Source organism: Podarcis pityusensis (genome assembly GCF_964106645.2).
Source record: "Podarcis pityusensis genome assembly, chromosome: 2".
Taxonomy (NCBI): Eukaryota; Metazoa; Chordata; class Lepidosauria; order Squamata; family Lacertidae; genus Podarcis; species Podarcis pityusensis.
Window position 1 is genome coordinate 88,484,270 of NC_138029.1, and position 143,106 is coordinate 88,627,375.

At 44.3% G+C, this 143,106-nt stretch overlaps 4 protein-coding genes and 4 long non-coding RNA genes across 8 annotated transcripts; 4 read left to right on the top strand and 4 right to left on the bottom strand.

The window, feature by feature from the left end:
- Nucleotides 1-234: 234 nt before the first annotated feature.
- CHCHD4 (coiled-coil-helix-coiled-coil-helix domain containing 4) lies at nt 235-11,220 on the bottom strand. The gene is made up of 3 exons (XM_080996974.1): nt 10,691-11,220; nt 6,271-6,369; nt 235-1,408 (listed from the first exon to the last, which is right to left on the bottom strand). Exons 1-3 carry the CDS (start codon nt 10,710-10,712, stop codon nt 1,107-1,109), a joined length of 423 nt encoding a protein of 140 aa, XP_080853100.1. The 5' UTR covers nt 10,713-11,220; the 3' UTR covers nt 235-1,106.
- Nucleotides 11,221-11,354: 134 nt separating this feature from the next.
- On the top strand, nt 11,355-26,196 carry TMEM43 (transmembrane protein 43). The gene is made up of 12 exons (XM_080996955.1): nt 11,355-11,506; nt 14,108-14,257; nt 15,586-15,720; nt 16,998-17,092; nt 17,935-17,984; nt 19,326-19,395; nt 19,760-19,830; nt 20,063-20,184; nt 20,795-20,869; nt 20,991-21,092; nt 23,076-23,193; nt 24,522-26,196. Exons 1-12 carry the CDS (start codon nt 11,495-11,497, stop codon nt 24,722-24,724), a joined length of 1,203 nt encoding a protein of 400 aa, XP_080853081.1. The 5' UTR covers nt 11,355-11,494; the 3' UTR covers nt 24,725-26,196.
- Nucleotides 20,194-20,724, top strand: LOC308472280. The gene is made up of 2 exons (XR_013983404.1): nt 20,194-20,491; nt 20,538-20,724. It is a non-coding gene; the product is annotated as an uncharacterized lncRNA (long non-coding RNA).
- An 805-nt stretch (nt 26,197-27,001) lies between the features above and the next one.
- On the bottom strand, nt 27,002-48,215 carry XPC (XPC complex subunit, DNA damage recognition and repair factor). Its single transcript, XM_080996903.1, has 16 exons — nt 47,810-48,215; nt 45,941-46,145; nt 44,546-44,688; nt 44,147-44,261; nt 42,941-43,025; nt 41,053-41,210; nt 39,800-39,917; nt 38,837-38,926; nt 36,408-37,361; nt 34,678-34,838; nt 34,002-34,083; nt 32,950-33,084; nt 32,149-32,318; nt 30,819-30,912; nt 29,920-30,009; nt 27,002-28,491 (listed from the first exon to the last, which is right to left on the bottom strand). Exons 1-16 carry the CDS (start codon nt 47,928-47,930, stop codon nt 28,267-28,269), a joined length of 2,946 nt encoding a protein of 981 aa, XP_080853029.1. The 5' UTR covers nt 47,931-48,215; the 3' UTR covers nt 27,002-28,266.
- A 2,694-nt stretch (nt 48,216-50,909) lies between these two features.
- Nucleotides 50,910-51,692, bottom strand: LOC308472265. The gene is made up of 2 exons (XR_013983388.1): nt 51,580-51,692; nt 50,910-51,366 (listed from the first exon to the last, which is right to left on the bottom strand). It is a non-coding gene; the product is annotated as an uncharacterized lncRNA (long non-coding RNA).
- A 77-nt stretch (nt 51,693-51,769) lies between these two features.
- On the top strand, nt 51,770-55,234 carry LSM3 (LSM3 homolog, U6 small nuclear RNA and mRNA degradation associated). Its single transcript, XM_080996975.1, has 4 exons — nt 51,770-51,894; nt 52,962-53,072; nt 54,452-54,547; nt 54,869-55,234. Exons 1-4 carry the CDS (start codon nt 51,874-51,876, stop codon nt 54,947-54,949), a joined length of 309 nt encoding a protein of 102 aa, XP_080853101.1. The 5' UTR covers nt 51,770-51,873; the 3' UTR covers nt 54,950-55,234.
- Nucleotides 55,235-55,367: 133 nt separating this feature from the next.
- LOC308472277 lies at nt 55,368-70,555 on the bottom strand. The gene is made up of 3 exons (XR_013983401.1): nt 67,343-70,555; nt 66,698-66,899; nt 55,368-57,642 (listed from the first exon to the last, which is right to left on the bottom strand). It is a non-coding gene; the product is annotated as an uncharacterized lncRNA (long non-coding RNA).
- On the top strand, nt 61,071-66,873 carry LOC308472278. Its single transcript, XR_013983402.1, has 3 exons — nt 61,071-61,242; nt 62,755-62,854; nt 66,750-66,873. It is a non-coding gene; the product is annotated as an uncharacterized lncRNA (long non-coding RNA).
- Nucleotides 70,556-143,106: the final 72,551 nt, after the last annotated feature.

The window sequence follows — 143,106 nt, forward strand, 5'->3', positions numbered from 1 at the left end:
AATTTTTTGGGAGATTTTAATTTGGCTTGATTTCAGCATACACTGTACTTGCTTGCTAAAGATATGCTTGGAGCGTAACCTCGCCTACTAGACACAAAAATCCATAAATCTAAGTAACACAGTGTAGTTCTGCTAGCGTGCATCTTCCAGGATACAGTAGCTTGGCTACAACAGCAACAGGAAAAGAATTGAGTAATCAATCGCCAGCATTAATAAAAGACATGAAGGCTTCAATGCAAGTTAGAAAGGTTTTGCCTTTAATGTACACTCTAGTCACAATTATCTAGTCAGAGGCTGTTACACCAGGTAACATTGCAATTTCCTTGTCAAGGGCATCTATTTTAGCAACCTGTCTGGAGAAGTGACAGGCTTGAACAGAGAGGAATCCCACAAAAGCAGGGTTGATCGGGAACATTGAGAAACAGTAGTTAGCATTCTCCCCTATCAACTCAGTGAAATCAAGACCTGATCAACACTTTTGAAAAAAATAATAATGCAAAAATCATTCCCCCCTTTTACACACACAATAATTTTCCATTACCAGAAATCAGTAGCGTATGCAAATTTCACATGCTATTAACGCATATAAACTGTGCAAATGAAAACTTCAATCATTCTCAACAGTTTCTGAATCAATTTTAAGAGTTTTATGCCTCCCACCCCACCCCAAAAAAGCATTGGGAATATCTGAGACAATCACTGAAAATCAACCCTGACCGGACATCCTTGCTGACGGATTTCCTCCAGATTGTGTGTTGGCTCCACCTCTCTACTAGTCTTGTTCAAGTCAACCTGCAAACTTAACATGACTGGAGAAGGAAATAACTATTAAAGCAGCAGCAGTGCCTGAGAATGCGTTGTCCCCCTGCTATGCACTGACCTCTTTGCAGCATTATTGAGACCATGAGGCCAAGGTGTCTTACTTCCTTGCAGCAAGTAATTTCACAGGACACAGTGCACTGAAGAGAGGTGAAGGGTGTTCCTTGAAGGATCAGGAGAAGGGGCAGAGAGGGACGGGAGGGAAGGTAAGGGAGAGAAGATGCTTTGCATAAGTTATAGTGTCTCTTTGAAGTTGGAAAGGAGACCAAAGCCTCCGTGGAGCTTCATTAGCTGGATCCCTTCTCTTCCTCTTTGGTTACAGAAGCAGCAGCAGCAGCTTCTAGAGTTTTGCCCTGCTTTTCTTCATCTTCTTCATCGTCATCATCTTCTTGGGGGTACAGCTCTGGGTACTTCTGCATGCACTCCTGCATTGCACGAAACTGGTCCACACAATCGGATCCCTTTATTTCTTCCTTGCTATAATGGAAACAGGAAAAGGCGGACTTGAATTGTTCCCCGCAAGGACCACTCGCCATTCCGCCAAGGCAAGGGCAATTCCAGTTGATATCTCCATTAGGCAATATCAAACCTAGGAAGGAAAAAAAGAAATCAGTAAGCTAATGGCAGATAATGGAGATGTGACTGAACTTGTGTGCTGTAGATTAAATAAGATGAACAAGGGTAACTATTTCACACTGAGCCCACACAGTCAGTTTCAATTCCCCTAAAACCAATACAATCAATTGTCTGCTTACAATCAACCCTATCGTTGACAAGATGCCGCTTCTACTACTGCTATTGACACTAGCAGCAAACATAAAAGATGCCGATGATAATCACAAAAAACCCCTTCATTGCTTTCATGTTTTTGCTCCTAAATGAGTAGCCAAGTCTGGGAAGGAAAACATGAAGCAGGTGAGGGGCGATTTTTGTGCGGAACAGCAGAATTGTGTTTTTGCTTTATGAAGGAGAAAACACAAGATTCCAAATCTGCAAATCTGAGCAGCCTCCATAAGCAAGTGATCACACGGTGGTCACGAAATTCTCCAGATGCAACTCACCAAGCCCTGCTGCTATGCATCCAATAGGAGCATTAATGGGGCTGAACACTGATGTAAAATTATAGGACTTATTAGTCTGAACCCTTGGAACGAGAGTGATTTTTCAGCCCCTGCAGTCCTACTTCCACTTAGCTAGGTCTTACATCTAAGTAGAGATGCATAAAAACTATGAAAGCAGATAATCCAAGTAACTTTGAAACTGTGTTAAAACATTTATTAATGTTAAAAACCACTCCTAAAATTTAAAATCTTCCAATTCCACTCTACACGTTGGGCAGGATAACCGAGTCCAAAGGGCAAGAGTGCAACCTAAATCACATTCAAGCTATTGTAAACCATTCCCACATTAACTAGTTCACTTGGTTGTGCAAATCTGCTTCCTGAGCAGTCATGGATACAGAGTTCAGACATAATGCCAAATCCCCACTTGCAGTGTGGCTTCCATTTTCAATTAAACATGATTTATTATTCTTTCCAGACCCAGAACTGTGGTTAACCTTAACTATGGTTTAGGGAAACAGGCCAAAATATAATTTATTCTGGGTTCAGACATAATGAGTAACCACAGTCCATTGAAAAAGAAGAAGTGAAAGCTTCTCATTTCCTTGTAGATCCACTGGAGGAGGGAAGAGAGGAAGCTCATGACTCTGAATTTAGGAATACTCTCTGACCACAGTTGAATGAACCCGGCATCTCTCTGTATTTTCAGAATACAAAAAGCCTTGCAAATAGTCACTGATTGCTTTGTGGCACATGTGGCCTTCAAGATACTCCCATACTCCCTAGCTCCCATATTCCTTAGCTCTCATAATCCTTAGCTCGTGGCTATGCTGACTAGAGCTGATGGGAGTTCAGAGTCCCACAAAATCTGAAGTGCTACAGGTCGATTCTTTTCCTTCTTTCAGGCTGTAGATATACCCCAAATGAAAACAGGCAGATGTAGGCGGGCTAATAATGAATTGTAGGCTAGTAACTTTTGCACCTGCGTTCCATAGGGACGCAGGTGGCGCTGTGGGTTAAACCACAGAGCCTAGGACTTGCCGATCAGAAGGTCGGCGGTTCAAATCCCGGCAACGGGGTGAGCTCCCATTGCTCAGTCCCTGCTCCTGCCCACCTAGCAGTTTGAAAGCACGTCAAAGTGCAAGTAGATAAAAAGGTACTGCTCCGGTGGGAAGGTAAACGGCGTTTCCGTGCGCTGCTTTGGTTCACCAGAAGCGGCTTAGTCATGCTGGCCACGTGACCCGGAAGCTGTATCCTGGCTCCCTCGGCCAATAAAGCGAGATGAGCGTCGCAACCCCAGAGTCGGTCACGACTGGACCTAATGGTCAGGGGTCCCTTTACCTTTACTAACTTTTGCTACGGAATGAATTTTGTGCAGGAAGCGTTTATTAGGTGGGAGTTTTCTAAAGAGCACGCAGGAACCCAAGTTCTGCAAATTATACAAGCCATGCTGAATGCAGATGAGAGAAGATGACAGGAAGACCCCATGTTGGCATCAGGTAGCACAGAAGAACTGGAGCTTGCAACTGTTGTACTGCAACTTCTTGGCTAGGAAGAAGATTCTGTGGAACACTTTCTATGTTCACGGAACTAGGAAAAAATCTGCCAAGAAAACAACCCTTCACAAATGCCAAGGAAAGTGTTCAATGACCTAGGGCCACTTCTCTTCTATAATGGCTGTGTCAATACCTCTTTTATTCCTCTTGAATTAGAACTCAAAACTGATGCACTATATGACCACTGGCTGAAGGTTCTTGATAAGACTTTCTGCCGTCTATGATTAAAGACAACTTCTCTTCTTCCAGCACAGGGAGGACAGTCAAATACAAAACACCTAACGTGTACATGAAGCATAGTTTCCTTTGCTTGGTACTCATGCTGAAACATTTTCAAAAGAGAACTAAAAGCATTAAAAATTGTTTATTGAAGAATCAGAAGCAGTTGGGAGCTGCTTGTAAAATAAGCTGCAACCCTAACTATATACTGTACTCAGAAGTAAGTCCTATTGAATTCAATTGAGTTTACACCCAGGTAAGTGTTGTTAGGATTGCAGCCATAAGATTAGTCAGTAAGAGCAGACAAATTCTGCTATAACCACCCCAATTATATTTTAGAAGCTATTGCAATGGAAAGCTGGAAAGCTATACAGTACTGTCAAATCCCAGCACGACAATACAAAGAGCCAGAGATTATTCTCAGAAAATAATTCCCTATGCTACTTTGGGTGTGGGTGGGATCTTTTATACTGGAACACACAACACCACAATATTTCTCACTAAATTAAAATGAAACCAAAATGCTAAAGTTTGAAAACAGTTTTAAATGTCATTCAAATGTCAAATTAAAAATATAAACACTGTTGTACTAAGGCCTTGTGGTACATTATGGTAATTTTTCATCTATATAACAACAACAAAAACCTGGTAGAAACAAGTACAATCTACTAGGAGTTTATTCTGTGCCAATCCCACTGAAACAAATGGGAGCCCCAGTTAGCTGGCTCTTAACAAACTGAAGGGTCAATTTAATTCGTTTGTTTTGCGCTGCTATAAATCCACTTGGCTTCACATTTGGAAGTGGGTTTGCTTTTAAACAAGATCGCATTGATTTCCCCCTCAACAAAACTGCTTTTCACCAAGACAAAAAAGAAGGGCGGAGAGGAAAATATTCATCATTCATCTTTTTGTATTCCTGGCCAGTAGGAAATTCAACTCTAAACCTTTAGAAGCTGCCGCAGGAATCTCAGAATGGGAGGTGCCAACAGCCTGCAAAGCAATTTCCCCCAAGCCTGTAGACACTATGCTGGTTCTTGGCCAGCAATACATCCTGCCTGAAATGATGAAGGCTGAAGGAGAGGGTGAGAGACACTCAAATTCTGCTGCTGCACGTCTTTCTGCAATAAGATGCAGATGGTGGCTGAAGCCTAGGAGTTTAGGAGCACGGAAAGGGACATCTATTTCTTTTTATCTGAAGATTACAAGGTTAACCTTAATCACAGCAAGCTTTCAAATTACTTATTGGAGGGGGGGGTGTATTCTCTTACGAAATGCATTAGAGTAAGGTCTATGAACAGCTGCTTCTAATTCAATAACTGAAGTTATGTTTCATTAACCTTTTATTGCATTTCATTCACAATTCCCACAGGTCCTGTTTTCATGTACATACTTATCCTTGTTTTATATATTCCTGATGTACACTGCTTGTTTATGTTCAGTGGACTGCTTATTTAGCGGGAAACACTGAAGAACGTATCACTTCGGCCAACAGTTTTTAGTACTCCCTTCTTTGGAATGAATAAGCTTATGTCCAGACTACTGTGGGGAAAAGGTAAAAAACACCCACTCCAGGCTGACCAAAACCTTTGTCTTAGACCAAGAGTACAGTACCACGAAGAGGAGTCAGACTGGGGGCTCTGCCATTACTGTGGCACAAATGCCAAGTGAAATAAGTTAAGAGAACTTTCCACATTGATTTAGCATTGATTTTATTGATGTAGGCCAAATGTGCTAAATAAAGTCGAGGGTCCATATGAGACCCCATGGGCTTAGACCCCTTGAGGCTCCCAAAGGTGTCCTAAATACAAGTAACAGAAACTTCTTTATGGTGGAAGTACTGCTATTAGTAAAGCGATGAGGTTATTCTACCAGTGGCTACTCCACACCAGATTTTCTTGCTCTCACCCCTAACTCTCTCTAAATTAGCAGCTTATTATATATAAAATTAGCATAGGTGATACCTGAAAATGCTGACCAGCCCCATGAAAAATAATCCCAGATATGTGTGGGTTTGCTGAAGTTATTCAGTAATATAACTTTTACACCTTTATTTTATACACTGGTTTTAGCTGTTGGGGAGGGGGCGGGTTAAAGTATGTTTATTACTTGTTTTACATTGTTTGTTTTGCTGAAGCCCCAAGATAGCTAAAACGGGGCATAAGCTTAGAAAATACATTATACACATTTTTTAGTTTAGCACAGCTGTTTTTACTATGGAGAAGTGAGAAAAATGTCAGGCTTTTCACTGCCAGCCACACTGTGAACACACATTTTAAAACAAATCCACACCATGAAAGTTTATATTGAGAGATAGGGTTCAGATAGGATCGTATACAGGTGACAGCCAACAAAAGTACATCACAAGCATAGCTGTCTCTGTGTGTGACTGCTGCCCCCTAGAGATTCCTGACTACATTTTTTATAATAAAGAAAACCCAATTTTAAACACATGGAAACATGGAAGAGCACACATTAAATACCCTGGATTACTACAAGCTACTGAGCAAATCTCTCTGCTTACAGGAACCAGCAATTTGTGTTGAAAGACCTATTACGATGTTATTTCAATACCAGTATACAGCCCTATTGAACATTATGCTTTCTGTACTACTGACCATGGTCTTCATAAGGATCATTGGGGTCATCTGCTACCAGTTCAGCATTGCTTGGTGTCTCGTGGTCCTCTTTGGTCACAAATATAATTTTGTCCTTTCCTGAAAATTAAAAAAAGAGAGAGACACAAAGAGCATTAGGCCCAGATAGAACAGTCTGTCCAGAACAGTTGTCCAACAGAAGCCTTTGAACAACTCCATATAAAGATGCATTCCTAGTAGAAGCTCATGATTCTCTTCCAATTGGCACTGGAGAGGCTTCAATCAAAGTTGTGTGCATGAGTCTGGCCATTACATTTGGTTAAAGCGAACTGGAGGATGTTCAGAAATTAAGGATAAACATTGGGCTGGATCCAGAGAGGCCTTTGGCTCTTCTGCTTCATCCCATTGTATTTCCCTAACTTCTGATGAAGACTCGCACATAAAATTTGAGAGAAGGCTTTGTTAATTCTAAAAGACCGATTACTGTCCACAAACACTTTTTAAAAAATGGTACGAAGGGGTCAGAGATCAATTAATCTCATTAGTCAACAAAGACGGGGCAAATAGTAATGAGCTTATGATGGCAGCAGGGTAATTTAACTTCCATTGTGAATCAATTTGCTTTGATTTTATAGTGTGGCGTTGGAGCAAGCCAAATATGGTCACATGAAACAGCTATCCTGGGATGACCCTGCAATGGAGATTTTCCCCGGACACATCCCCACTGTCAGCCCCCAGAACACTGAAATCATGCATCAGCACTTCCAATGAAAGGCTTCCCTGAAGTGCTGCCTAAACCCAAAGTAACTCACACAGGCCAGAGGCAAGTGAAGCATTACATCATCTTGTAACAACACTCACCCCAGTCATTTCATAGAATTGATTAGCTTCATTCAGATCTATTTTTTTTAAAGAAAGGCAATTTTTCAGAGAGATTACTGCAAAGTTTCTCTCCTTGTCAATTACAGACTTAAGGTGGATTTCAAAAATTTATCTACCTGATATTTTGCTTTTGTTCTTAATCCAAACTACTAATACAGTCGTACCTTGGAAGTCGAACGGAATCTACAGTGGTACCTTGGGTTACAATACGCTTCAGGTTACAGACTCTCCTAACCCAGAAATAGTACCTCGGGTTGCTTCAGGATGAGAACAGAAATCACGCGGCGGCAGTGCAGCAGCAGCGGGAGGCCCCATTAGCTAAAGTGGTGCTTCAGGTTAAGAACAGTTTCAGGTTAAGAATGAACCTCCGGAACGAATTAAGTACGTAACCAGAGGTACCACTGTATTCCAGAAGTCTGTTCGACTTACAAAACGTTCGAAAACCCAAACACGGCTTCTGATTGGCTGCAGCCAATTGGAAGTTGCAGAAGCCCTGTTGGACATTTGGCTTCCAAAAGAACGTTTGAAAACCGGAACACTCACTTCCAGGTTTCGATTGTTCGGGAGCCAAAACATTCGAGAACTAGGCTGTTCGAAAACCAAGGTACGACTGTAGTGTGAACTCATTCTCCAAATGTGAGTTCTCATATAACCAAAGCACACTATCTATACATAATGGAAATGAAATACAGGCGTGGCCGTTTTAGGTGTGTCCGATATGTGCATGAACACACACACATGCATCAGGCTGAATCTGGAAGTGAGCCAAAAACGTAACAAAAAGGAACAGGGTGAGGGCAGGCCTGGGTGTTTGCACGCTTTTTCAATGAACGCTCCAATTATATGCGATTTCACACAAGCACACAATGACCCAGAACGCAGCCCCCATGCAAATGGGGAGTTGCCTGAACTACCAATAAAGTTACAGTTCAAGTGCCATGACAGCATCTGACAATGATGTGGAACGGACTCCCTCAGGAAGCTGTGGACTTTCCTTCCTTGGAGGTTTTTAAGCAGAGGTTGGATGGCCATCTGTCATGGATGCTTTAGCTGAGATTCCTGCCTTGCAGAGGGTTAGTGTAATAGATGACTCCTGGGGTCCTTTTCAAACCTACAATTCTATAATTCTATGTACAGTGGTACCTCGGAATGCAAACGGGATCCGTTCTGGAGCCCCGTTCGCATCCTGAACATAACCTAAGACGTGATAGCGCGTCTGCGCGTGTCGCATTTCGCTGCTTCCTTGCATGATGTCATTTTGACCATCCACACATGCGCGAGTGGCGAAACCGAGAAGTAACATGCTCCGTTACTTCTGGGTCAGCGCGGAGCGCAATCTGAACGTGCTCAACCTGAAGTGTATTTATCCCGAGGTATGACTGTACTACTATGTGTCTCAAATACACAGCCAGTGTTCGAAACTCCCATTGTTCTAGGCGCATTTTGCGACAGGGAATTTCATTAGTGATAGCACTTTTTGAGCTCTGGGCAGAGTATTGCACCTAAGATTTGATTAAAACTGCAGAGTGGAAGGAAAGGGGGACCTTTTTCTGCCTCCCCACTTCCAGCTACTCTCTGAAAACTGGAGAGGAGACCCTCATAAGAATATTAGGGGGTGGGCAGGCAGGGGAAGGACTAGACCATGTGAAAACTGAACATAATATTTTAGCTGCAGTTCATTTTCAGCTTTGCATTTTTGTTATAAAAAAGAGCACCTAGACATTCCCTTGTTGTGCCCATAACGTAGGTTTAAGGTGCCATTTAGCTCCTAGCTTTCATACCTCAATTTCTAACTTTCCTTCAGCCACCAACTCACAGTAGTAGTCTCACAGCATTAGACAAAGCAGACCCCCACAAACATAATTAGAAGTATTGATTTAAGACTTTAAGTGACTTTAGCTTAATCGTAAATCACAACTCATTGCTTTCGCTTAAAAATTAGTACCACTTTATTACTACCATAGTTACCTAACTATTTACCTAACTCCTTATTAGACTCAACTATTAAATTGCAGATGCTGCAGTTTACAGTTCTGAAAGTTATGTAATGATAAATATGACAACATATTTATCATTGCATAACTGGACAGCAACTGCTAGACAGTGTCATAACTTCATTCACTCTATTCTGTGGGGGAAGGAAGGGAAAACTGAGAAAGAGAGTGGGGATAAAGACTGAGCAAGCCTCATTTTGTTAACTGTCAGTAAAAGGAACAGCATCCTACCATGAACATCAAAAACTATATACTACTACAGTACAGTGGTACCTCGGGTTAAGTACTTAATTTGTTCCAGAGGTCCGTACTTAACCTGAAACTGTTCTTAACCTGAAGCACCACTTTAGCTAATGGGGCCTCCTGCTCCTGCCGCGCCTCTGGAGCACAATTTCTCATCCTGAAGCACAGTTCTTAACCTGAAGCACTATTTCTGGGTTAGCAGAGTCTGTAACCTGAAGCGTATGTAACCTGAAGAGTATGTAACCCGAGGTACCACTGTTTATAAAATAGCTGTGGCCTAACACCAAAGTTCCTTGCTCACAAATAAATATAAGCTTGTGTTCAAATGTTGTGTTTGTCTACTAATAATCTACTTAATAATAATAATATTAATAATAATAATAAAGGTCACAGGTTCCCCATCCCTGCAGGACAGAGATGCTGCCAAGTCAGAGCAGACAGTGCTGGGCTTTGGTGAACTAACAATAAAGGCAGCAACGTTACGTTCAAAACAACAGAGTTCAGTCCCTGGGATGTTTCGTGACCAGCAAACTTTGCAAATACCCAAAAGCCCTTGGAAAAGAAGGTGTCCTGACAAACCACGTTTCCAACACCTGACTCAGTTGCAGATACATTTAATAGGTATATCTGAAGGAGTGTCTCCACCCCCATCTTTCAGCCCAGACACTGAAGTCCAGCTCCGAGGGCCTTCTGGCAGTTCCCTCACTGCGAGAAGCCAAGTTGAAGAGAACCAGGCAGAGGGCCTTCTTGGTAGTGGCGCCTGCCCTGTGGAATGCCCTCCCATCAGATGTCAAGGAAATAAAGAACTATTTGACTTTTAGAAGACACCTGGAGGCAGCCCTGTTTAGGGAAGTTTTTAAATGTCTGAAGTTTTACTATGTTTTTATATGTGCTGCAAGCCATGCAGAGTGGTTGGGGAAACCCAGCCAGTTGGGCAGTGTATAAATAAAATATAATAATTATTATTTATTAAAATAATTTATTATTATTATTATTATTATTATTATTATTATTATTATTACCACCACCAGACGAGATGAGCCCTCTTAAAAAACCTGCCCACCCGCACTCTCCGTGGCTAAAATGTGGAAGAGCAAGGTTCAAATCCCTCCTCAGCCACATGGCTTCCCACCCCGTGACCTTGGGAACACTCTCTCTCAGTCCAGCTCGCAGGGCTGTTTCGAGGGTAAAGAAAACCGAGAAGGGGAAGAAGAGGGCGGCCCAAGCGTGCTCCTTCCCAAGCGCCTCGGGAGAAGGAGCCGGGGATGAGACCCCCATAAGGAAACGCAATGCTTGCTCTCTCTCTCTCTCGCCCCCAGTACCTTCTTGCCTGCAGTAGGACATGGCTGGGGAGAGCTCGCGAGCAGCGCGTTGCTCCTTCCGCGGCGCCGAATGGCCCAACGAGCGACCCGTCCGTCCGTCGGCCCCGTCGGCCCCGCCAGCACCGCCACCGTGAGCCGGCGGCACAGCGGACCGCGCGCTTTCCCCCTCGCGGCGACCTCTCACCCGCGCCGGAAGGACCCCGAGGAGGAGGAGGAGACTAGGAGCCCGCCTGAGCGCTGAGTTCTTTCTGAGGCGCGCAAGGGGAGCCGGGCAGGGGCGGAGCCTTCCCTCCCGCGTTCTCTAGCGGGGCCTCAAAGGCATAACTAACGGGAGGAGAAGAGCTCGGCGTGGTCGGCTTATCCCTGAAGTACTACATTTCCCGGCGTGCTGTGCGCGTAAATCCTCCTTTTCTCCACAAAACCTGCTTCGTCGGCCTGTGTGATAAATGACCACCGCCCCCTTTTTATTATTACTTAACGCTTGGAAGTTCAATGATAGTCCCAGCGGGGGAGGGGGAGAGAATAAATAAATACGCGTCGCCGCCCCGTCCCGTTGAACGACTACATTTCCCAGCATGCTCCACGGCCGCTCTCTGTTCCCTGACATGCCCGCGAAGGCTCGTTGGAGGGAGTGCGCACGCGCGACAGCCTCGAGCGTCCTGCTCGGCAGCGGGGAGGCGGGGCACCCCGTGGGAGTGACGGCTTAACCCCTGCCTGGGTGGGGATTCCTGAGGATTTGCATTCCGTTCTTTCCTTCCAGTGTTAAGGATCTTACGGCGGAGTTTAGAGACTCGCAAGCTCAAGATGTCTCGAAATGTAAGTGTGTGTCTCCTTTTCCTTAAAGGTGGCCCTAGGAATCATGGAATTGTTCTGTTGGAAGGGACCCCGAGGCTCCTGTAGCCCAACCTCTCTTTGCAAGGCAGGGATCTCAACTAGATCTCGACGCTCGCGGGTTTAGAGACGGGCTGAGACACACCAAAAACTTGCGGGCATCCCGGGGCTGCGATCCTACGCACTCTGGCTTGGGAGGCAGCAAGCTTCATTGAACGCAGCGAGACTTACTTCCGAGTAAATGTGCACAGGATCGGGTGGCGTGAGATCAGCTGGCTTGTCAGCGCGGGAACGAACAGCGGTGTTTTTTTTCTTCCTGATGCGGAGAAGTTAAATAGATGCTGCTTGCAGGACTTAAAATGGAGAGTTAAATAGATACTGCTTGGAGAGGAACCGTTTTCTCCTCCGTGGTTTATATTACTATTGCTACGGAAATACCGATTCCTCTGAGTCTGAGACGTTAACTAGCATATTCCTTAAGATGCTGTGTGACTTATTCTGCATCCTCTTTGCTGCCAACATCTAGCGCAGCTATTCCCTTGGAAAAGGGCGTCTGCTTATGAATTGTTTCAGGGTGTTGTCACTCACCAAGTTTGAAAACGGACCTTTTTTGGGTTCCAGTGCGTACAAGTACACACATACAGCTTACCTTGGCTGCAACACATGCTCAGATTAAAGGGGACTCGCTTCTACTTTCCACTCCACAGTAACAACGTTTTTAAGTAAATAGACACAAAAGGCAGGAGAGAAGCCACACTAACAGCATTCTATCATTTACCAGGGCAAATTTGACAGGGCTTACTTCTGCTTGCATATGCCTGTGCAGTTAAAACAACACCATTGGGTTTTAAATGATTAAAGCAGGCATAGGCAAACTCGGCCCTCCAGATGTTTTGGGACTACAACTCCCATCATCCCTAGCTAACAGGACCAGTGGTCAGGGATGATGGGAATTGTAGTCTCAAAACATATGGAGGGCCAAGTTTCCCTATGCCTGGATTAAAGGGTGCTAGGCTGCAGTCAACAAGTATTTAATTAAACAACAACAACCTCAACAACCACCAAGATCTCCTATCAGGAATTAATCAAGGAAGACTGGCAAAACTGTTGAATCTTACTAGAAGGATACATAGCCAAGCTAGCTGGCACCCACAGATTAATCCTGTAGGCTAAACCTCATGTGAAATGCACAGTGCACTTCTATGAATGTTTATGCAAAAGTAAGTCCCACTGTGTTCAGTGAGACTTGCTCCCAGGTAGTTGTGAATAGGTTTGCCACCTTAGTAGGGTCTCTTCTGAAAGTATTGGCTGGAGGGAACTATACTGGTCTGGTTGCCTAAAGCACAAGATGGAGCAGCACAGTGACAGAAGGAGGTAGAGGGAGGTCAGTACACTTTGAGTAGGTAGGTAAGTTTCATCCCCTGGGCAAAACTATAAAGCTGAACAAATGAGCTGGTAGACGAAGGCTACAGTCTTCTACATGCTTACTTGGGAGTAAGCCCCACTGAACACTTTTGAACTTACTTCTCTAAAGAATTTGTGTTTTGTTTCTACCAGCTGTGCTTTGATATCAGTTCTTCAGAAGCAATGATTGAGCATGGTCTTGTTTTAACTTCTGCCCTGTGGTTAAAACAAGCAGAAGTTAGCTGGAGTAGCATGTGCACACACAGCTTCTTTGCATGTCATCCTGGGAAGCAAGTGTGTATCTGCTTGGATCAGAAAGTCAGTTGCTATGGGCACCTATAGAAAATATTTTGAGTAGACACACCCTAAAATGTGTTTCAGTGTGGGCAATTGATAATCCTTCTGTGTCTCTTCACAGTGTTATTTTTAAACTGCGTTATTTAGTCCTGTGCTAATGTTGAGAAGTAGAGTCTGTGAACGATGTTGAATGTTTAGACTGAGCATTCCATGCTTCTTTATTCCCCCTTAACCTTTAAAAAATCCAAACCAAAGTATTTCCCCACCACCAGAACCATGAAGGGAAGGATTGCTTGAAGTGTTCCTTCATGCATACAGGCCAAAGTGTTAAATGCTACCTGCATTCAGTGGTGGTGGTTGCATATGCACTGTTGCAGAATTCTGATCCTTTTTCCAGTTGAAAAAGAGCTGAAAGTGACCACTCTGTTTATGGACTGGAATAGCACTGCAATGTCAGTAGTCTTAGAACTGCAGCCTTGGCTATTTCCTTTTTGAAATGTGCATAGGTAGTTGTAAGTGAGCATTAATAATGTATTCAGTAGGGTGGGGTGGAAACTGAATTGCTGTCTTGCAAGGTAGGTTCTTAGCTTATGCTTATCACTTTTTTTGCCAAATAAAAACTGGTATCTACCACCATTGCTGTAGCAGACTATTCCCCCCCCCCCGGGAAAATCCCATCCTTGCTATTTTTAGTACCTATTTTTGTGGCACTAATGGACTATATGAAAATATGATCTCTATTGCTTGTAAACTGTCTGTATAGAGAACACATTGTCAAGAGGCTGACGCCAACCTGCTGATTTCTCTTTTGGGTGTTTAGCATGCCATGGTAGGAACTCTGCCCAGAAGTAATTTCTTTTGATTTTGTTTTTTCTTTTATAACAGTTTTCTGACACCGGTAGCAAGAAAGAACATGTTAAAATTACAAGTGAGCGCAAGCCTGGATTTCTGGAGCGCCTCAGTGAAACTTCTGGAGGGATGCTCATAGGACTTGCCGCATTTGCCCTCTCTTTTTACGTTCTTTTTACCAATGAGGTAAGTCAAGGCAGGGAGGATGGAATTATTTTTTCAAGTAGCTCAGGGGTATAAAATAGTAAGGCCCTTTGGGGATCCCCAGTAGGACTCATAGATCGGCTGGCAACGGTTCTCTAGACCTTCAGGCAGGAATCTCTCCCAGCCCTGCCTTGAGATGCTGAGGATTGAACCTGGGACCTTTAGGTGGAAAAACAGATGCTGTGCCACCGAGCTATGGCTCTCTTCCTGGGCTCCTTTCTAAGCCCACTTTATTGAGTGTGTTCTTTCACTCAGTAAAGTTAGCTTTGGAAATAGCTTTTAAAGATTGAGCTCAAGCTTCCTCTGAAGAATTTATAGCCCTAACTTAATTATTTTGCATTTGTGCAGCTGTGATAAGTGCTAATGTATTTGCCTCCAGAACTTCACAATGCAATTTTGGCATTAATTTTGCATCTCAGAAATAACGACAACAAAAATCTTTACATGCCATTATCTGGAATGTCACCCGCAGACCTTTTCAAAATGTCTTAACTGCTTTTACTGGCAGAATTACGAGGGAGAAGGTGGTTCTGCAGGGACGCGGGTGGCGCTGTGGGTTAAACCACAGAGCCTAGGACTTGCCGATCAGAAGGTCGGCGGTTCGAATCCCCGCGACGGGGTGAGCTCCCGTTTTTTGGTCCCAGCTCCTGCCCACCTAGCAGTTTGAAAGCACGTCAAAGTTCAAGTAGATAAATAGGTACTGCTCCGGCGGGAAGGTAAACGGCGTTTCCATGCGCTGCCAGAAGCGGCTTCGTCATCCTGGCCACATGACCCGGAAGCTGTACGCCGGCTCCCTCGGCCAATAAAGCGAGATGAGCGCCGCAACTCCAGAGTCGGCCACGACTGGACCTAATGGTCAGGGGTCCCTTTACCTTTCCCAAGTGGTTCTGCATTGCTCTGCAACTGTGGTATTTCCTCTGTATCTCAAGCCTGAAGTCATCCCATAATTCATCCAGATTCTCCCCAGAATACAGCCCTGCTCACCCTGACACACTTCCTCACTGTTCCCATTCAAGTGCTCTTTCTTGCCTGAAATGTGTCCTTAAACCAGAATGCTTGCCTCAATGGTGGGTGGAGAGATTGGGGAACACTGGGATGTGGCTTTTGCCTGGCTGTCATATAGCCCAGGGCACAAAGGTGTAAGATTCACCCATTGCTCTGCCCAGTGCTGGGATGCAACCCCTGGAAGCTACCCCACCTCTGCTTGCAAGGATTTTCTATAGGTCAATTTTAGCACAACGTTCCACTGTCTTGTCGCCTCAAAGTGTGCTCTTCCCACTCCCACCCCTCTCGCATTTTGTTGTCTGTAGGGGCGAGCTTTGAAGACGGCCTCCTCTTTAGAAGAAGGGCTTTCTCTGGTGGTCCCTCTCGACGACATCCAGAACATATTTCAAGAGAATGAAAGGAAACTTGTGCACCTGTCGGGTCCCCTTAGAACTTCAAAGGTAAATAAAGTGGCGCTACCAGAAGAATTTGTAGATTGTCCCCCACCTCCACATTGCAGTGTTTTGCTTTGTTTTTAAAAGTGCTGCTTCAGTTATCCCATACATTTGGATGCCTTGCCTGAAAAAGCTTGTGCTTGTTTATTTCACCCTATTGTATGTATGTGTGTGGGGGGGGTTATGTACGCATGAGAATCTGCAACTTCAAATGCGATCAAAGGTGTAAGTTAGAGTGAGCATCTGGAATGCACAATGCTTCAAAAGTTATGGCTCATGCCATTTTGTGTTTTCTGGAAACACTGCTCCCTAATGCTTTATGTAGGGGGCAAAGTACAGAGGTTAATTTCTCAGTGCTACGACACACAAGTCTAGATGCCTGGAAATCTTGCCCTCTGGCTCAGAACCTTTCTTACTGGGTAACTGCCTATAGTGAGGGAAAGGTCCTCTGAATATGTTTGAAAGCACTCCTACATTGATGTGTTTCAGGGATCAGCTACCAGTGGTCTTAAAAGCAAGTTCCTTTTATTAAGCCATAGTAAGAAAAGCCCTCTGCTAAGGACTTTGTAAGACTGTGCATTACAATGTAATGATGCCATAGTATCATTTAAGTAAGGCTTAAGTGTGGGCCCCTTTGGTACCCCAAACCCTGCTGTCTAATGTATGTTAAAATAAAACTCTGTGGTAGCATCATGAGTTGTGACATTTTATGCAGTAGAATATGCCAGGCAGTCAGGCCACTTCGCTAGGATCTGCATTTCACAGGTTAGTAAATGGGCTTATGAGTTGGCTTGTACTTTTGTGTTGGCTTGTCTAAGAATGATCATGTTGTCCTTCAAAATCCAGGCAAAAGTTGTTTTTTTCCTGGTGTACTTCCTGTAGTTCCCATGCTTGTTAGCAGTTCTTCTCTGGAAAGGCATTCGCTTTAGCTGACAACCCTATCTAGAACTGAGTCTGACTTGCCCTGATAGGGCTTACATAGGACCCCTGGCCAATCAGAAAAGCCACCTGGGGCTTGGGAATGCCTGTAGCCAGCAGAAAACTTTGGGCGGAGTCATCGTTTGTCAGACCTTTTCAGCAGGCTACTAAAGAAGATTTCTGACTCTGAGGGACCTTAGCTCTAATTTGCAAACGCCCAACACCTAACAAGTTTGTAGACATGCCATTGCGCCCCAGATTTAAGTAGTGCCTTTTGCTTCTCTGTCTCTTCACCCGCCCAAAGTCTTGGGAAACCTTTGTAAACTACAGATCTCCTGATTGGAACTTTGTTTTGCGTTTGATAGCCTTTATATGATCCCAGCTATGGACTTTCTATCCGGGCTGTCAAGCTGAAGCGTAATGTGGAGATGTATCAGTGGGTAGAATATGAAGATTCCAAGTAAGATGAACTTATTAATGTTTTCTCTGCCATGGCACATATGTGTGGGACTGGGGCGTGTGTTTGGGCATAGGGACTTGTACTCTATAATCCAGAACACAGCATTATGTTCACCTGTAGCTTTCCTCCACAACTTTCTCTTTTAATTCTTTTCTGTACTCTACCCTTGAGGTCTACAACAATTAATTGGTCAAGTCTTTTCTTTTGGAATGCAGTATATACTTTCCCCCCACGGTGACTGATTATTCAAATCTATAAAGAGCAAATGAACACAGAACCATGAGTCACTTGTTTATAGCTGGCTTCTGTTGTGGAAAGTATGAGACACTGAGCTATAGGGGAAATATTACCACTGGTTCTCATGCCTCCAACCCTTCTCCCTACCTTGCCTTGGCTGGGTTTTGTGCCAAAATAGACAATAGTCAGTTGGCGTGGATGCTGGCATCTTGCCTACTGCTCCAGATTCCTTTGTCACACCAAACCTGGACCCATTTCACTGAATATTCTACTCTTCCCTTCCTTGCAGTAGCCTTTCTATTGCTTCCATCTCATTCCTGCTGCTAGCAGGACACATCTCTGTGCCAGCTTAGCTCAGCGGTGAGCAGTTGACGGGAGTTAACATCTTGGCTACCCCTGAACTAAACAGAGCTTTCCATTATCCCACAGAAGCAGCACTGTTGGACCAATGGTCTCTTGGACCTGATTAGTTAAAATGTTACACTGGCATTTGCTAATATTTTTTCTGTGATTCATATACAAAAAAGCTGTGTGAAATATAGACTCCTTGCGGAATGCACTTTGGTGTGTGTTTAACTTCTCTGTCCCCCCCTCACCCTCTGTAGAGAATATGAAGAGAATGGTGAAGTGAAAAAAGAAACCAGATATTCATATAGTAAGTTGACTAGCACACAAATTTCTCCCATTAGGACTGGTAACTGTGCCTTCAGACAGCTACTTGACAGGCATACATTCAACAGGGACAGCTCTTACCATCACTTTCCTCAGCTCTGAGGTGGGGGAAGGTGTGTTGTGTTGTTGCATAAAGTGATTGCCAGACCTGCCCCTCTTGAATTTCTTTCTGTCATGCAGCAGCTGTTAAACAGTGGCAGGAGAATGGCAGCAACCTTACCCTTCACTTTTGTGGCATTGTTTATGTACTGCAGCTATATATTGTGTGTCCTTCAAGGAGCTCAAAATGGAATAGTTATCCAGCTGGGTTGCCTACAAAGATGTGGCAGGCAAAAGGTGGCTGAAGCCTAATACAGTGGTACCTCGGGTTACATACGCTTCAAGTTACATACACTTCAGGTTACAGACTCCGCTAATCCAGAAATAGTGCTTCAGGTTAAGAACTTTGCTACAGGATGAGAACAGAAATTGTGCTCCTGCGGCGCGGCAGCAGCAGTAGGCCCCATTAGCTAAAGTGGTGCTTCAGGTTAAGAACAGTTTCAGGTTAAGAACGGACCTCCAGAACAAATTAAGTACTTAACCTGAGGTACCACTGTATACCTTTTTTGGGGGGGGGGGAATACCTGCATGAGTGATTTGCATGTTATGCTAAGACAACCTGGGCTTCAGTGCTCAAAAATGCAATGAACGAGTCTGTTTTTCAGGAAGTCTTAAAAGTTGTGGCTTGAAGATTCCACAGTGGACGCTTGGGTTGTGAACGTGATCCATGCGGGAGGCACATTCGCAACCCTCAGTGTTCGCAACCCACAGTGCCGTGCCTGCACACTCATGAGCTGCGATTTGGCGTTTCTGCACATGTTCAAAGCATGATTTAGCGCTTCTGTGCATGCACGATTGCTGAAACCCGGAAGAAACCCGTTCCGGTACTTCCAGGTTTCAGCACGTCCATAACCCGAAAAAACACAACCTGAAGCAGTTGTAACCCAAAGTATGACTGTAATTCCATTGCCTTCTTGAAAATGGGTGAGATTTAAGCCCCACCCTCGATATTCTTCCACATTGCATATTCTGTGGGCTTGCTGTAGCATCACTTCTTCAGCTGACACGACCTTGTTCTGTTCAGATCCCTCACCCACCCTGTACACCTCTCAATTACGTTGTTCACTTCATGGTATATAGTCCAATCCGATTTGTTAGGCACTTTTTTAGTATGCAGGTACCCCTTGCTGGTTGCACTCTGTATGCAAATTGAAGTGGGGAGGTGCATTCTAAACTAACATCTCCTTGGTGTCTTTTTCTGTATACTTTCTTGTTTCCCTTTTAGATACTGAATGGAAATCGGAAGTTGTGAACAGCAGAAATTTTGATCGGGAAATTGGTCATAAAAATCCTAGGTAAGCCCCGTATTTCACCATCTCACAGAACCTTGCCCATTATGAAATGGGTTGAAATGAATGATGGCTCATTCACTTACCGTGCAATCCTAACCACGTCTACTCAGAAAGAAGTCCTAATGAATTCAGTGGTGCTTCCTCCCAGTAAATGGGGTTAAGATTATATCTTAAACCCTGAACTAGATACTGTTAGGTATTCTGCAGTCAGAAAAGGATGGCATTGTAAATCACTTAGCAAATACAATTGAGTAGGTTTCCTGACACGGCATGCTTGTTTTGCCAAATAGAAATCTTTGCTAACCCTTTCTGGGCCATTGTGTCTATTGAGTTGGAATAAACTTTGCAATTACTTTTTTCCACACAGTGCCATGGCTGTTGAAACTTTCACTGCAGTTGCTCCTGATGTCCAAGTAGGCAGATTCTTTCTTTCCAAAGGTAAGAACTTTTAGTTTTGGTGTAGTTAGACTATGCTTTAAGATCATTCCACATTGAGTAAATTATGGAAAAACTGATAAAAGGACATTTTGACTTTAGCAGTCTGTTTCCAGTTCCAACTGGGTTTTGTTGAACCTCTGCAGAGCAGAAATCACACAAGACATATCCAGAATGTCTGTTTGGGTTATTGTAGTTAAATATCACAGAACAGAGCAACTCCTTTGTTTCCTAGGCCTTGTTGAGAAGATTGATAACTTCAAACAGATGAGCTTGGCAAAATTGGAAGATCCCCATGCTGATGTGATCCGCTCAGGGGATTACTTTTTTCACAGTGAGAATCCTCGACGTCCCGAAGTAAGAAACCAATTTACAATTAACAGTTCAAAAACTAACTCAAAACTCTGATGCCTTCCCACCACCACTAACAACTGCAGTTATATTGTGTATACTGTTTGTCTTGTCATATACTCTCGCTCCTATAAGGCTGCAATCCTATACAGCAGGGGTGGGGAGCCTTTTTGGCTGCATGGGCCAGATGTTTATCAGAATCTGCCTGATGGGCCAAATTTGACTGCCCACCTGTCAATCACCTGATGTCACAAATGACATCAGGAATTTAGTGCTTTGACGTTCCAAAATTGGGGCTTCAAAGCACTAGCAGGTAACTACAAACCCATTTGCAGTGAAACAGCAGCTGAAGTGGAGAGAGAACAATACTCAGATCAAGTAAGATCACCCTGCCTTCACAGAGGCGGAGGTGGGGATCCTGCTTACTGCTGGGTTCAGGTATATGAGAGAGCTTCTTGCAGGGAAGTTCTGCACTACTGCAAAATCAAGAATGTCACTTGGGAAACTTACTTAAAGGATGGGAATAGCATGAACTCAGATAATGTAGATTTCCAAAATCTCCACTGGGAAGCTTCTGTTACCAAGCCTTTACCTTGTTTGTTTCTCCCACTTTCAGGTAGGAGATCTTCGTGTTTCTTTCTTCTATGCAGGTTTGAGTGGAGACTCATCCCACCTGGGTCCAGCAGATACGGTAAGTGTTCCAGCTCTCTCCTACTCCTCCCTGTGTGAAGAAATAACACTTCTGTGTAATGAAACTGTTAACATGCGAGGCTCTTTTTAAGACACTCATTTTCAACTCTGGAATTTTTCAGGTGACAGTAATTGCTCGTCAACAAGGGGACCAGTTGGCTTCATACCGAACCAAGGCTGGGGATATCTTGCAGATCCTCTATCCCGATGAGCTCTCTGCTGAGGTAAGAGTTATAGATACAGGAGAACACGAGAAAGAATGGTCTTCTCCTTGTATGTATAAGTGAGATATGCAGCAGAATCCAATTTACTTTCTGCTTCTTTTCTCTTGGGACTTTGTGTCTTTGAGGAAGGGCTGTAGCTCAGTGATAGAGTATGTGATTTGCATGTGAAGGGTCCGTAGTCCAATCCGTAACAATATCATGTAGGGATGAGAAAGACCATGGGTAGGCAAATGAAGGCCCGGGGGCTAGATCGCCTTCTCAATCCGGCCCGTGGACGATCTGGGAATCAGCGTGTTTTTACATGAGTAGAATGTGTCCTTTTATTTAAAATGCATCTCTGGGTTATTTGTGGGTCATAGGAATTCAGTCATTCTCTCCCCCCCCCATATAGTCCAGACCCCCACAAGGTCTGAGGGACAGTGAACCCTGCTGAAAAAGTTTGCTGACCTCTGAGAAAGTCTCTTGTCTAAACCCTGAAGAGCCACTACCAGGCAGACAAATGCTGAGCTACATCTGCTGCAGAGAACTGGGGACCAGCCAGATCCTGACCTCCCTCAACCACTGCAGGTCATTTGCTCCCCGCCCACCTGCCAATAAGGTGACATCACTATGACTTCAGCTGAGTGTGCTTTCCTTTGCCTGTTTGTTTGATTTCAGACTATGCAGGCAAAGGCACAGGCTGGGAGCGGCATCTTTATTTGCCCCACTTAAATGTCAAGCAAAGGGAACCATTGGAGCAGCAGGACAGAAGGGCCAGTGACTGTATCCTCACCCGCAATTTTGGACCCATTCAAGACATTGTTCCCAGGCGAAGATGTGTCAGTCTTTGTAGTAGATGGAGTAAGAAATCAGAGAAATTTGGTTGGCAGGGAGGGTAGGGTGTCATAGGAGTAGGTATGTAGCAGGAGCATTTCTGCATATCATTGGTCTATGACTGCTCCTTGGTCTCTTGGCCAGCCAGGAATTCTTTCTGTCATAGGATATATGGGAGGAACATTGCATTTCAGTAAATGAAATCATGGGAGGTGTTGGAAGAACAGTAGAATAGTTAATTCAAACGCAGAGAAAATTTTCCACACTTGTTAAATTTGCAGAGTTATATCTCAGAAAGAGAAGTTGTTTATGATGATGAGGTGGTACACTATCCAGAAAGGATTTTTAAAAATTAAAAAAGTCTAGTATTTTTTGTACTAAATGGTGCTACATGGTGTTATATCTTTATCTTCTGTTCCAGCAAGATGTTTTAGCCACCTCACTCCACTCCTCTTCCCCACACCCCCAGGTTGTTTCACACATTTCCCCCCAATATCCTACTTTCACGAAGTCCTTAAGACAGGCAGGAAATCACTGCCCACCCTCATCTGTTAAAAACATAGAAGCAATGTGTGTGTGTGTGTGTGTGTGTGTGTGTGTGTGTGTGGCTGGCTGGATCTGCCCTCCACAATGTGCCAACCTTCCAGACATTTGGGACTCTGATCTCCTTCAGTTGGACTGGTGGTATTTGAAGTCCAAATCTTCTGGAGGGCGCTGCGGTGGGGAAGGCCAGGCTATATGGAGGTGGGTGGGTGTGTCCACTACATACTTGATCAGCATGATTCCAATCAAGGATTATCTCACACTCTGACCCAAAAGAGCAGTGATGTAATCTAGCAATGTAGATCAACTTAATGGAATGTTATTTCATTATGTGTTACAAAGGGCAGGGGAGTCAGTATTGCTGCTACTGCTTCTTTTTTAAGGAATAAAAGTCAGTTGTTTGCTTCCATCTCTGTTGAATATTGTAAATAGTGTGTGTATAGATTTATATCAGCTGCATTTGGACATCATGTTCATGCATGTAACACTAAAGCACGGTTTCGTGTTGCATCCAAACATAGCCATTGTCTTGCGCATAAAAATTTCAGAACAGTGGTATGTAGAAGTAGCAGAGCTGTATCTTATAGGAAAGCTTGGTGTACTCACTGAACACTGAACGCATTTTAGGAGGTGTTCCAGAAAGAACATGAAAGTAACAACATGAAGACCTGGGGCCTCCGTGCAGCTGGATGGATGTCTATGTTTGTAGGCATCAGCCTTATGACCAGGATTTTTTACACCCTGGGTAAGTTTTGCTGGTAGCAACCTGACTTGATTGATAAATCAAGCATTTAATCAAATTATTATTATTATTATTATTATTATTATTATTATTATTATTAAATCAATATATTGGATCCAAGCAACTTCTGTACTATAATAGCAAGTCTGTCATTATAATAGTGTAGCCAGTGCTATTTTTCTAGAAAAAGAGGTGCCGGAACTCACCATGAATGTCTCCCTTGTTCTCTTATAATGGCAATGGCGCTCACCTGAGAGGTGCCAGAATTGAATTCTGGTGAGTTCTGGCTGGGGAAAAAAGCCCTGAGTGTAGTGATCCTGCTCCTGGGCTTGAACATTAACGGATGAATTGTAACTCAGTTCTCCCCTTCCTGTGTTTTGTGTTCTCTCTCATGCTGATGATCCAGGACCCAGGATTAGGGAGGCACTTTCACAGGACACTCTAGTTTAGAATACGGTTTGCTAAGAGGGAGAAGGAAGGTACTTGCTTTTTTTTGAGCAGAGCTACAGTAAGGGTGTGAAACTCAACAGAAGTGAATGAGAACCATGTTCCACACAACAGAAAATATGTCGAGTCCTACCTCTTCTGCATAATCTCTTTTGAGACTCTGGGTTCTCCAAGGCTTTGCTTTCCCCCTTTCTGAAGTGGGCAGATGACTTAGGCTGCAATTGTAACCCCACTTGCCTGGGAGTAAGAGCCGTTCAATTCAACAGGGCTGACTTCTGAGTGGACAGTTAGGGATGGCAGCCTTATTATTATTTTTCTTACATTAATATCCTACCTGCCTTCCATCATGGAGCAGCTTATTTGTGGTCCCCCACCAGGGAGCTCACCAGGTCCAGGCCTTTTCACCTCCGGCAAGGAGGTGGCCTTGTGTGCCTTCAGATGATACCCAGGGACTATACAGAGGATGCTACCACCTGTCAAATCAGATTTCCAAACTTACTGGAAACTATTTTGTTTATTACATTTGTATCCCACCTCTGTTTCCTCTAAGGAGCTTGGGGTGGCATATATGGTATGCTTTCAGTTTACAAGTGACAAGCCCAAGCTTATTCCGTGGCCAAGTGGAGACCTGAGCTTTGATCTCCCTCGTCCAGCTTCTGCACTGTTAACTTTCTGTCCTCTGTGGCTTTTCAGTGCTCAGAGGATTAGGCCAAAGTTTTGTTTTTTTTTACTGACTTAGTGGTGGGTAATTTGGGGAGGAAGAAGATTTATGAGAACGCTGGATGAGATTTAAAGCATGGTTTAGCAGCAGCGTGTTATCATGCTGATCTTAAACCAGTGTGTCACTGCTTCATGTCTTGTTTACTTCTTCTTTCCCGCTACAGTGGACTGGTTTCCAGTAGTCCGGGACCTGGTTAACCTTGGTCTGAAAGCATTTGCCTTTTGCTTGGCCACTTCTCTGTCCCTGCTGACCATTTCGGTGGGCTGGCTCTTCTACCGGCCTCTCTGGGCAGGACTGATTGCCCTGTTGGCGGCGGTTCCCATTGTGATTGCGAGGTCCCGGGTTCCACCCAAGAAGCAGCAGTGATCCCTGGAGAAGGGGCCTCAAGGTGCACACCCAAATCTTTTTGGAGGCGTCCGGAACTTCTCAAGCAATTGCCACTGTGTATGTGTGGATTTTGTTTTCTGTTTTCCAAAACAAAAACTCCTTGACATTGCAATCCAGACAGTATGACACCAAAGAGTTCCATGATGGACCTAGATGCAGAACATGTGTACAGTTTTTATTACATAACCAAGTGAAAAAGTGCAACTTGTCTTTTTTAAGTTGATGGATACAAAATGGTAGAAATGGAATAGAATTTTTGTGTGCCGGATATTAAGCACAATCAAGTGAAGCTGCCTTTGCAGCTTGATTAAAACAGTCCAGCGACCCTCATAAGGAAAGGATAGGTGGTTTGTTGTATTGATGAAGACCACATCAGGTTTTTGAAACTGTGTAAATCATTAGGGGGTTTTTTGTGCCTTTTCCTTGCTTATTTCTGTTAAAGTTATATATGAGCTTGCATATGATGTAAGGGGTGAAATGGCCATCTTAAAGTGCTTTTGGACTGTTCTCTCTCCCCCCCCCCCACCACCACCCCTGTTGCATCCCAATTTTAAGTGTGCCTAGAGCTTTATCTTGCTCCCAATCACTTTTTCTGTAGTCTGGTAGATGCTAAGTGAACTGAGTAGGGATTTGTACCTGTGGTGATTCTCCATATGAAGAACTCGCTTTATTTGCAAAAAAAAGGAAAAAAAATTTTAATGGTTTATTTAGGAAATTATGATTTAAAACCAAAGCTGTATCAACAGCCTCAGGATGCCACCTTTCTTGCATTTAAGCAGAGGAATGCATTATTTTCACTGAAAGGTAGTAATCATTGCAACATAATATTTCTACATGTAAACCTCTGCAAGTACTGTTACTGTTTTGTGTCCCATGCCTCTTATACTCCTGCAGCTATCCTTTGTAGTTGGAAAAAAGGGGTAAACTCCATACATTTTACCTTAAATGTCTGAAGAGTTAATCCCATTGTCGTTAGATTCCTCATAGTGACTCCTGGAGGGGGGAGTCACATTCTGGGAAAGCAGATGATAATTATTTTAATATTGTCTGGTCTTTTCCTATTCTTGGAGCTTGGATACTGCTGTGCAAGGAGTCTCTGAATCACATAGTCTGGTCATTGCTTGAATAGGCAGATGATCTCACCCCAGTCCTGGCAAAATGGAACTGACTATATCTGCTATTTAAGAGGCTTGAGGTGGTATTGCTTAAGGTGTTGTTATTATGTCAACTGTGTGCTAGATAATTGCACAGAGAAAAATATTAAGCCGGGGTTTTTTTGTAAGCCAAGGAGTAAATTCCAGACAGCAACACTTGAAATGCTTGGGTGGCTGTTTTTTTTTTTAAAAAAAAGATACGTGGCAATGCTGGCTTTTTATGTTTTGGTGTGTTTTTTTTTTAATTTGGGTGGCAGTGCCAGACTTTTGTATTCCATGAATAAAAGATCAATGAGTGCTGGTGTGTGGTTTTCTTTTTAAACCAGGATTTGGTTTTAAGGACGCCCATTCAACAAGAGAGGAGAATTGCATGCCTGCAATTAAAACATCTTCAAGCACCTTGTGGGACAAGCAGGAAACTGATTTGTTCAGCATGTCTGGCTATCATGGACAGCCACAAAACTGGCTCAGTTGATGTGTCACTTTTCTGAAAAATTGAGTCTCCCGTGAATTAATAGTCACAGTGCAACTCTTTCATAATATAGGCAAATGAAGTTTATTTATCCTTTAATGAACCTGCTAATGTAGGTAGTGTATTTTTCCATTGGAAGTTCACACAAAGGATGCATCTTTTCAAATGGTTCCTACTCTTCCCTTGGCAACAAATGGAACTTACATAATGTACCCAATCTTGTCAATATTTATCCTTCCCTTCTGCCTTGAATTCTATATTTAGATCATGTTGTCAATATGGTTCAAGTAGTCAATATGGTTTCCTCCAGCTGTTGCTGGACTTAAGGTTCCATCAGGCCCTGCCAGCATAGTCAACTCCCAAGGATGTTGGGTGTTTTATTCCCAATAACATCTAGAGAGCCATCACTTAGCAGCTTCTGGGGTACAGAAATCCAGCCTACAGTGCGCTGCAGAGAAATATGAAGCAGGTGTTTGTAGCATGCGGCACCCACCAATGGCCATCTCTGGAAAGAAAGAAGACTCTTGCATAAAATAATATTAAAGCTTTTATTTTAAACTAAGGATTCAGTACAAAAATATTTTTTCCTGAATATTTTTAAAGTGCTAAATACTAGTCCAAGAGAGTTAAAACAAAAATGCAAAAATTTTCAGTCCAGTAAAAATGTGTAATTTTTAAAGCTGTGTCAAGTGGTATCATTAACATTTCTTTTGTAGCAAAAAGTGTGTATAAGTGAAAGCACTCTATAGAAGAGGCAAACAAGTCATTGTACAGTGATCCATTAAGTAACAGCAGAATGCAAGCATACATTCTTATATGTCAGTTCTGTTTAGAATGTGCTCACTCAGACCATTTCAGACTGGAGCCATCGTAACTTTAGTTCAGTGCTCAAAACAGACATGGCTTATAATGAGGCTTATTTATGAGGATGCAGAAGGAAGAGAGACAAAAACTAAATGATTATTGAGAAGTTCCCCTACCCAAAGCTCCTATAGTACTTTTTTAACTAGCAAAAAGGTTCCCATTTGTGTCTGTTGCACAAGCTCTCTAGTGGGGAAATGTGCAAGAGCACAAGCAATGTTTTTTTCTGACACTCTCCACTTGCTTCTGTTGTTTGTCCTGGAAAATTTCACGGGGGACTGTGCCCAAAATGTGGATGGCCTGCACCTTTTCCTGAAGCCAAAATTTTTTAAACTCTTTACAAGCAAAGGACATCACCACCTTCAAGCCATTGATGACATACTTGGGACCTTTATAGCTACCATGTAAATCGTCTTTCAGACAAACAGAAGGGATGAGGACAGTGAGAGAGACACTGCTAACCGCGGGGAAACCAAGGAATTGCAAAAATGTTCAAGGGGAAACAGCATTCGCAAAGCATCTGATTGATAGCACCTAAGATAGAGGTGGGGAACGTGTTGGACTACAACTCCAGCCAGCAAGGCCAGGGGCCAAGGATGATGGGATTTGTAGTCCCAGCTACTTCTGGAGGGTCACAGAATCCCCCACAACTGGTCTAAACCAGCCTGTTCCCCGTAACTCCACAAATACAAAGGAGCAAGGCTTGCTCCTCTGAAGAGAGGGTAATAAAAACATATCTAATTCTAAGCTCTTTTAGCCAACTTGGCACAATCCACATTTGCAACCGCAAATGGAGTAAAATGTGTATTCTATGGCCAAGACTTATAAAGGTTCCTATGAACTCCCTGATTTATTCTCACCAGAAGTATTTTCACACACAATCAAACAATTGCTCTCTTAACATATTGAGTCAAAACTCAAATCTCCATCTTGCAGCAAATAAAAAAATATATTATTTCCTAAATCTGAAGCTATTTACAAGTTGGTCTCTTTATGAAGACTCTTCTTTTCTTTGCCACAGTGGCTGCTTCCAGTTACAGCTTCTCAAATGGGAACAAGTATTTTGCTTCTCCTTTCTTTTCCCTCTTGCTCTTTCTGGTCCTTTTGCCTCCCTCCCTCTCTTGTTCCAGTTGCCGATTTTGGGGCCAAGAAACGTCCACATCCCCAGCTGGTGTCTCTGAGCTTGGTTCTCCGCCTCCTTCATCCTCATCAGAGGAGAACCCGCCTCCTGGAGTCACCATTGCTCCTGCTGCCTCATTCTGGAAGAGAAGCAATTGTTACTAGTAAAAGAATGTATGTACTGCCGTTCATTTTGAGAAGGAACACCAAGATGGTTCACAAACAAGTAAAAGCCAACAAATGGTGGGATGTTAACTGCTGCTGTGAAGAGAACCTCATTTGCAAAGGAGTTTCAGCTGGCTGTGCAAAAACATCTAGACCAAATTCCAATGTTTAGATGATGATCTTGGACAATTGCATTGACAAGAAAGTGGAATCACTGAAGTACAAGGCAATACTTTTCAGGATTTTGCCGCTGGCATGACTTCAGGCAAAAAACCCTGAAGGTGAGAAGAATGTGCTCTCGTTATCACTTGTCCCATATCAACCTGCTTTCTTCTGTGGAAGGCTATGCCCTTTCCCACAACAACTAAACCAAAGGAGCCACTGTGCATTTCAGCATCGTTAGAGCAATTAAACACACCCCCTAACCCACTATACATTCTGAAGTTATTAAAACAGTAAAATCTGTGTATTGGTTGCCAGCTAAGCATGGCTGATTTAAAAACCCCAAAGCCTTAATTGCGTTGGTTTCACAATTCCCACAACTCTTTACGGCAATTTATTCTTACCTGTAACATCCCAGAAGGTGGGTGCATGTGTGAAGAAAGGGGCGGGGGGAGCTCAGTTCAGATCTCCCTATTTCTGAAGTTAAGGAAGATTGATTTCCCTTCCCGTCAGCTGTTGTAGAATTAACTTACTGTCACCTGCTTCCTTCTTAAAACTTTACACAGTTTGTGGTGATTTTGGTCAAGTGGCCTTCAGCATCTTGATCTAAGCCACTGCTGAGCCCCGTCATCCAAATGGCCTGAAGCAAACGGCAATCCTACTCACTTCTCAGAAATAAGCCACACTTGTGTAGGACTTGCTCCTAAATAAATATGTGCAGGACTGTGGGTGGCGCTGTGGTCTAAACCACTGAGCCTCTTGGATCTGCTGATCTGAAGGTCAGTGGTTTGAATCCCTGTGACGGGGCGAGCTCCCATTGCTCTGTCCCAGCTCCTGCCAACCTAGCAGTTCGAAAGCACGCCAGTGCAAGTAGATAAACAGGTACCACTCCGGCGGGAAGGTAAATGGCATTTCCGTGTGCTCTGGCTTCCATCGCGGTGTCCCATCGCACCAGAAGTGGTTTAGTCATGCTGGTCATAAGACCCAGAAAGCTGTCTGTGGACAAACGCCAGTTCCCTCGGCCGGAAAAGCGAGATGAGTGCCGCACCCCATATTCGCCTTTGATTGGACTTAACCGTCCAGGGGTCCTTTACCTTTTTTTACCTACAGGACTGCATACAGACCTCAGTCTATGTATGTATACCTTGAATGTAAACTCCCCAAAGTTACTGTTAGGCTGAATAATGTCAGCAGGAACACCCTTATAGCAGTAAAAATACAGACTAAAGGCCTTTTATTACCTTAATAGAGTAGCGTCTCTTCAGTCTCTCTTTGATCAGAAGCCCTTTTGTCAGCAATTTCCAGTTCCCCAGGACTCTCTTCTCCCGCTTCTGTTTTTTAAAATTCACTCAATCAGAAATCAAAGGATGGACACACACACCAATCCAATTATAGCTGGCCTTACATTCTACAAAAGAATGGCATGTAATTGACAGAACTCCATCTGCTCACAGGGAAGAAAGAGGATATCAAAGGCATTTATACAATCTGTGATATTCGCTGGTTATATTTATCAGTCGCCTCTAGGCAACGTACAATGCAATGTAAAAAAACGACGATTAAAATACAAGCAACTCAAAATAATGCAGCTGATCAGCAAGAGAGAGAAAAATAAGCATCGACACCAATGCAATCATATGAAAATGAGAACATCAAATGTAAACTAAGGCTAAGTATCAGATTAAGCAGATGCTAAAATGCAAGTGAGCATTTCATAGTCACTAGCCATGCTCAGTCCTCCTTTAGTTGTTTTGGGGGTTCCTACCCTTTAGGGTTTTTTTTAAAGAAATGCTGCAAATTTTGGGATTCCTGCAAGCCCACTGATAACCCACCTCTTGTGCATGGAAGAATTAGTCTTGGCAACATAAGCCCTGGCAGCCACACCTGATTATCAGAAATTGAAGGAATGATTGCATATGCCGAGTGCTCCCTAACAATGACACTAATGGAGAAGTTCAATAGGAACTCCATTTGTGCAATAGATCCTTAAACATTTGTCGTTTCCGGCTATCACCTATCGAGATAGGAGGTGCTATAAGACACTGTGGAAACTATCAGCAGCTATTTAATTAGATCTGTAACGCTACCAATTTCTGGCAGTGTCAGTTCCTGCTGCTCCAACTCTCAGAGTGATTCTCACCTCCTTTTCCTTCTTCTCTCTCTCAGCTTCTTCGTTCTCCCACGCTGCAACAAGCACTTCTTTGTACTCTTCGCAGATCACATAACCTTCGGTGCTGGCGAAGAAAAAGATGACGAGAACTTGTCATTTGTGCAGTGAGCTGGGGAAGTTTAAAATGATCCTAGGAAGACAAATAGCCAATTGGATGCTGTCTTGAGTGTTGATGAGCTCCATTATATCAGCACTTTCAAAGTGACAGGGGAAAATGGTTAGAAAATACCTGGGATCCCGTGAGGGGCTGAAAGGTGAGACGCAAGAATGATAATAAATAGGAACAGAGGAAGGTGCCCTGTGCTGAGTCAGACCATTAGCTCAGTAACTGGTAGCAGCTCTCCAGGGTCTCATACAAGGGTTTTTCTCCCAGCTCTACCGGGACATGCCAGAAACTGATCCAGGGAACTCCTGCATGCAAATCAAAAACTCCACCACCGAGGTAAAGGTAAAGGACCCATAACAGTTAAGTCCAGTCTTGAACGACTCTGGGGTTGTGGCTCTCATCTCGCTTTACTGGCCGAGGGAGCCAGCATTTGTCCACAGAGAGTTTTTCCAGGTCATGTGGCCAGCATGACTAAGCCGCTTCTGGTGAACCAGAGCAGCGCACGGAAACACAGTTTACCCTCCCACCGGAGTGGTACCTATTTATCTACTTGCACTTTGACATGCTTTGGAACTGCTGGGTTTGCAGGACCAACACCGAGCTATGGAACTTCAAATAAATAAACTTCACTAGTTTCCTCTATGGAAAAGTATTTAATCATTTAGCTCAGTGGCTCCCAAGCAGGGAAGCACTGGAGATGTCCTACCAAACTTTGAAAAGCTGGTCATCACTGGATCAAGTTTGTCAATTTTGTTGAACAAAACAGATTAAACTGGATTTTGAATAAATGTGCTATTGCCTTCCTTAGCGGGTTGTGGAAACTGCTATTCTGAATAAAGTTTTTCATAGGGCAGGGGAGGTGAATTTATGGAGCCAAGGGGACAGTGATCCAAAAAAGTTTAGGGACCACTGATTTAACTTAAGCCATTTCCTATTGTCTGCATGGCATGGGTTCAAAGACAAAAGACGCAAACACAAAGGAAGGCAGCACAAAGAGAAACAGGTGCTCAGCTCCCCTTGTGCTAAGGACATAGCAAGGTGACAGCTACATTTGAGCCAATGCTACGATTACTGCAGGTAAGCCATGTAGGATGAAGAGATCCAGGGCATATTCTCCGCTGGCAAACCAGATGTCAAGAACAAGTGATGAAGGCCACCCCAAGCCTGATTAAAGTGAATAGTAGTGGGACGTACACTGCGTGTGAGTAGCCACCATGAAAATCAAATCCAGTAACAGCTGGGACACAGTCAATATCCAATTTACGCGCCACTCTATGGAGGTTGGGAAGCTTTAGCTGCACACAGCCTATGGGCAACATGCCGGGTTGGAAGAGATACACATTCCCAAATTCATTCCGGGGAACCTGAAAACAAAACAGGGACAAAGAAAAGGAAGTGGGGAGAGAGGAAGAAAAACACAATTATGTTAATACTTTTATGCAGAAATTAGTTCTTGCTAAAGTGCCAAGCACAGGACTAGTACCAATTAAAATGCGAAACAGTAGATACATCACAAGGGTGAGTGTGTTTTACAAGAACGTGAGCTGTAACGCAAAACTTTCAGTTAAATTATACAACCCAGAAGAGAAAGATTTAGCTTTACCAAAGTACCCACTCAATTTACCTTTATTCTTCATTTTCATTAATGTGAAATTCATTTCATTTTGTACAACTTTCCCCCGGCCCCAAACTAGAAGCCTAGAATAGTACGCAATACAGAGAAAGCCATCATCACAAAGTATTTCACAGCACCATTAAAAATCTAAAAACACAAAAACTTCAAAAACTGCAGTCTAATATCTACAATGGTTAGGTCCCCAGGAACTTAATTCCCAAAGATCTGGATGACTAAATAAGATCAGCAATGAGGGGGGAATCAAATTCTCCCAGGGAGGAAGCTCCAGGGTCTTGGGCCACCTCTGAAAAGGCCTCATCTTGTGCAATCACCACCCGAGCCACTCCCAGGGTGATCGTGTGATCTCTCCTCCAGCTTACCCTTCCATCCACGGCAACAGGAGGCTGGTATTCCTCCGTCTGCCAGAGGCCAAACAGCGGCAAGTCCTTTTTGTCTCTGTTTGCCGGTTCTGCCATTCGTGCTTTTCTTGCTTGGTTGGAGTAGCCTATAACCATCTGTGCAAACACAAACACGAGACCAATATTCTCATCTGTTCCCACTTCTTGCCTGTGAAGTTCACAGTGTCAACCTAATCATCCCCCCTCAAACTGAGGTTTGTGTATGCCCCTGAAGCTCACTCTCTCACTAGAAGGGAGAAGCACCCGCTGTCACTTCTGATGTCACACAGAAGCATGAAAAGAAGATACACAAGCTGCTCGCGAATGCTCTCTCACTGTTTCCTTGCAGCAACATCCCAGGCCACCACCAAACTGCAAGGCTGCAGAACGGCTGCACTCTATTTTGATTCATAGCAATGGCAATCCAGAATTCATCTCTCCAGGGTCTCCCAAATACAAGTCTTTCCCAACCTGGTTACTTTGGGTTGTTTGCAACTAGCTTTTACTCAGTGTTAGACCCATTAAAATTAATGACCATAACCAATGCAGGTCCATTCATTTCAATGGGTCTACTCTGAGTAAAAAAAAAATCCCCTGTCCTTAGCTTCAATTGGATACAAATGAGATGGGGCTAATAATTACGATGGTTATACGGTAACTCCAGGATTGGAGACAGCATGGCTCTGAAAACAAGTTCCTGGGGAACCAAAGTAAGAGAGAGCCATTGGTTCCCAAGTCTTGCATGTGGGCTTCCCATGGCCTGGCCACTGTGACTGGTTAATAGGCCAGGGATGGGGAATCTTAGGTTTAGACTACAACTTCCATCATCCCTGGCCACAGGCCATACTAATTGGGGCTAACTGGAATTGTAGTCCAACCATCTTTGGAGGGCGGCAGGTTCTCCATCCTTTGGTTTGATCCAGCAGGCCTGTTCTATTCTTCAGCTCATAAGGGCCTGTGCATGCATCTCTCATTCTGCTACTGAGCTATAGGTGCCCAACTGCAGCTTCAGAGTGGATCTGCTGTCATCTTACCTTATAAGGCACCTCGCCAATCCTGACCACTCGAGCTTGCTTCAGCCAGGTGTCTTTGGAGTGCAGCGTATGGATACAGTCTCTGAAAAAGTCCAAATGAACTGTACCCTCAAATATTCTCAATGTGAGCACACACATACATTTTTCTTTTTAAGTATATTGGGCATTTCTCTGCCAATACAACCCATATTCTGCAACCACTAAAACCGAGTACATTTGCACAGATCAAACAGTTTTGCATGATTTGATTTCTGTGAGTCATGGGAGGGAAAACAAGCTATGTGGGTTACAAAAAGCCCCAACTTCCAACCAACAGATTCCCCCACCCCTGGAGTTCATCAGGAATTGCCTATACACGTGCAACTCCATCAAGTCACAAGGGTGAGAAAATGTGCTTTTTCCTTAAAAAAGAAAGAAAATACTGTAAACCAGGGACGCTCAGGAACCTGAATTCAGAACTCAGAAACAAATCTTGGCCAGCAGCTGTCAAGCCAGTCAACTTCTGCTAGGTCTAATCCTAACCCCTTGTCTGTCTGTGGACCCTGGTTTGTTTTGTTTTTTAAAAAGAAAGGTGAACAAAAGTACTGGCAATGTGAAATCTGATATCTGACCACAGAGCAATGTAGCCACATGAAGTCACATTTCACGCCATACACACCTGGCAGATGACTCTCACCTGGAATACACAGCCTCCCCACGGCAATACCCTAGTATAGCAGCTGTCTCCGGGTAGATGGCTTCATATTTAAGGAGATGCCTCTTCAAGGCATAAAGCGGGTGGTTCTTGTATTCGCCAATGGCTGTCGGCAGGGGCTGGTCTTGAAGTTTAACTAGAAACTGGGAGACATGACATAAGTGGTTGACTTCAGAGTTTACGCTGCACAAGCAGATTCTTCAATTATTTGGAGGACAAACATAAAGACAGTATCAGGGCCAGCTTTCATAGGATTACTTGATCCAGGGGTCATAAGGGACTCATCCCTGCTCTAACAACACTGACGAAACTTCTGTATCAACCAAACCACGTCCTCCAGATGGAATACTTTTATTAATAGAGTCCGTTCATACACTCAGCTGGGAGTCATCGACTGATGAATGAATATGCAACAGACCCACTAGGGATAAGCAGAAGATCCATGAGATAGTTGTCACAGCGGCCACCAACTTGTACAGGTTTTAAAAAACAAATTCATGGAGGACAAGCTGACTCAATGACTACTAGGCATGACAGCTGTGTACACCTCCCGTATCAGAGGCAGTATCAGTTACTGGGGAACATGAGCCAGAAAGGGCTGTGGCACCTATAGGCTTTCCAAAGGCATCATCTGGTTCATCACTGGATGAACAGAAAGCTGTTATCCCTATTGGATGTGAAACTGTTCTTATACACCAGGGTTACCCAAACTTGGGTCTCCAGGTGCTTTTTTAAGACTATATCTCCCATCACCCCTAGCTAGCAGGACCAGTGATCAGGGACGATGGGAATTGTAGTCCAAAAAAACCCCAAAACTGCTGGAGACCCAAGTTTGGGAAACCTTGTTACAGTGGAACCTCGTGTTACGGATGGGATCCATTCCAGAGGCCCATCCATAACGCAGAACTGACGCAAGCTGAAGTGCTGTGTCTGCGCACACGTGCGGCGTGATTTAGTGCTTCTGTGCATGCGCGAGCAGCAAAACCCAGAAGTAACCAGTTCCGGTACTTCCAAGTCGCCGCGGGATGCAACACGAAAACACGTAACCTGAAGCGGACGCAACATGAGGAATGACTGTATACACAAAATGATTTAAAGTGCTTTCGTTGTTAAATTGCTTTGTGATGTCTTATAGGAAGCAGTTCATAAATGGAAAGAAATTGACGGAATTATAAATAACGCTGGACTCGAAGAGGCTTTTGGTCTGACCCAGCAGTGGTCTTCTGATATCCTTTGTTTGTGAGAGCCAGCTCTCAGGCGCTCTTCAAGCAAGCAGAGAATTCCAGAAGCCCTGCTGCAAGCACAAGCGGAAGGGGCAGTGTTAGAGGAATCTCACCCTAAACGACTGTCTGCTCATTAAGACAGATGAAATCATCACATACCCTGCCATGGCTCTAGATTGCTATGACCAGCCTAGGCCTAAAATCCTGTTCGCACCCTCACATTGCTGAATTACGTTGGTACTAGCTTGATAACCCTGCCACACCTGTATCCTCCATTTCCTTCTCCCTCCTCCCGAAGGCCAAGCTTGTGCCATTTAATGAAACCCAAAGGCACTTGACTCATAGACTCATCTTCCCATGTATTTCTACACCCACCATGTTTACACAGACCAGGTATCAGAAGTAGCAAGAGAGGGTGGAGGACCTCTTAGTCAACCAGGACATAGTTTTGTTCATGGAGGAGGAAACCCGCCAACTCCCTTCTGTTACCTCCCTTTCTTCCTTCTTCTCTCGCTCCACAAAAGGGCTTCTGTACGGTTCCAAAGTGTCCTCCCACCACTCGGCATCCACGCGACACTTCCTCGTAGACGTCATCCACGCCGGGTCGTATCTTTGTGTCACGTCCTTGACGCACCCGTCGTTATCAATGCCGATGATGTAGCACACGGGCTTGGTGGCGTGTCTGAAGCACAGCAGAGGCTGCCCAACGGTGCCGTGGACGCAGTCCACGCTGACCCACTTGTCCTCCCGTTCTAGAAAAACCTCCAGCCACTGGTCAGTGCCTCTCTGTTTACCTGGTCCCACATCACCTCCTTCATCCTCATCGCTAGAAATTATTTTGTTCCTTTTCTTTGAGGGGTTTGAAGAGCCTGGGGTAGCCGCTTTCCCCAGCGAACTCTCAACCGTCTGAGAGTTCTTGGGTACATTCAGAACTGCAGGCCCAGACTTCCGCCTGTTGTTAAGAGCTGCTTTTGCTTTCGGGGTCCCTAGTGATGACCTCTGTTTCCTCTTGGGAGTTTCGAAGTCCTCATCAGAGATGCTACTTTCATCCTCGTCTTCCTCTGAAGCATGGAATTCAGAATCCCTGCCGTCGTCGCTTCCACTCTCCTCTTTATATGACACTTTTGAGGCCACTTTTCGTAGGCGGTCGTTTTTGGTCCTCCCCATCCCTCCCTTTTCCCTCAGGTTGCTCACACCAGGTTCCTTTTCTTCCTCAGCACTCCTGCGTGCAGTAGGTTTATTTACTGTCCTTTTGGCTCCTGTTGGGGATGGTTTCCTGTCAGCTTCCTGGCTCCCTGACAGGACCTTCTCTTGGCCTGCCTCTAGCTTGACCTTACCAGGCCCTGCACATTTTTTCGAGGCACATTTAGGCTTTTTGGCAGAGCCACCTGATTCCTCGGAAACTGCACTGAGAGAGCGCTTCTTGGAGGAGCTGGTCTTTCCCTAGGGGGGGAAATGAAAGAAGAGGACGATGGGCCATCAAAAGACAAGGCAGGTGAGGCAAACACTCTGCAGTGATCCAATAGTTTTGGTCTCAGTATGTTAGTTGGTAAAAGAGCTGCTTTGCTCTGAATTAGCAGACCTGTAGAATTTGCCCTATGGAAGAGATGAGCCCACAGCCCTACATAGTCTACTATGGAGATACTAAGCTGTAGATTTTGCCATGTGCCTTACTGGAGACAGTTCTGAGCAAATATATGTGTGTACAGAGGCACCTCCTCTGTTCAACAGGCCTCTTACTTATTCACTATGCTCATTTCCTACCTTTCCTGCAATGAACTCAAGGTAGCATGCCTGGGCCTTCTCCCACCTTTTATCCACAGAACAACCGTCTGAGGTAGGTTAAGCTGAGGGCTGGTTGGGCTTCATGGCTGCGTGGGGATTCGAACCCAAGTCTCCCAAATCCTAGTCAGACACTCTAACCACTACACCACACTGGGTCTCTTGTGGGCAAGCTCGTAACATCACGATCTCTATTCTGTTTGAGGAGCATACACAGAGCAAACACATAAACTAGACCTGCATTTCCAGAATGTGTTTTTGTACTACAGTGGTACCTTGCTTCTCAAACTTAATCCGTTCCGGAAGTCCTTTCCAAAAACCAAAGCATTCCAAAACCAAAGCGCGCTTTCCCATAGAAAGTAATGCAAAATGGATTAATCCATTCCAGACTTTTAAAAACAACCCCTAAAACAGCAATTTAACATGAATTTTACTATCAAACGAGACCACTGATTCATAAAATGAAAGCAATAAACAATGTACTGCAGTCACAGAATCAATCAATCAGTAGCTGAACTGGGTTCCACATAGTCACAAAAACAAAACAAAAAGAGTCGCAAAAACAAAAACGCAAAATAAATAGCAAAAACAGGCAGACCTCAGCGTAACACTCAAAATGGAAATGTGGCACTCAAAACAGAGCATGTTTGGCTTCCGGAAAAAAGTTCGCAAACCGGAACACTTACTTCTGGGTTTGCAGTGTTTGGGTTCCAAGTTGTTTGAGTGCCAAGGCGTTTGAGAACCAAGGTACCACTGTACTTCCAACATGCTGTGAGGGAGATAAACAAGTGATCTTAAAAGTGAACACTCTGATGTTTGCGCCTCTTGTCCATTAAACAGTTACGCTAATTAGCATAGGAAAAAGTCATATTGTGCAAGTATTTCAGCTCTCTGGAATGCTTGGGTTGACCCAGGCTTCCTCAACCTCGGCCCTCCAGCTGTTTTTGGCCTACAACTCCCATGATCCCTAGCTAGCAGGACCAGAGGTCAGGGATGATGGGAATTGTAGTCTCAAATCATCTGGATGGCCGAGGTTGAGGAAGCCTGGGTTAACCCATTTATTTGAGAACTGCTGCTTTACAGAGTCATCCTATGCATGTTTGTCTCACTGAGAGCCCTCCTGGAAACACACCAACCTTTCCCGCCGACACTTTCAGAGGAATGGGCTGCAGAGACAACACAAGGCGGCAAAGTAGCTGCAACGCTCGCAGAATGAGTAAAAATATCTATTTGAAAAAATGAAAAATATTATTGTTCGTTAGTTTGGATTTGGAGTTATTTGAATGGAGGTTTTCCCTCCCACCCACCCTCCACCCCACTTTGTTTTTAACCAGAGAATTTTAACCCACAGGACTTTGTAACAAATTTCTAGTCTAAAAGTGATCCAGAACAGCCTTTCCCCACAGCAGATTGGCATACTGGAGACTTTGACCTCCTCTCCATGTACTGTGAGGGTTACCGAAGCCCCCTATGCCCATTGGGGGTCGACGTAGCTTCTCTACCAATGTACCCTGAGTGGTAAGCTAACTAGGAAAGCAGAGGGCTCTCCACGTATGCGAATGAATGACGGAGGAAGTAACAGGTTGCACATTTCTTGTTTTTGCTCGAGTATTTGTGTATCAATCACAAAGCAGTTTCCAAAACTACAACAGCAAAATTTAACAATGTCCATATAAATGACAACATTGGAAAAAAATGCAGCAAATCATCCTGTAATATCAAAGCATCGTGAAATTTACATAATTGGTTAGCGTTAAAACGTAAAAATCCACAGATCTGCACAGCTAACCAGATCCATCACAAGCCTGGGTGAATAAATAAGAGTGTATCTTGAGGGAGATGGAAGCTTGCAAAACATGGAGGTATCCATTCCACTAAGGGGAGGGACTCCCCTCTACTTCATGGGGGGGGGGGGTATATGCATTCACAAATTCCTCTCCCAACCCTACCTGGAGACTGAACTTTGGAGCATCTGCATGCAAGAAAGCTACTACAAAGCTGCATCCCTTTTCCAAGGGGCCACTGATTGGCTTCACGCTTCCCCCAGCACAGTTACTAGGAGAGCAGTCTGACATGCCCCAAAACGCCTTGTCACTTACATGAACCAATTCCTCCTCATCTCGCGCAGCATACACAGCAAAACGCCTCTCTAGGGTGGACTGCCAACTTTCTTCGCTATCAGAGAGCTCCCCATTGACAGTGAATGTCGCAACAAACCTTGAAGAAGGAAACAATATATTTTTTCTACTTGCCTGGCTAATAATGCCTTAATAGCTCACCCCCACAAACAACCTTCAAGTCTCTGAAGGGCTGTCACACCCGGAAAGTGAAGCAGAAGGCAGGATCAGGACCAATGGATGGACATCGCAGGGACTCCCTGGTCCTGAATGGGATAACTGTGCTCCTGAAGGACCAAGTGCGCAGCCTGGGAGTCATTCTGGATTCACAGCTGTCCATGGAGGCGCAGGTCAATTCTGTCTCCAGGGCAGCTGTTTATCAGCTCTATCTGGTACGCAGGCTGAGACCCTACCTGCCCGCAGACTGTCTTGCCAGAGTGGTGCATGCTCTGGCTATCTCCCGCTTGGACTACTGCAATGCGCTCTATGTGGGGCTACCTTTGAAGGTGACCTGGAAACTACAATTAACCCAGAATGCGGCAGCTAGACTAATGACTGGGAGTGGCTGCCGAGACCATATAACACCGGTCCTCAAAGACCTACATTGGATCCCAGTATGTTTCTGAGTACAATGCAAAGTGTAGGTGCTGACCTTTAAAGCCCTAAATGGTCTCGGCCCAGTATACCCGAAGGAGCATCTCCACCCCCATCGTTCAGCCTGGACACTGAGGTCCAGCGCCGAGGGCCTTCTGGTGGTTCCCTCCCTGCAAGAAGTGAGATTACAGGGAACCAGGCAGAGGGCCTTTTCAGTAGTGGCGCCTGTCCTGTGGAACGCCCTCCCATCAGATGTCAAGGAAATAAACTACTTTCTGACTTTTAGAAGACATCTGAAGGCAGCCCTGTTTAGGGGAATTTTTAATGTTCGATGTTTTATTGTGTTTTTAATATTCTGTTGGGAGCCACCCAGAGTGCCTGGGGAAACCCAGCCAGATGAGTGAAGTATAAATTATTATTATTATTACTAATGGTAAGAGACTTGGGTGGTGGTGACTTGGGTGATTTACACAGAGGCGGACAACCATCTGTCAGGACTGCTGTAACTGCAGCTGACATGAACGCAAGGGGTTGGGATGGATGTCCTTCAGGGACCCTTCCCACTCTATATCACATGTAAAAGCACAACGCCATCAAAACAAAACTAAACAAACCTTGATTAAGAGAGAGAAGCCCCTTACCACTTCACAAGATTTGACAGGAATAGGCGGTCTACGCGGCCCGCAGGCACTTTAGTAAAATGAGTGGGGATGATAGAGAGGCCAATCGCCTGGAGGTCCGGCTGAGAGCAGATCCTGTTTCTATGGAAGCCATTGGCTAGCAGGCACAGTAGGTGGACCTGTTGGGAGAAGGAAGCAGCTCCCAGGAGAGAGAAGTGGCAATGGATAGTCATGCTACATAAGGCTCCCTGGTTTTGTTTCCATGCCTCAAAAGACAGGCCTAGCACTGACCCAATACACACAAGTCTGCCACTAGGGAGCCAGGAAAGGTTATCGGCAGCAGCCTGTGTGAGGAAGCGCCTCTCTGTGAGCAACTCTGAACGTGGGGGGACAGGCTGTTTCCTCCGAGATCTGCTGCGGCCAAGAAATTCTGGAGCGGCCTGCCAGTTTGGAACATTTGAAGAGTGGAAGTGCAGAGAGAGACTTATAAAGAACGCAGACCCTCCATCCTAACCCAAAGTTCTCTGGCACCTTCTGCCAGGAGACGGAAGCTTCCAGAAGCATCAGCTGCCTGGGTGAGGAAGCCTTGCCCAGTGAGGGCAACATCCTGGTCATCTCTTTTACTGTATTTTGAATATAATGTCAGCTGGCCTAGAGAACTTCAGTTACTAGTGGGGCTCACATATTTAAAATAAGTTGTTGTTTTTTGTTTGTTTTTTAAGCTCCCACATTTGAGCATTGCTAGGGTTACCTTCACTTTTCGAGGGCAGAAAACGGGCTGTGGGACTTTTCTGTGACCAGTTGTCCTTTTCAGATCCGGAACACACCTTTAATCCAAACATGCATCCAGGGACCCATTTCTTCATCTTTTCGGCCTGTTTGTCTGGTGGTGGTAGTGCTGCTGTTTCAATCCACTTTAGATCAGGCTGCAACCTGGTAGTGAGTCCTGATGCACCAGTTGGACTAATGCCCCAGACATGGAACAACCTCATGGCTGAGGCCAGAAGAAGTTCTTCCGTCTCTGCCTTTTATAAGATTTACAAACCGCATCTGCCTCATCTGGTGTCTGCTTGCTAAATTTATCAGCAGCCTGTGGTTTCTTTTCTTTTTTATGTGACTGCACCTGGTATAGTTTTTTTAAAAAAACTGTTCAGCTTATGGTTCAAATGCGCTCATTTGCATTTAGGTTGTGGTTTTTAAATATGTATCTGTTGTTTGCATGCTACTTTGGGTGAAGGAAAATCTGCACAGAACCATTTTTAAACAAACATAAATAGGTAAGTTTAAGCCCAGTCAGACGACAGCTGTACCAAGATTTCAACCATTGTATGTAGAGGGGAAATTGGTTCTTTGAGCAACATTAGCTGTATTCATATGTCGTAGTAAACCATAGTTAATAGTTTACGGTGATTGCGGAGATCACTCTGACTTTGCTTCTCTACAGTAACAAACCCTGATCCCGGTTTAATGTTATATCCGAACTGGGGTCTTGGTTTGACTTCGCATTGTCGGTTGTTTGGAGTAAAACTATCCACGATTCCTGGTTCAGATGTAACATTAAGCCAGGGGCCGCCATTTGTTGCTCCTGCTTGGGAAGCAGGGAAGTGGCAAAGTAGAAGCCATCTGTATGTTCATGGTAAACCATGAGCTATGGTTTATCGGGATGCACAAGCCTATTTGCTGTATTCTAAACCAACTACATCCCTGCTCTCCTAGAATGACTTGGGGTGTCAATATTGCTCTTGTCCTTGTAACAACACGCTGAATTACTATTTGGAAATTCTAACGTGCCAGGATTCCCAATAAACTCTTCTGACAAGTACCAGAACAAGGTAACAGAATGGAAGGAGAACTCTTGAGCCCTGCAGTGTCTGCCTTCTTCCAACACATTACTATTCAGGCATATTACCTTGTGTGTGTCTTCATGAACTCCCTTGTTGAAGCGCTTCATCATTCTCCGCAGATACGTCTCAAACTCAACCTGCCTTTTCTCTCTGCAAGATGACCAAAACAAACCAAAGGGTGAGTGCCATGCAGTGATGTTCTCAAGCCCTAACTTTCCAGCTTCTGAGCAGGAATCTGAAGCCAGAAAACAAAGCAGCGCATTCATATGCTACTGTGTGCATGAGGCTACATACACTATAGCTCTGTTGAGGGATTTTACCTGAACAGGAAATTTCCCCTCATGGAGGAGAAACGGGGTGCTGCCTGCTAGCCCTAACAGAGAAGCCCTCCTACCTTCTCTGTTCCTGACCTTCCGTTGAGTGGGGAAGGTTCAAAGGGGGATTTTACTTGCATTTGCCTGAGTGCGAGTAGAACTCTCCATGCAATTGGGGACACTGACAAAGGGAAGGCCAGGGAATGGAGTGGGCAGGGGCTGTCAGGAGAAGCTTCATGTCTCCTGCATGCTATGCTATTTCCTGCTCAGGCATAACTGGGTTTGTGTGTGCTACTGGTTGTGTGAATTTATTTCCTGTCTTTATATTCTGCCTTTCTAACCAATTTAGGCTGCCAAACCAATATAACAGAACAGCCTATTACGTTTTTAATTCTTGTTTTCTTGTAAGCACTGTAAAAAGAAGTGGATTTAGCTGCCCAACACACACACACAAACCACAAACGAAATGCCAACCAAGAGCTACCAAAAGCTTAGCAAGCAGAAGCATTTTTACTTCACATCTAAAAGGCACCTGATGAAGATAGCTTAAGGGTCGGAGCAATTTCTGCTTGCGCAACCTAACATCTCCTTCAACCCCTGAATTCCCCCTACCCTGCAAAATCTGCTCTGGACTTTCCCCCAACCCATCAGAATAGATCTGAGGATGAAGTCAGGGGCAGCAAGAGGAGAAAAGGGAGTGGAAGCTGTGTTGCATGCGCCGAAGTCATTCGGCTCGCACAGTGACTTTGCTGAATTCACCCCTAAAGTCCCGGTGCCACAATGGAAAAGGCCCTGCCACCCACCCAAGTTCCGGAGATGGAAATGTCTTAAGCAAGGCCCTCAGTAGAAGAAGGTCTTCAACCAGGCAGCCTTTTTTCATTCCAGTGGTGCAGGAACTCCAGAGGGCAAATCAGCCACAAAGGCCTGCTAATACCAAACTCACAGGCCTCAACTTACCTTCTCTCTCTTTTCTTCGCCTGCTCGGGTGTCTCAATTTCTATCTCAACTGTTTTGTTGGGCAACGCCGGGGCAGGAAGTTCTTTGAGTATCTCTATCTCAGGTTGATGAAGTTCTGGAAGCAAACATCCCCGTCTAATTAGTGTGTCTCCAATAATGTCCAGTAAGATGACGAGCAGTTAAATTCTAACTCAGGGCTGCTTCTGAAACTTCTCAACACTGGAGCTTAAGCAACATGCAGGGTAGGGAAGTCTGGGAGGATACTTTGACAGGGGAGCAAAATTCAGCTTTGATAAAACTTGGGTGACTTTGGCATGACAATAATGTGTCCAAATAATGATAAACCAAAATAACCAAGGGAACCAAGATTTACACAGCAATTTTTAAAAAATGTATTACCTTCCACATCTTCCCACTCATCCTCACTTTCATCATCTTCATCATCATCGTCACCATCTTCTTCTTCATCTCTCTTTCTCTTTGTGACGGGAGATTCTTTTTTTGCGTTTGTTTCCTTCTTTAGAGGAGTGTTCTGCAGACCACTAGGATGTGGGGAAAGAAACAACCACAGAGTTGAAGGGGACTTCAAAGGTTATTAGTCCAAGCCCTTCCAATGAAGAAAACCCATTGTCAGACAGCTTGTACCTCCAGGAATTTCTTCTGAACATTAGCTAGTTTAAGGAAAAACAACCCGCATAGTTAAGTGAGCACCTGAAACCGACTTCCTAGAGAATGTGTATCTGATGGCCCCAGAAAACTGTATTTCTCTTCCTCTCTCACACACATGCTCCAGGTTCGTGTAGATTCGCTCAAATTTAATGGGGAAAACAAGGCAAAATTCCTCACCCCCACCCCAGTACATGACAGAAGTTTAAGCCTTGACTCTTTACAAGGCCTCTTTCACAGCAGAAGTGGTTAACTCTTGATGAGCAGTATCAGGAGGACCACACAACTCCCATCATCTCTTGGCACCAACTTTACTGGCTAGGGCTGTTAGGAGCTGGAGTCCAAAGGAGGCTGCACAGGTGAGCCAACCTCACCTTGCAGGAAGATCCCTGCACCTATTCACCTTCCCACTGAAATTTACACAGCAGATTCAAAGATACAAAACTGTCCACAGTAAGCTATGTGTGTCTTCGTCAATATGAACAATACAGTCGTACCTTGGTTGTTGAAAGCCTTGGTAATCTGACATTTTAGCTCCCAAACGCAGCAAACTCAGAAGTGGCTTGTTCCGGTTTGCGAACGTTCTTTGGAACCCCAACATCCGACGGGGCTTCCACGGCTTCCGATTGGCTGCAGGAGCTTCCTGCAGCCAATCAGAAGCCGCGCTTTGGTTTCTGAACGTTTTGGAATTCGAATGGATTTCAGAAACGGATTTGGTTCGACTTCCAAGGTAGGAAAGAGATCAGATGCATCTACTCTTTAGCATCTCATCCACAAGTCTATTAAGGTGAAATACCAGGACTGAGAGAGGATTAATTCACATTGCGGTGGTTTGGATGTAAGTCTAGTAGTTTAATTTTACATATAAATAAATACGTGCACACCCAAACAAAGACCAAACATTTTACCCATGCATCAGCATCAGGTTTTCTATGGATTCAGAGGACAAGGCTAAGAGGAAGCCCCCAAAAGAAGTCAATCGTATCATTGCCCTAAGGATGACATGAGCGGATGTTCGGATTCAGGAAATAAATAAATAAATCAGCTCTCAAAATCAAATATCTTTAATACGGTCAATGACCAGCAAGCTAAATCAGCTCTCAATGAAAACCCTAAACATTGAGTTACCTGCATTTTACCCTTTTTTTACAGGACCCTTTACTTTCTACCACTTTATTCTTTTCCTCCTTCATTTTGGGCTTTGGTCCTTTCTGATTCGGATTTCTGCAGGGTGGCTGAACGATATCCCTCTCCTGTTCCTTTTCCTTCTTTTTTCCAGAAGCTGTTTTGGGCAACCTTTTCTTCTGACTGGGTTTTTCCTCTTCAAAATCATCTGTATGGAAAGAAAATGTGACGACGGTCAAAAACTGTTAGGGTGGGGGATGGGAATGCAAGCTTAATCCGAATTAAACACCCAAACTGGTTCCAATAGTCTTTTCCATTAACCTTTATAATTTCTTCCTCCCATTAGATCTTGAATCAACACTACTATGATGCACCATGAACCCAAAGTTTAAACCTGTTGTTATTATTTTGCTGCTGCTATTTCGACTTTGTTATACAACAACATGGGACAGCTGCGTATTCCTGCGTTGCAGGGGGATGGACTAAATGATCCTTGGGGTCCCTTCTAACTCTGCAATTATATGAAAAAGACAGGAGGGGAGATATCCAGAGCTGCCTATCCATTTGCAGAATGATTTTTAATCTAGCAGAGGAGTCCATTAAACCAAGGGGAGTGGTGATTTTCAGCTGTAGGTCTCTGTGCCGCTTCCCACACTATGTAGGGGGTTCTCCAAACATCTGGAACAGACGGGGGTGTCACAGGGGGCTACAGTATAAATGAGGAATTGCCTCCCCTTCCCTTATGTTAACAGATACCTCCTTGGGTTAAAAGCCGTTCTGCAAATGGATTGGCAGTGCTGGATATCACCAAGCTTATTTGCAGAAGCAGAATCTTAAGACTGTGGCAAAACACTTCACTGAATTATTTTACTTTATATAAAAGTTTCTATCCCACCTTTCTAATGCTCATGCACTACTTGGTTAGGTCCAGTCATGGATGACTCTGGGGTTGTGGCGCTCATCTCGCTTTATTGGCCGAGGTAGCTGGCGTACAGCTTTCGGGTCATGTGGCCAGCATGACTAAGCCGCTTCTGGCAAACCAGAGCAGCACACAGAAACGCCATTTACCTTCCTGCCGGAGCGGTACCTATTTATCTACTTGCACTTTGACGTGCTTTCGAACTGCTAGGTTGGCAGGAGCTGGGACCAAGCAACGGGAGCTCATGGGGATTTGAACCGCCGACCTTCTGATCGGCAAGCAGGCTTAGCAAATTTAAAATCGCAACGTTATGCCAAATAATGCAATGCAACATGCAAAATACACCCCCCTCCACCTTGATCATGCATCAGGAACTTTTGCTGTTCCTAAGGAAAATGTTCATGTTTAGGTAACAAGGGTAACCTCTTCATGTATGTGTGTGTGTGTGTGTGTGTGTTTAAACGAGACAACTAGGAGGAAACCTCTTTTGGTAACCACGTGACATAGTTGTATAAGGTAGTATAAGGAACATGAGAAGTTTGATTCACAAGCAGGCTGCCGAACTTTGGCCACTCACAATGGAATTCCAGCTAGAGCATGTGCAAAACTGTTAATTTTTACATAACCCAGGAGTGGGCGAGGCGCAAAGGAGAGCAAGCCCAGTGAACTGTTGGTAGCTTCAGGAAAGCTCGGTGCTCTTAATCTCATGGTCGTGGGTTCGAAACCCACCTTGGGCAAAGGATTCCTGCCTGGCAGGGGGTTGCACTAGAACTAGACTCACATGGTCCCTTCCAACTATGGTTTAAAGCTGCAACCCAAACTCCTGGGAGTAAGCCCCGTCGACTTCAATGGGACTTACTTCTGAGTAGCCACGGTTAAGCTATAGCTGCAAAGGCTGTCAAGGAACAGGCTGTCGGTTAAGGTTATTCTGCATCCCTCCGCCCCCCACTCACCCTCTTGCTGCTGCTGCTGCTGCGTTTTAGGACCGGAGGAGGAGGCGGAGGCTGCAACTTCTCCCTTGAGCTTCTTGCCCAGCCCCGGCAGCTGCACGACCCCCTTGCGCTTCTTGGCCATCCTGATCCACGGCAAATCGGCCTGGAGGAGCAGCGGGAGAGGCGCGCGCGAGAAGCCACCGGCAGGCGCGGATGGAGTCACAAAGGAGAAAAACCAAAACAGCCGGGAGGGCAGGAGAGAGGGAGGGAAAGACGATCTGCGGAAGAAGGCGGCTTAAAAACAACACGGGGAGCAGGGTTGTTGCATCTGTTGTTCTCCCTTTCTCTCGCAAGTGGCCCCGCGCGATGCTGGGCTGGCAGCTTGCGTTGCTCCTCCTTCCTGACGTCCCTTCCGTGCCGGGTCGGAGCGGCGTGCAGCTTGCAGCCTTTGGGGGAAAAATGAAGATGCCGTTCAGGATTCAACAGCTTGGCCCTCCTCACAAGCGACAGGGCAACTGATAAGCATTGCAGTATACGGATTTTGGCAATGGGACTCTGGGGCGCTTTGAGATCACAGGGCAGCCCGCCACCTCTCAGAAATAAGGAACATGGCTTGAAACTGGTGCCGCTTTAAGGAGAAATCCGTCCCCTGCACACACGCACCTAGTATAAAACCTGATACAATTTTAGTGGCCTTTTCCCAAATCAGGCCCAAAGTGCTCACGCTCCAAATCCATAGTAAGGTACATGGCCAAAATCAACCTCTTTTATGTGTGTTCTATTTTGTATTTTATGGGAACTTCTCCCAACTTGCAGTGCAATGCTATACATCAGGGAGTCTTGTGTCACCAAGGAGTCCAGCAGCACAATCCTAACCATGTCTACTCAGGAGAAAGCCCTACTAAATTCAATAGGACTTACTCTCCTTAAGAGGGATTAGGACTGCATATGTACTATGCCTGGCACAAGGCTCTTGTTTTTTTCTGAAACACAGATACTCCTCTGGCAAGTCTATACATTTTATACAGAAGTACCATAAGTCCCACTGAGTTTGAATGACGGGGTTTACTGCCAAGTAAGTGGTCTTAGGATTGCAGCGTTATGGATTTCAGGCTTGGGAGAAGAAATGTGGCATCAGCTTACTCCCTTTATTTTAGTTTGTGAAATACAACACAATCCTATACATGTCTACTCAGAAAGTGTGTGTGTGTAGGATTGTAGCCACCCAATCCTAAATTCACTTTCTAGGGAGCAAGCTGCACTGAGTTCCATTGGACTTATTTCTGAGTAAAGAAGCTGGAGATTGAATTGTAAGGTGAGCTTACAAAGATGAAGCTAATTCTGTCATGGCAACATCACTAGTTTTGTTTCCTCCAGTGCTTACAAGCTTTCAAGCCACACAGGGTGGTAGGCAACATGCAGACATGTGATGAGCAGCAGAGCAACTGCTTTGGATGTAGAAGATCCCAGGTAGGACTGGAAAAAAACTGCTGGACAGCCATTGCTGGTGAATGTTGACAATGCAAAGCTAGATAATGGTCTCACAATATAAGGCAGTTTCCTACACTCCTGTGACATGCTTGTGTTCTTCCTGGAAGATGGCATCTGTCATAAATCTGTTCAGGGCATGGACCAATGGTACCAAATAGTATGGGAAACAGCCCTACTAGAAAAATTAACTAATAAACTGAAACTGACACGGGGACAAACAGAAGAAGACGCCTTCACCCCGGTATGGCTCCCCTTTATCACATACACAGCCCAACAGGACAATGACAATAATCCACCAACAGCATACAAATCAATATGGCTAACCTGATCCAAAACACCCACCCACCTCACTCACACACGAAAACAAAGATCACCACAGCCAATCACAAGCAAACAATCACACCCTAGGCCAACCCCAACCTCTCTCACCACCAAAGGAACACAAGTGAACAACACAAGCAACGCTGACACCAAACTCTACATACATTAAACATAATAGAAACACTGCCACACGACCCCACCCCTATCCATCTTCCATCTCTCCACCCCCCCTTTCTTTTTTCTTTTTTCTTTTTCTTCTCCCCCTAATGCCTCAACAAATGAAACGGATTTGTAAAAATGTTACACGGAAAAAAAAAATACGAGGCACTACACTTCTGTAAAACAAGAAAATCCTTAATAAAATATATTAAAAAAAATAAAAATAAAATAAATCTGTTCAGGGCCTACAACACACTTATATATTCATCACTAGACTGCAAGGATGACTAGTTTATGTGAATGGGCTGTCATATTTATAACACCCAGTGCTTCTTTTCAGGGGGTGCTCAAGGGTATGCAGTACCGGCACCTCTTTTTTGTTGTTAAAAAGTATGTAACAACTTCACAGTGAATACCAGCACCTATTTTTCTAGGGGGGGGGGGGGAGCACTGATAACACCACATCACCTTGCTTCAAACTCAGAGCTGTTCACTGAAGCCAGATCACACATTCAGTTTAGTCAAGCAAAACCAAAGAAGCAAAGCACTAAGACAGCTATACACACAGGACGCTGCCTGTACTACTGAGTCAGATTGCCAGTCCAGCTAGCTCTGACTGGCAGCCAGAGCTCTCCAGGGTTTCTCAGCTATATCTGGAGATAAGAACCTAACAGCAGCCCTCCTGGATCAGGCCAGCAGCCAACCACGGTGGAAAACTCCCAACCTGAGCACAACATTCTGTTACAGTGGTACCTCGGGTTAAGTACTTAATTCGTTCCGGAGGTCCGTTCTTAACCTGAAACTGTTCTTAACCTGAAGCACCACTTTAGCTAATAGGGCCTCCTGCTGCTGCCGCGCCACCGGAGCCCGATTTCTGTTCTTATCCTGTAGCAAAGTTCTTAACCTGAAGCACTATTTCTGGCTTAGTGGAGTGTGTAAGCTGAAGCGTATGTAACCAGAGGTACCACTGTACCACTGTACTACCTTTTATACATGTTTGTGGGTAGGGGAGGTTTTTGGTTTGGTTTGTTTTTGTTCTCGTTAGGCATTTTGTGTTATTTTGTCTTTTTGTGCTGTGAACCACCCTGAGGTGGATAGTATACAAATTTAACAAATAATAATACTACAAATTTAATAAATACTACAAATGGGTAGTATACAAATTTAATAAATAATAACAACAACAACAACGTGAATCGCACTCTCCCCTCCCATGGTTCCCAGAAACTGGTATTTGGAAGCATTGCTGCCTCCAACTGCGGTGGCCAGCGTAGCCCTATCCTCTTCCGTGAATTTGTCTAACATGCTCTCCCTGGCACCTTTTGCATGCAAAGCTGTGCACTGAGCTGCAGCTTTTCCTTTCGCCTTGAGTGTTTGAGAGAGATGATACACCCATTCTGCTTGCTGCTGCTGATCAGCGATGGCTCCCTCGCACCTGAGCGAACCTGACTAAATCAGCTCCATGTGAAGGCGAAGCAAATAACCACCGCGTCGCAATCAGGAAGCACGCGCTCCAGATGCGGCCAATCGCAGGGTTTCTCCGAGCTTTGCGGCAGAAGTGTGCACGCGCAGCTGTCGTCGTCTGAGGGGGTGGGGAACATAAGGCTCTGGTAGAGATAGGAAAAATCTGATTGCATGAGATTATTAACGTCTTGGTAGTAGCTTTTATATATATAAAAGATGGCAGGCAAATACAGGCGTGTGTGTGTGTGTATGTATATATATATATACATATATATACATACGTATATATATATATATATATATATATACACACACACCTGTATTTGCCTGCCATCTTTTATATAATATATACACACCTCTATTTGCCTGCCATCTTTTGAATAGAGGGTGGGGGCTCGCTCGCCGTCCGACCACAGCTAAGCTGAAATCCTTACACTGCATTGTTCGCGCTTGTTTCTGAGGCAGGCATTGGGGGGGGGGGAGCAAAAAAATAAATAAAATGGTGCTGAGTTGACCCGGAATCTGAAGTGCCGCATGTACGTCTATAGTAAGTCTATACTTGTCGCTTGTGCGTGAGCGCGCGCCTGCGTCAATTGCTGCGGGCGGGGCATAAAATCTCGCGAGAAGAGGCTGGAGTTGGCTTTGAAAAAATGGCGGACGAGGTGGACCAGGTGGGTGATGCTGCTGCCGGGGGAGGGTGGCCTTTGAGGGGTCGGCGGGACCCCGTGAGGTGTCGCCGTTGTGCTCTGAGGTGGTGGGTCTCTGGCCTGGCTTAGCCTGCCGAGGTGGGTCGCTAGTTGGACGCAGGTTTCTGCTCCCAGTAGCGAGGGCGACGTCCGGACTGTGCGTTTCATCTTCTCTTTTTTTGTTATTTCGCTTATTTCTGAGAGCGTAATAACGGTAAAGTTGACCTTTGCCCTCCTATCCCTCCTGGGAAACCCAGGAGGGGGCGGGGTATAAATTATTATTATTATTTATTTATTTATTTATTTATTATTATTTCTCTCTACTGCTGTGCCCACCCCCTTACCACATAGTTGAACAAAAGTGAGAAACAACAAGAAGTCCCCAAAACATTACTTGTTTTTGTGGTTCTCTCCTGGTAGCTACAAAGTTGTGGTCTAAAGGGTCTCTGCTTTATTCTTCCTTCATTTCCCCTTCATGCTGTTTTCATTGGCACTGTCATGCATAGTTAAACTTTGCTGCTATCTTTGGATTATGTTGTTGTTTTTTTTAATGAAAAACACACCCACAAAACAAAACTTTATTATCAGATGTCAAGACACCAAGTGAGGACATTATGCACATTATTCTTGCTACCTAGTCCCAGAAAAGTGACTACGAACAATCTGTTATTGATTCTTTGTTATTGGAACAGTTTAAACTGGTGAGCCCGGGATATTAGAAAGGGTATCATAACTAGTTGACTGTTTCCTGATATCTCACAGATAGCCTTAAATTCTCCTAACTCTGCAGCAACTACTGTATAGCCTGAATAGCCTAGGAGGGATTTGCAATTCATTTGTCAGTCATTTTGAGGAGTTGCAAACAGGTAGCTTTTAATTCTCTCTGCTCTTGTACTTGAGTTTAGACATTTCAGTAAGGTTGAATAATTGAACAATAAACAATACAGAGCAAATATCTAATACTAATCTCAGTGGAGTTTTTCCTTGGAATAAATTGTATCCAACGTTTTATCAACTGTATTAAAAAACACACAAACACTTTTCTCTTATAGCAACAAACCACAAATACTGTAGAAGAGCCCTTGGATCTCATCAGACTCAGTCTTGATGAACGAATTTATGTAAAAATGAGAAATGACCGAGAACTTCGAGGCAGATTACATGTAAGTAAAGCTATATAGAAATGAGGGGTGCTTGTTATCAGAACCATGAAAATGTGTTTTGGGAGATGTTAAGTTAGATACTTCAAAAACAAGTTAAAGTTCTCATAGAGTGAAAGCAGCCTTGGCTTTTGAAATACTTCTTGGGCAGCAACAGGAAACCCTGAGTTCTCCAGATATTGCTGCACTCTCAATTTTAACATGCACGTGCATGAAAGAAATCTGATTTTGATCTTGGCCAAAGAACAAACATTTCAGTTGCTGTGGTCTCAAATAACTCTTGGCTCCAAAATGTGTATTTGAAGCTAGGACACTAATGATGCATTTTCCAGCAGTTCTCTGTGAAGAGCAAGCATGACTGCCAGTGTTAGATTTTATGAGTGTTGTTGTGAATCTAGTTGATAATGGTATTCATTGAGCAAATTGTTGTGATTTACATCTAGTATATTTAGTTTAATGGTATTTTGTGCTGTCTTTTTCTCTACTCATTTTTGCCAACTTTTCTTGAGAATCTTTGGTATAGCAATCAAGTATTGTTTTATTAGGGACGCGGGTGGCGCTGTGGGTAAAACCTCAGCGCCTAGGGCTTGCCGATCGCATGGTCGGTGGTTCGAATCCCCGCGGCGGGGTGAGCTCCCGTCTTTCGGTCCCAGCTCCTGCCCACCTAGCAGTTCGAAAGCACCCTTAAGTGCAAGTAGATAAATAGGTACCGCTTTATAGCGGGAAGGTAAACGGCGTTTCTGTGTGCTGCGCTGGTGCTGGCTCGCCAGAGCAGCTTCGTCACGCTGGCCACGTGACCCGGAAGTGTCTCCAGACAGAGCTGGCCCCCGGCCTCTTAAGTGAGATGGGCGCACAACCCTAGAGTCGGACACGACTGGCCCGTACAGGCAGGGGTACCTTTACCTTTACCTATTGTTTTATTATATACTTTATAGCCTACTTTTCTTGCTTCTTGCTTTCCCTTGTCTGTGGTCAGTGTTTATTTGAAGAGGCTACTGACTTAAATGGTATATTTATGAAACAATGTCTAAGTAAATATAAGAATGGAGCAGTGCTGTTACAGTTGTATGAATAAATTGTTATAGTTTGGAAAGGATCTCATGATGAAGATGTTGGATCAAGCAATTCCATATTTGTTCAAATTGAAGCATATAGAAACAAATGCCTGTATCCAACAAAGTTACACTCAGAGTAGATGCATTGAAATTAATGGATTAAAATTAGTAACGTTCATTAATTTCTGAGTAGGTTTAACATTAGATATAATCCAAAATACTTGTAGCAGAAGTTTTTAGATCTGTGTGTTTGAGCTACAATGTTTAAGAAATATACTGCCACTAGCACAATAATTAAACTTATCTAAACTACTATCATTTCCACAGGCTTATGACCAGCACTTAAATATGATTTTGGGTGATGTTGAGGAGACTGTGACAACAATAGAAATTGATGAAGAAACCTATGAAGAGATTTATAAAGTAAGAACTTGTTAATACTTAAAGCTCCAAATGCTCTTTCAGATGTGCAGTGTTGTCTAGATGAATTTAAATATTTTTTGCTTACGAGATCAGTATACCAACTTGACTTATAACATTAAGTAAATTTTAACCGGAGTAAAATCTAAAGCATTTAGTAACCATAGTGATTACTTCATTGTAAAAGTAGGACACTTAAATATAGATTTATTTCCCCAAAATGTGATTCTTGTACCATATGAATTTATAATAATTATGCTAATCTTTGCAACTATTTTTACATTCTCACTGGATGTAGCCTGTACTGCTTTTTTTCATCCACAGTCTACCAAAAGGAATATTCCGATGCTGTTTGTCCGAGGAGATGGAGTTGTACTTGTAGCTCCTCCACTGAGGGTTGGCTGAAACCATGAAAAAAATGGTCATCGTTTAGAAAATGTTGGACCTCTGGACACTGTCTTCTGATACCCTTAAACATTAAGATTCTGCCCTTAATTCTGAAAGACCATCCAAACCTGATTGTTGTGAAGGCGTAAGATCATTTGGCATATAAGTTGATATAAGGGTTTTTTTCTGAAATAACTTAAGTGCAGGTGTCGTTATGTTTCAAATCAGTGGATATAACAATTTTAGTTGCGCTTGTGGCTGCTGATCTTTTTAAAGAAATAAATCTGTTTGGGTTTTTTTGTATGTATGTGTTTATAAGCACTTTTCCCATTTAACATGTGTCTCATTATTGCTGCATTATTTGCTTGGTTACCATTGACAGTATCTGGTACAAATGAGACAGGATTGCACTAAGTATTTTCTGTTTACACCATGCTATTCCAATGACTTGAGTGGCCTACATGCATGAAGTGTGTATGCTTCAGTAATGGTAACCTTTTGAGGAAGAGTTCTAAGTTGCTGATTATAAACCTATGCAAATCTTAGTGGGGAAGTGGACCCCAGAGTCAAAGAAACTGTCATTGTCTCATCACCCACAGTTACATTAGCACTGTGTCCACGTCTGGTCATTCATCTGTATACGAGTCCCTGTTTCCACATGTGCTTTGTGCACCTTCATCCACACATTAACACTTTCAATTTTATACTTCCAGAATCTTTCTCAATGTATCCCATCCACACTACTGGGGTGTGCTTGATGGGATATTTGTGCTAAGACTTCCTCCTTCACCATAAGTGCTGGAATCCTGAAGTCTGTTATGAGTTTGCACACAGGTATTTGTTTAGCTGTGTGTGTTCCTTTGTTTTATTTCTTTTTTAAATGCAAGTTTTCTAATATACCAGACTTTCACAAAAAGGGGGGTGGGTGGAGTGTGTTGCTCAAAACCAGGGGGCCTAAAGTCCGGTGTGGGTATGTGTGTAGGTATCAGTTGATTTCTCTGAATGTACCTTTTAAAAAGTTTTCTAATACCTTATTTGCACAAAAAGATGATGGCCTCACTTCAGGCAAATATTTGGAGTTGCTAGCATGAAATGCTGCCACTTCCTTTCTTCCCCTTTTCATTTCCTATCTTCTATAGTTGCAAAGGAGTTTTAATTTTTCATACAGCTGGTCTCATGCAAGAGCAGTTCTATGCAAAAGAACTATTTATAAAATCCCAATGCTGTGAATGTGCCTTCAGCAACAGCTGGTGGAAAAGGGCAGGCGCCATCCTTTCCCTTGGGGTGAAGGAGGTGGGTGGTATGGGAAAAGATGACACTAGAGAAATGTCACCACACATGTAAAACCCACACTCGGTGCATCCACAGTCAGAAAACATGTAATTTTATTTTGAATTATTAAAACAAATTTAGTGTGTGTGCGTGCGTGCAGGCTGCCAAGAGGGTGTTATGTGACTAAAAAAGGTAAAGGTAAAGGACCCCTGACAGTTAAGTCCAGCCACAGATGTCTCTGGGGTTGTGGCACTCATCTTGCTTTACAAGCTGAGGGAGCTGGCATTTGTCCGCAGACAGTTTTGCTGGGTCATGTGGCCAGCATGATTAAGCCACTTCTGGCGCAACAGAACACCGAAACCAGAGCAGCACACGGAAACACCGTTTACCTTCCTGCCGGAGTGGTACCTATTTATCTACTTGCACTTTTTGGCGTGCTTTTGAACTGCTAGGTTGGCAGGAGCTGGGACCGAGCAACGGGAGCTCACCCTGTGGATTCGAACCACTGACCTTCTGATTGGCAAGCCCAAGAGGCTTCATGGTTTGGACCACAGCACCACCTGCATTCCACCCACTCCAGTGCGGAAGAGCCCTAGCTTGGTGAAAATATGGGTTGCAAGCTGTTGAAACAAAGCAAGTATGTTAGAAGCGTTCATATGATGAAATGGCTTGACTTGATAACAGCAGTTGCTAATTGGCGCTATGATCGCTTAACTTTTTAATATTGGCTTGTTAAGTGTATACTTTTTGGTATCTGGCAATATGTGCTTTCGTTTTCCACAAATTCTAGCACCATGAAAATTCACTTTCATTCTTTGCCTATGACATTGTATGGCTTCTGCCTTTGCAGCTCAGCTTGAATCTTCACTGAACACTAGATGGTGCTGCCTGCATTAAGATCTCACTTAATCAGTAATGTGACTTGCTTGATAGTTATCGGTAATGTAACACAATGTACTATGAGACCCAAGTATTTTCATCAAATTAAGTCATTTTGTTTTAATGAAAGGTTCATAATGTGCAGTCCTAAGTGGGTAGTTGCAACATGCTGAATAGTAATGCTTAAAGAACCAAATGTTTCTCAATACCAGTGGCTTTGTTAAGAAAAGAATACTGGTTAAGTACCATTATACTTTATCAGCTTTATTAAATGTTACGTTGCCTGGGATAGTATTACTCTTCATGTCCCCAGTTGCATACTGATTCCTTAGGAGAAGTGGGGGTAGGAGGAAGAAGAAACTAAAAGGCATGTGGGGGATCCATTTCCCAATGAATTCCATAGCTCTCAAATATTTGGAGGTTTTTGTTAATGCTGCATAACTACAAGGATTGGCCTTCCAATTCATCCCAGTGCTTGTACAGTAAGGCAGCACCAGCAGTCCAGTACTTTGAGTGGGGTTCAAATGGATCTTCAGGGTACATCCTTTGTTCTGTGGCTGCTGAAATGAAAAGGGTAACATTGTTTTAGTTATCAGACTTGGAAATAAGTACCGTATTTTTTGCCCTATAGGACGCACTTTTCCCCCTCCAAAAATGAAGGGGAAATGTGTGTGCGTCCTATGGGGCAAATGCAGGCTTTCGCTGAAGCCTGGAGAGCGAGAGGCGTCGGTGCACACCGACCCCTCTTGCTCTCCAGGCTTCAGGAAGCTATCCGCAAGCCTTGCGTGCCCGGGGGGCGTTCCCGTGGGTTCGCAAGGCTTGCGGGCGGCAGCCTGCAGCCCAAAGCATGGGGCGCCCTCCGGAGGACACCCTGTGCTTCGCGCAGGTGTCTGCAAGCCTTGCGCGCCCGGCGGGAGTTCCCGCGGGCTTGCGGGCAGCAGCCTGTTCTGTGGGCTGGGGTCGGGGGAAGCTCGGGCTGGGGGGGGGGGAATAATTTTTTTTTATTCATCCCCCCCCCAAAAAAACCCCCAAGGTGCGTCCTATGGGCCAGTGCGCCCTATAGGGCGAAAAATATGGTACTACTTAGAGTAAACCCCCCCCAACCAAAAAAAAAAGATCTGCTGGACCGGTACTTGAAATGTCTATCCAAAAGATCATGACTTCACTCTGGCATTCTCAAACTGAACTCAGTTTCATAATATAGCGCTACCTTTTCATCAGGGGTTACTAACTTGATTTTTGTCCAGGGCTGCATACTTCTAGGGCAGTGATGGAGCACCTGTGGTCTGCCAAGGGCTCAAACGTAAGATTTGGCTGTGTATATTGTGTAACCACAAAGGTGCAATTGCATCCAATCTGCAGAGATGCTTGAAGTAACTAATCTGATTGAGTAACATGACAGATTTGTATTAAACAACTTCTGAAGCATGTGTGTTGAACATGTAAGATGCAGCCGGACACAATTTTCATGCATATGGAAAAGAGGAGGTTCTCGAGTCTAAATTACCACACTGGAGCTGCTTCACTTGCACACAGGAATCGACAAGGCATGGAAGCTCTTAATGGTGGTTTGGGCCCTCTATTAAGTGAATATACTGCAACAGCAAATTTTCTCAACAGCTGTGCTACCAAAGAGCCAGCTTAGCTCAAAACTCTGGAAAACTTCCAAACAGCTGCTTCATATAATAAGAGATGTACACTTCATCTACTATGTCAGCTATTCTTAGTGAAGATTATATGGCCAAATTTTATGTGTGGAAAAACCCAGTTAGTTGCCGCTTTGATTCAGAGTATTTGCACTAGAGTCAGTGGTGGAATGGTTAGTATGTTGGATTTATACTCGGGGGCGGGGGGGGGGGGAACGACTTGAGTTTTGATTCTCGTTTGGCTCATTCAGTCATCTTGGATTAGACCAACAGAGTGACTAACCCGCCCCATTGGGAGACTGTGATGCCGTCAAATAATCATGAGTAATAAGTTGGCATTAACACACAAATGGCTGGTGATCCAGGCCATGAATGTTGGGGGCAGGGGCCATTGTTCAGTAGTAGATGGTCTCTGACATCTCTCTAAGCACCCAAGAGCAAGCTGGGAAAGGCTGTTCCTGAGCCCTTTGGAGCAATGGCTTCTCAAAAAGAAGGTGAATACTATCCACCCTGCTTCTTTACTCTTTAGGCTTCTCATGAAAGTATCTTAGTTTTCCCGAGAGAACCAAAACCTGGAAACTATATAATAAACAGCAAACTAATTTTTGCATGCTTTTTTGAGAGTAAAATTCAAGAGCTTGATATTAAAACACACACACACACAAATGCAGCTGTACACCCATGCTTCAATTTGCATAATAAATCATTATTGTATTAACACACTAATATCTGCAGGCGCATCCTAATTTCCTCCAAAGCCCTGATGTAGCAAGTGCTACTCTGAGCATAGATCCCCACTTAGATTAAATGGAGGCCGTCTTTGGATATTCCAAAGTGTTGGTTAGAGAGACCCTCGGGAGGGCATGTTTTCAAAAATCAATTAACCCTCAGAAACCTCATTTAGATAACGAAGCAGATGCTATTAATCCCATAGTTATGCCTATGTACTCTGGCATTAGATGAATTAGATATGCAGGTGAAAGCCAAAAGAATACTGCAGCAGTTTGCTCATGGGCAAATCTAATCTTGTTCTGATTTTCTGTTTGTCTCAGCCTTGACCTGCACTCTTCTATAAGGGATGCTTTTATATTTGTGGGTAGCTTGCTTCCAGCAGTGCCCAGTTTTGGCTACTGTGTGGACAACCAGCATAATGATCATTTAGAACATTTTGGAATGGATTATGTAATTATATAAATCCTCCACATAGAGTATCTCAGTAATCCTTCTAGCAAGTTTGTAAGGTATTTTTTTTATCCCTGTACTTACAATAGATGGGCTGAAGCATTGGGAGAGGTGCCTAGTTTGTCTAGGGCAGAGTGGGACTTGCACTGGGGCCTTCCCAGATGACATTCTTAGCCAATATTCTGTGGCACCAACACTAAGAGCCGACATGTACTTGAAGGTGGGGATGCAAAACTGACAGCCTACGCAGTGGCGGACCTTGAGGTCTCAAATTTCAGCAGCACCCAAATTCAGTGTCCCCTGCCTCTCGCCTTCCATCCTACATCATAGTTGTAGAGGCCCCTTCAGCGCCATCTCAGCTTGGCACCCAGTGCAACCGAACCGGTCATGCTCCCTTAAATCGGTCTCTGACCTAAGGGGTACATGTGGCCGTTGGCCTAATTTCAAGTGGGTGGCGAGGATGGGGAAGGGGGGAGGTATCATGTGGACCCCAAAAATCATCAAAGAAAATGCAGACAGAAAAAAACCTCTGCTTTAGATTATTCAGTTCTCTGTGGTTCATCATTTGTTTCTGATAATATAAAGGTTAGAGACCTAAAAATATGAGGATCCAGGTTATGCCTGTTTTTGTTATTAAGCAGAGGCCCCCAAATTATCAGCGAATCACTGATGGTTTGTACAGCTAATAGTTTTGTATTGGGTGCTATTTTCAACCAGAGTGTCTCCTCACAAGAATATCTCCCCACCACTGCAGCTTTCCTCCTGAAACCTGGCAGGATTCAGACCCGAAGGAAGCGTGCCATTGCCTGCAAATTTCAGCCAATTCTATCAAAATTAAAGATTTAGATGTCTCCTTAAAAAAAAAACCACTCCAGAAGGGATAATATGCCTGCAAATTTCATCCACCTGAAAAGGAAACAAGGTGATAGCTGTTTTTAACTTTCCCAGTAGGTTGTAAATTTCCCATGGATTGTGAAGAAGACTTGGGCAGCCCCTGAGCTGAACAGGGCTGGGGAGCCCATAAAGCACTTCAGATTGAGGTGGGCTGTTTTCCTAATTGCTTTGAACTGAATTTTGTGGTTGGTGCACACCCGTTTCCTGCTGGTAATGCTTCACTGCGGTGCAGCACTGTGTTCACCAGATGGCAATGTTGCACAAAGCTTGCAAGCAACAGACCGCTCTCCTAGCGTGAAACACAGCCTGCCTGCTCTACACTTCAGCGGTGCCGGAGGAGTTGAAATGCATGACGAGGCTCAGGCGAGGTCTTGTGGGCTGCAACTGCTGTCTAATCTTCAAGCAGAGCTTTGGAATTCGCTTTGGATCATGTGGGATGTGAGTGAAAGCTCTGATGCGCGGAACGCAAAGGGGCTCGTGTTCTCAACCACATTGTGAAATCCTCTGTGGCAACTTGTGGCACACTTTAGTGGAGCGGCACTGGGTAATGCCTACGCATAAACACTGCAGAAAGCTGCTGCTAGGAGCCTTGAGGACAAAAATCTGTGATCAGCCCATCCAACCTGGTCTGAAGGGAAAACGGCTGGTAGGAGAGGAAGATGTAAACATATATGTGAACCCACGCTTAGCTTCAATAGCAGAGAGCCCCAATTAAGCTTAATTCAACTGTCTAAAGAGTGGGGTGGGGAGTTGTTGTGACAAGTGTGTTAAGCAACGACAAAAGCATGCTCAGCACTGAGACAAGCAGGCTGCTCCTTAGCATGGCTGTCAGTGTGCCAGAACCTTGGTCAATAGTGGTTACAATGCATACCGTACATTGAATGTGTATTAGAGATATTTAATCCACATTAGAATCCACCAGACATTTAGTCCACATTAGAATCCCCAAAGAATCCTGGGAACTGTAGTTTGTGAAAGGCGCAAGGCTTGTGGCTCAGTGAGGGGTAAACTACAGTTTCCAGGATTCTTTGCAGAAAGCCATGCACATTAAATACATGGTGTGGATCCCGTACGTTTGCCCCATGACATTATGGACATGGAATTGGAATCATATGGGCAAGGGGGAACGGGCTCCTTTCGAATGCCTAGAAAACAAAAGGGGCAGTGTAACGCCTGTTCCTACAACAGACTGCAGAGAGGATAAGTTTGAGTGTGGAAGCTGGGAAATGGCTGGGGAAGGAAGATAAGGCAGAGTAGGCATTAAGTGGAGAAGGCAGAAAGAATGAAAACTGAGAAGCATGTATACTTCAGAAAGTGGAGGAAGACTGAATAATAGCCATAGAAATTGTTAGGAGGAACACTATCAAGAAACACAGGGGCCCTACTACACCTGGGATTAATCTTGTGTTTAAACAAGCATGCTTTTTAACCAGGTTGGTTTTAGTTTGGAGGTAAAGCTTTTCCCGTGTGTGTGTGTGTGTGTGTGTGTGAGAGAGAGAGAGAGAGAGAGAGAGAGAGAGTGTGTGTGAGAGAGAGAGAGAGAGAGAGATCTGGTACATGCTCCTGATTCTGCTTTCTATAGAGAATAGGTCCTTCCTTGCTGCTCCCTGCCCAAAATGCTGTTTACTGTGAGCAGCATTTTCAAGGGCAAATAGCAGCCAGGCAGGGGCAATTCTCAGCAGCAAACCTGTGGCAGTGGGTAGGTTTCCAAGCTTCTCAAGCACTTTTTCTTTAACATTAAATACAACCAGGCTCAGGAACCTTTCTTAAACACAAGAATAATATTGCATCTGGTTGGCTGTGGGAGAGCCTGTCTGTTTATCCATAACTGAGGACCACAGAAAGCCAGAGCTGTGCACCTAGAAGTCCTGGAAACATAGTGCCAAATCTACAAAATTAGCCACAAGGGCAACCAGTCTACCATACCACCAACCTCCCACTCTCCTGCAGGTGGGCCAGAGACACCTGTAAAGTTGCAAATAGAGTCTGGATGGAAGGAGGGGCCTTCTTACAGGTGGATTGGGCAGAGATAGCCATGTCATATAGCAAGGTAAGGTAGTGTATTTTGAATGTTGTTATTATTGAGTGGAACCTCTTTCCCTGCCACAGTAACTCATTTCTCTTTCTTCCTCTCCCATCCACCTGGGCTCCATGCATTACACAGACTCACAAACGGGGGGGGTGGCATTCCAGAGAGAGGGAAGAGTCACAAAGCATAGATTTCACAGAATTGTAGAGTTGGAAGGGACCCTGAGGATCATTTAGTCCAACCCCCTGCAATACAGGAATACGCACCTGTCCCTTACAGGGATTGAACCTGCAACCTTGACGATATCAGCACCATGCTCTAAACAACTGAGTGCACTAGCTGTTCTCCTCTTTCTCCCCTCCTGCGTCCAGTGTGCTTACACACACACACACACACACACACACACACACACACGAAGGTGCCGATACTCAACATGAAGTTGTTAGAGTAAGTGCTACACTTTTAACATTTTTGGGGGAGGAGGGAGGTGCTGGTACTGTGTACCCTTGAGTACCCTCAGAAAAAAGCACGTACTGCGGCAGTGTCCACATTGCCGCCACCCTAACCTGCCACCCAGGATCTATGTCCTCTTTTGCTCTCTCCCCCTCAATCTGAGCTTGCAGAAACACCCAAAGCCTCCTGCTTTTTCAGGGCAGTTATTTTCCAAGGCTTCCCTGGGTCAGGTTTCATCTGGCTCAAGCTGTCTTTCTCCCACAGTTTCCCCCCTTTGTGCCTTTCTTGGCTCTGGGTGGTTCTTCTCTAGAACAACTGACAAATCACTCTGGCAATGACATCATCACCTCAATGGATTCTGTGTTGTTTTATTTCTTTTTTTTAAGAATGTAGTTTTCTTTACAAATAAGAGGCTTTGCTAATTAATGGGATTTGGAAGACTGGATTAAGGACAAGAAGTTCTTGGTGCATTCATGCTGCCAGGCCCCATATACGTGGGTAGACTTTTATGGGCAATTGTGTGTGTGTGTGTGTGTGTGTGTGCGCGCGTATTGATGCCTTTCTTCTTCCCAAGATTTCTATCCGTTTTAGCCCTCTTTACTTTCTCGCTTTAGAACTTTGCATTGCGCACAAACTCCAGGGGAGAGTCATGGTCACACAACCTCGCGTCGTGAGTAAACGTCCCGTACATTTGTTAATCAATTTAAACGCATGCCAGTTTTAAGTTGCATCTAAGTAGAGCAAGGAGTACAGCCTCTTAAACTGAAAAAGACACAGTTCCTTTCTTGCTTTTTAAAATAACCACGCTGTTACTTCCTTTGGGGTTTGCCTTTTCCGCTCGTCATATGTATCAGCATATCAGGATGTTTTCTGAGCAGCACTCTGCTAAAAACCAAAGCGCAAATGGAAAGAATCGCTGTGATCTTTTCAAGCGCTGCGGTGGCCACCTGAAGCAGTCTCCTCACCACAACATCTGTCTCCTTCCAGATGTGTCGGACGGAAACCCTCCTTGCAGCACATTAGGGACATGAGGGACAGTAGAGGATTAGACTCTCAGGGTTGTGGGTTCAAGGCCTCCCCCCCCCCCCCCAGATTCCTGCATTGCAGCAGCTTGGGCCACATGACCCTCATGGTCCTTTCCAACTCTACAGTTCTGTGATTTCTCCCCGCATTTCTCCAGAGGGGGGTCTTCCACCTTGCATTCCATCTCAGAGAAGACTGGCAGCAGTAATGTTTTTGAATACCCATTGCTGGAAACCACAGGGTCCTGCTTTCTGGTTTCCCACAGGAATTCTGCAGTGCTGCTGTCCTAGGATGGCTCCACTGTAAAGGTAAAGGGACCCCTGACCATTAGGTCCAGTCGTGGACGACTCTGGGGTTGCGGTGCTCATCTCGCTTTACTGGCCGAGGGAGCCGGTGTACAGCTCCCGGGTCATGTGGCCAGCATGACTAAGCCGCTTCTGGCGAACCAGAGCTGCGCACAGAAATGCCATTTACCTTCCCGCCGGAGCGGTACCTATTGATCTACTTGCACTTTGACGTGCTTTCGAACTGCTAGGTTGGCAGGAGCAGGGACTGAGCAACGGGAGCTCACCCCGTCGCGGGGATTTGAACCGTCAACCTTCTGATCAGCAGGCCCAAAGGCCCCACTGTACATGTGCTTTCCCCCCTAATACAACCTAACATGACACAACCTACCACAATGCTCCTCATGTGATGTTACACTTCTGTATGGGTAAATTTATTTATTATCGAGTAAAGTTTTGAAAGCAAGCCTGAGTACTAAAAGGTTGTGTATTGGTGGGGGGCAATGCAAAGGAGAGAGCGGTCCTCAGAAATGCTTGGAAACTGGAAAGATTGTTATGTCATAGACTGTTGATCATCCCAAAAGGAAACACATTTCTTAGCCAGCCTGCTGTACAGAGCTTTGCTCCTCCCCCGCCCCCCATATATGTGATTTCATAGTTGTTACATCCCCTCAGCAGTCAATGGAGCAAAATCCCTGACCCCTTGAACTTTGGGAGGCAGGAGAAAAAGTACTGCTCCAGTTGAGAAATTCCGGCCACATCTCTAATTATTGCCACTCTTGATCTACGTGGCTAGATAAGCACAATTGTTGAATGTTATGGTAAAATGATCTTTGTCTCAAAAAAAGCGCAACTCCTTCCTTCTGCCAAATCCTGAAGGCACAATATCTTTGTTCCGAAGTTCAGCCTTGATTGCCAATCTCTAGCTACTCAGAAAAGAATGTTCTACTTAATTCCCCTGTAAAAGTTGCTCTTCGGAGCGAGCCTGAACTTTGAGTGCACCTGTGAAGGCGCCACTCGCCTGTGTTGCTGCTGGAAACTGTACAGATGGAGTCAAGGGGGGCGGCAGAAACCAGAGTGGGAAATTAAAAGGCTTCATTTCAGAGAGAGAAGGAGAATTAGCCAGTGCCTTTGTCTCAGCATGAAAAGAGGCACTTGTAGGGCTATTGCTGGTGCCTTGTTTCCTGCGAGTTCAACTTCCAAAATAAGGCTTGAATTCTATGAGCAGGGATTCCAGAGTCCGCAAGTGGAACCTATTAGAGAAAGGGCCTGTGCTTTGCTCTCATGGATTCTGCCCTTGAGTTGCAGCTTTTCATTGACTTCCCAAAGAATTTGGAATCTTTTGTGGAGAGAGATGGCGATGGCGATGAAGGAAGCGTTTGACCGCTGCTGTTGGAAAGATAATCATAGAAGAGACTCAAGCCCCATAAATATGACCAGGCAGCACCATTGGTGTTTCTGCTTCCCATTGCTTTCTAGAATATTAGGAGAGTTGTAACTCCACTCTGGTTATAATCATATCATAGAGAGAATGTTGCTGTGGACTAGTTCCTTGATCATTGTTTAAGCCCATTTATTTCATGTATTGTTATGGAGTTGTGAGTCACTTTGGGCGGAACCCAGGAGGTAGCATGGTGAATACAATAAAAATAAAAACAGTTTGTCAAATCACAGCCTATATAGGTTTCAAAAACAAGTGAACATCATAGGGGACGGGCTTGAATATTAATTCCACCTTCCTTTGAGGAGCTACATTCCGAACCATGTACAGTGGTACCTCGGGTTACAGACGCTTCAGGTTACAGACTCCGCTAACCCAGAAATAGTACCTTGGGTTAAGAACTTTGCTTCAGGATGAGAACAGAAATTGCATCACGGTGGCAGCGGGAGGCCCCATTAGCTAAAGTGGTGCTTCAGGTTAAGAACAGTTTCATGTTAAGAACGGACCTCCGGAACGAATTAAGTTCTTAACCCAAGGTACCACTGTAGCATGAAACAGATAATGACTGCATTTCTCCCTTTGATTCTTTTTCTGTGTAACTTGGAAGAAGATGAATGCTGTAGCTTGTTATTATTTAATAGGTTACAGTTTTAGAGCATTTACCTGCCGGTTTCAACTGGCTGAGATTAAAGTTATTGACATCTCTGCTCTCCAGGGTTGGGGTTTTCTGTGGCCTTGTTGATCTGCAAAGTTCTGAGTCCTGAGTCACGATTACACTGTTATCTCAAAAGCACTGTGCTGATCCACCACAACCTTTTCACATGCCCAGTTGTAACTGCTGGCAAGGCCTGGAAGGCACCAAGGCCTAAATGAAGGTAATAAAAGTTTTACATTTCCAAGCAAGAACTCTGTTTTCCTTCAGTTACAGCTTAGCTCTCTTCTCCCCTCCCTTTCAAAGCATATACATCACTCCCCATACTTCATTCCTGTTATCTTTAATTCTCACCTTTCCAACCTTTCTTATCTCTTCTTCTCCCCTGCACCTTCCATCTCAATTCATGCGCACTCACAGCTTACCTGCCTCAGTCCACTTAAAGCATCCTGTGAGCTAGACTGCAATCCTAGCCTCACTTACCTGTGAGCAAGCCTGATTTAATTCCATAGGACTTAGTGCTCAGTGGGCATGGTTAGAATTGCACTGTAAGTCTGAGAAACTTGGGCTGAGGCAAATGTGATATTGGCTCCATTTGAGCGACAGCTCAAAAGGCTGGTGTGGGGTGCAATATGAACTTCTATATACCTGCTTACCTTCCTTTTCTTGCATAAATTCTCCACTCCTCTCTTAACTGTGAAGGGAAAAGGTCAGCACCAGTCTCAAGCACACTTAATACTAACCAGGGTTCCTCATTCAACCAGGATTTGAAACGGCATTTTAACACTGTCCAAATTAGACAGGAATGCTGGACTGCATCAACTGCTCTTAAGGTCAGTGCCTTATGTGAGAGGTGAAAGAGGTCACATTCCAGAAGCAAGTTCTAGGTATTTTGGCAATAGTTGAGAGGGAGGTTTATATCTGCGCTGCCCCTTTGTATCTTTTTGCTGCCACACAGGCCAGCACAGCTATCCTTCCAGAGTTGGTCCAATATTTACACTAGGGAGAATAACGTGGGTGTGTTTTTTCATAATAAGCTGGTAACTTCAGTTCAGAGTAAATGAATGACCCATGCCAAGGAGGATTAGTTAATAGCTGAGTGAATTACAGACCCAAGTCTTGTGAATGCCAAAAGAGTGTTGTAGTCATTTAGCCCCGTTGGCTGAAGTTCAGTTCGTCAATAAACAAAGTCCAACGCCACTCATTTTATCTCACTGTAGATTAGACTTCTCTTTGACATTGCTCCAAAATACAGAGATTTGCCTTCTTTGGAATCTGGTATGTCAGCGATAAAAATTATTGATGGATATCTAAATATTATCTAAATATTATGGTGACGTTGGTCATTCAAAATGCACCTAAACAACAAGAATGTAAAGGAGCCTGTATCACCTTTACCAAAATCAGTTCTGAAATTGCCATATGGCACGGCAATGTTATGCAGGGTGTCACTGTTATTTTGTTGAGTTGCACAAGGAAAGGACAGCTTACGCAACTGGTCTTCCCCTTCCCTACTTCCCCCTTGCAGCCCCATATAATTCCTTCCCCCAAAGCCTCTCCTCAGGGTAGGAGACTATCTGATGGGGCTGGCCCACCCAGCAGGCAAGGTGCCTCAGGTGGCAGGTTCCACAGGAGCAGCAGCTCTGGCCTCTAAGAAATACATCACCCATTGCTGCCACCACTGTCACAGTAGCAATGTTCCTCAGAGGCCAGACCTGCCTCCTCCTAGGCAGCCCCCCACCATGTCATTTCCACAGAGATCTCTTGGCAAATAGAATGCACTTCTGGGGCAAATGGTGGGGGCTGCCTTCTTGGTCTCCTGAGCTCTGCGCCCACCCAGCGTGATTCAGAGTGCCCCCTATGACCTTTGATCCCCACTTCAGCCTGCAGGGAAGGATGATTCCCCCCCCCCTCTGTTTATGATGTTTATCTTCTTCCCTGACTTGGGGGATGGCGCCATTTTGTGGTTCACTTCAGGTGCCAAAAAGGCTTGGGCCAGCCCTGCTTTCTGAACGTTATCGGCTGCATCTTATCAAGCTGCTAAGGGTGGAGATTGCCCCAAATCAAGTGGAAGAATCTTGCACTTGGATACAGCCCATAGTGTGCTTTTTCTGTTTGGTTTTTACCTGACCATTTTGTTGTGCTGGTGCAGTGCCATGATTTTATCCACTGTTTTGTTTTTTTTTGTTTTTGTTTTTCTGTCTGTCTTTTTTTCTGATGGTGGTTGTACTTTGCAAGTTGCTGTTTTAAAAATACTGTTTTAATTATTTCAATTTTGTTATTCTCGTGAACCGCTTTGAGAACCTCGCTGCTTGAAAACATGGCATGCTCTGAAGAAATAAACATGCTGCTTTTCAAGGAAGTCAATTCATGCCATTCACCGGTTAATCATCAAGTGTACGCTCATCAAGCACAGAAAAACTGCACGATGTCCTTGGATAAGAAGATAGGAAGCTGTCTCTTTTTTCAGCTCAGATTATTTGTCTGTTTATCGCAGTGTTGTCTCCTCTGACTCATAGTGGATCACTAGCTGCTCCCACAAAGACCTTCCCCATTACCCACTGCCCGATTCTCTGTTTAACTGGTGATGCCAGGATTTGACCCAGGAGCTTCTAGAGTGCAACACAAGTGCTCCCTCACTGAGCTACGCTCCATAGGAATCAAGCCCAAGGGTTAGATGCATTATCTATGTACTATTAGCATATATGTCACAATTTGTTCTCCAGATTATGGGAAGGTGCCAGAAGCAATGAAACTTGTTCCCGGCTCCTACTTGGCCCCACTTCAGTCCTCCAGGCACTGCCTGTCTCTATAGAGACAAGCGCTAAAAAACTGATAATGTGACTTTTCTATGCACGCATAAGGGAAAATGGCTGGAACTGAGCTTAAGTTCATTTAACTGGAGATATTGGGGATTGAACCTGGGATTTCTGCATGTCAAGCATGTGCTCTATCTCTGAGTATTTTTCCTTCCAGCATCCCATAGTATGCAGCATTATACTGACCAAATCATTATGCAGTAATTCAAAGCAGTGACATATTCACTGAGTCTGCTTCTGTATAGTTTCTGGCCTAGGATGGTATCAGCTCATCCTTCAGGTATAAAACAAAGAGTCAAACCATTATTGGAAATACCAGAGCTACTTAAATGATGCATTAACAGCAGCATTCTTCCCATCCTTAAATCCTAAAACGGGCAAGGAGAGGGAAGCATCTTCAATCTCTTAACAGTCCCACAGACTGGAATTAGTAGCTGTTAGATCAAATTGCTCAGATTTTCTGGCTAAGAGGCTCAATTCCCACACCACATGTATCCCAGATGTTTCTTTTCAGCCGTACATTTCTCTCCTGCCACAAGCTCAGAAGCTCCCAATTTAGACACTTCAGGCTTGTTCCTGCTCTCTCTCTCTCTTTGTCAGTTTACATATGATTAAAACCTGTGGGATTTTTTTTTAGCATCTCTCTCCCACACCTTTTCCAGTCCTAAAAGAATTCAGCCTCTGTATGAGTCCTGTAAAACCATGGTTACAACCAACTCGTTTCAGAAGCATGAGTCATTGCAGCTCACCATCACACCGACATTTCTCAATCCCATCCCACATTGCCGCTTTTAAACACTGGAGTGACTCCACCAACATTGTTCTGCTGTCAGGTTCTGCTGGATCTGTGACACCTTCAGGTTTAGGGGGGACTTCACCTGAAACGCCCTCAGTAGACTCGCCTCCTCTTCCTCTTACACCTGACTGGGCTCTTCCCCTCATAACTGTCATAGCTGCCCATTTTCTTGCCCTGCTTCTGTAAGCAGGGGCGGATCTGCTATGAAACGAATCCCAGGGGGACCCCAGAAGTGACTTTACTCCATACTGCTTTTTTTTTTTAATCAAATTTTTGTTGTATATATTTCAACAATCCCAAAGCTTGAGGGTCAGCAGCACAGATGTTGTAAAGGTTGTTGTAAACAACTCCACTGAAGAAGGTAACAGTGGTTACCCAGACCTTGTTGCTGGTTTCAAAGTGGGCTCCATAACAGTTCAAGCTTCTTCTTTTTTATATAGTTTATTTTTGGGTTTTCGAGTTTCCAATCACAAAGGAAACAAACAAGATATAATCAATAAATCTCCTTTGACTTCCCTCCTCCCCTTTCATGGGTCCTTATGTCATCCTTTTCTCCTGTATCTCATCTGTTACTCCAGTTCCATCAAATAATAATAATTTCTTATTCATACCCCGCCCATCTGGCTTGGTTTCCCCAGCCACTCTTTAATTAAAATCTTTAATTAAACCATAGTCCAACTTTTAGCTACAAGTGTCATACCTTTTTTTTTTTAATGATATTTATTGAGAATTTTAAAGTTACAAAGAAAAAAGAAGGGAAAAACAAGAAAAAGAGAAAAAGAAAGAAAAAAGTAGATAAAAGTAACAATTAAACAATACAAATCAATAAAAACCAAAGTCAAAAAGAAAAAAACAAAACACACAATGCATCAAAATCAAAAAGCGAAAATAAACAAAAAATTTAAAAGCAAATCCAATATTCCCAGATCCTTAACTGTCATTAACTTATTTCATCGACCTCCTCACACCTCCCTTTTTTGTATTCTAGTTGTTAATTATCTCAGCAAATCCTTTCCATCTTTCACAATATTCTGTCATTAAATTACCTTAATCTATTTTAACCTTATCTTACCATAAAAAACCCTAAAACTTAAAACTTAAATCTTATTTATACCAAATTCTCTTAACCATAACATATTCTTACATAATTCTTTTTAACATTTCTGCTAAAGCCAAATAATTTCATTCCAACATTTTTCTAATACTCATTAATTTTACGATACTTTTCTAAATAAATTTTTAAAACTTTCTTCCAATCTTCGTCCATCGTCTCTTCTTCCTGGTCTCGGGTTTTGTCAGTCCTTTCTATCCCATCCATCTAGTCCATCAACCTGGTGACCTTATATCCGAGGCTCTTAAGTCTTTTCCATGTCCCTTCCGCAGGTCTTCTTCATGTTTATACCTGTACTTTACTTTGTCTTCTGCTCCTTTCACTCGGGGAGACTCCAGCTTAACAATATTTTTGTCCCTTCTCAACAAGTCAGCCCCTTTTTCAACACTGAAATCCATGTGATATTTAAAGGCATGTTTCAAGGTCCCTCCGAAGTTAAAGGCCCCCACAACTCTGAGCTCCCCCCAGCCCAAAGCCAGACTTGGAAGGTCAAAACATCCCTGCATAGGGGGTCTATCCAGCCCCCCATCTCCAAGCCAAACTGGACTCCATCTCTCCAAATCTGACTTTTTCCAGGTTCGTTCGTCAAATCCAACAACTCATGTTCCTGCTGGGCCACAGCTCCCTCCATCTCTGCCACCCGAGGTCCAGCAACAACCTCCTCCCTCATCTGATCTGTCAAAGCACATTCCTGGATTAATTCCTGAGTGGGTTCTATATAGGTACCCACTGCCTGTCCAAAATTTCCGATCACAACAGTCATCAAATCCATCTTCTCATGTAGCTGTTCCAATAAAGCACTTGTCTTGCAAAAGGCAAGCACCAGACAGTGGCGTAGCGTGGGGGGTGCCAGGGGGGCCGGCCGCACCGGGCGCAACATGGGCGGGGGGCGCGCTCGCACTAGCAGCTCTCTGCCCCTACTAAAATCCACGGGTTAGGGAGCCCGCGCTCGCTCGGCTTGGCGAGGAGGTCGCGGAAGGGGGAGAGTGAAGCCTTCTGCCGCGGGCAAAAAAAGGAGAGGAAGCCGGGTGGGCGGGCGGGTGGGCTGGCTGGCGGGCGGGGGTCTGGCTGCGCCTGCTGCTGCCGGTGCAGGGCAAGGCAAGCAGAGCGAGGAGGAGAGAGAGGGGAAGGGGGGGGAAGCAGCTAGGAAACGCTGCGGTGTGGAGGAGGAATCAATTAAGGAGAGAAAGCGAAAAGCCTTGGAGAAAGGGAAAAAAGGAAAGAAAAGAGGCAGCTCCAGGAGAGCGCGGGGGAAAGAGAAGCCTCGCTGCTGCTGCTGCTGCTGCTGCTTGGGAGAGTAAATTACTGTACTTGCCTTGCCCCGGGTTAGGGGGCGCAAATTATTTGCCTTGCCCCGGGTTAGGGGGCGCAAATTACTTGCCTTGCCCCGGGTGCTGATAACCCACGCTACGCCGCTGGCACCAGAGCCTCTGAGCACATTCTTGTTCAAGGTCGAAGTCTGTTCCCACGATCTTAATCTATTACAGCTGCAAAGCTCCCCAGTTCGACTTTAATAACAGTTTCACAAGCTCCCTCTAGGGGAAACTAGCTACAAGTGTCATATCAATCCTCCTAATAATTTTACTTGTTTACAGTAATTTTTGAATAAATTATATATTTTCCCCATTCCTTATTAATATCTTGGTCTTCCTGGTTCCTAATTTTTCCGGTCAGTTTTGCCATTTCTTCAGAGTCAATCAGTTTAGTCTACCATTCTTCCCTGGTAGCGACTGTACTTTCTTCTCAGCCATAACAGTTGAAGTTTCAGGGCTCTCAAAATGTAGGTCCACCACTGCCTTTAAGCCCAATGCACATCACTGCCCAGGAGGGGAGAGGACTTGGCTAGTGGAGAATGCTGCTCCATCTTCTTCCACCTATGACTGCTTGCATGCCAGAAGAGGGCAGGTGAGCAGACAGAGACAAGGAGGAGGAGCCAAGAGGTTTAGGAGAGCTGGCCCTGGGCCACTGCTGGCGTGTGGGCCTCGGCCGTTGCCCAGTGATGCCACCCCTAAGGCCAGCCAGGTTCTGGATCTCAAGTGGTGTAGCCGGAGTCAATGAGAAATTGCAGGGGAATGTTACCAACATGGTTTAGGGACTGGCACTCAAGCATCTGAACAAAACATGAAAAGAGGAGTTTTAAAACATTGTATGATTTTTTTAAAAAAGGAAATTAGGAATGAAAAATTTGAGGTCTGTTCTGATTTGGAAACATTCTATATATTTTTTAAAAAAACAACATGTATTTAAGGCAGAAAGATAGTCAAAATGCAAAATACTGCCTCTAAGTTGAGAGTTTATGCAGCTGTTCAGTTGTGTGGTATTTACTCCAGGATTAAATTTAAGCTTTACCCAAAGGGAATTGCCATCTGTCCACATGCTACGCTAGAGGTATGCTACGGTTACTCCTTCAAACCTTTTTCTTCACTTAATCATTTCTAGTTGTTGACTGGGAGCCTTAGAGTCAGAATGTGTTTATTTGTTTAGAACAATTCTAACCCTTCTTTCATTATAACATTTATGTGGCCCCATGCAAACATTAGATCAAGCATCCAGCTGCTTTTTGTGTGTGTCCACACATAGCATGTGTACATGGTGAACGGACAGTTCCAGGCATGCCGTTTTGTTAATAATCTTTTCTTAATAAATCATTTATTTATAAAGCAGTTCTTTCTTTTAACTTTGTTTTTTAAGGTAGAGAAAAAGTATTTAAAAGATCAGACACACACACACACACACACACACACACACACACACAGTGTTAAAACGCCATTGTATCATGCAGCAGCAGAGGGAGAGGTGAGAAGCAGGACTATTCTATTGGCTCTGCTGAAAAACAGTTCCACCAGGTTTTTCTTCCAGTAGGCATTGTGGCGCTGTGGTCTAAACCACTGAGCCTCTTTGGCTTGCTGATCAGAATGTCAGCAGTTCAAATCTGCCTGTTGGGGTGAGCTCCCATTGCTCTGTCCCAGCTCCTGCCAACCTAGCAGTTCGAAAGCACACCAGTGCAAGTAGATAAATAGGTACCACTGCGGCGGGAAGGTAAACGGCCTTTCCGTGTGCTCTGGCACTCATCACAGTGTCCTGTTGCACCAGAAGTTGTTTAGTCATGCTGGCCACATGACCTGGAAAGCTGTCTGTGGACAAACGCTGACTCCCTTGGCTTGAAAACAAGATGAGCACCACAACTCCATAGTTGCCTTTGACTGGACTTAACCGTCCAGGGGTCTTTTACCTTTTTACCTATCTGGCTAGAGCAAAGAAAGAGGCATTGGGAAGCAAAAATTCTCCAAGAGGCTAGCAATTTTAGCTCTTCCTGTCCTCGAACTGTTGCCATTCCAGCAGGAATAATAAGAAAAAGAAAATCAGAACTTTGAATGGTAAGAACTAATGTCCCGAGTTGGCTTTCTTCCTCCAATTCCTTTTGTGCCATATCTTCTAGATCGTAAGCCTGAGGGAAAGGGCTGGTTTTTTTGTTTTTTGTTTTTTAAAAACTGATTTGTGTGAGCCGCTCTGGGAGGCTCTTAGATGACTATAAAACTGATTCGGATGAATAAATAGATTGGCACCAATCAGAAAGGCAGCATGTGATTTTTAATCCATTTTAAAACAAAACACTTTCATTTAAGCAAATATTCAATGTGTGTGTTGTTTTTTTTAAAAAAGGTGAAAAGGTATTCTAGGGCAAAATACAAGATCATTTTGTCTGTTTTTGTACAAAGCAAACACACTGATAAAATGGCACTGATGGGAAAGGTAATAGGGAACGCGCCCCAGTGTTGATGTATTGCAATACGTTCACCCACCTGTACATCTCTACACACTTCCAAACCACACCTCCTTAAAAAGATGGAAAAGTCACGCTGGCAATTTATATCTGGGAACATTGTGCATTCCCCCAGTCCATCCCCCAGTCAGATTTTATGGGGTCTGAAAAGAGGCAAAAGAACAATGGACAAAATTCAAGAGAATAATGACATGTGGTTGGCCTGGTAAAAAGGAAGTTGTTATGTACTGAAGTTCTTACCCTGGGCCAGCAGGGGGATACTGTAGATAGTTTTCACTCAGGTCCACATATGCAAATAAGGGATTGAAAGTGACGCTCAGTGATTGGATAGTTACAGAAAATGGTTACTGTTGCGTTCTAGTGGAGCTGTATATAAGCAGGCTGGCTGAACCCTTCAGTTCAGTTCAGTTCTGGCCTGTGAATAAACAAGAGCTGTTTGAAGAATTGCTGTGTCATCTGATATGTTCACCCACAACTTAACAGAAGTGAACAAGAATGGCTATTCCAGAGTGAATGCTTGGCTTCCTAGCTGTGCAGGCTGCTTCTGAACACAGAGTTTTATAATGTGAATATTGACTATGCCCCACATATATTGATTAAAGGATGGGGCATACATGGCCCAAATAAAATAAACATGCAGCTCAAGTCTCCAGTTTCTGAATGCTCAGCACGAAGTGACTTGAGAGACTCCCTTTCTAATGCTCTGCTGCTTCTCCCATTAACTTTCATTCCCAGAGGATGCTTGTGGAACAGATGAAGATTTCATTAGCTAATATGTGCATCTGCATAATTTCATCTTGAAGGTTTCCTCTTTCTAAGTATGTGATCAGTGCCAATTCCTTAGTGGTCACCATTATCATATCTCTGATGCGAATAAAGATGATCAAGTAGTCACACGCACTTCTAGATCAGGGACAAGGAACTTGGGACTCCCAGAAGTTGTTGGACTACAGCTCCTGGCAGCCTCAGCTACCCTGGCCCGATGGTCATGGATGATGGGAGTTGTAGTCTAACCACATATGACGGGAGAGTAACAGGTTTCCCATACTTGATCTAAAAGATATTGATGGTTGTTAAGTTGTGGGTGAACATATCAGACGACACAGCGATTCTTCAAACAGCTCTTGTTTATTCACAGGCCAGAACTGAACTGAACTGAAGGGTTCAGCCAGCCTACTTATATAGAGCTCCACTACAATGCAACAGTAGCCACTTTCTGTAACTATCCAATCACTGAACGTCACTTTCAATCCCTTATTTGCATATGTGGACCTGAGTGAAAACTATCTACAGTATCCCCCTGCTGGCCCAGGGTGAGAACTTCAGTACATAACAATGGTGATTTGGCAGTTCTTAAGAGCTACCCTAAGCTTGGCTTGATGGATGAAATCCAGAACAATGACATGTTCAGAAACAAAGAAGCATGGTAACTTGAAAGTTCAGTTACTGGTGATTTTTATATTTATATTTACATCATTAGTATTATTTTTTCACAAATGTTTGCTTTCATCCGTGATGCAAAACTGCATACATAAATTTGCACCCGGCACCCTGCATAGGGAGGTGGGAGCACCTGCCAGAGTGGGGCCTAGTGTGGAAGTGGCTGGGAGAGAGATAATCACCCCTCCTCCACTCTTTCATTTAAAATTGCAGCCTTCCAAGGGTGCTTTAAAATAAACCAAAAACCTGCCAGGGCTTCATTATATTACATTTTAGCATCTATCTTGCCCCGTATCCTAAAGCTGCGTAAAACAGGCCCCACCGCTCCTGACATCACAATATCACCACAATATCTTCATGCTGGCCTGGAGCTTCCTCCTTATTTTTCATGGGCCAGTGAGATCAAGCAGCCCTGCTCTACTCCACAGGCCTCAGGCTCACAAGCCAGGCAATTTCCCTCAGTGCGACCTTCAAGAAGTTAGTGAATCCACAGGAATACTTTATACGGATTTTGACTGTAAGGAGGAAATGGCAATTATCAGTGGCATGGAATTAAAGTGTTATTGATTTACCTATTGCCTCCCATTCATTGAAAGCCCACCCTCAGCACAGCAGGGTCTTGCTTGGCTCAGCACTTATGCTTGGCTCAGCCCTTTTCTCTATTCAGTCGGCATCCACCACACAATCTCGTTCATGCCAGCCTCGTCGGCCGCCTTTGTTCGTGCTTTAGCGTCGCACTTCTCCCAGCAGATCCAAGCGGCGGGGCGAGCATCCGAACCGGCCGTCATGTCAAGCCCTTCCTTTAAGAATGAAATTAACCGCGTGCGGCGCAAATGTTTCCATGTCGACTCAAGGCGAGGATCTGACAAACAGGTGGACTGTTTGAAATGCCATTCATTTTTAAAAAAGCCAAGTTGCCAGTTTTTAATTTGGTTAGGTGTTGCACAGGCGTTCTGCATGTGAGCTAATTTGCAGCTCTCTCTCACCTGTCAGGAAAAATGTCAGGATTTGAGTGTTCAGCGTTTGCAGGCTTCAGCTTTTGATGACAATGGGGATCTAGGAAGAGATATCAGTGAGGCAGAGAGGAGAGGGAATCGTTAGAAAAAGCACGTGTCTGGCATTGGCTATGAAAGTCACACGTCAAGCGTCCATCCTCGCTCCCCATAAAGTTTCGTACAACGTACCTCATCCTGAAGTCATTTACGCAGTGTATTTACCCACTCCACATCACTGGCTGCTGTCAGTGGACAAACATGTGACAGAATGAGGCCAGGGAATGGAGGAAAATGAAACATAGAAATATTCTCTGTGAAACAGACCAAAGGCTTATCTCCAGATTCCCATGGTGGCCACAAGCAGGATATTGGGAAGCCCATAAGCAGAAAATTAACACAATAGACCAATAGAGGCATCTGGGAAGTCTGTCAATTTCAGTTTCTCTCACTTTCTCATTTTTCTAATGTTAAATTTAGTTTTTCATAGTTCTGCATCTCTCTGCTAATTTTTATTTAAACATCCCCCTGAAAATCCATTTGCATGTAGCATTTTAGTGCAAATGTTTTCTGGTATACACATTTTTGTACACCATTTTGCCTAATATACACATTCTTGCAGTACGTTTTTTTAAATAATATTATGCATTTTTGTATATTCACTAATGCTTACATGTTTATGACCACATTATCTTAGTAAATACATTTATCTATACATTACCGGGCTGGAGAACTGCATTGCGAAATTCAGAGATGCATGAATTTTGAAGAGTGCCTACACTTTGGTTTGCATATTGTCTTGAAAAGCACTGGTTTTGTGGGCTCACCTTCAAACGTATCATGAATCAAATTCTTCCTCCACCTCTAGTGGTGGTATAAAGACTACTAGACATTGCACTAGGTGTTACAGAGTGGGAGAGGGGGACTTGGCACCAGCCTACCATTTTCATCAGCGGCCTGTGTTTCTTGTAACATTTAGCTCCACTGGAGGTCCTGGACTGGGGGAAAAGCAAGATGTCAAGCCTGGAAGTGTAGGTTTAGGACCCATTTATATGAAATCTTGTGAATGAATGTGAGCAATGAAGAGGGTGGCGAAGGGAGAATTAGGTGCACTATCTTATCCTCGGCCTCATTTTTTTGTTGGCACTTTGCATCTGCAAAGTGGGATTAAGAATGTCCAACTTATAAAATTGGTTTGAAGTTCAATTATATTAAGGTTAAGAACATAAGAGCCCTGCTGGCTCAGACCAGAGGCCCATCTAGTCTAGCATCCTGTTCTCACAGTGGCCAACCTAATACCCATGGGAAGTCCACCTGCAGGATCTGAGAACAACAGCACTCTGCCCACCTCTGTTTCCTAGCAACTGGTATTGAGAGGAATACTGCCTCTGACAGTGGAGGCTGTACATACCATCCTGGTTTGTAGCCATTAGTAGCTATCTTCTCCATGAAATTGTCTTATCCTCCTTTTTATGCACTACATCTTGTGGGAGCAAATTCTATAGTTCAGCTGTGTGCTGTTGCATCCAGAAAGACCTCATTTTATCTGTCCTGAAATTCCCAATATTCAGTACAATAGTTATTGTACTATTATTCTGTTTAGAGTATTGTTACAAAAGCCCAGCACCTGTCCCTCTTTCTGCCAAGCCCTGGCAAGAGTGCATGGTATCTCAGGTGCCCACAAAGGGTCTCTGTCCCTTTTGAGAATAGCAGACATGGTGGACGATGTTGTGCTTTAAGAAACAGGGTTTATTCGCCTATTTACACCTGCCATCTGCATGGAGGGGGTCCAGATCTTACAGCATGGTCCACAGCAATGCAGTCAGTCTTTCCTTCACCCTCGCCAAGATGGATCTCGCATTTCTTCTTCCCAGAAGCCCCTTGCCCTCTCCCAGAGCAGTTTACCCTGGCAGACTTCCAAATCTCCAGTCTCTGATCACACCTGGGACAAGGAGGTTTTCTTACGACCCTCGATGGCTCTCTATTGTAATGCTAACAGCTCTGCTCTTCCCTCAGCCTGCCAGACTGGTTTGCGTAAGGCAGTCCACGAATCCCCTTGCAGCTTATATTCTCCCTTCATATCACAAAAACCCCAAATCCTAGCATTTATTAATTGCTAGGGTTTAGGGGGAATCCTCCCCCTATTTCTTTAACACCATCTCTAAATAAACTGACTATGAGATAAAGATGGTGAGCTATACATTGAAACGACTGTAGAAAATATTTGGAAGTGTGTTGTCATTCCATACAGTGTCCTGTATTTAGGCAGAAATCTATAATGCAGTGTTTCGGCAGCCAAACCATTCCTATCTAGATTTTCTGCATGTTAAGAGTCTTTCTAATGTCTTTGCTGAGTCTGTTCTCCTACGAGAGCAAAAGCCCCAGTAGAGGGAAGCATAGACATATTTGTTTGCACCAGCAACACTTTGCTTGATGTAATAGTCACTCTTTATTACAGTCACCCTGTTTACAGGAATAACATATGTGGACAGAATGCCTGCTACAAAACAGTAAAACAGGAACCCTTTCTCTGTAGTGACCATCTTCATTTTTATTTTATTTTTTAAAAAACACATTAAAAATTACTTTTTGGTAACATGAAGACAGGAACATAGGAAGCTCGCTGCTTCACACTAAGTCAGACTATGGGTCCATCCAGTTCTGTAGCGGCTTTCTAGGGTTTCAAAGACGGACTCTTTTTTCAGCCCAGCTGGAGATACTGAGGATTCTGTATGCAAAGCAGCCGCTCTACCACTGAGCTATGGCCTTCCTCCATGGATTTCCCCGGCATAGTTGGCAACAAGTAAAGTGCAGGCCCATGCAAGAAGTCTGTGCACTGAAGTCCCATGATGCAGCTGTGCTCCATTTTTAATTCACATAGTAATTGAGGGGCAAGTAACCTCAAGCCCAGAGGCTGAATGTGGCCCTCCAGACCTCTCTGTCAGACCCTTGGCATTCTCCCCAGGCCACTCCCCTACTGGCCCTGCTTTGCATGCCTCTTGCTTGTCTGGGTGGAAGATAGAGGTGTGTGTGTGTGTGTGTGTGTGTGTGTGTGTGTACTAGACCACTGTACAAAGGCATATTTACATTGGTTGCTCTGTCCACTTTCTGGCCCTGCCCATGGTAACCTTTGAGAGGATGCCCAGAAGGCCAGGCCAAGACCAGCCCATCCCTATAGAAGGAAGGAGCCACTACCAAAGAAGATGAAGGAGATTGGCAAAACAAACTAAGGAACTATACTGGACACACCAGACAATTTCCTCCCCCCCCTTTTTTTTAAAGGGAGAAATGTTCAGACACATTCAGTAAGCTTTATGTATGGATTTCTAAACTGTTGAACTTTTAAAGGTCACTTGTAATAAAATGTATAAGGTTTTAAAATTGGATAGTTAAGAGTATAAGATTCTCTGGATGTGTATAAATAAGTAAAAAAGATGGAACCAGGAGGGGGAGTCAATTAAGATGTATGATTTTGATTTTTTGTTATCATAAAATTAATAAATTGTATAAAAAAAATAAAGAGAGGTTGCCCAGAAGGGAATATGGCAAAAAGGTAACCAACCCCTTGGTTGGCGCAAAAGCTGCAGCGATGAGAGGGCAAGAGGCAGAAGTGATCAATTTGCACAAGGCTGTCCCAGAGAAGGGTTTCTCTCTGTGCCCCTACCCACCTGCCCCAGTTCTCAGTGCCAACGTCACACACACGGCTTAGCAGAACGTCTTGATCTCTGTCTCCGCACAGTCATTTCCTCCCTCCTTTCTTGTTATTGTTGCTCTCCCGCAAAGCAGACGGTTTGATCTGCGCAAAGCACATGATTTGATCTGCCCAAGGGAACCTTGTTTTTTTCTCTTTTCTCTTGAACAGGCTCCCTCTGGGAGCAGCTGGGTGGGCAGAGCAGAGTGACGGAAAGACAAGGCCTCCTTCCTTTTGGACAAAGCCAGGGAACTGAAGGTGACTGGCTTGGTACAAGGAGTTCAGAAGGAACCGGACACCTGCACATTCTGTCTCCTCATTCCTCCTCAAACCCTTCCTGGTCAAGCATTCTGGCCATTCCTTCCCACAGCTGAGATGGTGTAATGAATGAGGAGACGAGTCGGGAGGCATGCAGTGGGATGGCTGCCCTGGCAACATTTGGCTGGGCCCAAGACAAACATTCTGAATATCTGGCGCTCATAGCAGGGAAGGGATCCAACCGGGGACTGTTGTTCTGTGTGGCTAAAGAAGGGCAGGGAACCTTTCTTTCAGACCGAGGACCACATCCCCTTCTGGATAACTTTCCAGGGGCCACGGGGCAAAAGTGAGATTTTTCTCTTTGTAGGCTACTTTCTAGCACTTCTCTCCCTTCTGGTCTACAGCACCAGACAGTGTTCCAGAGATAGGATTGGACATTCAGATTGACTCAGGATTTGGGGTCTGTTCAAATTATGGTGGGGAAAGGCAGGAGCCTTTAATGAAATCTGCAAGTCCCATTCTTAACTCCCCGTTTTAGCCAAATCAGTGCCCCCTCCACAATCCTTCTAAGAGCAGTAGCAATGGGTGCTGCCACAAAAGGCAATGAGACAATGCCCCCTCGGGTGTTTTTTTTAATTATTTTTAATAGTCTTTATTCAATTTTCAGTGCAGAAATACAGACTTTTATAAAAAACGGGGTAGGGAGGCGGAAGCTTCATGGACTTTGCTGACCTATCCTGTAGTAAGCAGCCAATTCTCTGGGCCTGTTTTGATTACTGTTTCAATCTAGGGCAGTTGAACAGATCTATTAATTTTGTGTTCCCCCACTTTCTCATTTCCCCCCAGTCTTAAGTTCATTTCACCCCATTTGTGTGCAATTTTGTATGCGTTCAAAAAGCCATCAGCTGTTCATTACATGTAATGCATGTATACATAATACATTCCTCTAATAGACACATCTTTTGCAATTATGTCCCCTAATGTATGTTGTTTTCACTTGTAGATGTGTTTTTATGCATGCACGCTTTCCCTTGGCATACACATGAAGAACTGCATTACAAAATTCACAGAAGTGTGAAATTCAGAGGACCACTATTATTTTTAGTAAGTGCAAATTAGGTGAAGTTTGCATTACAGTGTGAACCGAACCATATTTCTCCCCCGTCCCTAGTTGTGGGGAAACCCTACACTGGGCTGAGTTTTAACTGCTTCAACAGTGCCAAGTTGGCCCTGTCAGGCATCCATGAATTCAGTCACTAGGTTGCCAGCTGATGACCAGCCGAGCAAAGGCTTATAGAAATTTGCTAAGAGAGGAGGGTGGAGAATTTAAGCTAAAAGAGTTTAAGGATTTACCAGGAATGTTAACTACATTGTTACAATATCATCATTTTAATGAAATATTTAAAAAGGATATGAAATGGGGGTTTGGGGAACAACTATCACAATTAGAGAGAGACCTGTTTAATTGTAATGTTAAAGTGATGTGTAAAATATACAAGATGTTTTTGGAATGGGAGACAAAGGATGAACAAGTGAAATCTTCAATGATACACTGGGCAATAGATATTGGTTATAACATAGACATGGAAGCATGGGAACGGTTATGGAATACGGAAGTAAAATTTACAGCATTTTATGGTTTAAGAGAAAATTATATGAAAATGCTATATAGATGGTACCTAAGATCTAGTAGATTGGCAAAAATGTATAAATCAAAGTTGAATAAGTGTTGGAAATTTAAGGAGAAAGAAAGCACCTTTTTCACATGTGGTGGTCTTGTAATAAGGTTAAAGCTTACTAGGAAATGATGTATAATGAAGTAAAAAAGATATTTAAGATAACATTCGTAAAAAAAAAACAACCCAGAAGCTTTTCTCTTGGGAATTATAGGATGAGAACTACATAAAGAGTAGAGAAATTTATTCATGTATGCGACTACAGCTGCAGGAACGTTATTTGCCCAAAAGTGGAAGGATGAAGAGGTCCCGGTGAAAGAAGATTGGGTGCAGAAACTAATGGAGTATGCAGAAATGGTGAAACTTACTGGAAGAATAAGAAATCAAGACAACAATCTTTTTAGAAAGGAATGGAAGTGTTTTATTGAGTATTTACAAACAAATTGTAAACAGATCAAGACATTGGCAGGATTATGGTAAAAACCTGCAGTTTTAAAAATATATATGAGATATATATGAGAACAGACAATTAAAATAATAAGTTAAGGCAATTTGAAGTATGTAGGAAAGGATGAAAATAAATGTAAGGAACCACAGAAAGAGAAGGGAGTTGAAACTGAAAATGTTAAAATGATGGTTAAATAATTGTTGTAATGTAGATAAATGAAATTAGATAGATAGATAGATGATAGATAGATAGATAGATAGATAGATAGATAGATAGATAGAATACTTCTACTTGAATAGCCATCAGCAATTGCAGAGAGGCAAGCAGCGCATCTTTGAAACTCATGCCAAGCTGGCAGTGTTGTGGGTTGGAGTGGAAGGCTTGCTATGCACACACACACACCCTACACACATGAACACACACAGCAACTGCTCCTCTAGCGTAAAACCCCCCACTGGACAGTAAGCACAAAAGGGATACACTTTAGGGATATTTACACATTCTGTTCCATGTGTTCAGTGATGTCACGAGATGAGGTGGACCTGTGTCTGCTCATCACACAACCATGATGCTGTTGTGCTTGCACCTCCCCCCCCCCGCAGTCACACATTTGGAGTTAGTGAGAAAGGGCCCTATTAATCATAATCATAATCATATATTGTTTATACCATGCCCATCTGGCTGGGTTTCCCCAGCCACTCTGGGTGGCTCCCAACAGAACATTAAAAACACAATAAAAGCTCAAACATTAAAAACTTCCCTAAATGCACACCTGTGGGCACACAGGTGAGCACGAACAATGGACTCATCAAATTTGCAGATGACACCAAGCTGGGACAGGTACCCGGTGCCACAGAAGACAGAATCAGGATTCGAGATGACCTCAACAGATTGGAGAACTGGGCCCAAACTAACAAAATGAATTCCAATAGGGACAAATGTCAGGTTCTGCTCTTAGGCAGGAAGAACCAGTTGCGCAAATATAAGATGGGGAACACCTGGCTTACCAGTAGTACATGTGAAAAGGATCAAGGGTCTTAGGGGACCACAAGCTCCACAATGTGAGGCAGCAGCAGAAAAGAAAAAAAAAGGTTTCATCAACAGAAGTATAGTATCCTGATCAAGGGAAGTAATAGTACTACTATACCAGGACTACTGTGTCCAGTTCTGAGCACCACAATTTAGGAAGCATGTTGACAAGCTGGAAGGTGTGCAAAGAAGGGCAACTGAGATGATCAAGGGTCTGGAAATCAAGCCTTATGAGGGATGGTTGAGGGAGATAGGTTCATTTACCATGGAAAAGAGAAGACTGGGAGGAGATATGATAGCCATCTTCAAATATCTGAAGGGCTGTCATGTGGAAGATGGAGCAAGCTTCTTTTCTCCTGCTATGGAGACTTTGACCCAAACCAATGGCTTCAAGTTACAAGAAAAGAGATTCTGACTAAGCACTGGTTAGATGGCCATCTGTCATGGATGATTTAGTTGACATTGCTATATTGCAGAGCATTGAACTAGATCAGCGGTTCTCAACCTGTGGGTCGCCAGGTTGTTGGACTACAACTTCCATCATCCCTGAGCTCTGGCCTTGCTAGCTAGGGGTGATGGGAGTTGTAGTTCAACAACATCTGGGGACCCACAGGTTGAGAACCGCTAAACTAGATGATCCTTGGGATTCCTTTCAACTCTACAATTCTATGACTTGTCAGATTCCTGTCGTGAGGGTGCAGACCTTTCTCACTAGCATCCTATACTGTATGTGGCCATTGTGTGTGTGTTTGGAGGCATGTGAAAGACTGTCATATGCACTGGCATCATCAGTATGGCCAGTGGGCACGATCCTGTTCCCCCCTTTATTCCTTCTGTGGAAGGGGAAGCATGAAAGCTGCGCATGATTTGTTCCTAGAAACAATGCTGAGCTGCCAAGCCCATCCAAAATGCGTAGGTGCTTTTGAGAGCACACTGCTTTGTGCCAGACGCACCTTTTGCCACACGAGGACAGCTGACTTGGAATGGGCTGGAGGAGCTGAGAGCCAGCACAGGCGATGATTTCCCCCCCTGCAGTTCCCTGGAACAGTGGGAGGCTCTCCCGAGTTGAAGAAAGCGATGGCTTGGCATCCAAACTGTGCTCAAGAGAGCTGCAGAAGGATTTGCAGGTTAAAGTTGGGATTATAAATCAGAGAGAGGGGAAAAAACACACAGAACCCATCAATCTCTTTTGTGCCAGCTGCTGAATGTGCGGCTGCCCACACAACAGATGGCCCCCCTGGGAGGGCAGAGCGACTGCTTGAGAGGCACGTAGGCTGTGCCTTTAAGGGAACTGGGGTGAAACTTTATGTAACCGCGTAGGCTGTTTGGAGCTCTTCCACTGCTTCTGTGAGCCAGGAATGGGAGGGAGACTGTGTATGACACCAATCTGTTGCTGTTTGCGAGATAAACGCTCACATGTATCAGCTCCGACATTATGGGAGGGTGGTTGCCCTGGCAACAGAAATCTGCAGAAGAACCATGCGTGTATTGCTGTCAGCACATGCCAGGGAGCTACCAGAAATGACAGCAAGAGCAAAAACAGACTTAGAGTCTGTGTCGGGAGAGGGGCTCATGGAGCTACCATACCATGGACTGGACTCTGATGAATGGGTAGGCCTGGCTTCCTAGTTATTCTTGAATACCCTTCTGCAGACTTGGACTGGCCCAGTAAAAATACATCACAATTACTGATGCGCAGCACTATTTTTCTAGAAAAAGAGGTGCCAGAACTCACCGTGAATGCCTCCCTCGTTCTCTTAGAATGGCAACGGCACCCACCTGAGAGGAAAATGGAACTGGGTTCCAGTGAGGTCAGGCTGGGGGGGAAAAGCCCTGCCAATAATAATAATATTATTATTATAATAATTTATTATTTATACCCTGCCCATCTGGTTGGGCTTCCCCAGCCGCTCTGGGCGGCTTCCAACAAAATACTAAAATACAATAATTCATCAAATATTAAAAACTTCCCTAAAGCTTGCCAACACTACATCTATATGCTAAATGAGGAAAGCTTAGAACATTTAGGAAGATGTAACATGATAGAAGCACGTAAAATTATGCCTGGTGTGGGGAGAGTAGCCGGAGAAACGCTTTCCTCCTGCAATGCTAGAATTCAGGAACATGCAATAAAGCTGAAATGTTGAAAGATTCAGGATAGACAGAAGAATTTCTTCCCTGAGCTAAACGTGTCAGGCTGTGACTCTGTTCTGCTTTCACTGTTGGAGGCAGTATTCCTACAAATGCCTGTTTCTGGGCCTCATAAGCAGGGAGAGAGTACTGTGGTGCTCAAGGTCCTGCTTTCAAGCTTCCTATTGGCATCTGCCAATGGAGCCCAGGTTTGGCTTTTCCATGCCTGTGGGGGAGAGATGCAGTGCAGATGCAGGAGAGCATTCTAAAGCACTCCTGAAATCTGATTCCCTATCAGGAATGTGGACAATCACATTGTGCTCCAACTGAGCTTCCTAAATGGCCGTCATGGGCAAACTTGCATGAAGCGTATCATGGCAATGTAGCTTCAGGGTTGTAAAGATAATGAGGGTTGCTTCCATCTCCCTTGAAGTGAAGGATGAAAAGTGCTTCTGGCCTTCACAGTGAACAAGGAGATTTTGACTAGGAAGAACTTCTCTGCCAGCAAGAGCTATTTGACAGTGGAACAGACTCCCTTGGAAAATGGTGGACTCTCCTTCCTTGGAGGTGTTAAAGCAGAGGTTGGGTGGCCACCTGCCATGTGTGATCTAGTTGAGATCTCTGTGTTGCAGGGAGTTGGACGAGATGGCCATTGGGGTCCCTTCCAACTCTACAATTCTGTGATTCTATGGTACGTTTCCAGGTGTAGCAGTGCATCTAGCAGCTATTAGAGGACATAAACCTGTGTGACCAAGAAAGGGTGAAGGAGTTCAGAAATAGAAATACATGCACATTCGTCACAACGCCCGCTGAGTGCCAACTGCAGATATTTCAGCTATGTTCAGGTTCAGTTTTTCCCATCTCCCATCCTTCGGGAGGAAGGGCGGGCTAGACATCAGCACAATTTCAATTCGTTTCTGTTTGCTTATACACCAGGGGGTGCTGATGGGGTGGAGATGTCTGCAAAGGCGCTCCAATTAGTGCAAAACTGGTTTGAGAAACCATAGCATCTTATACCAAAGTACAGGGTGCAAATGCATTTTGGATAGCAGTCGGTGTGAAGACAGATTCAAAACCCAGCACTGGAAGTGCAGCGAGTGGACAGTGAATGGGGACGTAAAATGACCTCACTTCACCGCTGTGCAGAATCCATCTGTGCCTGAAGCTGCAAAGAGAAAGAGCAGGATGGCCACTGATTGGAGGCCAGTTTCCTCCCCTGCTTTACAGATTGATTGCTCCATCCAGCAAAAAAACCCCAGCTTCTCCCAGTGGACATTTAGTAGCCAGCACGGACCTGCCTCCAGGTGGCAAGTGGCTGCTCACGTGCCCCCAAGCCTGCCAAGCTGAGAGACAAGACAGATCTCTGACTGCATAATCTAGCATCCTTTCCCCTCTTGTTGAATAAAAGATGAGCATTTTTGCCTGATCTAGAAGATGTGGCACCATGGTTCACCCTTATCAAACAGATAGACAGCTTAGATCAGTCTTTGCAAACCTGGTGCTCTCCTGAGGTTTTGGGCTAGAACAGTTCCCCCCTCACTGATATATCTAACTGAGAGATACATATTGCAGCAACCAGCTTTGTAGGAAAAAACACGGAAGGTAGATTGTTGCAATATCAGGCATGGGATAAAGCATAAGTGCAGAAACCTATGGTCTGGAGCTGTGTACTGGTGGTGAACAGGGTCAAATTCCAAAGAAAGGGTTTTCACACATGCGTACATGTGCACCCCATTCACACATATACACATCCCATCACCCCATTCTGATCCCCTCCTGCTCTCTCTTTAAGGATGAGTGAATCTGCCCATTTCAGTTTTCCACATTTCCATATTAGTTTGCGACAAATAAAACAAAATCCATGTAAAAATTTGCCAGCATTTTATTATGAATTCTTCCTACTCTACACATATTTATATGAAGCTTTGCCTAACACCTTTTTGCAAAGCAGTCTCCTGTAATATAATGCATCTGATCTAATTTCATGAATATATATGATTTAATGCTCACTCTACCTCAGTAGATGCATTTTTATTTATTTTTTGCACTTGGCCGGAAAACTGCATCGCAAAATTCTAAGGAATGCAAATTTCAAAAGATCATTGAGTTCCAGTTCATGTACTGTTTTGGGGAAGTGTCATTTAGGTAAGCTCAATGAAAACTTAATTGAATTTCTGCCCACTCCTTCCTTACACTTGCCCTTGCTCTCTCTCACATAGATGCAGTCCTCATTCTCTCTCACCCACCCACCCAGCTGACTTCTTGTCATTTTAAAGAAATACTTTTCACTTGAAATGCTCCATTACAACGGTCCTAACACATTCAAGAAGTGCTTAAAGTTCTGCCACTCTGTGCCCCCCTTTCAGGCTCCTCTGCTTCAGATTTGACACCTCCAAAGGTCAATGATGTTACTGAAACCCAAGACAACACATAGGCAGGGGAGGAGATTTTAGGTAATTTATGGTACGAGGCTGGCCTCTTGAAAAGAGGTCTCATCTCAGGTTCCTAAAACTCCTCCTGGGCTCAGAGCCCACTGACGAAAACAGGGAAGGGCACTTCTGTTACCAACCATCCGCTGTCAGTAGATCAATTTGATCCATTGACTTCACTCCCCGTAGACACTCTAAGCTCCCGTGATCTCACCTCCTGGCTGCTGTTTTTCTAATGTGCCAGACATTTCAAGCACCATAGCAATGTGATCCGCCTTGCTTTAGCCATGTGGCTAATGCCGCAGATTGCCAGCCGCATGGTGAATATGCTGCCATTTGCTGTAACGTTATTCGGGCCAGCAGGGGAGGGGAGGATCTCGACTCCAGGCTGACAGCTGCTTATAAAGCTGGAGTGTAATTTGAAGATTTGGAGATATTCCACGGGAGTGGCTGGTGGCAGCCATGCAGAGATATGTGTTGGCTGTGGCTTGATTCCTCATCACCTGGAGAATGTGTGAACTGCCGCAGTGACGCAAAAGCTCCACATATAGAGGTGGCTCCTTCCCACATGCATCCAGGCATCACATGGTCCTACTGTTGCCAGCTAAGGAACGCAGGAGTTTCAGCTGGCCCTGAGTGTGGCTGCAGTTAACATGCACATTTTCATAGCAGGCAAAACAAGGCTGAGCAGCCCAGGAAGTGGGGAGGGCAAAAGGTAGCTCTTTCTCTCCCTGCCAAAGTCTAGACTAGAGTGGGCTGCTAATGGAGAAAATGCAATAACAAGTTAAGCAAACAACAATGCTTCCCATTTCTCTCTTGCACGCACCCTGGTGGCGGGTTGCCCACAAAGATTCAGCAGTGGGATGTCACGGTAACCTTGTTGTGGCAATCTGCCCAATGTTCCATTTTTCTAGGAAACCAGTGGACTCGCCCTTTGAATCACTGGTTTCTGTGGAAATCCACACGGCAAGGAAGGCTGCTTTCATTCAGCACCCAATTACCTGCCTGTCTCCCTGACTGTCTACCACCATGCCAAAGCATAAATTTGCTTTGGTTGCATAACGGGATTTGTTTGTCAAAAGGCTGTGGTGGCTGTGGGCAAGGGGAATGGGGAAGTGGACAGGCCTTTTGGGAGGCAGGTGACAAATTGTCCAAAGGATGGATTTCTTCCACGGTCAGTTTCTTCCAGGCACCAACAGGCCTGGTGTCTGAAGTCAGCTCCCCATAGGATCTCTTGGGGATCCTGTCATCTTCCATTCTGTGGACATGACCTAGCCAGCATAGACATCGCTGAGACAGGAGTGCGAACATGCCAGGAATGTGGACTTGGGAGAGCACATCTTTGTTTGTGGTGTCCCAAATCTTCGTGATGCAGAGCATATGGAAGGCATTGAGGTGTCACCCCTAGAGGGGGTAAGTTGCCCACGACTACATTGCCCCACTCACTTTTGCCTCTGGTCCCGTCCACCACTGACATGGGACCCCCCCCTCCATAAGGTATATCCCACAAGGAAATGAAAAATGTTCCCTGTCTCTGTCCTATACTTCAGGCACGCAAGCAAACAAACAAATAACCGTCATATATCACTGCCCTACCATTAAATGCCATTTTCTCACAATGCCCATGTCAGAAAATCATTGTCCATATTAGCTTTCCCCTCTGGTGCTTTATGGAATATATTTTCCTTTGCACATATTTTCCAACTTTTAAAATGCATAGTTTGGTTACTAATATCTGATCTTTCTGGACCTGGGGGAAAGAAGGAGGCCACTTACTTTCTGGGAATACACAAGCAGAAATAGATGCAGCAAAAAGAAACTGCATCAAATGGGCATCTACTACAAAGAAATGGTGATTTCTGAGATAAGCTGTTGGTTTTTGGCCCCAGGGTAACAACTGCATCTGCAGGCACCCTATGAAACTCGACTGTGGCTTCCCATGAACAGAGATTTCCCTCAAAGCAAAAGGTCAATTGAACAACATCACAGCATGCGTCTTCAGCAATCGATGGTGCCAAAATGACCAAATGCCACCTTTTTGTCTTTGTCACAGGGGGACATCATAAATTAGGCATGCTATGCTTACTTCCAAAAGTCAAAAGGCATAGGAAATGTGGTGGAACCAACCTGTTCCCTCAGTAAAGTTGCAGCAAACATTTGAAGGCCGTGTTCAGCTTTTCGGAAAGTTTTTTATTGCTTTATTGTCTCGTTTCCTGAGGATTGTTTTTATGAACGTTGCTTAGAAATAGAAATAATTAAGCAATATATATATATCAATATAAAGGTATGCAAGTCATTGCAATCAGACCTGATCTTCTTCTTCTTTCCTTACATTTCCAGACTGGATGCTCTTGCAATTTGTGAATTTACATCTGTTAATTGCTTGCTTTTGCTTCTCTGTCCTAGGCAGGTTGAGTGAGCTGATGGAAGGAGGAACTCATCTCACAACAAGCCTCAGTGAACTTTTGACTTTCACGGGCCTGCTTAATTTATACAAACCCAACTGTATAAATTCTTCTCCGGTGGCCTGGTGTTCCTTTTTCTCTCCCCCCATCCCAACACCGCCCCCCCTTCCATGTCTCATTTATCTCTGACATGGAAGCTATCAAGGAAACATGGTGCAACTGGAATGCGAGGAAGCAAATGTGATGCCAAAGGCAATGGAAATAACACAGGGCAGAACTGATGGGTGTCCTCAGAAAGGCAGCTAGGAATTGCACATGTGGTTCTTCACAGCCTAGATTGGGCCAGCTGGTTTAGGTGATTTAGGTGGAGGGTAGATGACTTAAGCTACAAGACTATACGCACTTACCTGGGACTAAGTTCCACTGAATGCAATGGGGTTTACTTCAGAGTAGACATGTATACGATTGCACTGTTAATGACTAGGAAAGGATTTAGTGGCTTATACTGATTTTTATGCTCTCTTATTGTTTCTGACAGTTTTAAAAACAATAAAACATGTAGCTTTGATGCTGGTTTAGGGCCAAACTAGACAAGATACCATGCACACAACGATCAGTTGCAGGGATGGTTTTTTAAATGTCAACTGCAGGTTGGGGCACCATTTGGATCAGGACCCTGGCATAGGGAGACAGGGCCCACTGTAGAGCATAAAGTGTTAAAGCACCTATCTAGATGGGGGGGGGGAGCTATAGCTGCAATTTACTTTTAGAAAAGCCATTTGTGCAATTGCTCATTGTGTGAATGGCAACTCTCCCTAGTTTGCCCCTTAGACCAGTGCTTTTCAAACGTTCTGTGAACAGGGGACCTTTTGCATCTGGAAGAATTGCAGTGGGTCTTCTAAAAACTCCTGCATATTGAGATGATTCTAGGGTGTGTTCTAGGATGGAGTGCAGAGTTTGAAAAAAGACAGGTTGGGATCTGCTGAGTGATCACTGGCGGCTGGAAATATATTGGCAAGGATTTCTGGCTCCCAATTACAAAAGCAACCACGATTGGGCTTGCCGCATCCTACATCCTTGATTTTTTTTAAAAAAAGTAAAGGACACCTGACAGTTAAGTCCAGTCGTGAACGACTCTGGGGTTGCAGTGCTCATTTTGCTTTACTGGCCGAGGGAGCCGACATTTGTCCACAGACAGTTTTTCCAGGTCATGTGGCCAGCATGACTAAGCCGCTTCTGGCGAAACCAGAGCAGTGCACGGAAACACTGTTTACCTTCCTGCCGGCGCAGTACCTATTTATCTACTTGCACTAGTGTGCTTTTGAACTGCTGGGTTGGCAGGAGCTGGGACCAAACAACAGGAGCTCACCCCGTTTCGGGGATTCAAACCACCGACCTTCCAATCGGCAAGCCCTAGGTTCAGTGGTTTACACCACAGCACCACCCGCATCCTTGATTAGGCTGTTAGAATCCCTGATCTCTTGTAACTCAGATGGTGATGAACATCAGTATGAATGGCCATACCCATGAACGACTTATGGGAATGACAGACCAAAGATGTCTGGCAAATGTGACATGAAGGCTGGCAACATTAACCCTGCCATGTGGGAATCCCTTGCAGACGACCACAATGCCTGGAGGCAATCTGTAAGGTTGAGCATCCATAGTAGTAACCAGAGGAGGAATGAGTGCTGGGAGGAGTGCGGAGAGAAGAAATAATGCATCTGCAGCCACACAACTGCTAGTTTGCCCACAACTTCATCTGCCCCAGCTGCAACAAAACATGTCCCTCCCGTATTGGTATCTATAGCCACAGTAGGAGCTGCAACCTTCCAAAAGTTTGACTTCACCCCCAAAAGGCACACTCCTCCATTGTCACCCAAAGCAGACAACTAGGACTGGGGAGGCCCAGGTTATTTGGTATATTTCTATTTAAATAATAGTAATTATTTCTAAATTTGCATCTAATAGCCTGTGCAAATGTTATGCCAAGGTGCGACCTTGAGGGGGGAGGGGAGATGTGCAAGTGGTCGGCATCTTAATTGAAATGCGAAGCAGTAGAGACAAGCCCCTGGGATTCTTCTTCTTCTTTGGTGATCACTCGTAGCTGAGGAAGATTGTCTCCCATAAATATGGTTTTAACAGTGAGTCTGTAAGTGACTATGGAGGCCAATTCTGGATCCACACATACTTCCACAGTGGAGACATAGGTTTCCAGGTGGGAGTTGATCATGGTGGCTTAGGGCCCTCGTATTTACGGGACCGCCTCTCCTGGTATGCCCCGCAGAGGACCTTAAGGTCCATGAATAACCATAGTTTAGAAGTCCTGGGCCCCAAGGAAGTCAGACTGTCCTCCACCAGGGCCAGGGCCTTTTTAGTGATGGCTCTGACCTGGTGGAATGCTCTGTCCCATGAGACTAGGGCCCTTCAGGATTTGACCTCCTTCCGGTAGGCTTTTAAGACAGAGTTATTCCACCTGCCCTTTAATTTGAATTCAGCCTGATCTTTTATTTCCCTTCTCTTCCCTCCCCCTCACCTTTTATGAAGATTACCTGCTCTGAGACCCCACAGCTAATTCTTCCTTGGCCTCCTCGCTGGCCCAAGTAGGACTAATTTAGCCAGCTAGCCCTGCTTATTAGATGGATTACCCCTAAATTGATTTCTGAACTTTGAATTTTGTTGTTATTCATGTTTTTAGACTGTATTTTATGCTGCTTTTACAATTGTTTTAAATTTGTTGTTAGCTGCCCTGAGCCCGGTTCTTGAACAGGGAAGGGCGGGGTATAAATAAAAAATTATTATTATTATTATTATTATTATATTATGGTGAGGGTTTGCCAAGCTTGCCTTCCTCTTAGCACGTTTCTCCCTTTCGTCCTGAGTTCGAGTGTCTTCATGACACCTTTGGTAAAGGCTGTTCTTCAGTTGGAGCGCTCGCAGGCCAGACCTCCTCCTGCTTCCGCTGATAAACAAGCAGGTGGTCAGATCCAAATGCGTTGTAGATCATGCGAACCACAGTCTGTATGATCTGCAGTTCCTTGCAGTGCAAACTTTCTGCAGAACAAAATTCCAAACAGGCTTTGTAAAGAACAGCAGGTGGTGCCAAATCTCAGTTCTTCTCACTAGCATGCAGACTTTCCTTTAGCTACCCTGCAGGATCAAGGAATCCTTTCTTAAATGAAATTTGCCTCATCAGTGACAACTCCTTAGAGGAGTTAGCGTAGTCCGAAGACTATCTGCTCACCCCTATTAAGAAATGAAACTGTACTCAGTTGCTTTGAAACACTGGACACATTTGCGCATGCAGTGGAACTCTCTCTGCAGATTACAATGCCTACACAGATTAGATAGCATGCCCCTGAGCTATGTTAGCACAGAGAGCTGTCGCACATTTTAAATTGCTTCCCCAACAAGGCTGAATGAGCCATTAGACTAATGCCAGTAGGATTTCCTCAGGCAGGTGTCCTTAGATTTGGGGTTACCTTCAGAATCATTTAAATGGGTGTTTGCTGAAAGTGACCTTAAATCACATCCATATTTTTTCTCTGTGTGCATTTTTGGCACATTCACTTCCACACCTTCCTAGTAGTTTAAGTCATTCCTTGCTATTCTGACACTTGCTGTCCACACCAATGGGTGAAGCTTGTCAGAATGTATCTGGAAGGTGGTGGGTCTTTTGCTGTTGTACCCCTCAATCGCTCCTCCCCTACCCTCCACTGACATTTTTGTTTTGTTTTATTCTGGGCATGCACATGGGTATTTCTGTTCCTGTATGCACACACCTAAAAAAAACCAACAACTCAGAGCAAATGTTACCAGCCTTCCAGTTATTGTGTTTCAGGATGTGCAAAACAGAAGGTGGGGGGCAATTCCCATTTCTATTTTGTTATGTGCTGAGTTGAATAGGATTCAGAATGCAGCAGTCTGATTGGCCCTAGAACAATAGGATCCAGAATGCAGCAGTCTGATTGGTCCACAGGATTCACCCAATCCAGCTCCAGGTGGAAGTGAATCCGCAACCTGATTGGCCTACAGGTGAATCCCGGAATTAGCCAATCACGTGGGGCCATTGTGTAAATAATGTATATAAAGCAGACATTCTGGGGGAACTTCCATTCCTCCTCACCACTATGAGCTGAATAAAGAGCATGAAATCCACTCTTGACTCCGAGTATATTTCATATTTGTTTTCCATTTTTAACATGGAGGTCTTGTACAAGAGTGATATTTCCCTAACAAAGACTTACCAAAGTGTGATAAACAGGTCTTGTGCAACTGTGTGGCTCCAAACCCTGATGAATATGCAATTGTTGGAAACTGCAAGACGGGAAAGTGCTCTTGTGCTCAGGTCCTGCTTCTGTGCTCCCTGTAGGTATCTGCCTGGCCACTGTGATAGAAGGATACTGGACTGGATGGGCCTGATCCAGCAGGGCTTTTTGTACATATTAATTTGTTTTTTAAGGGACGCGGGTGGCGCTGTGGGTAAAACCTCAGGGCCTAGGACTTGCCGATCGCATGGTCGGCGGTTCGAATCCCCGTGGCGGGGTGCGCTCCCGTCATTCGGTCCCAGCGCTTGCCAACCTGGCAGTTCGAAAGCACCCCTGGGTGCAAGTAGATAAATAGGGATCGCTTACCAGCAGGAAGGTAAACGGCGTTCCGTGTGCTGCGCTGGCTCGCCAGATGCAGCTTGTCACGCTGCCCACGTGACCTGGAAGTGTCTGCGGACAGCGCTGGCTCCCGGCCTATAGAGTGAGATGAGCGCACAACCCTAGAGTCTGTCAAGACTGGCCCGTATGGGCAGGGGGTACCTAATTTGTTTTTAAGAAACCCCCAAGCCCGATGTATGACTGTGATTGCACTCTCCAAGGTAATCCCCCATATGATGACTGAGAGAATAGGTCCTCCTAAATGGAGTGAATTTCAATTCATAATGACTTCAGCATGCAATTAATTACTGGAAATGAGCACACTCCCAGCAACTGGGCCACCAGAAACAAAATGGCAAGATGGTACTCACCATAGTGAGAAAGACTGTGACAGCTGACCTGTGTGTGCCTGCTCAACCTAATCTCCATGTGCTGTTGATGGGCAGTTTCAAAGCCTCTGGTCTCCCTTTTCTTTGCCTTTGGACTGGAGAATCCTTCAAGCAGAAGACTCCTTCAAACAGAGGCCTATCCTCTAAAGCAGGGTTTCCCAAACTTGGGCCTCCAGCTGTTTTTGGACTACAATTCCCATCATCCCTGACCACTGGTCCTGCTAGCTAGGGATGATGAGAGTTGTAGTCCAACAGTAGCTGGAGACTCAGGTTTGGGAAGCCCTGCTCTAAAGTCAGGCACATGGCTACCCTTGCTGTTGTTCATCAGTGACTAGAATTGAGAAGCACACTGATTCTGTTCCTGGAGGTACTATATCCTGCACCTCACTGTATTTGCCTAATCCCCCTTAAAGCCATCTAAGTTGGTGTCTATATTGCAACATCTTCATTTCAAGCTTCAGCACGTAATTTCAGCTTTTACCTCTACCTTTAGCAGAATTCCATGTCCTTTGTGAGCTTAGCATGGGGATATATTTATTTGCAAAGTAAACAAAACAAAGCAAACCCTTCTCTCCTCTAAATCAAGAGAAGGTGGGGAAAGGACTCTAAAGCTCCCAAATCTCTTCAAATCCCCTTTGCAGGACTCAATATTTCTCACAGTGAGTTCTTTTGGTTAATTTTTTTCCATTGACAAAATCCGCTGGAAAACAACACCACTGCATGGAAATAAAGTATTCTCTGGACTCAGCAAGGATCAAGAGCTCCCTCTGAAAAACAAATTATGTTGAACATTTCTTGAAGGTGTCTTGTAGTTGTGCTGGTGTTAAATAAATGTCAACAAGACAAAGATAAAACTGTTTTTTCCTGGAATTGTTCCTAAGGCTGGACTCGAGTCGGATGGCATAGAGCAGACTTCCTCAACCTCAGCCCTCCAGATGTTTTGAGACTACAATTTCCATCATCCCTGACCACTGGTCCTGTTAGCTAGGGATCATGGAAGTTGTAGGCCAAAAACATCTGGAGGGCCAAGGTTGAGGAAGCCTAGCATAGAGGGTTTTAAATTCCAGTGACAGCCACTTCAAAAAACGAATGATGTACTAAAATGGCCAGGAAGAAAAGACAGCCTTCCTCAAAGTGATACACGTCAGATGTTTTGAACTCCAACTCCATCAACCCCAGCCAACACGATGGTTGGATGAGTTGTAATCCCACCACACCTGGAAAGCCACCAGTTCCCCACCCCTGGTTTTCCTTGCCTGACCTGTCTCTATGGGGTCTCAGAGGTCCTTTTAACCCATAATGTTGGTGGGGTTTGAACCTCTGACCCTGTGCATGCAAAACACGCTACTGAACTATGGGCATGGGAAGGCCTGGTTTATCTCTTGGAGCTTTTCTTCTCTCATCTGGTACTTCTAGACTTGCCAAATATCAAGTGTTGGTGTGCTGAGCCAAACGTCCATAGCAGCATAGAAACTGTCAGGCACAGTCTTCCGCAAAGGTCTTATTTTTCTGGCCTCATATGTCCATCACCCTCCTGAATCTCTACTGTTGTTGGGCTCAGTGCTCCCTAAACTCTCTCTGCTGCCCCTGTTTAGATATGGCCATAGATGAAGGATAGCCCTTGTATTTAAGGCCCCAACCATAATGTTACCTCAGTCATTTTGCTGAATAAATTAATGATAGAGACTTGCTCCATGGTGCCCTTCACTCTCCCTGCCTGCTGCCTTCCGATACCTATTCCTTTTTTTTTTAAATTGCTGCCATGTGCCAACATAAACCTGGGGACTGTCAAGCTAGAACATAGGAAACTGCCTTCTATCGAGTCAGACTATTGGCCCATCTAGCTCAGTATTGTCTAGTCTGATTGCAGTGGTTTACCAGGGTTTTAGACAGGAATATGCCCAAGCTCTGTCTGGACACACCTGGGATTGAACCCGCGTCTTTCTGCATGCAAGGCAGATGCTCTACCACTCAGCTACAGTTTAATTTCTAAAGAAGAAGGAGCAGTGTTCACATGTGGAGGACACGGTACTGAGATAACCCATTCTGGCTAATCTTGGCAAGACTCAGCTTTATTTATTTTGATTAATTTTGCAGCCCATATCAAGGCCTTGGTATTCATTTCGGCGCCAGAGACAGTGGGAGAAGAAAAAAACACCTTCATGTGAAATTGGTCTCTTGCGACTTCTGCTCTTCTTAACCAAAGCTCGTGTTTACTGAAGTAGGATGATGGGGAATCAGCAACCCTGTGATCTCACTCCAAGGCCGATACAAGATGTTTGCATTAATCCAAAGGAATCCAAAACACAGGACAACTCTGGAACCTAGAAACACAAACTTTTGCCCAAAGAATTCAAACAGTGCCTGTACAAGGGCAGCCAAAAGCTTTCAGTTGCTCAGAAACCAGCCTTTGCTGCAGGATTCCTGGAAGTTCATTGAATTCCCTGCGCACCACCAGAAGAATGTCATTGGTTCTCATTGGTTCATAGATGCAGCAAGCAGCGTGAATTCAGGGCAAGACTTTACCCTGGTGTTGTGTCAGACCTTGGATTTCCAGAAGCTCTTTAGCAGGACTGGTGAAGTTGGTGAAATTCAAGAACCCCAATGTGGCATGTTTATGCTTGATTCAGGACCCTTAGCTTGCCCAGTTATCCCAGCTACAGAAGCTAGGTGAGCTACATCTCTGTTTCCCAGAACTTGCCTGGGATACATCTTTAGCTTCACAAATGAGAGGAGAAGTAGTGGTTGGCGAGGCGGCTCTGCATCCCATCACTGCCATCACTGTGGTGAGGCTGGTGTGGTGAAAATGCACACTGGATTGTCTCCATTAGTGCATTTGCACTGCACCACCCAAGACAGCTTCTCACCCTTTCCAGTACACCACAGAGCTGGTACTCCAGGCCCCAGCATCTGCCCCGTCATGAGGACAAAATGAGGGGCTGCATCCTCATGCTTCTGACTGAATGAAATCGACACAGAGAATGGCCTTCTCAAATGTCTCCCACACCAGCCTGCTCCATTCCAAAGGGCTGCCCTAAAGAGGAATGATGGAAATTAATCACGATGAATAAATCTGCAGAGGACTGAAAAACATAAAGAGCCAGAGAGCAGCTACAGCCAAAAGCCAAAAGCACAGCAGGTTTACAAACAGTGCAGTCCTATGCAGTGGTACCTCGGGTTACATACGCTTCAGGTTACATACGCTTCAGGTTACAGACTCTGCTAACCCAGAAATATTACTTCGGGTTAAGAACTTTGCTTCAAGATGAGAACAGAAATTCTGCAGCGGCGGCAGCAGGAGGCCCCATTAGCTAAAGTGGTGCTTCAGGTTAAGAACAGTTTCAGGTTAAGAACAGACCTCCAGAACGAATTAAGTTCTTAACCCGAGGTACCACTGTACATATCTACGCATTCAGCTTATTTCTTTATTTCATTTCTATCCAACCTTTTTCTCAGCGGAGCTCAAGGTGGCATACATGGTTCTTCCCCTCATTTAATCACCTCAACAGCAACCCTGTGATGTAGGCTAGGCTGAGAGGTAGTGACAAGGTCACCCAGTGAGCTTCATGGCCATGTGGGGATTCAAACCCCGTCTCCCAGGTCCTAACCTGAAACTCTAACCACTACACTACACTGGCTCTCTGGCTTGGCTGTTCCCTGGGGCTTACTCCCAGGAAAGCACGCAAGAAATTATGTATGTTTCATAACGCTAGGTCCTCATCGGGATGAGTTTAGATAAGAATCTTGAAAGATTAGGGCTTAAAGGGAAAATAAAATACCAGAGAGCAAACAAGCAACGGAACGCAATCTGGCTATTTATAGGCCAGTGCCTAGAGAGAGGCGCGTTGTAAATCAGTTTAGGCCTCGTGGATGGCAGGAATCGTATAAAATGTCATTCCTCCCCCCCCCCTTTTAATTTACTGTCTGCCACCGCCAGCTTGACATAGAAATCTATGTCAAAAGGAAAATCTGCCTCTGTGGTGGGATCAGAGAGATGCTATGCTATAAATATGACGGCACATTTTCCCGTTTGTCATGACAAATACAGAAGGGTTTGTCAGGATGTTGGAATGTTTGCTTGGGTCGCTTCCCGGTGACATAACCCGGCCCCTATTACAGCTTCAGTGTAATAGTTAATAACAGTCGCGCACGGATGAGGTTTTGGAGGATCTGCACTGGAAGCAGACCGAGGTCAGCAGCTTGCTCTGTGCTGGAGCAACGATCCACTCAGCAGCCACCATTAGCAGAACCTCCCCCATCTCCACCACTGCCTAGCCATGTCAAAAGGCAAGCTCGGAAGCTTCCCTTCCTTCTCAGTTGCCACCCAACAGCCCTCACAATTCTGCCCTACAGCCTCACCAGGCGCTGCTCTTTGTGTAGTGATGGAGAGCCTGTGCCCCACCAGCTCTTGTTGGACTACAGCTCCCATCAGCCCAGCCAGCATGTCCGATGGTGGGGGATGATGTGAGTTGTAGTCCAGTAACACCTGGAAGACGAGAGGTTCCCCCGCTATTGCAATAAGAGGCGCTGCAGTAACATCTGGCAGCATGTGAGTACTGGGTGAACAGAGTTAATTATGAGACATGTGTAGATGGCATCAGAGACACATGTACTACTAGAGACCACTTCTGAACGCACTCTCTGATATTGTGCTGTGAAGAGCAGTCCCATGCCTCTAAGAAGAGCCCTGCTGCATCAGACCAATGATTAACTCAGCAGGTGGGGAGCCTGATCTGGCCACAGGGCCAAGTCATTATCTCTCCTAGCCCTCATTGGCTCAACATGGGTACGGGTGGGTACGGGTGCTCCCCTGTCAATCACTTGACATCACATTGACACCAATTGATGACCACCAGGACCACAATCCCTGCTCTGAACTACCACCGCTCAGCAGGCTTGCACCTATCCACCTGTCAGTGGATCTGCAGTGACCTCAGGCCTGCTTTCTAGAGGGACTGGTTGCACAATCAATTTTCCCCATGGAGAAATTGCTTCACATCCAGTTCAGCCAATCAGCCAATTCTCCCTGCTCCACACTTGATGTCAGGTTTGTGGGAGATACACAGTCAAATCTAATAATGCATATTCTTGCTCGTTAGCATGTGAAGAGGTTAGAAACATAGAGCTGTATTGCGGATAGGCAGACTCAGTCCATAGAAATGTAATGTGTAGAAAAGGCTCTGTGTGATGTCATTTCCCCTACTCTCCTGGGAGGGAAAGAGCAAAAGAAGTATTTCCTGTTCCTTCTTCCTTTATCTCTCTTAAGCCAGGACATGCCTCCTATTGCTTCAGCACCAGGCATGTGCCTGAAGCTTTTTTCCCTTTTTTTCCCCCTTTTTGCTGTAAACACATGTATTTTACCTGTATTTATTTTCAATGCTGTTGCTGCTAAGGAGGAATGTTTGACTATGAATAAGCCATATATTTTAGACTTACTTTTCAGTCTGTAGCCTGTTTCTTTGATAAATGGGGTAACAAAGGGGGAGATCAACTCAACAGCTAATTCCTATGCTTTCAATTAAACTGCCTAAGATGGGATTTAAACTTGGCTCAGCCTCATGCTTTTAAGCACAAGCAGTAAGCCTATCCTTTTGTCTGTTAACCCACACACGTGAGTCTGTAGGGAGATAAAATATAGTTAATTATATTCCCTCATCTAGCCTATCAAAGTATGGGACAGGTGGGTGTGGTTTGGTGGGAAACAGCCTCACAGGCGACAGTGGGACCCTCACCAGGGCTCATGTGGCCCTCAGGCAAAGTTTCCCCACCCTTCTTGTTGTTGTTGTTGTTTAGTCGTTTAGTCGTGTCCGACTCTTCGTGACCCCATGGACCAGAGCACACCAGGCACTCCTGTCTTCCACTGCCACCCGCAGTTTGGTCAGACTCATGTTTGTAGCTTTGAGAACACTGTCCAACCATCTCGTCCTCTGTCGTCCCCTTCTCCTTGTGCCCTCCATCTTTCACAACATCCGGGTCTTTTCCAGGGAGTCTTCTCTTCTCAGGATCTGTCCTTCCAGTGAGCACTCAGGGCTGATTTCCTTAAGAATGGAGAGGTTTGATCTTCTTGCAGTCCATGGGACTCTCAAGAGTCTCCTCCAGCACCATAATTCAAAAGCATCAATTATTCAGGGATCAGCTTTCCTTATAGTCCAGCTCTCACCTAACCCTGCATCATAAGATCATAGAGTTGGAAGGGACTGCATGGGCATATTTTGCCCAAGGTGGGGCTTGAACACATGACCCTTAGGTTAAGAGTCATATGCTGTGCCAACTGAGCCATTCCAACTGAGCTGTTTCGGAAAGCAGCAAGCCAGATGCCTATGGAAAGTCTAGAAGCAAGGCATGCTCTGGTGCCATCAGAGAAGGGTTTTTTGGGGGGGGGCATAGACATCCAGGCTCCCAGTCTACAAAATGACCAGGAGGTTCCCTCAGAAGCAATGCTGGATCATCACATTTTGAAATAAGTAAAGCATTAACACATTGCCATCTAATAAGGGTATCCCCACTTAAAAAACGAGAATCTAAAATGGTCAGAACTGTGTCTCTGAGGTCAGGAATGCAACAGCCTTGCTGCTGCCTCCCCAGTGATTGGGATTCAGAGACAGGGTGACTGATCCTGGATGTATGTTGCATGCAAAGCCGTCATGACTAATAGTCACCGATAGCCTTGTCCTCCATGAATGTGCCTAATCCCCTATAAAAGATTTATTTGGAATGGCCTGAAATCAACCCCTTGGCCAGGCTCTCTTATTTGGCAGTGTGCTCTATACAAGCAATAAATCCACCTCCTTCTGAATGATTATTATAAGCACTTCTGAATCGACCCTCACAAGCAGCCCTTTGACGGCAGAGGAAAAACAGGACGCATCTTGACTTCAGAATTTAGAGCCTGACAGTACGATCTATGACGTCAAAAGTAATGAGAGAATTGCCCCACCTGCGCAGCGCGAGCTGGAAAACAAATTCTCTGGCCAAAGGCTAGCGATGTGGTTCCACTGTTTTCACCCTTCTGTTCCCGAGAAGGCAGAGCGATGGGATTTGTCTGCGAGGCTAAATCTGATTGGAGCACTTTAGAAAGCTAAAAATAAACCGCACCTGTTTCAAAGTCATTGGGAGATATTGCTGTTTCACTCAGATGCCTCCTTTGATCGCCACATTTTGGGAAGGAGCTGTTTTCCCACATAGCTCCACACTGTGCGTGCCTAGGTGCTAAATGTTTGACCTGCCGTCCCCACCCCAAACGCAGTGACATTGGCCTTGGCGTGTGTGCAGAGTTGATCCGTACACAGAGTCCAACAAAAAGTACAAGAAGACTTACAGGAGCTGCGTCGTGTTTACGACACCACAAGAAAGTGGGATTAAATTATTAAGAGTGACAGCTCAGGAGAATCATGCTTGCCTCTGTTTAATCTTCCACATAGGATGATATAACTAAGCCAAGGGCAGGGAATAGTACATGCCACAGAAGTTCTCAAGCTCTCCTCACAGATCACCGCTAGTCTGCAAGTTCCATTCAGATGGTCTGTTGAAAGATGGCAGAACAGTCAAGAGCTTCTGCACTTGGTCTGGCAAATGGAGATGGAGTCCATTTTGAGGGAGGCCAGATATATCAAGTCCCTGGCCCAGTACCCCAGATGTTCCTATTTCATAGAATCATAGAATCATAGAGTTGGAAGAGACCACAAGGGCCATCGAGTCCAACCCCCTGCCAAGCAGGAAACACCATCAGAGCACTCCTGACATATGGTTGTCAAGCCTCTGCTTAAAGACCTCCAAAGAAGGAGACTCCACCACACTCCTTGGCAGCAAATTCCACTGTCGAACAGCTCTTACTGTCAGGAAGTTCTTCCTAATGTTTAGGTGGAATCTTCTTTCTTGTAGTTTGGATCCATTGCTCCGTGTCCGCTTCTCTGGAGCAGCAGAAAACAACCTTTCTCCCTCCTCTATGTGACATCCTTTTATATATTTGAACATGGCTATCATATCACCCCTTAACCTCCTCTTCTCCAGCTAAACATGCCCAGCTCCCTTAGCCGTTCCTCATAAGGCATCGTTTCCAGGCCTTTGACCATTTTGGTTGCCATCCTCTGGACACGTTCCAGTTTGTCAGTGTCCTTCTTGAACTGTGGTGCCCAGAACTGGACACAGTACTCCAGGTGAGGTCTGACCAGAGCAGAATACAGTGGCACTATTACTTCCCTTGATCTAGATGCTATACTCCTATTGATGCAGCCCAGATTTGCATTGGCTTTTTTAGCTGCCGCGTCACACTGTTGGCTCATGTCAAGTTTGTGGTCAACCAAGACTCCTAGATCCTTTTCACATGTACTGCTCTCAAGCCAGGTGTCACCCATCTTGTGTTTGTGCCTCTCATTTTTTTTGCCCAAGTGCAATACTTTACATTTCTCCCTGTTAAAATTCATCTTGTTTGTTTTGGCCCAGTTCTCTAATCTGTCATGGTCGTTTTGAAGTGTGATCCTGTCCTCTGGGGTGTTAGCCACCCCTCCCAGTTTGGTGTCATCTGCAAATTTGATCAGGATGCCCTTGAGTCCATCATCCAAGTCGTTGATAAAGATGTTGAATAAGACCGGGCCCAAGACAGAACCCTGGGGCACCCCACTAGTCACTCTTCTCCAGGATGAAGAGGAACCATTGATGAGCACCCTTTGGGTTCGGTCAGTCAGCCAGTTACAAATCCCCTGAGTGGTAGCATAGTCAAGACCGCATTTTACCAGCTTCTTTACAAGAATATCATGGGGCACCTTGTCAAATGCCTTGCTGAAATCAAGGTAGGCTACATCCACTGCGTTCCCTTCATCAACCAGGCTTGTAATTCTGTCAAAAAACGAGATCAGGTTAGTCTGACATGACTTGTTCTTCAGAAATCCATGCTGACTATTGGTGATCACAGCATTCCTTTCTAGGTGCTCACAGACTGTTTACTTAATGATCTGCTCCAGAATCTTCCCTGGTATTGATGTCAGACTGACTGGGCGGTAATTATTTGGGTCCTCTCTTTTCCCCTTTTTGAAAATAGGGACAACATTTGCCCTCCTCCAGTCTGCCGGGACTTCGCCTGTTCTCCAGGAATTCTCAAAGATGACTGCCAGTGGTTCTGAGATCACATCTGCCAGTTCTTTTAATACTCTTGGATGCAGTTCATCTGGCCCTGGAGACTTGAATACATCTAAACTAGCCAAGTATTCTTGTACTATCTCCTTAGTTATTCTGGGCTGTGTTTCCTCTGCTGAATCATTTGCTCCAAATTCTTCAGGTCGGGCATTGTTTTCTTTATCGGAGAAGACTGAGGCAAAGAAGGCATTGAGGAGTTCAGCCCTTTCTGTGTCCCCTGTTTGCATTTCACCATCTTCTCCTCTGAGTGACCCCACTGTTTCTTTGTTCTTCCTTTTGCTACGAACATACCCATAAAAGCCTTTTTTGTTGCTTTTAACCTCTCTAGCAAGCCTGAGTTCATTCTGTGCTTTAGCTTTTCTGACTTTGTGTCTACACGTGCTGGCTATTTGTTTGAATTCCTCTTTGGTGGTTTCCCCCCCTTTCCATTTTTTGTACACATCCTTTTTTAATCTTAACTCAGGTAAAAGTTCTTTAGATAGCCACCCTGGCTTCTTTAGGCACCTTCCATGTTTCCGTCTCATTGGTATTGCCTGAAGTTGTGCTTTTACTATCTCCCTCTTAACAAACTCCCAGCCATCATGAACTCCCTTTCCTTTTAGTATTACTGTCCATGGGATCTCACCCAGCACTTCCCTAAGTTTTATGAAGTCGGCTTTCTTAAAGTCAAGAAATTGAGTCCTAGTATGCTTGGCTGCTCCTTTCCGCTGTATAGTAAACTTCAGAAGAGCATGATCACTCACGCCTAATGATCCTTCCACTTCTACCCCACTAATCAGGTCATCAACATTGGTTAGGACCAGATCTAAAATGGCTGTTCCTCTTGTTGCTTCTCCCACTTTCTGGACAATGAAGTTGTCTGCAAGGCCAGTGAGGAATCTGTTTGACCTTATGCTCTTGGCTGAGTTTGACATCCAACAAATATCCGGGTAATTGAAGTCCCCCATTACTACTATCTCCCTTCCTTTTGCATGCTTGGCCATCTGTTCCAGGAAGGCATCATCTATGTCCTCCGTTTGGCTTGGGGATCTATAGTAAACTCCCACAATGAGGTCACTGTTATTCTTCTCTCCCTTAATTTTGACCCAAATGCTCTCACTTTGGCTTTGAGGTTCTAAATCTTGGATCTCTTCACAGGTATACACATCCCTGACATATAACGCCACTCCTCCTCCTTTCTTGTCTGGTCTGTTTCTCTGAAATAGATTGTATCCCTCCATTATTACATTCCAATCGTGGGACTTATCCCACCAGGTTTCAGTGATGCCTATTATGTCATATTTAGTTTGCTGTACCAAGAGCTCAAGCTCATCTTGTTTATTTCCCATGCTTTGCGCATTAGTGTACAGACATTGAAGTCCATTAATCATTCCCCCGTGACTCTTATTTAAGGATTTTTTCCTCCCACCACTAGGTCTGCGTGCTGTGCAATCAGTGCTGGTGCAATCTACGGTTTCCCCCTTAAACAATTGCCAGTTAAATGGGCCTTCTCAGCAGCCTGGTCTAAGGTCTGTTGTTTTCACGAGATGGAGATGATGGAGATCCCAGCATGGAAAACTAATTACTTGCTCTGTCAAGACTCCGACCATTTTCAAGTGGAAAAGGAAACACTTGACAGCTGCTTGTAGATGGGGACCCGATTTTTTATTAGGGATGGGACACCATAAAAATCTCAGTGTTAGGAACGATCCACACAGAGTAGCCTATTTCCCATCCCATTCCTTGACCATGATTTGACACGAGTTTATTGACAAATGTACACAGTCTGTTAAAATACAAACCATTGCAACTGTGCGGTTGCATATTCTACAAAGTAGTCTCCTTTGGAGAAAGGGCAATATATAAATTTAATGTAATAAATAAACCAAGTAATGCCTGCATAATGCAATGCATGCAGAAAAGGGGGGCTGCCAAATGTTTCAAACCAGACTCCATTTTCCTTATGAAGTAAATGGTCCTATCTTGGAGGTTGGGTTAAGTTTAGCTTCGCATAACTGAAGAGTAGGAGACTGGTTGTCACAGAAGCTGCTGGAAGCAGTGTAGAAGGGGCCCTGCCTTCCTAACACCTTTCCTTGCAGATTTCACTTCACTTTCAGGAAGCTAGCAGTTGGTTTTGGCTCCTTCAGAGAGCTAAGTACAATTTAACTGGGCATTCCTCCATTGTGATTAGTCACAACTGTCCCCCTGTGTTTGTCCTTGGGCAAGGTACATAAAAGACATACAGTTACAAGGAAGGGGATATGCTGTTTGCCGCTGGGTTAAGGTTTTTGTCTTGTTTTGCTCCAAGCTCCAGATATTACTACATTTAAATTGGGGGCAGCCAATGGAGTGCTCTCCAAATACTGTTAGACTCCAGCTACCATCAGCCCCAGCCAGCACGGTCAATGGTCAGGAATGATGGGAGTTGTAGTCTAGCAATCTCTGGAAGTTCACAGGTCCACCATACCTGCTTAAAAGGGTCTAGACGAGTGACAAGCAAACCCCACCCTCTTATTGTGAGATGCTTCTCTGATTTTATTAGATGCATATGCCTGGTCCAACCTGGGATTTGTTGGACTACAAATCCCATCATCCCTGACCATTGGCCATGCTCATTGAGGTTGATGGGAGTTGGAAGTTAGCAACATCTGGAGAACATTGGGTTGGGATAGAAGTATAGATTGGTCCAGAAGTGAAAAGAAGAATTAAAAGACCCTTGCTTCAGTGAAAAGGTGACTTCTTAGTTACAATGCCCACCAACATCCACTTCATCATCCCGTAACAGTTATTTCTCTTTCTCATTGTTCACACACTTCAAATAATTATAATGGTTTTCAAAATATTTAATAATTGTCTCTTAGAGTTAAGATGTATGGATCTCACACCACTGACTTTATGATATTTACCAGGTTCATATGGTTGCTTCATCCAGTGAGTTTTATTCAACCTGCCTTTACTCAGAGTAGACCTATTGAAAGTAGATGGTCACAACTAACTTGGGCCCGTTAATTTCAATGGATCCACTCTGAGTAAAAGTTATTTTAATACAACCAATATGTTGTCCATCTCTAAGTGCTTTCTGTACTAACCCAGATATTAATTTAAGTGGACCAAAGTCACATCCTAACAAGCTGTTACATCTGCACCAACAAATGTAATGTGTGAATACGTTGATCAGGGTTCAGCTCTTGAATATGTGAACTAATAATAAGGAACATAGTGGTACTCTGAGCATACGCAGAAAGCATTTCCCACACTGCTGCCTAACCACATTCATCTACCCCAAATCATGGAATAATTCCCAGATTAGGTTTGAGCACGGACAACACTCACCTCCTTTTTATTTTTAATTAATTAGACTTTGCCAGTAGATGGCACCTGTTTCTTTGGAGATCAGAGAGTAGAACTTGTTTTGCATATACAGTACGGATGAGCTTCCCATTCAAATCCTTGCATGCTTCTCTTTGCACTAGTCAAACTGAGCTCTGCATAGATGCACCCTGCATCCTATTTTTATTCTGACCCAACCACAACATACCCTTTCAATCCCAGCTAGTCTCCTTCAATGAACTGCTTTCTCTACAGCTCTTAGAGAATCTAAGACAGATACCAGCTCTTAATACTTTTGTGACTGGCCTGCTTCCTTCCTGATGTTAAAAAAAGGATTCAAGAGGACTCGGCTAATACTCTATCCAATTTAAGAAGAGGATTTAATGACCCAGTTTTATTACTTACCGGCTCCAGGCTGGATCTGAAAACTGTGTCAAAATCCATGATTGGCTCAGACCAAAATAAATGGAAACAAAAACATTTACGGGGGCGGGAAAGCTATTCTTTTTTTTGCGTGTGAATGTTTTCGTCCCACTCTAGATTTTTATGCCAACACAAAAATAGATATATCATTTTTGCTGATGGATAAGGTTTTCTTCTCCTGTTCATCTCCGCTGTAAGGTCACTCATTATGTTCAGTAGTTTGAGAGCTCAATTCATTTAAAGGTATTAGCATCCACGTATTAAATTTAACCATGTCTCAGAAACGATGCTGTGCTAAAATCCATCCTCCAGTTTCTCCACCTCACTGGCAGGGCGCATTAGAATTCCATCACAATGATGGTAGGCCCAGGGCTTAGTTTACCTTCTTGGTAGCTGAAGGTAGAATATTGTCCCTCCCTTTCCACTCCACATTTCTGCAGCCTTCCTGGTTGCCTGTGTCTCCTAATCTGAATCAGTCCCATGTTGTCTTCCCCTGGGTTTTAAGATTGTTTCACATCTTCAGGCACCAAGCAAATACATTTCTTTCTCACCAGGCCTTTGACATTCAGTTACCTGTAGATGACTTGTGATTATTTACACAGTGTAAGTTACTTTGAATGACTTTGGTTAAAAAAAAAAAAGCCAACAAGTTTATAAACAACAACAATAAAGACAGGGAGACTGGTTACCATAAACCTGAAATTGGTGCACTCATTGACTTTGTTTTTAAGGGAAGTATTTCCTTTTACCTGTTGTTCTTTTGGGGGGGGGGAAAAAACCATTAAAAATACTGATTCCTTTAAAAGTAAAAAAACTTCACATTTTAGAAGAAGGAGGAGGAAAAAACCCCAATAAAGATTATCTTGAAAAAAATTAAAATGAAGATGAAATGAGGCTTTCTCTAACTTACAACATGAAGGACACTTTTAACAGACTCACTACAAGAAAGAAGAAGAAGAAGAAGAAGAAGAAGAAGAAGAAGAAGAAGAAGAGGACATAGGGATGACATAGGGTTTTCAGGAAGTTCAAGCATTTGGGAAGGCTGCTGAATGCAGACCACCAAAGAGATTATTTGTAGATTATATGAAAGGACAGTTACAAACATCCCTTAGTCCTCTTGAAAGTAAGGTAAGCACAAAAATCCCACACCCCAACCATGAAAATTTCACCAATTTCTTCTTTCCCCATTGATAATTTAGAATGCAATTTCTTTTCTCATTAGTTGATGGAGAATAGCAAAGGGGGAAAAATGCTGAAGAATGTTTTGGCACAGCAATACTCAGAAATGTCTACTCCACTTACTTGGTTGCCGCTACCCCCACTTCCGCAGTATTAAAGCTCAGGAATGCTGTTGTGTTTTTTTCTAAGATCAGTTGCTAAATTCCTGTGTTATAAAACGATTGCTTTCTTTCAGAGGCTGTTCTGACTGGGTGATTGAAAAGTTTACAGGAAGATTAAAAGTTCAGCCCAGGAGCCTGGTAGTTGGGGGGAAATGAAACCTAAAGATTTAAGGAGAAAGGAGAAGCTTAATAGGCTTGGGGAAGTGAAACAGAAGCACTCGGCTAGATCAGCTAAACAAATGAAGAAATGAAGGCGTTTTAACAGAGGAGAGGCGTTTTTAAGAGGGCCCAGTTGGAGCACTGTAGCAGAATGGAGCCAGGACAAGGACACAACTAGACCCAGAAGCTGCTCCAAGGGATGCAAATTGAGAAGTACTGGCTTGGTTGGGGACATAGTCTAGTCCGGATGCATTTTCCAGTGTTATTTTTATTTGCTTTTATAGGTAACGGTTCAATCTGTTTTTAAAATACATTTTTTAGAAGTTTCAAAACTTATTAGTTAAGACAGGGAACACTTTCAAATGCCCTGTTTATTGAGCATTTGTTCCGATTTGTTTATGAGGAGTTTAGATGCCACTGGCTGAATCAAAGCAAATGTTTGCCCCACACTTTCCAGTGCACGTCCCTGCTGCTTCCCTTTCTGCAAGAAGTCTGATCTTTTGGGGAAGCGGGTTTGTTGCAGGAGACCTCCCAGCTCACTATAACTGCACAACCAAAATTTGCCAGGATGTGATTGAAACAGCAACAGTCTGGAAGTGCTGATAGTTTGGTTTTAGACCTGTCTGGGGATTTCTTACTCACCCCATATCTAATGGCTTTACCATTCTACCCAGTATAGGGAGTGGGTTGGGCCAAACAAAAGCCAAAGGTTTAAGTGTTGTTTAGTTTGGCAGCCAGAAATGAGAGAGACCTAGCAATGAAGTGAACAAGAAAGGGATAGACTGGTTTGCTCCCCTTCCTTCCGTCTTATGGTGCAGGCTCCAGTCCACGCCATCACATGCATGATGTATTTTGATTGGCTAAGAGGATCAGTGCTAGCTTCACTAAAGTAGTTCAAATTACCTCCCTCTGCATCCTTTATTATTGCTTGCTTGCTTACTTATTGCTTACAAGGTCTTTAATGACAGAAATGACTGGAATTACAAAGCAAAACAAATTTCTTCCATACCCTTATGATAAGGTTACCAGATTTTTTTTCAATGAATCCGGGAACACTTTTCAACTTCAATGGATTTTGTATGGGGACTGATTTGTAAATCCGGGGACTGTCCCCGGGAAACAGGGACGTCTGGTAACCTTACCTTATGAGCCAAAGAAGAACTGAGAGAGAGTTTGTGGCACAGACTGTGAGTGGGTCACTGAATGAGGCCTGTAATCCCTCCATCGAGGCAAAGGTCACATATATGTGGAAATAAACCATATATCCTAAAGATGCCACAGTCTCCGCTGTGCCACATTCCAAAAGGAAACATGAACCCTGGGTATGGGCCTGGAACCCCCGGAATCTCGCACCGCTCAGAGACTAGGGTGGCGTGCAACAATATATTTGATACGATTTAGTGTTTGTTTTGATTTTGTTCAGACCAAAAGCGAAACTCACACCCTACCTTTAATTGCTTGAAAGCACAGGCAGTCCTATGAATGTCTGCTCAGAAGTAAGTTCCAGGAGATCCGCGGTGCCTACCTTTCCTGCCTCATCATCCACCAAGAACTGACCACTTCATTTCCCCCACTCTCTCCAAGGCCCTTTTAAGGCTGGTTCACTCATGCATTGCAGTGCATTTAACTTGATCTCTGAGCCCTGGCCTGTGAGGGAAGCTCACTGACCTGTGTATTCCCCAGGGTCCATTGTCCACAACACAAAGGCCCACCCGTAAAGTTCCCATAACCCTGGGGTGGGCCTTCATGTACCCCTTAGGAATAGCTGCTTTTTGCAGTAGTCTTTGCCTCAGGAAGTAGCAGCTTCTGTAAATTAACCTTGTCAAATTGGGACCATCATGTTATGAACAAACAGATCGTCAATTCTTGGAAAGAGCTATTCCAGACTGCTATATTTAAACTGTTCTCTGGATTATTTCTGATACAGTGAAAGGGGGGAGTCCAGGCCTCCTCCCAAAGTACATTTTCATCTTGGCTAGATATGTCCCCTCTTATGCATTTTTGGAGGACATTGTGATCCGCCCTTGAATGTCGTGCCCATAATTATGATGGGCTAAACAAGCAGTTGCTTTCAAGGGAACAATTGCAATGCATGGCAGCAGTCCATGTGCTAATATGCACTTCATGTGGGGAGAAAAGCCGGCTGTGAGAGTGGGAGACTTTCTGAATCCCATTTGCTCACCTGAGTTCCCGCACTGTCTCTTCGGTGCCTCACATCACTTTGCACATTCGTATTTTACACCAAGAACAGAAGCACGGATGGCTATGTTGGACCATTAAAAGAAGGAAGAAGAGGAAGTGGAGGACAGTAGAGCAATAACTTACATTAGGACCAGCCACAACATCAGAAAACAGAACATGTTGTGCATGAAGGCAGTTTATATGTATTTCTATTTATTCATTTTTGGTTGACACCTTTGATTGACAAGATAGCAGGGACTGCCCACTCCATTTTGTCGCCTGAGGTGAAGTGGCAAAGTGCTGCTCCCCATGCTGCCCTCCTTCCACCAAAGCCTTGCTTACTGGGGTCATGTGGCGGTGGCTTCAGGGTTCTGGCAGTGGCTCCTTCGCCACAGGAGAAGTGGCGGCAGGTTCTGTGTTCCAGCGAGATCATGCCAGAATCCAGAATCCAAAGCTGTAGACGTTTCTTTGACAGGGGGTGGGGGTAGAGTGGCCAGAAGGCTCCTATGGTGGTACCAGAGAAGTGGCAGCAGTGGTAAGATAAAACCCATGAAATCTTGAGATCTCACAAGATTTCACGGGTCTCCCATGAGGTCTTGCTGGAAGTGAGGGTGCTGTCCCATTGGGATTCCGCTGCCCAAGGCAGCTGCTTCAGTCTGCCCTGAAAGATACTAAGAAAGAAATAAAGAAAGAAAGAAAGAAAGAAAGAAAGAAAGTTAGTTCAGGCGTTGGGCAGCTGATGAACACCTCTACTTTCAAGGCTGCTTTGTCTCTACTGGCACATGAGATTATTTAATCTCAAGAATGACATTCCAAACCTCTTTATAATCACAAACCTTCTGTTCCCCTTCTCAATGAGATCTAAGTAGCATTGCAGGCATTTGAACATGATAGAAGAAATGGAGAGGTTCATTTGTACTTCCACCCAAAAGGTCATGGAGACTCAAGGAAGCACCTGTCCATGCTGCGGTTTTTCTTTTGTTCATCGTCTCTGGAACAGTCTCAATGTGATTTCCTTTGCCTTCTGCCAAACTTTTGGGAGTTTGCAACAAAGGTGAATTAGCCAAGTGACAGCAAGTTCATGCATTGTTTTTCACGACATCCATTTTGGCCCCAGGTCAACTGTAATCGTAGGTTGGTCCTTGAAGAGGGCACCACCTATTGTGTCACTTTCCAGGGTTTAAGGGATGTCTTTCTCTGTTAGCTCTTTCCTGGGAATGAATATTCTTATGAAGTATGGCTAATTCACACAATCATATTTTTTTTGGGGGGGGGGAATCAGCTGGCTTTTTCAGTAGTTCACTTGCACTTATGGAATACTCAGGGAACAACTTCGACTGGCCTCCTAAACCAGGTGAGGGTAGCCAATGGGTCGCAAACCCTCTGTTAGTTAGGGAACCCATTGCATGCAAAGATGGACTCCAGCAGATTGAGAGGATGAGATCAATAGTGGATCCAATGGTCAAGAAGGCAGTTTCTGCACATACTGTATAGGGAATGGGGCTCTAGCAGATGGGGCTTGTCAACCTGGGAAAGTAGCCAATCTAGGGGGAGGAAAACTCTTATCCTAAACCTCTGCAGCCTTGCAGGATATCTTTGGGAGAAGAAAAAGCTAAGGTGTAAATCCTACACAAATCCGAAGTGGAGTCCCTTAAATAGTTGGATGGTGCCTTATACACCTCCTTCTGGCAACTCCTGCAGCCAAGCTGGTGCCAAACGTATTGCTCTGCTTTCCTTTTGACCACATCCCAAGGGGGTCTTGTTTTCTGGGCAGCCCAAGACCTCTGCCCAGGCTTATGCCCCGGAGAGGTCACTTCAGTGCTGCTAATGCAGTGGTTTGACTTCACCCCTGGAGGCGCACTCCACTGTCTCTCAAGACAGACAGATGCCAACAACAACAACTTTGTGTATCAGTTCATCAAGCCCCTAGTGGGAGCTTCAGTCCTGCAGCTTCAATCTTCCTTCTTCCTTCTCCACAGTGGCCCCTATTAATGATTAAAAAATAACCACAGCACTTTGAGTGACACGTTTAGTTCCAAGTCTAGTTCAGCCTGAGTTTAATGTTTAGAAAACGCAGGTAACAACTGAAACAAATTTCTGTGCAGAACCTCGAGTCCCGCTCCCAACAGGCCTACATCTCTATTTGGTGTGTGCCATAGTTTGTTTTATTGCCAATTTCCCATGTTTTAAAATATTTTTTCCCCCATCTCTTTCCTAGCTCTTGCCCCAAATACCAAGATTCTGAAGAAACAGCTAAAACCATTCTCCAAAATGTGCAAAATAACATGGATGGGATCCTAAGCATAATGTATATTGAAGAAAGTATGTCCCACTGAACTCAGTGATAGGTACTTATGAGTAGATATGGTTGTTGACTAAGGCAGCAAGTGTATGCTTCCTTGTTGCTATGGAAATTGAAAGCTAACAATCAGGGCCAATGCAAAAGATTGTGGTGCCTGTGGCAAGAGGTGACTTTGCCAACCCTATTCCTTCTCTTCCCTCTGTCACCCACCTCATCCCAGTGTGGTGTGGTGTAGTGGTTAAGAGCTGTAGACTCGTAATCTGGTAAACCAGGTTTGCGTCTCCGCTCCTCCACATGCAGCTGCTGGGTGACCTTGGGCCAGTCACACTTCTATGAAGTCTCTCAGTCTCACTCACCTCACAGAGTGTTTGTTGTGGGGGAGGAAGGGAAAGGAGATTGTTAGCCGCTTTGAGACTCCTTAGGGTAGTGATAAAGCGGGATATCAAATCCAAACTCTTCTTCTTCTACAAGGATACTCTCCAGAAAATTGTTCTTGGCCTCCATGAGTGGTGGAGAACGCCATGTGCTCAAGCACAGCAGCCATCTAGTTAATAATCTCAAAAAAACCGAGCATTGCTCTCATTCCTGTTTTCCCTGCAGTAATGAGCAGGAGATTCAGGCGGAAGCTTGCTCCATGCAAAATTTGACAGCTGCCCTAATGGTTCACCAGAGGACATTCGAGGCAACTGTCAACATGGCTGTCATTATGCTTGGACTTTGCCTTCCCGGGCAACAGGCAACTATAGCAAGAACAAAAATAACTTACTAATGCAGAGGGGATATCAGGCCAACTATTGGGGTGCGGGAGGGGGGGCGCCTTCCATTTTTAAAGGCAGAATTACAATAGAATTGAGTAGCGTGCTGTATGAAGATTCAAAGCTGCTTTTTCCTGACTCAGTTCCTTGGTCCATCTTGCCTGTTCTGACTGGTGGGGGTTGTCCACAGTCTTAAGCAGAGGCCTTTTCCACCACAGCTGCCCAAACCTTCGACTAGAGATGTCCTGGGACCTTTGCATACAAAGCAAATGTTCTACCAAGCTGCGGTTTTCTCCCAAACCTTACAGAGGGTTTTCTCAAAGGAAACACAGGTGATCTTTGCATTGATTGGTGAAATGCATAAAATATAGCTGGGACTTAACCTTAATGGAACCCATAGCTGTCAACTTTTCCCTTTACTTGCAAGGAATCCTATTCGGAATGAGGGAATTTCCCTTAAAAAAAGGGAACCGTTGACAGCTATGATGGAACCTCGTTCACTTACTCTGGAATCCAACTCACTGGCTCTTCCTTTTGTTTCAGGGACTTTATTTAAGATTCAGCTACACAAGCATAGGCATTTAAGAACATAAGAATAGCCCCAATATAATGCATTCTGATTGTTATTTCCATCAATATATGCATTTAAATGCACCTACTCTATTTGTACATGCTACTTGGATGTTGCCAATTGCAAGATTTGGATAAGCACAAAGGGTAGCTTTGTTTTGGAAAGTGCAAATTAGATAATTTGACCTTTAAATGAGATTTTTCTCCCCCTCACTAATACATTATGCCTAGGATTGGACTGCTCACATTGGGGGAGAAGAGGAGTTCAGGTGAACTTTGTCTGGATTCCTCAGGAAGAGACGCTTGAGGATTTAATTTGTTCTGCATTTTGGAGCAAACTTACCTGATTTGCCCCTCTTGGACTGGTGCTTGTGTCAGAATGCAGATATGCAGTCTGTATAGTTACATCAGCATATTTACAAATCTTTCTGCACAAGGTCCAGCTGCTTGCAGTTTCAGATAACACACACACACACACACACACACATGCACACACACCCCTTGGTGGCTCCCAGGTTAAAAATGCATTTGAAAATGTTTCTGGAAGCAGACATATGTCATTATGTGCAGACCCTTCCCAGAGAATTGCCCTCAGACCACCTTGCAAACTTTAAGGAAGGAAGAAAAAGGCAACTTCAGGCCACCAAACAAGCACTTTGAAAGTAGACCAAATTTAACCATGGGTCACATGTGAAATCGGCATGGACTGAATCCATACCAATTCATCCATCCCTTAGTCTCAGCACGAGTTTGCACATTCCGCCTTTATTTATTCATTCATTTACAGCAAGATTTTGCACATTCTTCAGAAAACACCCCGGAGCGGAATACAAATATGCACACATATAAAACAGCCTAACACCAGCAGTAATGATAAAACATGAGAACCATATGCAGTTCAGTGTCGGTGGTGGTGGGATCACCAGTAACATCACATGAGGTAACTCTACTCCTGACTCCTTCCCTTGTGCTTTAAGGTTGTCTCCCTCCTCCCCCCAAATTTTTTTGCTCTTTGTCTGACTGTTCTGTTTGGGCTTGCTGGCTGTGTCTGGGGCTGATAAAGGCTGGGTCTTATTAAACTGGGGGGAAATAGCTTCTCGTTGCATTGCATATCTTCTGTGTGTACTTTTAAATCTGCTATTATTGCTGATACTGTTCCTTCAGGTTGGGGCAAGTTACGCACTCAAAGAAATTGAATCAATATAAATGATTGGCAATTGAAACAACAACAACAACCAGTGCCGTTCAATGGCAGAGGTGCCAGAAGCACTAATGCACATCAGTCAGAGATGGAAAGAGAAGATAAGAGGGGTTCTGTTTGACTTCTGAGGGGGCTTGAGGGGGGAGGTCAGTGCCCTTTCCACACATGCTAAGGACCTTCCTCTGCTTTTCATTAAAGAGGGGTCAAACCACGAGCTCAGGATCCACTTCTCAGCTTTCCCGTGGCTCTCGTTGCCTCAGATCTCAAATCTGACTTGGCTGTATATGATATGTTTAGAAGAGATCCTGTTTCTTGGGAATCTACTGGTAAAATGAGAGCAACAAACAGCCCTCTGCTAACACAGAGATGATTGACACAGTTCTTGGTTCCAGATGCACAGCTCATTAAGGGACTATCAGAGCTGCTGAGGAAGAGGAAACCTGAGACCCCAAGAAGTGCTGGCCCACTTTATGCCAGGCGTATCGCAGCCCCGGACACAGACACACCCCACGGAGCTGCCTCAAGTTCTGATTGGTAACGTTATTTCGGAAGCCCGTATAGATCCGCTCTGGTCCATGTGCCCGAAGCAAGTTTCAGTCAGCCAAGAGGATCTTGAAGGTTGCATGCTTTCCGAACTGTCCATTCCATTCCTAGAAGAGAGTGCTTTCCACGAAGGCCATGAACTTGTTTGTTTATTGGGCTCCCTGGAAGTAAATACAGTACATAAATCATCTCCTTGAAGCTATCTCCTGGCTTATTTAGGAATTGCAAAACACACTTGACCATGAAACAGAAAATGGACTGGAGTGAAGGAGGCTGTGAGGGAACAGACAACATCAAAGGGAAATGAGAGATTAGATTTGGGGGGAGGGGGAAAGGCGAGAGAAGAGAAGAAGAAAGGGAGGTCTGTTCCACTGGCTTCTTTTCTTCCTTTCTGTTTTTTGGTACATGATGCCAAAGCAGATGGAGTGCAATGTGGCTCTGGACTCCCAAATGAGGCAATTAAGTAAATTTGGGGGAGAGAGAAATCATCATCATGTTAAAGAAGAAAAAGGGAAGAGGGAAGCAGCTGCTTGCATGGTTTCCTATATATATATGCTCATTAGATCATTTAAATCAAGGGTAGCCAATGTAGTGTCCTCCAAATGACTCTGACTCCTTCCAGGCCTAGCGAATATGGGCAATGGTTAGGGATCATGGGAGTTGTAGTCCAGTGGCATCTGAAAGGTGCCATGTTGGTTATTCCTGACCTAAATTATGAGGCTATCCCAGAGGCCCAAGGCAGCCAACTGGAGGTGGTATTCAGCCAAATGATATTATTGACAGAAATGGACATAATTTAGTCGTGTTTGTTAGTTTCTGTGGGTCTACTCTGGACAATAAATTAATGAAATACCACATTAGATTTGGTTTGAGGTCTAATTTTATGGAGGCCAGGGTCTGGCATCCATCTCATAGAAAGAGCTTCACTCCAAGGAGCAGCCTCACTCTTGCTTTTGAAAAAAAGAGTCATAATTTTTGGCCAGTAGATGGCTAGGAACGTGGTGAGGCAGTGCCTTATGGAGCCACCATGATCCCAGCACCTTGTTTCCCATACTGGCCAGCTAGATACCTACGACAAGACCACAAATAAGATAGGAGGGCAATAGCCCTCTCCAACTGTTGTCCCCTCAAAGTTGATGGGCATTGACATTCAAATGGTGTGTTTGCGTGCTGAGTCTTGCAACTGATTATGTTGGGGGGGGCTTACCTGCCCCCCCAATACTTTATTCAAGTTGGCAGTTCACTGGCCTTTGTCCTCTGCTAACGGCCCATCTAACTAGCTCTGCTGAGTTGCCTTTGCTCGCTAGCATAACTAAATCAAGGGGGCTTCTGTGTTTGGCAAAGTTTAATCAAAACTTGAGTAATTCTAACTTTTACGAAAACAAAACACATTTAAGGGGATCTAGCCCCCCCAAACTGATAGAAATATGAAGAGACATCTTCATTTTCAAAAATATATATTGAAGCTTCTCCCTGCCTCCCTCCCCTCCTCTCTGTCAATGTCATTTAGATGATAATTGGTACATCAAATTGGCATCCACAGATAATTGTAGAGTTCCACAATGTTAAACCCCATTTAAAGTAGAGGTTTGATCTCCCAAACACATTATCCCATATGATCATATCAGAGTTCAAATGTTCCCTGGATCCTGAGATGTAACTGATTGTACAAATGGCTTGCTGGATCAGGCCAATGGCCCATCTAGTCCAGCATCCTGTTCTCACAGTGGCCAACTCTGTGGACTCTCCTTCATCAGGGTTTCTTTGAGTAAAGGTTGGGTGGCCATCTTTCATGGATGCTTTACTTCTGATTCCTGCCTTGCAGAGGGGTTGGACTGGATGACCCTCGGGGTCCCTTCTAACTCTACAATTCTAAGATGAGGAGTCTCTGTTACAGATGCTGGCGGATTAGTAAAATTGGTTGTTTAGCTTACTGCTTAGGAATCGTGGCTAGATAGAGCTGTTTCCCTGTTTCCATTAAAGCATTAGATTCGCAAAAGGGCAATTTCCCTTTAAAACATATTTCAGTAGGGCATATTCAGATGTTTGGAAGAGGGTATGTGTGTAAACTGAAATGACGTGGAAATGTGGAGAGCTGAACTTACGATTGGCAAAACGAGAAACCGAGAGAAATCAAACTTGACAGACCCATCCATTCTTGGTCACATGGCATGCACGGTGCCCCCCTCCCAATTTACTCTGCTGCCCTCAGATGCTGCAAAGTCATGTCGCCAATGCTGAAATATGATTCCGCTGTCAGTCATTCAGTTTCTGTATGCAAAAAGTGTGTGTATACGTGTGTGAGATCCATCTTGCCTCAGGCAGAAAAATGTATTGAGGCGGATGTGTAGGCAACCTCATCCCCAGGTTTTATTAGTCAACCAAATACAGGTTATACTGTAGACAACCTGCATTAGTTATGGAGAAAATAAATGGCCAGTTTTAAATAGCTGAAACTTCCCTAAGACTGGAAAGGTTGTGGGGTTTTGCAGTAAATTCTGCACCATGTTATGTGATCATAGCCATGGAAGATTTTGAGATTCTCTCGTTAGTCCCATCCAATTTCTTCCCTTTTCCTTTTTTCACTTCCCCCTGCCTCATCACAAACACTTAACAATGTGCCGTTGTTCCAAAATAAGCCCTGTGTGCTTTGGGTTCCAACAAAGGTCGATGGGTTTTGGTCCAGCACTACTCAAGAGTGACTCTGGGATAAGCACTGATTTTGCAGAGGCCAGCAGCGTGATTCATGGGCCTGATTATTCGAGGAGAATGGCCTGAGCAGGCAAGCTGTTTCGAACCGTGGGCCTTTATTTATTCTTCTAATTCACGGCTTGCCCATCAATGTGATGAGCACCGAGTAAACATCCTCATCTGTGTGGCGGGAGATGAAAGGGGGAGATACCATGTTGACATTCCGCCTCCTTCCAGCGCTTTAGAACAAAGTGCTTATAAAGTGGAGTGTAGCCTTCGTGAAGCCGGAGAGAGAAACGAAGCAGAACAAAGCTGTCAGCTGGCTAACCCCTTGATATGCAGGGACTCTGGTTCCAAGTAATTACAGGGTGATGCGCTTCGTTGGGGTGGGAGGGGACCTGGCAAGGCTTCACGTTTCACAGGATCCATCCTCAGGCAAAAGGAGTGAATGGGCAAGCTTTCCAGCTTCACCTGACAGGAAGTACCAGCAAGTCCCCCTCTGGCTGCCCTGCTACAAATAAGCAGCTACTCCCTGCCCTATATGCTGCACTACAGATAAGGCAGGTTTCACAGAAGCATAGCATTGTAGGGTTGGAAGGGGGAGTCATCCAGTCCAATCCCCTGCCATGCAGGAATCTTTTTGCGCCATGTTGGAGTTGGACTCGAACTCACAGCCCTGAGATTAAGAGTCTCATGCTCTACCGGTGGAGCTATCCAAGTTTCGCTGCTGCAACTGTCTGGTTTTTCAGAGCTAAGATTCAGCTTTTCTCCCTCTCTATCTCCCTGTCCTTCTTGTTTGACAATAACATGCCATCACAGCACAGGCCTGGCAAAGTGCTTAGGCGACTTCTCAGGGCTCCTGTACTGTTAGTTAAGAGTTTCCTGCCAGCAGGTCCTTCCCATGTTATTGCCATGTAATTGCTGCCTGCTGATCACAAGTGAGAGACGAGTGATGGATAGCCTCTTCCTTGTACTTGAACGGCATCTCTTTGTTGTTCCAGCACCAGTTTCCGTTCTTGCAGGGGGAGGGGCTTTAAATGCTGGTTACCTCTCTTTTTAATTTTTATTCTCGTTTTTCAGTAGCAAACTAGCAATCTTTGAACAAAACTGGCTTTGAACAAAATTGAGTTTACATATATAGGATTGTACTGTAGGATATGCTATTTGAGGGTCATTAAGAAGCCATTCATTACTAATCACCCGGTGCGATCAGCAGGAATTAATCATGCAGGATCGGCACCATGGAAACTATTATTTAACACTGGAAATACATTTGTTTAGCAAAACTTACCTGTGAGCAAACATTATCTTGGTAACAGAGAAGGATATCTGCTGGATCATATGTGTTGTAAACTGATTTTAATCTAGCATTTTGAAATGGCAGCAACTCATTCTGGGATCTCATACTGAAGAGAGGGTAAGAAAGCAATGGGTGGTGGTGATTATGAAGATGATAGTACACAACACTGCGAGGAATTCATATTTGAATTCCACTTAGGGTTCTTCCACATGACCTGTTATTCAGCCTGTTGGATGATATTGTGTCAATCAAGTGTCTTCCCACTCCAGAGGTGCCAACCTCTTCAGCTGATTGAGGGGGCCCAAAACAATATTGTGAAACAACCCAAGGAGCCAGGGGACGGAGCTGAACACCCCCTGAAAATTGAGCGGGCCCAGCCCCCTCAAAAGAATACACTGGAGGGCCAAAACTACCTCGGCCCCTAGGAGTTGGCACCCGTGTCCCTCACTATCTAGTGCATTTTCCTGTCACTTTCCTTATTGCAAAAAGTCTGGTCATGAGGAAGTGGGCTTGTTGTGCAAGACCTCTCCACCAACTGAATTTGCTGGTATGTGATTAAATCCCACTCGAAAACAGCTAACTGGAAAAGAAAGGCCTCAACAGTGCTAAGGGGCTTTGGTGTGGAGCGGACTGGTGAAATGACTTCATAGTGTGAGTGGTTAAACTAAGCTTCTCCTATAGTTCATTTAGTCATCTCTGAGGCATGTTTCAGTATTGGCACCACTGGCTGCTTCTTGTTTGAACATGCTCAAGAGGAGAGGCTGTTCAAACACAATTTTAAATGTTATAGAAATGTTTGGGGAAGAGAAGTCTTGGCTGGTGCTGAGTCACATGTAGAGCATGAAGGTTGCCTTCCATCCCTTCAGATGGTAGCTCCCACCGCTAGGTGGGTGCCATTAACGTGTTTCAGCTCCGCACCCTAGTTGGGTGATTTTCCACACACACCCTTTTCATGGCTGCTCACAATGGGTAGTTTCCAAAATAGCACTAAGTGACTTGTTCCATTAGTGCAAGGATTTCTGCTGTTGTGCAACAAAACTTTACCCCCCTCTTCTTCCTCTGTACACCCCCTAAATATGTTCTAGGGGTTCCCCTAGTTGTATGGATCAGGCTTTCAGGAGAGAGCACTGAGCGCACATGGGAGGAAGAGGAAAATTTTTGTAGTGCATGCAGATATCATGCGCATGCAGATATCATGTGACAGGACACATTAGCTTGATGCTGCCCTGCAGTGTACATGTGGAGCCACTGTGGACCACAGTTCATCACTTATGACTGAGCATTCGTCTTTTAGTACGGTGTGAGGCCCTGCATATGAATCTTTGAATTGGGGAGAATCTTCCATGCCCTAACAGTAGAACTGTGTTGGGCTACTTGGAACTCTGACATGTTTTGAGAGACCAGAACATTCTGCTGAAAAAATGGCCCTAGGTCCCATGGCATGGTTGAATATTTCAAAATCTTGGCTACTATACGGGCAATCACGAACAAAGCATGTCCATCAGAAGAGCCAAGTACAAGAACTTGCTTTGTACTTTGATAATAGAACAGAAAATCCCCACTTTATTTATAATGGATAATTGGGAGAATCGGATAGGGACAGCTCAGTCCAATACTCATTTCAACCACAGTACATGGTTTTAAGTCAATTTAATCTCTTTGATTACAGTGGAGCTGAACTGGCTTAAATCTGAGTTCCTCAGCTTAACTGGATTGTGGGTTAAGTGGGTAACAAACAGATGTGTTGGCAAAAGCATCTTTTGAGCATTTACTTTCTAAGCATTATGTATAGTTCCGTGAAATGATCTCATGAGTCTATAGTACAGCAAATGCATTGATTTTTTGGGGCTAGTCTTTCTGTCCTTCTACTTGTAATCTATTGCATATGAACTGACAGAAGAGTGAGAGTTAATTCCTGTCAGAGAAAGCAGGAATGGGTTAAGGTGTGCACTGTAACTGAACAAGTTAACAGTTTGTGTAGACTCTTCAGTGAACATACATGTTTTCTGTTGGGATGTCAATAGATGCTAGGAGAGGATATATTTATTAGAAACTATCCTTCCTCACGTTTGCAAGTTTAGCAGAGTGCCATCCCTTTGCAGATTAAAAAAGAAGTTTAGATAGGCTACTTTTAGCCTTTTAGTTTAAATAATCCAGGGTGCTTTAAGGCAGCGGACTCACCCTGCCTAATGTCTGGGCCGGCTCTGCTCCTTAGTTTTTAAAGTATGAGCATAACATTCAGGGATCAGAAAATGAAATTGGGAGACCTCTTTCTCCTGTATGTTTCGCTTATCCAACCTGTTAATAATTCTGATAGGTAAGTATATTTTCCTTCCTTTCTGGGTGCTTTTGACATTATAAAGAACAAGAGATTATTCTTTCTTTTTTGGAAAAAAAAGAATGTTGCTTTTGATTACCTGCGAACGCAGCCTGGAAGGAGTCCAGTCATTTCAGCATGTCTCCTGCAGAGTGTACCATTGCTACAATCCAATGTGTTTGGGGAATAATAACACTTGATTAATGGTGTTCGGTGTGGTGGAAGGAAAAATAATTAGAAAATGTTTTGTAAGCACCCCATGAATATAATCCGTGGGCAGAAAATTTCAAGCAACCTGTCAGCCTCAGCGGTATCGCAGGATGACTCATGCGCTGATGAGATAAAAGGTAAGACGATCACGCCAGTGAGGAGTAATGCTGCCAGAATTAAATGCACGTTGCAATTTTGTTAATAAACATCATTTTCGCAGCTGAATTGCTTGAGCCTTTGACCCATTCAGAAGAGAAGAGTTCTTAACAGGCATGGCAAGTGGCCATACCTCTGTGGCAAAACATGTGCTTGGCATGCAGAAAGTTCAATCCATAGCATCTCTCATCATTCCAGAACTTATGGACATCCGATGAACAGGGTTGGCCCACCCATGAGGCAAGGTGAGACGACTGCCTTGGGCAGCAGGAAGCATGGGGCAGCAGATCCGGCCTCTAAGAAATGCATTGTCCACTGCTGCTGCTGCTCTGGTGGAGCAAGGGCTGTGGCACACTGCTTGGAGGCCAGATGTGCTGCCTCCTGAGCTGCACTCCCATGCTGCCTCTGTGGTGGCCTCTCTGGGAATGGGAGGGGCTGCTGATCTCCTCCCACCATTGTTCCAGATGTAGCTCTTTATTCCTACCTTGTTCCTGGTGTAAATCTTCGCTCACCCCTTGTTCCCTGGCAGCAGCGGTGGAGGATCTATTTTGTGGTTCGCCTCAGGTGCCAAAATGGCTTCCAGTGAAGCTGAAGAGTGGGTGAAATTCAGGACAGGGAAAAGAAAGCAATTCTTCATGCAGCATATAGTTATACTATGGGAGCTTGCTTCCCACAAGAGGCTGTGATGGCCACCAACTCGGATGGCTGTAAAAGAGGACTGGACGGACTCACGGAGGAGAAGGCTGCCAATGGCTGCTTGCCATGATGGCTGTGCTCTGCCTCCAAGGCCAGAGGCAGCTTCTGAATATGTTGCTGGAAGCCACGGGAGGGGAGAGGGCTCTTATGCTCATGTCCTGCTTGTGGGTTTCCCACAGGCATCTGGTTGGCCACTGAGAGAACAGGATGCTGGACCAGAAGGGCCATTGGCCTGATCCAGTAGGCTGGTCTTATGTCCTTCTCTCCAAGTATGGGTATGAAAAGACGGACTGCATCAATAGGAGTATAGCATCTGGGCTGCATCAATAGGACTGGGCTGCATCAATAGGAGTATAGCATCTAGATCAAGGGAAGTAATAGTGCCACTGTATTCTGCTCTGGTCAGACCTCACCTGGAGTACTGTGTCCAGTTCTGGGCACCACAGTTCAAGAAGGACATTGACAAACTGGAACGTGTCCAGAGGAGGGCAACCAAAATGGTCAAAGGCCTGGAAACGATGCCTTATGAGGAACGGCTAAGAGAGCTGGGCATGTTTAGCCTGGAGAAGAGGAGGTTAAGGGGTGATATGATAGCCATGTTCAAATATATAAAAGGATGTCACATAGAGGAGGGAGAAAGGTTGTTTTCTGCTGCTCCAGAGAAGCAGACACGGAACAATGGATCCAAACTACAAGAAAGAAGATTCCACCTAAACATTAGGAAGAACTTCCTGACAGTAAGAGCTGTTCGACAGTGGAATTTGCTGCCAAGGAGTGTGGTGGAGTCTCCTTCTTTGGAGGTCTTTAAGCAGAGGCTTGACAACCATATGTCAGGAGTGCTCTGATGGTGTTTCCTGCTTGGCAGGGGGTTGGACTCGATGGCCCTTGTGGTCTGTTCCAACTCTATGATTCTATGATTCTATGATACTGAGCTGGATAGGCCAATGGCTCTGTATAAAGCAGTTTTGGCTATTTTATTGTGCAATTGGTGCATGGAATCCAAACATCTCCTCCTGAGCTCCCCAGGTACCACACCTGCAGTTGAGAACATGCAGAATCTCCAGCAATAACCAGCAACACTTGGTTGCTGATAAAATTAAATCCCCCTCCAACCCACACACTCATGCAGGAGGGAGATAGAGTATCTTAACCTATTCAATGAATTTTGTAACTTAGCAGCAGCAGCAGCAGTAGCAATATGAAAGCCTCAATTTATGTAGAAAAATAGCTAATGAATGTAACCAATCAGGAATATTGGTGTATAAATAGCCTTGGACCTGCTGCTGTAACACACATGCTGTTGAGCAACACACTCTTACATCCCAGGTTCATGGCATTCTGAGAACATTTGACAAATATTTGCTTTCTGTTGGAAAGGCTGGTCTCTCCCTACTGTACCAATCCAGAGCAAGCAACAATGCAGTTTTCATTGAAAACACACTCCTACACAAAAACCTGTCCCATTTCCTTGCCGTTTCATGAACTGGCTCTATTCTGGGCTGTGTATTCGTTCTCCATGCATCTAAGCACAGCTGCCAGCTTATTGTCTCAAATTCCTCACTCCTAGTAAAGTTATCCTCCTGCAGTAGTGCCACTCCCATTCACTGTTGCATGAAGAAAGGATAGATTACTATTGTTTTGATATAATAATAATTTGTATTTTGTACCCTGTCCATCTGACTGGGTTGCCCCAGCCACTCTGGGAGGCTTCCAACAGAATATACAAAAACACAACAGAACATCAAACATTAAAAGCTTCCCAATACAGAGCTGCCTTTTGTAAACTGCCCTGGAATTTGATAATGAGGGTTGGTATGTAAATATTTTATATAAATGCTATTTTGGATCCATGCTACTGGTAATTTTCCACTAAAAAGAATTCTCAAATTCATTTTTAAGGGAAAGGGTCTTTAGAAAGACCCCTATTCCTAGCCCAGGAGAAAATCAGTGAAGAACAGTGTGTGTCGTGACAAAAGGTTTTGTTCCCAATCATGCAGAGAAGGTCTAAAGTAAGGATCAACAACCAGGGGGCCCTGGTTCAAATCTGCGCCCCACCCCCCGAGAAACATAGAATCAGAGAGTTGGAAGGGAACCTGAGGATCAGCTAGTTCACACCCCTGCAATGCAGGAATATGCAGCTGTCCCATACAGGGCTCAGACTTGAAACCTGAGTGTTATCAGCACCATGCTCTAACCAACTGAGCTATCCAGGCTCCAACTGAGAGCCTTTGGTTGGAGGCAGTCATATCTGAGTGTCAGTTGCTAGGAATCACAGATAGGCAGAGTGAACTTGCAGGCTTCCCGCAGGCATCTGGCTGTGGGAACAGGATGCTGGACTAGTTGGGCCATTGGCCTCATCTTGTGTTCCACCATTTGTCAGCAAGAGAAGTATGGTGAGTTCGGTTACATGGCCAACCACCTTTCACCCACTGGCTCAAAGTAGTTTTCCCATAAGTTTAATTGCCGATCACGGGTCTCTGTTACCAAAGGATTTGGCCTTGTTGAGCAAGCGGCTTCGTTATCTTTCGGTTATGCTATCTGCCATGGCAAACGGTATTTTTCCACTGCCTCTCCCCACTCCTGTTGCGATATGGGTTGCATTTACCTCATCCAAAAGCCTCAAACATTGGCTCTCCCTGAGCTTTTACTGATAGGGTCTTTTAAAAAATAAACTAAGATGAAATACTTGTTCCCTCAAGCTTACCCACACTGGTGTTAGTTTTCTCCCTGGGAGTCGCTCTGTGAGTGGGTGCGCTAGTCAGTCAAGGGAGCATGTTGACATCGTGCCATTTAGCAGCCTGCCAAATATTCTCAGGCGCGGTAACTTTCCTTTCGTCAACAACATTCGTTGCCAAAGAGAGAAAACTAACTGCCTGAGTTGAAAGAGGCAAACTGGGGAGGTGGGGGGAGAGAGAGGCAACAATTGTGTAACCGGGGTCTTGGCAACCCAGCCTGGTTAAGCTTGGCTGATAGGGGGGACTTTGGCTGGTAGCAGAGGAGCACTTGGCCGGAAGGCCAACAAGGGAGTCTATGGAGATATTCCGTCAGTTGTTTTCGTCCTGCTTGCTTTGCTGATCCATATGTCAGATAAAATCTTTGGCTGGGCCAACTGGACTTGGTAACTGCCATACAAGTCCAACATGGGCAATCACTCTTTCAAGTAACTTGTCATTCCAGAGGGTTTTCACTGGAAGTGTTGAGTAGAGAGAGCAGATGGGCTTTGCGTGCCCTGCAGAGATTCTTGTAGCACCTCAGCCTTCTTCACTGGCATTTATTCTTAGCATTCAATTGGTGTTCCATAATGCAGTTGTGCAGTTGATGAAAGGGCCCCGGGAGGAAAACTTTCTCTGCTTGCTTCCCACCCTCTCATTTGGAAGAGTGGTTTTGAATGGATTTTTAACATTACATCCCAAATACGGAGGTTGCACCATATGTAAAATTATGAAGTAAGATCCAGAGCAAGTTGGGTCCCATAGAAAATAGGAAATGTTGACTTCCGGGGTGGCGCCACCGGCAATGGCGGACTCCCTCTGATCTGGAGGGACTAGCTCCACACAAAACGGGTCTTTTCCGCTACGGCGAAGCGGGGACCCTTTCAGAAATCACAGGTGGATGAAGCCTGTGACCATGGGACTCGGCGGGCACCCTTAGTGCCCCCCCAACCCGCAAAGGAACCCACTAACGGGCTCCGAAGCGAAGAGGGGGAAGTGGCGCGGTGCTGAGAGTCAACTGCTTTTTCCGTGGAGCGAAGCCGCATAGCCGTTGCCGAAGAGCGCTGCCTTTTTCCTGGGACAATTTGACTTCTAAAATAATCACCCGTGAGTACTTAAATTTCAGACAATTGGACTTTAAATAAGGACTTGCGAGCAGAAAGGAATTGGACTTAAAAATTTACTGCAATTTGGCACTGAAATGGGAAGGTCTAAACAGGAAGTCAGCCTTCCGTTTCTTTGTAGAATAAAGCAAAGACAAGGTAAACTAGAGCTCAGAAAATCCCTTCTAAAAGATTAACTTTCATCATTTAAAATTGTTGAACCCCCCTTCGGAAGCAGGAGAAGAAGGGGGATCTTTTTCGGACTGTTTAAACCTGCAGAAGTGAGTTTAAAGTAAAGTAACTTTCCACCGTCCTGATCCTGGAGCGGGGTGTCAGGACTGACGTTTGAAGCTCATTGACCAGAGACAAACGTTTTTGACAGATAGCTAAAAGAAGAGAAACATAGTGATTCCACTGTTCCCTTTCGCATTTTAAAGGAACAAATATTGACAAAATATCTGAAAAAGGAAACTTTGTTGTTAGATTTGTCCTTAAAAGAAAGAACAAATAGAAGTTTTCCCCCTAGAGGGAGACTGTGAAACTGTAACCAATTCCAGGGAGCTTGCAGCTGTTACAGATTACAATCGTGGGAAATAGACTTTTGACCTTGTAGGACAATGTATTCAGAACCCCTGTTGTGTGCTCTCTGTAAAACAAATGCCCTACTGGAACAGTTAAATGAGAAGACGGATTTGATGACTAAAGCGGTCAGAAATTTTGAACAGGCAGTGGGAAACTATATGGAGCCCACCCAGGAACTAAAACAGGAGTGTGCCCTGACAGAACAGATGAGAGAAGAGGACGTTGCTGAATCTTGGGCGCCAGAGATGGAGGGAGCTGTGGCCCTCCAGGAACATGAGCTTTTGGATTTGACAAATGAACTTGGAAAAAGCCAGATTTGGAAAGATAAAGCTTGGACTGGTTTGGAAATGGGGGGGTGGATAGACCCCCCTATGCAGGGATGTTTGGACTTTCCAAGTCTGGCAATGGGCCGTGAGATGTTTGGGGCTGTGGGGGCTCTTAATTTTGGAGGGATTCTGAAACATGTTTTTAAATACCACATGGAGTTTAGTCTGGACTATGGAAAAGGGGCTGATTTGTTGAAAAGGGTCAAAAACACTACCAAGCTGGAGTTCCCATGAGTGAAAGGAGAATATGAAGAAGAGCCGCGGAAGGGACATGGAAGAGACTTAAGGGCCTCGGATATAAGGTTATCAGGTTAATGCGCTAGATCAATGGGATAAAAAGGACTGACAAAACCCGGGACCAGGCGGAAGGGACGCTGGATGAAGATTGGATTGTTTTTATTTCTTTTTTCTTTATTATTAGGATTGTTTTATAAAATTGATGAATGTTAGAAAAATGTTGGAACGAAATTACTTGACTCTAGTGAAAATGTTTAAAGAATTAGGTAAGAATATTATGGTTATGAGAAGTTGGTAAAAATAAGATTTAAGTTTTAAGGTTTTCTATAAGATAAGATGAAAATAGATTAAGGTAATGTAATGACAGAATATTATGAAATATGGAAAGGATTTGCTGTGATAATTAATAACCAGGATACAAAAAAAGGGAGGAGGAGGTCAAAGAAAGAAGGTAATGAAAGTTGAGGATTTGAGAATGATGGTTTTGTTTTTGTCTGTCTGTGGTGTATTTTTTTTTTTTGAATTTGTATTGTTTGATGTGCTTTGTTTTTTCTTTGTTTTCTCTTTTTCTTTTTCTGCTTGTTCTTTTTTGTAATTCTAAAAAAATTTCAATAAATATCATTTAAAAAGAAAAAAGAAAATAGGAAATGTTAACCATGATAACTTGTCCTGTTGGCCTCAATGGGCTCTAAATGCAACTAATCTGTGCATGGGGCGTTGGGTCCAGATGTGCTCTTTCATGAACAGAAAACTAAGGGGTTTTCCTGACTTACAGAGCAATTCAAATGCTCATCTGCTCCACTGGAGGGGATTTGTATGAGCTAGTGGTATCCCTCTACCCAGCTCTGCCTGGCTGTCCCAGGCTCCACCAATGGGAGAGGACTGCTATAAAAGAGCACCCAGGTGTGCCCTGCTAAACCACAGATGAGCAGATGTGGGGGTGGGAGGGGAAAGGGAAGGGCAAAGCTGGGGCAGGCAAAAATCTGCTGAACCTTTGCGGGTGCTGTTAATCGACCTGTTCTGGGTTTTTGTGCTGTACCAGCCTGGAGGTGGCACAGGAAAATACAGGGTTTTCTGCCCCCCCCCCCTCCACCCTGGTCAGCCTGAGGGCCAAGACTCTGTTGTTCCATTAAGCCCCAGGGACTTGGATTGCTCTCTTAGCACAAGAGAACTGAAGTACAGAACTGTGCTTCCATTTATGCAACGAGTTGCACTATCTCTTGCACAGTGCTTTGAGCAGCACAAGGCATTTTAAAGGCCTTCATAATCTGAATACCATACCATATTCATTGGATTTGCAAAGAGAGCCAATGAGGGCAAGTTCCTGCTTTTCATTGGGATTTTGTTTCTCCCAAGCAGGTTCTAAAGCCTGATCCCACTCTTTTCCTCGGCTCACAGCATAATATGCAAGCAAGCATTTCTCAGTTGGCCTGGTCATCTTCCATTTCTGACTTACTGACTGACTTAGGTTACATTTATATCCTTTCCTTCCTTCAAAAGAACTCAAGGCAGGCTAGATGGTTTCCCCCCTCATTTTATCTTCAATTCCATGCAGTAGGCTAGTTACCCAGAGTGGAGCAATTTGGACCCAAGTCTCCAGCAGTGCATCTACTATACCAGGCTTTTCCAGCCTTCCATCATCCCTGACCATTGGCTAAAGAGGCTGGGGATGATGAAAGTTGTAGTCCAACAGCATCAGGGGACCCAAGATTGAAGAACTCTCTGCTACACCACAGTGTCTCTCTCCCTTGCCACTAACCTTGGGTACCACCTCCTTGATATTAGACAAGCACCAACCAAACATTTGCAGCTGCATTAGCTAGATAATCATACTATCTATCATGCTTATTTTCTGGTTTTATAGTATGGACTTTTAACAGAGATGGTTGTAAACCACACTGGGATTTCTACTGAATGTTTTAATACTGATGTTTTAATAAATAAAATAATAAAATACGAGTCTCAAGAAAAAACAGCAACAATTTATTTATACCCCCCACCCATCTGACTGGGTTTCCCCAGCCACTCTGGGTGGCTTCCAACAAAATATTAAAATACTGTAGTCCATCAAACATTAAAAGCTTCCCTAAACAACCATGAATCAGAGCCATTCATTTTGTCTTCCGTTCCTTCCCAAATATATATTTATCTTCTGTCTTAGCCAGCAGGGTCTACTCTGAAGATAACCTCCTAATTCCCTGGTAGGCTTTCAACTGGTTGCTCAACAGGCCTTTTGAGTTTTTCCACTAGCAGTCTGCCTCTTGCCATCCCTTTCTACAACCACTGCACATTATATATTTGTTTGTTTGTTTGTTTGTTTACATTATTTATTTACAGCTTTCCTGTGGTTCTCAGGCAGTCACACATTCAGCCACTGACTGGAGCTAGACCTGCTTCACTTCAGCAAGGTGGTGGCCTCATGTCCCTTCAATCTATACCCCTGGACATCCTTCATGCCTTTTCCTTGCCCTCTTAGTTATTGTTAGCTCCTCAGTCCCAGCTGCTATGGTTCTTCAGGATAGTGTGCATGCCCAATACAATCATAGAAGAAGAAGAAGAAGAAGAAGAAGAAGAAGAAGAAGAAGAAGAAGAAGACAACAACTAGGGTGAAGGCACTGTTAGGCCCTGGTAACTGTGGGCATTCATATCCAACAGGTACCGGTGGCAACAAGTCAGATGGTGTTGCTGATTCACTCAACTTAGGTATAATGGCCGCAATCCAATAAAAAACTGGGCATGCTTAATGTCTATTGATTTCAGTGGGCATAAACATACTCAGTTCCATGTTGGATTTGTGGCCAATGCCTCACATTTCTTTACAACCAAGGATCATCTCCCCTCTTGAGACTTTTATTGCTTAAAAATGGGCAGATGCATTGGAAAAAAGTCTTTCTGAGGTTTTAGCTTGCTGAAGTTTTGCCAGAACCAGGAATAGAACACAGGATCCCTGACTCCTAGACGCAGACTCTCCGAAGTAGACAGCCCTGCTTCCGAGGCCACAGTAACAAAACAAACAACAAAGCCAGAAAGGGAGGAATCTGACGTCATCGCTTTTGGAACCAATTTCCATTTCTCGCCGATTTTTCCTTTCTTTTTATCCCTGTCCTATTTAGGACTCTGGAAAAATTTGGATATTATAAGAATAGGTGCTCTTTATCCTATTTATATCACTTTCAGAAAAGCTTGCCCAGCATCCCATCAATTTATTTCATATTTTCTTTCATTAAAAAAACATTAACAATAATTTCCTCCATTTATAGTGGGGAGATAAAACTAGGCAAAGAGCTGGGCATCTTACTGAGAGGAGCTGGGAAGGGGGGGGGAACATAATTATATTTTTATTATAATTTCACATCATACTTTTCTGAGTCATGTGCAAAGATTTATACCAAACATGGGGTTGGGAGGGAGAGCTGGGGGAACTGTATTGCCTTAATAAAGAAGAATAAATAACTTATCAACTATAGAACAACAGGAGAAAACATAAGAGCTGGATGATGATGGCCTTTGTCTTCTGAGAAGCTGGCTACACATTCACATTCAGAGTACAGTGGTACCTGGGGTTAAGAACTTAATTTGTTCTGGAGGTCTGTTCTTAACCTGAAACTCTTCTTAACCTGAGGTACCACTTTAGCTAATGGGGCCTCCCGCATCACCGCTGCGCAATTTCTGTCCTCATCCTGAAACAAAGTTCTTAACCCGAGGTACTATTTCTGGGTTAGCGGAGTCTGTAACCTGAAGCGTCTGTAACCCAAGGTACCACTGTAGCTACATATGGAAACCAGGCCCTGGGCTGGATTGGGCAAAGGCTGGTTCAGACAAAGACCATAGTTCAGTGATAGGGGATATGCTTTGCATGCAGAAGGGCTCAATCCTGGCATTTCCAGGTGGGGCCAGGAGCCCACCATGCCTGAAATCCTGGAGAGCCACTGCCAGCCATTATCGACCAGTGGTTTGGCAGTGTGGTGTGGCAGGAGAGGCTGACAAGTGGGGTGGGAACATTCAAGGGCAATCCAACTCATTGAGTTTGTTTTCTTACTTAAGGTACATATGTAAGAAGCTAGTTCATAATTATATTTTGGGAAGGGTTCATGTTCTTATGCAGCTGCACTGTTTCATACTTCCTGGGTGTCCCGTGATCATATCACAAAGTAGTTGTGCTCTATGTTACAAATCAAGCACTGCTAGGAGTTGTTTTCCAATGTATTTCTTATCAATTACGCAGCTACGTAAGAACATGAATCATTCCCCAAACGTAATTATAAACGAGTCTCTTACTTGTATGTGTACCTTAAATATGCATACAAACTCCATGAGAGGTGTGAGCTCGCTTTTGCTGGGTAATCTAATTTATTTAAAAAGTATTTTGAAACTATACTATATTACACTGATATGTTAAAATGTTTCTTTGATTGTCCCTCCTGCCATACTTCCCATCCTCTCCTGCCTCCCTTGAAGAACCACTGGCCGATACGCACAGGATTGTACATACGCCAGGAGTCTCCATGGAAGTACAGTGGTACCTTGGGTTAAGTACTTAATTCGTTCCGGAGGTCTGTTCTTAACCTGAAACTGTTCTTAACCTGAAGCACCACTTTAGCTAATGGGGCCTCCAGCTGCTGCCGCACCACCGGAGCACAATTTCTGTTCTCATCCTGACGCAAAGTTCTTAACCTGAAGCACTATTTCTGGGTTAGGGGAGTCTGTACCCTGAAGCGTATGTAACCCGAGGTACCATGAGATGGGTATGACTCAAGCTGGTCCAATGATGGCTGAGAATTTTAACCTCCCCCCCCCCTCACCCCTGAGAAGGCCAGAGGAGGATAAAAGGCAAATGAACACACAAAGAAACAGGAACTGCCGCAGGCCTCTCTCCATCCATTTATTGCTTATTTCTGCTTATCTTATCTCTGCTTCAGCAGCTAATTTCCCTGCTCCCTTCTCTTCCACTCACAACAGTAAGACCTTTAATAGATGAAGAGAGCGGTTCCTTTTTCTACTGCAGTCCATGAGTAAAAGTTTCACAATATTCTTTTGAGATATCAGCCCAAAGACCTCCAGGGCAGTATGGCCATTTACATTTCCCTGAAATGCATCACACCCACCCAGCTAAAAAGGGAAAGATTTGCATGAAAATTTCCTGTGCTGATTCATATGGATAGATTCAGATTCGGAAGTAATTACTATAACCTGTATAGCAATACAATACACCTCACCATAGTGGGGAAGAAGACTGTGACCACGTGGTCTGTTCACCTGCTCACTTTGCTGTCTAGGTGTCAACTGTTAATGGGCACCTTCAAGGCCCCGCTACTCTTCTTTCTGGTGGTTTCTTTACCTTCAAAACAGACTCAAACTGGCCAGCCCTTCAAAACAGAGGACTGTCTCCTGCAGAGTAGGCCGTGTGGCCACCCTGCTCCCAGATGGATCCTACGTGAAAAGTCTGCTTGCTTTTCACAATTCGCTGATTCCCCATATTTCTTTTCCCAATCAGCACTAATTCTGGCAGCATTTTCCAGGGCAAAGATGATATTTTAATCTTCCAGAGCTTCGCAGATGTGCCTGAGGTAGCTCCATATCTGAAGCTTATCAGACTGCTATGGAACATGGCAGCTGTACAAATGTGTGTAACAAGACGTGGGGGAAAGGAAGAGCATATTAGCACTGCTCCCCTCCATTTTCATCTCCTTCCAACTCATAGAAGGTGATGGTGTGAAGCCTTTTGTATCAGTGGAGACTTCCTGCATGCTTTGGCACTCTGATTTTCCAAGGTCAGCTAGCAACAAGGCTGCTGAAGCACAAGAGACCTAACAACTTCCCGCCGCTAAACAGGGTCATATTTTTGTTTTTCTTGCAAGTCTTTGAGCTCAGGCCTGAAGTTAACACTTTTTACTTTTCAGTGGCTCGGAATCAGAGTACCCAGGATTGGGACTCTGATCTCTGGATGCTCCCAATAGATGAAACAGGAAGATAAATTTTGCCGATTCCACCATCCACCTTCATCGCCTTGAAGGCCTGCTCTAGAGAGCTAGGCGACCCTTCAAAACTGCACTGGAGGAGATGCAGAGCTTCTCGGCAACTGGCTGAAATTTGCCTCCCTTCCTCCATCTGGAGCCATTTCCACTGGATCTCCATCCCATTCTGCATGCAGTTGGGACACTCTGGATATGACCCATTATAATCAAATACTGTTTTCTCCCTTCATGGAACACTAAACAAACCAAATAAATAGCAAATTACTGTGGTCAGGAAGTCTGTCGGGCTCTGAAATTGCACCAGAATGAGAGACCAGCATACCATCCTTGATAGCTAATTATTAAGTCAAGGCTGCAAACAGCCCCCAAGCAATTCCTTCCCTCTTTTTTTCCCTAGGAAATGTTTACATTTTGGCAGTTGCTATAAATAACATCTGGTTCCTGGCCATGGGCAGTAATGTGAAAGGGCTGATCCAATTTCACAGAAAGTAGCAAAAGAGCAAGGGGTGAAATTTAATATATTCTGCTCAGAAAGGTTCTGTATAAGCAGTACCTTTATGCTTGAAATTATTCATTTTGCATGCACATCTTTGAATATAGATCTATAGATCTATAGATCTATACAGCTATACAGCTATACATCTATATATGGAGTCAAGTTCCATCAACACATCTAAGAGATGCTTAATTGGAATTTCATTTGTGGCACCTGGGTTTAAACCCCTCCATTCATTCTCTGGGATGTACAGCTTGGGCTGCAGATTACTCCTCCTCAATCTTTGATCCCTCTCTTTTAAAATGGGAATTATATGGGCTTTCCATACTGGGTGGCTGAGAAAATGAGCATAATAAACTATGCAAAGTGATATGCAAAAGAGAAATGGTGATGATAATAATGGGGCTTCCCCTGCAAAAATATGACAATAGCCTCCTTCTATACGTCTGGGGTCACAACACGTGCACACATTCAGTCGTTTGCAAAAGAAGGTGATTTGTTTAGTTACCTACAAAAAAGGCAATCACCTTTAACTGGGATGCCTGCACCAATGCCTATCAGCCCAGGGGGAGATCCTGTTGTTGGTATCACCACCAATAGGTATGGTGTGTGGCAGGGTAACCCATAACAATGCCTCCTCTGTGGCAGCACCCTATTTGTGGAACTCCAAATATTGCCATCCATCCCATAAGGCAGTGCTTAAATTTGAGACCCCAGGTTCTGCCATTGCTATTGGTATAGGAAAACACTAGTGTTGTCTGAAATAAAAGAAATTCATTAAAGCCATGTGGCTGGAGGAAGCAACTCTGATGGAACAAAGGCTTGGTTATCTATTTCCTCCCAAGGTGATGGGAAGTGACATATGTAGGCTAAGCCTGGTAAGACAACTTACTCTGTGGTATTAACTCCTTCATGCATTGATTAGACTCAAGCATGCTGGTTATACGATGTCAGTTTAGCATACAGATTCAGCTGTCTCATCTGTTAGAAATGACGGTCACACCTTTTACATTTTTTCAGCTCCTGCTTCCACATTACATTTTTATGGTATGTTGCTCTGGTACATAGGCCTGCACCTATGTTTTTTTACTGCAATGCACACAATGATCCCCTTGTTGCTCAGACAAAAAGTGAAATCTATTAGACCAGCCTGACCTAATATTTCTGCTTAAGAGACTTCTTTGATTTTGCAGTTAACCTGTAATTCAGGGATGGGTAATCCAATGCCATCCAGATGTTGCAGAGATACAGATTCCATCATCCCTTGCCATTTGCCCTGCTGGCTGGGGCTGATGAGAACTGGAGTCCAACAGCAAGTTCGGCACTCCTGCTGTAATTCTTTACTATAGCCAAAGCTCAGTAGAAGGGATCAGGCAGAATATTCCTTACTTCTCCTCCTCTTAACTTCTGTTTTGCTACAAAGGTAACAATGGAGGGAAATGATCGTCTAGCAATGGGGAGATTCCTGCTGTTGCCTCACTTTCACCTCTAGACTTCTAGAACTGGGAGGGGCTTAGGTTCAACTTTTGTCTTGAGTTCAGGTTCATTGGGGGAATTCCACTGAAGTGCCACATAGGAATTTGGCTTTTGGAGCAGGATGATTTAGTCTTTTACCTAGAGAGTCTTCCCACGCGGTTGGGTGATAGCCAAGGTTAGCAGAGAAAAAGCAAAACTTAATTGCCCAGGTGTTCATTACTTGTTTTCCAGCATGGGATTTGTTTCAATCCATACTCCCTCCCTCTTTCTCATAGCAAGGAGTAGACCAACATGATGCCATTCATCAAGCAGACAAGGAGCAGCTGTACAGAGCTTGCTTCTTCCTCTCCTGCCAGAAAGAACACTCCACTCCAATGTTCCATTGCCCTGGGACTTTAGAGAAAAGAAGCCCCACCCATCAGCCAAAGGTATAGGACCCACCAAGGAAAAACACCAGCAAGGAAAGGTTAGCATGACCCCCATCTGGATAGACCAAACCTGCTCCTCTATCTCAGGAACCATCAAACCCAATATGGTAATGATGTATTCAGAGGTGCCTGAATGCGTAGAAAGCTAGCTGGCAGACATACAGTTTTCCAAAACATGTAATAGATAGGAGGTATTTTGTATAATCTGTTTATCCCACCCAAGTGTCATTAAACCATTTGTGTGCTTGCCTATTTGAAGGATCTCTGGATGTGTAAATTGAGGACAGGAGAGGGTAATTGGAGGCATCCAGCCATCCATTTTCAGCTTTGATTTTATGCTTTTATGCTATATTTATGTTGTACTTTTTAATGGTATGCTGCCCAGAGAACTGTGTGTTGTGGGGTGGCACAGAGATGCTGAAAATAATTAAGCAAATAAATAAAGTGACCCAGTGGTGGACAGGTGGCTGTACTTCACAAATCTTTTACATCAAGCTTTGTGGTATATAAAGGCCAAATTGGGACTCAAGCTCATAGCAGTCCTGAAGGTTATCACACAAGGATTCAGCCAGTGAACCTCCACTCAAATCTGGTCACGAGTGAGATCATATCCACACCACAGTCATGGCTTCCCTACAAAAGAATTCTAGGAATAGTTGGTTGTTAAGGGTGCTGAAAGTTGGCAGGAGACTCTTCATAGAACTACATTTCCCAACATTCTTAACAAACTACAGTTCCTGGGTTTCTTTGGAGGAGTTTTGACTACTAAAGTGGTACAAGAATGTAGGTGTGACCCGAGACATAGGGAAGTAAGCTAGACATGCCGGGAAGCCTTCTAACAACCTTTTAACATTACTCAGGTCTATGGCTATTAAATAATCTATGTCCTGTGAAAGTGTAGGGAAGAAGACTGTTGTTATTATGATTATTTTACAGTTAGGCTGTCTGTCACTATGTTTTTTTATTGTCTTTTTATCACTTATGTTTTGTAATGTGTTTTTAATGTTGTACACCGCCCTGAGATCTTTTGATAAAGGGCGGTATATAAATTAATTAACAACCTCAACAACCACCAAGTGGTTTAATAGGTACTTCCTGACCTCCAGCAGAGTTTCCAGCTCTTCCTTGCTCACCAATGTGAGGCTTTGCTGCTGAATTTCTGGTGAGAGTGTCAGGATGCTGTCAGCAGCTCCCAACTGGTTGCCCAGGAAAGTATAAAGACAAGGAAAAGTTTCTTACAGCCCTTTTTTATTTCAATCTTTACAGAGAGAGGCTATAGAACCCAGCCTCTTGGATAATGGCACCCTGAGTCAATCTCCACACACACCCCATCTCCCACTTCCTTATTCGTCATTCACATCATCTCCTCTACGGGTGCCTCTATGTGCCCTCTGTCTTTGAGCTCTTTGCTCTCCTACTTTTAAGGCTTGCTGGGTTCTGGGAGATTGAGGGTCTGCAATGCTTTCTAATGACAATGTGTCAGTCAAGTGTTGCTCTGGCTCTCCCATGATTTCCCTTTTTTTTAAAAAAAAAAAGATATTTATTGAAATTTTCAAAATGTTACAAAAAATAAAAAAATAAAATAAAAGCCGAAGAAAGTACAAAGAAATAAAAATAGTTAACAAAGTAGGAAAGGAAAAGAAAAGAGAAGAAAAAACAAACAAACAAACCCCTTCCCACCCTATGAGAGAAAATTCAAAATAAGAAAAAATGACAAAAAAGAAGAAAAATACAAAAATCACAAACCTTTAAAAACATTTAAAAACAAATTCATTATTTTCAAATCCTTAAGTGTCATTGCCTTCTTTCATTGACCTCCTCCTCCTCCCTTTCTTTGTATCCTAGTTATTAATTATCCCAGCAAATCCTTTCCATGTTTCATAAAATTCTGTCCTTGCATTACCCTAAACTATTTTGATCTTAACTTTCTATAATAAAATAAACCTTAAAACTTAAAACTTAAATCTTATCCTTACCAACTTCTCATAACCATAATATTCTTTCATAATTCTTTAAACATCTTTGCTAAAGCCAAGTAATTTCATTCCAACATTTTTCTATCATTCATCACTTTTATAAAGCAGTTCTAATGGTAGAAAAAAAGGGGTACAAACAGATCTACTCTTCATCCAGCGTCCCTTCCTCCTGGTTCCAGGTTTTATCAGTCCTTATTCCCGTCAATCTAGCCCATTAACCTGGCAACCTTGTATCCGAGGCCCTCAAGTCTCTTCCATGTCCCTTCCGCGGCTCTTCTTCATATTTGTAACTGTATTTTCCCTTGTCTCCTGCTCGTGGTAACTCCAGCTTGACTATGTTTTTAGCCCTTCTCGACAAATCAGCCCCTTTTCCATGTTCAACACTAAATTCCATGTCGTATTTAAAAGCATGTTTCAAAGACCCTCCAAAATTGAGAGCCCCCACAGTCCCAAACATCTCACGGCCCGTTGCCATATTTGAAAAGTCCAAAGGTCCCAGCATAGGGGGGTCAATCCAGCCCCCCCATTTCCAAACCAAGCCAAACTTTTCCTTTCCAAATCTGGCTTTTTCCAAGTTCATTTGTCAAATCCGAAAAATCATGTTCCTGTTGGGCCTGTTCTGTCAAAACACACTCCTGATTTAATGTCAAAAACTCCTGTTCTGTCAAGACACTCTCCTGATTTAATTCCTGAGTGGGCTCCACATATTTTCCCACTGTCTGTTCAAAATTTCCCACTGCCTGTTCAAAATTTCTAGTCGAAGTCGCCATCCAATTCACCTTCTCGTGTAATTGTTCCAGTAGGGCATTTGTTTTATAGAGAGCACACAACAAGGCTTCTGAATACATTGTCCTGCAAGGTCAGATGCCTGTTCCCACGGTTGTAATCTGTAACCGCTGCCGGCTCCCTGGAGTTAGTTACAGTTTCACAGTTACAGTTTCACAGACTCCCCCTAGGGGGAAGACTTCTATTTGTTCTTGCAACAAAGTTTCCTTTTTTAAGATACTTTGTCCATATATATTCCTTTAAAATGCGAAAGGGAACAGTGGAATCACTAGGTTTCTCTTCTTTTAGCTATCTGTCTACGACACTTGTCTTTGGTCAATGAACTTCAAATGTCAGTCCTGACACCCCGCTCCAGGATCAGGACGGAGGAAAGTTACTTCACTTTAAAGTCACTTTAAACAGTCCAAAAAGATCCCCCCCTTCTCCTGCTGTCGAAGTGGGGTTCCACAATCTTAAATGGTGAAATCCAATCTTTTAAAAACGATTTCCTGAGCTCTCGTTTCAATTGTCTTTGCTTTATTCTGTTTACAAAAGAACGGAAGGTTGACTTCCTGTTTAGACCTTCCCGTTCCGTACCAAAGTAGAGTAAATTTTTAAAGTCCAATTCTTTCCTGCTCGCAAGTCCTTATTTGATGTCCAATTGTTCAAGGTCTAAGTACTCACGGGTGCTTATTTTAAAGTCCAAATTGTCCCAGGAAAAAGGCAGCGCTCTCCGGCAACGGCTATGCGGCTTCACTCCACGGAAATAGCAGTTGACTCACAGCACCACGCCACTTCCCCCTCTTCACTTCGGAGCCCGTTAGTGGGTTCCTTAGCGGGTTGGGGGGGCGCTAAAGGTGCCTGCCGAGTCCCATGGTCGCAGGCTTCATCCGCCTGTGATTTTTAAGAGGGTCCCCGCTTCGCCGTAGTGGAGAAGACCCATTTTCCGCGGAGCTAGTCCCCCAGTTCAGAGGGAGTCCGCCATTGCCGGTGGCGCCACCCGGGAAGTCTTGGCTC

What these genes read in the sequence shown, in the direction of transcription:
- CHCHD4 (XM_080996974.1), bottom strand. Translation starts at nt 10,712, where the DNA reads ATGTCCTACTGCAGGCAAGAAG. An exon ending in GTCCTACTGCAGGCAAGAAG is followed by an intron (nt 6,370 to 10,690) that starts GTACTGGGGGCG and finishes TTTAATTTTCAG; the next exon opens with GAAAGGACAAAATTATATTT. An exon ending in TGATCCTTATGAAGACCATG is followed by an intron (nt 1,409 to 6,270) that starts GTCAGTAGTACA and finishes TTTCCTTCCTAG; the next exon opens with GTTTGATATTGCCTAATGGA.
- TMEM43 (XM_080996955.1), top strand. An exon ending in CAGATTCTTTCTTTCCAAAG is followed by an intron (nt 19,831 to 20,062) that starts GTAAGAACTTTT and finishes TTTGTTTCCTAG; the next exon opens with GCCTTGTTGAGAAGATTGAT. An exon ending in CCGATGAGCTCTCTGCTGAG is followed by an intron (nt 21,093 to 23,075) that starts GTAAGAGTTATA and finishes AACGCATTTTAG; the next exon opens with GAGGTGTTCCAGAAAGAACA.
- XPC (XM_080996903.1), bottom strand. Translation starts at nt 47,930, where the DNA reads ATGGCCAAGAAGCGCAAGGGGGTCGTGCAGCTGCCGGGGCTGGGCAAG. An exon ending in GCAGCAGCAGCAGCAAGAGG is followed by an intron (nt 46,146 to 47,809) that starts GTGAGTGGGGGG and finishes CTTTCCATACAG; the next exon opens with ATGATTTTGAAGAGGAAAAA. An exon ending in TTGGCGAGGTGCCTTATAAG is followed by an intron (nt 33,085 to 34,001) that starts GTAAGATGACAG and finishes GTGTTTGCACAG; the next exon opens with ATGGTTATAGGCTACTCCAA.
- LSM3 (XM_080996975.1), top strand. Translation starts at nt 51,874, where the DNA reads ATGGCGGACGAGGTGGACCAG. An exon ending in AACTTCGAGGCAGATTACAT is followed by an intron (nt 53,073 to 54,451) that starts GTAAGTAAAGCT and finishes TCATTTCCACAG; the next exon opens with GCTTATGACCAGCACTTAAA. An exon ending in CCTATGAAGAGATTTATAAA is followed by an intron (nt 54,548 to 54,868) that starts GTAAGAACTTGT and finishes TTTCATCCACAG; the next exon opens with TCTACCAAAAGGAATATTCC.